The sequence below is a fragment of the Nilaparvata lugens genome, chromosome 11 (genome assembly GCF_014356525.2).
Source record: "Nilaparvata lugens isolate BPH chromosome 11, ASM1435652v1, whole genome shotgun sequence".
NCBI classification, from domain to species: domain Eukaryota; kingdom Metazoa; phylum Arthropoda; class Insecta; order Hemiptera; family Delphacidae; genus Nilaparvata; species Nilaparvata lugens.
This window is the reverse complement of record NC_052514.1, coordinates 43,953,726-44,075,698: the sequence shown is the minus strand read 5'-3', so window position 1 is coordinate 44,075,698 and position 121,973 is coordinate 43,953,726. Positions and strand designations below refer to the sequence as shown.

Here is a 121,973-nt window from a genome sequence, read left to right as displayed (position 1 = left end):
AACTCTTGAATTTCTCAAGAATATCTCCACTTCCCAGCATCTCCAAGGGTGATACACCCTCTTTGATGCAAAATACCTTGTGCATTTCCCCTACCGATGGGGAAGTGTCACCTATTAAGTAAATTGCATGCAAGTTAAGACTTAAAATTATGTTAAAACTAAGATTAACCCAAGGCTATCACAAGATAGCGGTGATTTCCATTCTCCCCGCCAACTAGCAAAGGCTAGAGGCTTCACCCCGCCAACTAGCAAAGGCTAGAGGCTTCACCCCGCCAACTAGCAAAGGCTAGAGGCTTAACCCCGCCAACTAGCAAAGGCTAGAGGCTTCACCCCGCCAACTAGCAAAGGCTAGAGGCTTAACCCCGCCAACTAGCAAAGGCTAGAGGCTATATTTCACATACTTCAATCTTAATTCTCAACTTATATTTGTATTTTCTAAATACTAAAACTAAAATGCATGCAATTTAAGACTGTAGATGAGGCTAGAGGCTTCGTTTTCCCATCCCCCGCCAACTAGCAAAGGCTAGAGGCTTAACCCCGCCAACTAGCAAAGGCTAGAGGCTATATTTTCCCTTCCCCGCCAACTAGCAAAGGCTAGAGGCTTCACCCCGCCAACTAGCAAAGGCTAGAGGCTTAACCCCGCCAACTAGCAAAGGCTAGAGGCTTAACCCCGCCAACTAGCAAAGGCTAGAGGCTATATTTTCCCTTCCCCGCCAACTAGCAAAGGCTAGAGGCTTCACCCCGCCAACTAGCAAAGGCTAGAGGCTTCACCCCGCCAACTAGCAAAGGCTAGAGACTATACTTAATATCACTCCAGCCTCAGATATAAACGTATTTTTCTTAATTCTAATTCTTAAGACAGATAATTCTCACACCCCCATCCCTAAGTTTGCTGAAGGCACTACAATCTAATATTTGCATCGCCAGTCTCATAGAACAAGTCAGACCAGGCCACAGTGTAACAGTACCACCTGCTCATCAAGTTAGTGCTGTACTGAGCCCGCAACCATCATGAAAAAGCTGTGGCACCACCACAAAGGGCACTGATCAGAAATGTAATAGTCGACTGACAACTGCAAATATCCTACAGGGACCCTGACAACTCAAACCCTATTCAAGGTGATTTTCTTATACACAATTGATTGAAGGTTAACTGTTAATTTAAATAACAAAATTCAATAGATATAGTGCCAAGTAGAATTATCAAACTTGGTTCAATAAATATTTCACCATACATTGTTAAAGATGAATAATATTAAAAAATTGCCATGACTTGATATTAAATTGTGTCACAAAAAAGGATCTAGTAAATATTGAATAAAGATACAAATTTAAAAATCTTGATATTAAAAAAAGATATTATTTAATCTAATGTAATCTAATTATTTAATCTATCCAATCTATTATTTATTCTCTCTATTTATAATTTTGATATTATTCAAAAACACTTGATATTAAATTGTGTCACAAAAAAGGAACTAGTGAATATTGAATAAAGATACAAACTGAAAAAATTCGAATATGCTTTACAAATTGTCTAGGAACAATAAGAATTGATAATTCCAAACAAAAAATAAATTAATGAGATATAATATCATGGAGCTTGAGTCTGGATATCTGGATGAGTAAAAATCAATGAAAGAGTCTACTAACCTTTTAAAAAATATCTACAATGGTGCACTTGGATTCATTTGGTAGGCTAAGCTGCAACAAACTTGTAAAGCACTTACAAAACAAAGCAATTTTATATAATGTAGATAAACAGTTACAAATCTTAACTTGGACTGAACTAAGAGAATACCTGAATCAACAGGAGTGTATGTTTGTACAAGACAGTATCAATAAGAGTTTCTTACTCTCAATGATACTCATTAGAGAACCCTTGAATTTCTCAAGAATATCTCTAATTTTAAAGTATCAAAAAATGATGATAAATAGTTGCTAATCATAGATTGAACTTATCACTAAACTAAGGACCGCCAGGCGTGAATGTTGTACTCTACAGTATCTATGAGAGTCTCTCACTCTTAAAGATACTTAGTAGAGTAGAGAAGTAAAAAACTCTTGAATTTCTCAAGAATATCTCCACTTCCCAGCATCTCCAAGGGTGATACACCCTCTTTGATGCAAAATACCTTGTGCATTTCCCCTACCGATGGGGAAGTGTCACCTATTAAGTAAATTGCATGCAAGTTAAGACTTAAAATTATGTTAAAACTAAGATTAACCCAAGGCTATCACAAGATAGCGGTGATTTCCATTCTCCCCGCCAACTAGCAAAGGCTAGAGGCTTCACCCCGCCAACTAGCAAAGGCTAGAGGCTTCACCCCGCCAACTAGCAAAGGCTAGAGGCTTAACCCCGCCACTAGCAAGGCTAGAGGCTTCACCCCGCCAACTAGCAAGGCTAGAGGCTTAACCCCGCCAACTAGCAAAGGCTAGAGGCTATATTTCACATACTTCAATCTTAATTCTCAACTTATATTTGTATTTTCTAAATACTAAAACTAAAATGCATGCAATTTAAGACTGTAGATGAGGCTAGAGGCTTCGTTTTCCCATCCCCCGCCAACTAGCAAAGGCTAGAGGCTTCACCCCGCCAACTAGCAAAGGCTAGAGGCTATATTTTCCCTTCCCCGCCAACTAGCAAAGGCTAGAGGCTATATTTTCCCTTCCCCGCCAACTAGCAAAGGCTAGAGGCTATATTTTCCCTTCCCCGCCAACTAGCAAAGGCTAGAGACTATACTTAATATCACTCCAGCCTCAGATATAAACGTATTTTTCTTAATTCTAATTCTTAAGACAGATAATTCTCACACCCCCATCCCTAAGTTTGCTGAAGGCACTACAATCTAATATTTGCATCGCCAGTCTCATAGAACAAGTCAGACCAGGCCACAGTGTAACAGTACCACCTGCTCATCAAATTAGTGCTGTACTGAGCCCGCAACCATCATGAAAAAGCTGTGGCACCACCACAAAGGGCACTGATCAGAAATGTAATAGTCGACTGACAACTGCAAATATCCTACAGGGACCCTGACAACTCAAACCCTATTCAAGGTGATTTTCTTACTCCACAGCCATCCATAAACCACAATCTAACAGTAGCACATGTTCGTCCAGTTGTTGGCACGCGGAAATGCGATCTGCAGGTCAGTTGACTCTAACTTGAAAGCACCCATTGGACTCAGAACCAACCGGATAGAACATGGCACTGCCGAAGGGGTCGGGATGAACTGTGTCATAATAGTAACCACCATAAACATCCCGGCCCTAGCTTGATATCTGTGTTAGAATAGGGAAGTGTTAGAGAATTCTATCCTGTCTAGACTTCTGAAAATATAAATACCAGATATCTCATACCACATCCAGTGATCCACATCTCCACTCTGGTAGTAGAGCTGCTCTCTAATGCATCGAATAGCTGGTGGCATCTCCATAATTTTTCACATGTATTTCCACAATTGTTTGTTTAGTTGTTCATCAATCCTGTTGAAAAAGACAAAACATTGATTAATAATTTTATCCATAATTAATTCACCTTTCAATACTGTGATTGATATAACTGAATTGAATAAATTTAATATACTGTTCTCAATCCTGTTCAAATAAACAAAAATTAGAAAAATGAAAATTTAATCTTGCTCTATAGTTATTTATAGATCCGTTGACTACAGAATAATAATAATAATTTTGAATGCAATGAATGTAGTACATTATTTAATCAAAGGAGCAATGAGGGTCACTATAATATCAAGGAAGATATATCTAGTGCTAGTTGATGAATAAATTATGATAGGTATGACTCGATGTGAAAATAGAACATGAAAAACTATCAATTTAAAAATGTATAATAATTTTTAAAAAATAGTCCAAACTTGCATTTGTTTAACATCAAAAGAATAAAAAAATAGTTCAAACTTGCATTAGTTTAACATCAAAAGAATAAAAAAATAGTTCAAACTTGCATTAGTTTAACATCAAAAGAATCAAATAAAGATAAAAAATTATTTAAAATAAAAATTCTCAAAAGCTCGTTAGACCAAATAAGATATTAATTTAGGAAAATATATAAGTGATTCCATATCAATCTAATTATCATGCTGATTCAAAATATAAGAATGTAATTTTTGTAAAAATTAATTCAGAAAAAGAATAGTTTTATTTATAATAATAATGATAATACTTATTAAATCAAATAGTTAATTAATTCATGGACTGCAACTAAGCTGCTACATATCATTTTTGGTAAATTTAAAGGTAGGTTTGAAAAATGAAATCAATTGCATGATACAGTATAATAAATAGATTCCTGTATTTGAAGATCTCAAAATTGAAACTGAGTTATTTTTTCAATTGGAAAAAATTTCATTAATAGTTGAATTTCATAGTATTGATAAATTCTACAGAACTAATAATCTGGAAATTTACAGAGAAGTAGCAATAATGAAACAATGAATGAAAAAAAATTGGCTAGTTTCTTAATAATTCTGTAGGCCTATACTAATAATGATGATGACTGAAAAATTTCAGTTCAAAAGAATCAAAAATATTTTTATTAAAAATTATCCATCACATATTTAATAGTTGAAATTGTATTGAAGTTTCAAAAGGTCTGAGCTGATAAGTGCATGCACAAAACCAAAATTATTCACTTATAAAAAAAATAGAAATCGACTAACCTTGAGTCCCAAGGCTTAAAAAATCTTGTCTTAAAACACAAACTGGACCACGATCATTAATAAAACCACTAAACTATCAAATTAATTACACTATAGAATCATAAAATCAACTATTTGAGCTCAGAAACTGAAAGAAACTTGAAAGTATTTCGCTCTCACTTCAACAACATTCTCTCAGCACTGTCTCGACGCAAATGAAGTCCCAGTCTGCTGCAGCTCTGCTTTTATACTCTCACCGGGAGGGTGTCAGTTCCTCTCGGTTTCAGTTCATCTAGCTTTATTTACCATTTTGCTCGTGTCAAACCAATGATTGATGAATTACTGTTCATAGATTAGAAGTTATTTATTTATTCATGAGCCAAATATTTATTTTATTTTCAATTGACAAATTAACATCTTTGTAATCATTTATATAATTTTGTAAACAATAATTATTAACGAATTTATTATGGCTTATTCATCGAACCATAGTTTGATACGTAACATTTGTGTATCAGAATATTTCAAACGAATCATTTGAAAAACTGATAAAAAATCGAAAGCATTATTAGTAGTGGTTAAAGAAGTGTGGATTTTTGTAGAGAAATTGGAATAGATGTCAGTTTGATAAATATTACACTTTGAAATAGAGATATCTTTCACCAAGTAAGAAATAAGTTATTTGCAAGTACCTTAACAATAATTGTTTCTCCTGGGTAAAATTGGCATAGAAACATAAACTAAAATTCTAGTTATAGTTACTTTTAGGATAAAACTTTCTCTTATAAATCTGACTGATGACAACTCATTCCAATTCGATAGTGAATGAAAGTTATTGTCACTAAAGAAACTTCCAAAGAATTTATCTAATCACTAATGTACTTCCATGAATAATTAATACTTAAAAATATTGATACTTTATATTTCACCAGCAGGGCTGAATTGATTGCTTCAAGTGTGGGCTATTAGATGTCTAAAGAGCTCATTCAAAGTTCAAAGAAGACATTATGCTTATCAGTGAGCCAAAACCTAGGTTTTATCCTGAAGATGTTATCCAGTCACCTTATCGCATCCAGAACCCTTTTTAACATGATGATTAATGAATTTGTTTGAAACTTTTATCATTTAATAGTTTCAAATGTTTGAAAATGAGACACTAGTGCGATGCTCGCATAACCCTAATCTTGTGTTTGGAGAAGTGATTGTATTAATATTTAGAGTTTCTGCTTCTATTTGTTGATGTAAGTTACATTGAAAATCATGTCATGTAATTGATTATCTGAAGATAACCAGAATATGACAGTCCAGAGAAATAAAATCACTAGTTAATACGGTAGTCTTTATACCTAAATCTGCATCCTTTACCCATAATATTGGATCAATGGGTAGAATAATATAGAAGCTTTCTTATTTCAATAATATTAATTAAACAAAAATCATACACAGTACCGTCACCGTATTGTAAAATGTTATAAGACTTTGGAAACTTTGCTTTTAAAACTAAAACAACGTTTAATTTCAGCACGTTATATTGCTCTCCTATTTTTGTACTATCTTGTCGTGACTTCCTCAATGTTTGAAATAGATTTCAATATCATTTTTTGACTCATCTTCTGTTTAGTTTTTTAATTTTCAGGTTATGTATCCTCCAGTGTTTGTTTACTTTTTTAAGTTTTTTAAGATTATGTTGCATTGGGACCCTTCTGCTGGAATCAGCTGGAATGCGTCGCCAGCTGGAGTAAAGTAAACTGGAAATAAAGTTTATTTCTTTGAACGTTTGAAGTTTGACCAAAAGAAATGTTGAAATTGATCAATGAGCTGTAATCAAATTTTTCGAGGATTATTACAATTCATAAATAATCATACAATCGAATTGATCATAAAAAACAAGGTTTCATAGAAAACGTTTTATCTACATTACGATTATTTTGTTGCATTGTTGGTTAACCTGTGTACGTTTTCAATTTGCATTTTGCTTGGCGATCGTTGTACAGTAAACTCGTCTCTACACAATTTAAATATTTTTTATTGGTTTTGCTGCGATCCTTTTTTTAAAGTCAAGACATCTCATCCAAAGGTAATTCGATAACTCATTTTTCATAGAATCTTTAATTGAAGCATTATAATTCCGTATACTTTGATCTCAATCTCACATAACCTATAAGAAGTGCTTTAATTTCCATATTAGTTTTGAATAAAAACCTTTCATATTTTCCCAAATTCATTAAAAGGTTTCTCTCTTAAATGATTTTGACCCATATTTATTGCACAAATTATGAGTTTGTAATAGATCTTACAACAAGTTTCGGCAACCGCTGGGCATGTCCGAGCAAGTTGGGAAGCCTCGGGGAACATCTGTTTATAGAGAAACAATAACGTAAGAATAACAATAGTAAATATAACATATATCTAAACAATAGCGTAAACAATACTTATGCTATTGTTTCTCTATGATCTGTTATTAGGCTTATAAATTTCAATACTTTCCAATACCTATCTAAATCATGACCAGGCATTCCTAGATAGTATGCGTTGTTAACACAAACTCTATAATAGTCATACTCTGTACATTATTAAAGATGCAAATGACCAAAAAAAAATTGTCAAGTGTCGGCGAGATATACAGTATTATTCTAGTGTCGCCAGATTATCTAAATCATGACCAGGCATTCCTAGATAGTATGCGTCGTTAACACAAATTCTATAATAGTCATACTCTGTACATTATTAAAGATGCAAATGACCAAAAAAAAATTGTCAAGTGTCGGCGAGATATACAGTATTATTCTAGTGTCGCCAGATTATCTAAATCATGACCAGGCATTCCTAGATAGTATGCGTTGTTAACACAAACTCTATAATAGTCATACTCTGTACATTATTAAAGATGCAAATGACCAAAAAAAAATTGTCAAGTGTCGGCGAGATATACAGTATTATTCTAGTGTCGCCAGATTATCTAAATCATAAGAAATATTAATAAGGCCTACATTAAAAATCAATATTATTATAAAGTAATCACTAATCAATAGCATATTATAAAGTATTGAGATTAAAAGGTTATGTCGCCAATGCCAACAATCAATTCGTTTCCGAAGTATTCGAAACGAAAGGGAAGTGTTTCTAATGAAACGATAACGAGAGGTTTACTATCAAAAAACACACTTCGTTAAGGAATCCGAAGTGTTTTTCGATAGTATTCATTCGTTTCAGCAACTATCGAAACAATCGCTAGGAAAAAACTATCGAAGTGTTCGATAGTAACACTTCACAATCGCCCATCACTATGTACGTTTTCAATTTGCATTTTGCTTGGCGATCGTTGTACAGTAATCTCGTCTCTACACAATTTAAATATTTTTATTGGTTTTGCTGCGATCCTTCTTTTTTTAAAGTCAAGACATCTCATCCAAAGGTAATTCGATAACTCATTTTTCATAGAATCTTTAATTGAAGCATTATAATTCCGTATACTTTGATCTCAATCTCACATAACCTATAAGAAGTGCTTTAATTTCCATATTAGTTTTGAATAAAAACCTTTCATATTTTCCCAAATTCATTAAAAGGTTTCTCTCTTAAATGATTTTGACCCATATTTATTGCACAAATGTAATAGATCTTTCAACAAGTTTCGGCAACCGCTAGGCATGTCCAAGGAAGTTTGGAAGCCTCGGGGAACATTTGTTCATAAAGAAACAATAACGTAAGAATAACAATAGTAAATATAACATATCTAAATAATAGCGTAAACAATTCGTATGCTATTGTTTCTCTATAATTTGTTATTAGGCTTATAAATTTCAATACCTTCCAATATCTATCTAAATCATTGACCAGGCATTCCTAGATAGTATGCGTTGTTAACACAAACTCTATAATAGTCATACCCTGTACATTATTAAAGATGCAAATGACCAAAAAAAAATTGTCAAGTGTCGGCGAGATATACAGTATTATTCTAGTGTCGCCAGATTATAGATAGCGGCCGACAACCAAATTTTGACAACCTGACTAATTTTTCACTCGGGTCACCAGTCCGGCTGATAATCCTGACGTGTCTTCAGCGTGTTTTAAGCTAGATTTCCACCTTGAATAGATCTATTACAACAAGTAGGTTCAAATTTATAGCTGAACGATGTTTTATTCTGTTTGCGTTCACTATCATATTAGGGGCGATTTGGTTTTGTGGTCGCACTGATAAGCTATCGATGAAATAAGTTGTAAGGGTAACCAAGAGCCGAACTTCTCTAAAACCTATCATTAATGAGTTGAAAAATTGCATTTTAGTTGTGCGGAATCCACCTAAAGCTTTAGATATATCTGTATATAGATCTATCTTAGCTGTGCTTTTAAAAAATTTAGGGCCGGTATCCGACCTCGGGATTTAGAAGAAAAGAAAAGAGAGCAGATTGTATTGAGCTAGTTAAACTTTGAATACAGTTAGGGCCTGTTTCTGAGCTCGAGATTTAGCTAAGTTCTAGACTTTGAATAGCTGGAGTCAGAACATTGGCTTTCCGAAACGGGGCGTAGTCGCAGTTCTTATGACAATCTTTATTTTCTCATTTCTATAATTGGAAACGAAATTAAACATTCTTAAATAATTCAAAATAGCTGAAACTTTACTCTATTTTTTCCTCATTCTATTTTGTGTTCAATTTTCCAGTTTTTCGAAATTTAATTCAAATGTGACTATGACTACGACTACGCCACGTTTCGGAAAGCCAATTTTCTGACTCCAGCTGTTTGAAGTCTAGAACCTAGATGAATCCCGAGCTCGGAAACCGGCCCTAAACAAAGCAACAATTCAGAATAGGCTACAGAATAATGACATGTTGATTACATGAAGCATTTGAACTACGATTATTTACAGAGGACTGATACAATAGATTGATTACTCTAACACTACTTACTTAATACTTATCTAACAGTAATATATATTTTTTAATTATTTTATTTGCAGTTTGATTACTGTAACAATACTTACTTTATACTTATCTAACAGTAATAATTGTTTCTAATTGTTATTTGTTATCTAGAGTGAAAAGTGCTGTTTTTTTTTCTCCCTGAGGAAAAAGTTTGAAGCCCGAGGCGAAGCCGAGGGCAACAATTTTACTGAGGGAGAAAAAAAATTTTCCACTCGTGATATACACAACATTTTTCCTCCAACTACATTTTTATAAAAAATAAAATAAAATAATTTTTAAAAACGTACGTGACCAAACAATTTGTTACAACATAATCTAAAAAGTAAATAGAAACAGCTGGCTTGTAATCACAGTTCTCTGCCGACAGCGCTATCTGTCGGCAAAAGTTGTTACAACAATGGCCGCCACAACTACAGCTATGATGAAGTTCCCGTTTCAAATTTGATTAGTTGATAAGGAATATTCGTTGGCTGATATTTTGAATAGCATGGAATATGAAAAAAATATTCATACATTTTTTTAGTATAGTGATATGAAGTTTGTAATAATTTTAGCATACAAACATATATTTCATATGTTGATCCTGGTTGAGGTATTGAATTTAGTCGGCTCAATGACTGACTACTCTATATGCTTCCTCATCTGAGCTTAGACCTTCCTAGCTATTACAATCTTAGACCAGTTATAGAATAGACACGGCCTATTGTATATTCATACTGAAAGTCGATGAAGCCAACATCTACTGCCATATCTCCAAATCGTGACGTCAGCATCAGATAAAAAACTTTTCTGTAGAGTTTGTTTACATTGTTTTCCATAGCAGATTGTGTCTATTTCAGCGGGAGCGCAGCTGGAGTTTACCATTTTAATGAATAATAATTTACATCCTTCTGAAATAGACAAAATCTGAAAGTTTTCTATCCGATGATGACGTCACGATTTGGAGATATGGCAGTAGATGTTGGCTTCAGAGGCTAGACTTCCCAGCTTGTCTATTCTATAACTGGTCTAAGATTACAATGTAAGTTTTTAAAATAGAGATGCTTCCCATGTTATTTAAATGTAGTCACTTTTCCTCCCTAGGGAGTTTTTCTGTTTTTTCACTACCGAGAGCGAAAAAGTGACACTTTGGTATTATGTTTCAGGGAGTAAAGTAGGCTCTTTAGACAGTAGGTGGAGGAAAAGATTTGTTTCTCACAGTCACGTACTAAACATTTTTCTTGTACGAATAAAGACTAAACAATGCCATAATTGTTTATAAAGTATTCCTCTTTGATTTGTAGATTCAAAATGGCGGCGGGCAGTGTAGACCTGACTGAAGAGGACGCAGCCGACCTGCAGTTTCCCAAGGAGTTTGAGAACGCAGAGACGCTGCTGATCAGTGAGGTTCATATGCTGATTGCGCATCGCAAGCAACAGAACGAGAGTGCCGAGGAGGAGCAGGGCTTCTCCAACGTCTTCCAGAAGACTGACACCTACACCGAACGATTCCGCAAGTTCAAAAATAAGGTACCAACATTCGTGTATTGTCTTTTAAATTGTTCCTTAATCAATTCCTAATAATAGAACTCACTAGACTCAGAAAGATGTTGGCGTTAACTTCCAAACACCTCATTAATGAAAAAGATTTTTTACAGCTTTCTTGCTGCAAAGGCTTACTATAGAGTGAACGATTTCTGTAATACCACTTATAAATTAGGCACATTGTTGACCGAACGAAGTGAGGTCTAAGATTCAAGTCGACGGTTTTGCATTTCTCTTAATGTTTAAATGTTTATATGTTTATTTATTTATGTTGCGCATTTACGGCGAAACGCGGTAATAGATTTTCATGAAGTTTGACAGGTATGTTCCTTTTTAAATTGCGCGTCGACGTATATACAAGGTTTTTGGAAATTTTTCATTTCAAGGATAATATAAAAGGAAAAAGGAGCCTCCTTCATACGCCAATATTAGAGTAAAAATCAGACTAACGAATTATTCATAATAAATCAGCTGACAAGTGATTGCACAGATGTGTGGAGAAGCCAGTCTATTACTGTATTTGTATAAGGTCTATAGTTTCAAAGACATTAAGAGGTATGCATCTTTAAGCTGGGTTTACATCAAAGTTATTAACAAAATGGTTATAACTTAATCCTTATAGATTCTTTTAGATTGAACGGAAGTTGACAAACACATATGTTCATCATGTGTATGATAAGTTATGTTCAATCTAATATAATCTAAAAGGATTGAGTTATTAACATTTTTTTAATAAATTTGGTCTAATCGCAGCTTCAAGGTCTTTGGTTTCAATATTTTGTTTTGCGGTCATGGTATTATTATGCGTGCCCATCAGTATCAATATTCTCACATTCGAAAAACTAATTAATAGGTGAATAAAAATAAACAAATGAACTAAATAATGCTGGAGAAATAATATTTTCGATTCTAAAAAAATAATTTTCATCAGATAGAAAGATAATCACGGAACTGGATGAATTATATCATATGGAATACAAATTCAAACGTGAACTGAGTTTGTTAACATTTGAAACAGTTCACATCTGGTACTTGTGGATGAGAATACTGCGTGAGGTCTACTGTTCACAGAACTACTAGTATCAATTATCTCGGTTAAATGTTGTTCTCTAACTTTTATATTTTATTGATGTAAGGGTTCTTCCAATAGCTTATTTTAAATTCATTTCTATGACGATGTTCAACTGTTATCTATCTTGACACACAAGGCGTTTCTTTAGACTAGTTTGCACGACAGGTCAGGAATCTCTGCGATTGGGTGATTGGGATGGAGTGTCGAGACCTGTCATGCCGTCTGAAAAAACGCCTCGTATGTTTCGAACCTGAGATGCGATGACTAAGATTCTATAGTGAGGTCCACGTTATAATGACAGTATTTGATCAACTTTGGTTTTGCTATCCTTGTCTATCATTCGACAAAGCCGGTGGTACTATCCTTTTCTAGGTCCACAACGATGACAATTATGTTTTTGACAGTGTAGAAATATAATTAATTAATGCAGAGAATCGGCATCGCTATTCTTCTATCTTTATCCACTGCCATTATAACGTGGACCACACTATAGCTGCTCTACGGCTGTATTAGGGCATAGCCACACGAGCGTATTTACAGAATTAGATGCTCTCATATTGGTTAATTGGGTTGACGTATCGAGTCACGTCGAAAACACCTTGGCCCTTGAGGTGCATTTCCTTAGCAATGACTACGATCCTAGTCGCTTGATGGCTGTATTAGGGCCATCCACATGAGGCGTATTTTCAGTCGGCACAGCAGGACAAGAAGCTCCCCGATTGGCTGGACTGGAAGCTCACAAGATACGCTTAACCAATCAGCCAATCGGAGAGCTTCCTGTCCTTTCAAGCCGACTGAAAAAACGACTCGTGTGGCTTGGCCCTTGAAGGCTGTAGTCTATTCCTCTTTAGTCTATAAGTATATTGATATAGAAATCTACAGCAAACAATAGCAGCCGTGTGGTTAGAATCGTAGATTCGTCTCTAAGGAATATTGCTCTTTTAGTAGCTTGGTAAATAATTTATAAATTAGTAAACCTATAGGCCTAAACTGGACTGCAATGTCTTCCAGAAGTACGACACCTACACTGAACGATTCCGCGAATCCAAAGATAAGGTACAGTACTAACAAGGACAGGGGCGCGACAGTCGAGGCCTGTACAAAAATTGAAGAGTTCTCTACTGTCGCCTGACGCAGGCGACATTTGAGGACTCTTTTTTAGGAGTCCTCTGCGGTCGCAGGTCTCAACTGTTGGGGCTGTTCAAAAATTAAAGAGGCCTCAACTGTCGCCTAACGCAGGCGACATTTGAGGCCTCTTTATCAGGAGTCCTCTACGGTCGCAGGTCTCGACTGTCGGGCCTGTACAAAAGTTGAAGAGGCCTTAACTGTCGCCTAGCGCAGGCGACATTTGAGGCCTCTTTTTCATGAGTTCTCTGCCGTCGCTGGCCTCAAATGTCGCAGGTCTCTACCGTCGCTGGCCTCGACTGGCTTAGGACTCTTCTATCGTTTGCCTCGTCTGGCCTCGACCCGTAATATCATAGATAAGAAGATATCATAAGAAGATCGCATAAGAAGATATCCCATGGTATAGGGCGTTTATGTTCCAAATTTCACTGTTAACTGAAACCGATAGTACTAGTAGTTCTTTCTCGTTAAGCTATATGAAGCTGGTAGTCTCATAATGTGCCGTTCAATACACTCTCACCCCGACAATACAGTAATAATAGACAGTTGTTGACAGTAATCGGCATGAGTTAACAAAAAAGTATTGAAATTTGACATAGGTCCCAAGGGTCCTATGCCATGGGATATCTTCTTATCATTTCTCTATGGTAATATTGTCTGGATAGTAAGTTAGTTCTTATCGAATCTCCTTTGAGCTGTCCGTCCTCCTTCTTGTCGATATTTTTCATAGCAGAAGTTTCCAGTGTAATTGATTTATTTATGTTTTTGTTCAATAATTAGTATGTATTCTAATTTAGTTGGTATTTATCATCAGTATTTAAATCATGCTCTACTCTCACTGGCACTACTCGAATTGCGAAGCAATTCAATTCTGTTTTTGATGGCTGTTTTCACACGTAACGATTGTCGGCCGACATTTACTACCTTCATTACACCCAGATTGGCCGTTTTCAGACATACCGATTTCTTGACGGCACGGCACGACAATACAAAAAGCTCTCTGGTTGACTGATCGTCGATACGCTTACCCAATCACCCAATTTGAGAGCTTTCTGTCCTGTCGTGCCCTGCCGTCAAAAAATCGGTAAGGCTCAACTTACACTTGAGCGACTCAGGTCGAGAAGAGACTCGACTCTAGTCGAGAGCAATGTGTTTGCAAATGGTGACGTCGAGGAGGCTAGAATCGACTGGTCTGAGTGTCACCATTTGGAAACACATGCTCTCGACTAGAATCGAGTCTCTTCTCGACCTGAGTCGCGTAAGTGTGAGTTGAGTCCAAGTGTGAAAGCGATCATTATCCTCCGATTGACTAATTCTCACAGGGTGTCCACGGGGCGGGAACACCGGGAATTATACGGATCTCAACTGATTCGCAGTTGATCGGAGGACATTCTTGGTGTCGTGACGATTAAAGTCGAGTGCTTAGCTTTAGGGACAAACTAATTCCGCTAGATCGCTCCAGCTGTACTATTCAGTTGCTGCCCGAGCAAGCAGGCGTGAAACCGTGCTTTAAAGTTACACATACCAGCGGTTATTATTCGGTCTATAAAAGAAGTTTAAGCATCAACTTTATTTATCAAGAACAGCGCTACAAGTTACTATGAATTTGAAGTCTATAGAACGAACATTGAATGTGAAAAAGGAGTTTAAAATGCATAAAAATTTATTTTCTTCAGATTTTCAAAAACAAAGTTGACGTAATTTTTGCTATATGGAAAAGGAGACTTGCATACTTTTCTCAAATTTTTCTGACCAGTAGTTTTTGAAGGCTATGTGTACCATCTGCCTCAAAAAAGTGACTTTTGAAGCCCTATTGTTAGATAACAGAAGCTGATAAAAATATTTCAATTGCATAGATTATGTCCTAAGAACCTCTCCAATAGATTAGAAAAAGAAAAAAGATTTTTTTGAGAAAAAAAATATATTTAATGCATAACCTTAATGTCGGCCGACTATCAGTTATTTGAAAACGGCTATCTTCACACTTGTCGATTGTCGGCTGACATTCAGAATTGTCCTCTGATTGGTCAATTCTCACCAACAGCTGATTCTTAGCCAATCGGAGGACAGTAAATTCTGAGTGTCGGCCGACAAACGGTGAGAATGAAAACGACTATACTTGCTCACTCGGCGACGCAGCTTGTGTTTGGTTACGCTCAGACTATAGTGAGGTCCAGGTTATAATGGCAGCCCTTGATTAACATGGGTGTTGCTATCATTGTCTATCATTTGACAAAGCAGATAGCGCTATCCTTTTCTACCCGAAGAAATGATTGACTCAAGTATGTTGGAAAAATAGAAACATCTTCCAAATCATACAGTTATAATATTGAAATCCGTGATCAACGGCTGATCTATGACTTATTCCGCTTCTCTCATTGGTTACTGTGGCATTAGTTTCTGGTTTTTTATAGTGAGTTTGACGTTGTAAAGTTAGCACCTGATAATAACATTGGCTTGCTATTATCCTTGTCCGTCATTAGGCAAAGCAAATATCTGTAATTCTGCACGGTTGCCAGATCATTTTTAGGTTATGAATAAATTTAATAAACTACAAGAATATTTCATCTTAATTCATGAAAATGTATGTGATGGATAAAGTATATCTGATCATTATTAACATCAATCAAATATCTACTAAGGCTAAGCGCACACCAGTTAGTCAAGACAAGACATGATCAGACTCGTTTAGTCACAAAACTTCACATTGTTGCTTATGACGCAGCTAACACTGATTAGACATTGCAATTAGAAATGTCTTCATAAGTAACTATTTGAAGTATTGTGACTAAACGTGTCTAGTCTTGTCTTGATTAACCGGTGTACGCTGAGCCTTAGGCTAGGCACACACCAGTTAGTCAAGACAAGACATTATCAGACACGTTCAGTCACATAACTTTACATAGTTGCTTATGAAGATATGTCTAATTGCAATGAGTAATCCGTGTGTAATGCGTCATAAGCAACAATGTGAAGTATTGTGTCTGATAGTGTCTTGTCTTGTCTTGACTAACTGGTGTACACCGAGCCTTAAAGAGGCGGTGGGAAAATAAAATTGGCAACCATGTACTATCATTTTCGCTTACTTTATACATGAATCTCAATTTAGATTCCTTCATCCATTTACGGCTAGATAGACAGGGTTTCTCACGTGAATTGTAAATGAGAGTCATCACAGTTTTTTATAAGCTAGTAGTTCTGTGAACAGTAGATCTCGCGCAGTTATAAACCACAGCCTCCTCTTATACTGTCTGTCAGAGTATATCCTGTCTTTTTGTCGTGTCGGCGAGATATCGATGTGAAAACGGCTAATGGCTGTTGGGGTTGGTGTATCTAAAATGCTAACATCAAAAGCTAATCTCCTTCAAGACATACTGGCAACAGGACAGCCCGAGTTCAAAACAGAGAAAAGTCGAGAGACAAGACATTTAGTTATTAATTGCAAGCGTTATTGCATACAATCAATAGTTCATTTAATAGTGCATAAAAATTTCATTCAATGAGGCATGCAATTAATAGTCCACATAGCAGCTGATTTTTTACCAATTTACATTGAGATATTAATCGCATGCAATTTATAATCCACTCGACAGCTGATTTATGACGAATAATTCTATAGTCTGATTCTTGAAGGAAATTGGTGAGTGGGTTGCTGAGCCGTTGTCAGTGTGCATTAATGCCTGCCTCAGAGAAGGAGTGTTTCCAGATTTCCTCAAGATTGCCCGAGTGTGTCCGATTTTCAAGAAGGGTAACAGAGAGGATCCAGCAGACTACCGGCCAATATCGCTCATACCTGTCTTGGCCAAGGTTTTTGAGTGTATTGTTTCGGAGCAGCTGAGTTTTTTTCTTGAGAACAAGGGCATCTTCACGGGCTCCCAATATGGTTTTCGTAGAGGTAGATCAACAACCAATGCCATTGATGCTCTTGTCACGGACATACTCAATGAATTTGAGAAGAAGGGTTTTGCCTGGGGTACCTTTTGTGACTTGAGTCGGGCATTTGATTGTGTCAGTCACAAGATTCTGATTAAGAAACTGAATTACTTCGGCATCCAGGGTACAGCTTTAAATTTGATTTGCTCCTACCTTTGTAACAGGAAACAGACGGTTGAGATTCATGGAAAATGGTCACCTACAGTGAGTGTTGAATGTGGAGTTCCTCAGGGCTCCATTCTTGGGCCTCTGCTTTTTTTGATAGCTGTGAATGACTTACCTTATAATGTGGATGCCAATACATATATCTATGCAGACGACACTACTCTGATAAATACTGGTCGTGATATTCTGACAGTTGGTGAAGGGGCTACTAATGCAATGACACAGGTTTCTGATTGGTTTGCAGCTAATGGTTTTCTATTGAACCAAGCCAAGACACAGACAGTTGTCTTCGGTTTAAGACCATATGTGAGCGACCCCTCGATTTCTAATAAGGCCAGATTTCTTGGACTGACGGTGGATAACGATCTGTCTTGGGCTCCTCATATTGATACGGTTTTAGATAGGTTGTCTCGAGTGAACTTCCTCTTACTGCGTTTGATGTCATGTTTGCCTTTTGAATATGTAAAATCTTCATATTTTGCTCTGTTCCAGTCGGTTCTGTGGTATGGTCTGGTGTTCTGGGGTAATGCTACCAGGATTGGAGAGGTATTAATAATGCAGAAGAGAGCTATCAGAATAATGAGTAGAGCCGATAGAATAGCCCACTGTAAGCCACTTTTTGTTGAGCTTGGCATTCTTACGGTAGTGAATCTGTATATATTCAGTAGCCTTGTTCACACTCATAAGTGTAGAAAAACGCTCCAATGTAGATCGAACGTTCATGGGATTAATACTCGACATAGTCATGACATCAACATTCCTTTTGTCCGTCTGGAAAGGCTAAGGTCCAGCCATCTGATAATGGGTAGACGTTTATTTAATAAATTACCCCTCAAGTTTAGAGACATGAGAACCATAGAGTTCAAAAAAACTCTACATACGTGGCTCTGCGCTAACCCCTTCTATCATGTTGACGAGTTTTTTGAGCTGCCTGAATCCAGCTTAGACCTGTAATGCTATAAAAACCTCAGTTGCGAGTCGAAATTGGTCGAGTGTACATCGTTGGTTGTTTCTTCCACTATTTGTATTTGTTTTCTGTGAGTAGTTTTTGACGTATTGGTGCTTGTGTGGTGTTGTTTTGAAGAGAAAATTCTGCACTACAAGAATTCGCCTTCACTTTTTTGTTATCATTGCTGGATAAAAAGATAAGTCACATTTTAATTTCTGCTAAACAAGAGTTTCTACATGAACGAATGAACCCGGTAGGAAATTTTTAATTTCTAACTCGAGCGATAAAGGCAGAGAGGAGTTATCAAGAAGAGATAACAGTCGATAGGTCTATTATTCTTTTTTCTCTCTTATTCCTTTTAAAACCAAAATTCATTAATCAGGAGCTTCCAATTCTGACCAGTGCCTTGAATGCTCTCTAGGCTTCTCCTAAAATATTCCTTTCAGTACCTATCCAATTATACTAGAAAAGAGAAAAAAGAAATTTGGTTTTGTTTTACCTGTCTGGCTATATTAACAAATTTTATTTAAAAAATGAAAGATCTTCTACTATGTTGAAATGCAGTTGTAGTTGCAATAAAAATTATACGGAAAAGGAAATAATCTCTTGTAGCATCTGTTCATTGCATTTTCATTTTAAGTGTGTCGGCTTTAATGAAGTAAACTTTAAAAAAATTTCGAAACAAAGAAAACAACATTGGAAGTGTCATAATTGTAGATATAATAAGGAATCAGAAATGGATAACAATACCAGTATTTCTACAACTTTCAAAGATGAAATTATTAATGAAATCAGAAAATCGATTTCATTGGAAATGAAGGATATTAAGGGTGAAATGAGGGACCTTCGTCAGTCAGTTGAATTTGTCTCTACAAAGATGGATGAATACAAGGTTCAAATTGAGAAATATGCATCTGAATACAAATCTATCATAAAAGAAAATAATTGTTTAAAAATAAAAATGACCGCCATGGAATCACAACTAAATGAGCTGCAACAGTACACGAGGTCAAATAATCTTGAGTTTCACGGCATCCCAGTTACGAGAGAGGAAGATATTAACTTGATTGTTAAAGATGTTGCAAAGTATCTGAAGATGAATATTAGAGAAGAAGACATTGATGTTGCACACAGACTTCCTACCACCAAGGGCAAAATTCAGCCGATAATAGTAAGATTCACACGTCGTGACATAAAAAATAATTTGCTTTCAAGTTATAGAAAATGTCTTAAAGAACTGAAGGATAAAGCTAAATTGAATGAGGGAGATGGTGGGGGAAACGCTGGAAATGTGCAGACGCAATTGAGAACTGTAAATGTGAACAAAAACTTACAAGATGGGCCTGTGTATATCAATGAAAATCTCTCACCTTATTATAAAGAAATTCTTTTTCAAGCAAAGTTGTTTGCAAAGAATCATAAATTCAAATTCACATGGATCCGGAATGGAAAAGTATTCGTCAGAGAGAGTGAAGAGACCAGAATAATTCGAATTTCCAGTATGGCTGATCTGGAAAACCTGAATGCGAAATTGTTAAATGTCAACTTGACTTCTGAGAGTGGATAGGACTGGCCCACCGGACATTCAACAGGAGGAAAAGACTTTCTTTTGATTTGTTTTAGTATTTACAAATGGCTGATATAGAAGAAATCTTTAATTTATATGATAGTGAAAATAATTTAACAAAAGAAATAGATGATTATTTTAATTATTTACCCTTTAGTGAAAATAAAGATATAATTTTTTTAAATATTTATGTAATGAATGTACGTAGTTTGAGCAAAAATTTCAATGAATTCCTGTGTCTTCTTCAAAACTGTAAAACTTCTTATGACATAATTATCCTTACAGAGACATGGATAAATGAAAACACTCCTTTTACTTTTAACATACCAGGTTACAGAGTAGTTAATAAAAGTTCTAAACTGAATAAGTGCGATAGTTTGTGTATATATGTAAAAGATTCTTTCGACTTTTCTACATTGAACTGTGAGATTGATGAATGCAATTCAATATCTCTTGATATCAAAACGATTAGTGGTAAAACTCTTAAATTTATTGGTATCTATAGATCTCCTAGTGGTAATGTGCCGAGATTTTTATCTAGTTTAGAAAATTATATAACATCAATTCCAAAAGATATTGACGTCTGTTTTGCAGGCGATATCAACTTGAATATGAGTTTAAGTAATCAGCTTATTATTGAGTATGTTGATATTTTTAGTGGAAACGGGTTTAAATCTTACATAAATGGAAATACGAGAGTAACAGAGACTTCCGTCTCCTGTCTTGATCATATTTTTCTGAGAAACAATGATAAGAAATTAAAATGTAAAATAGGCAATATATTGAAGACTCATATTACAGATCACTTCTCGGTTTCTCTCCACTTGGGGTATGTAGACTGTTTTGTTGGTGACATTATTGCCCCAGTAAACATTAAGAAAATAAATTATGACATTTTAAGGCAGGCTATGGCTGAGGAAAAGTGGAGTGCTATCATGGAGGATGTTGTTGATGATGTTGATGATATGGTTGTATATTTCATAAATACGCTTAATAAACATATTGCGAAATCAACTCAGGTAAAAACGGTTACTCATAAAAATAGACCCCTAAAACCTTGGATAGTTCCCGGATTGATAAAATCGATCAATACCAAAGATAAAATGTATAAAAAAATTAAGAAAGAGCCTTTCAATATAAGATTAAAACAAGATTTGAAAAATTTCAGGGTAATATTGAATAAAGTAATTACAACTGCTAAAACACATTATTATAAAAATCAAATTAATAAACACAATAATAACCCCAAGAATCTTTGGAAGTGTATAAATGAGATTATTAATGAAAAAACCACAGGCAGAGATAAGATTACCATTGATGCAAACACATTAAATGACCATTTTGCCTCTGTCGGAATGAAACATGCTCAGAATATCAAAATAACTAATGAAAAAATTGAATTGCAGTTTGAAAAATACGATCACCATTTTCAAAATTCTTGGTTCATTAATCTTGCTCATCTGATATAGAAAAAATAATTAAAAATTTAAAAAGTAGTTCTAGTCCTGGTCTTGATGGCATAAATAACATGACTTTAAAACACATAGCCGAATACATTTCAACACCTCTATCTCATATTATAAATAAGATCTTCATCACAGCAACATTTCCAAATCATTTTAAAATTGCAAATTTAAAACCGTTATTTAAAGGTGGAGACAAAAGCAACCCCAACAACTATAGACCCATTAGTCTTTTGAGTAACATAGCAAAAATCGCAGAAAAATGCATAAAAATGAGTTTATTGAGTTATATTGATAAGTATAACATTATCCAAAAAAATCAATTTGGTTTTCAAAAAAATAAAAACACGCAAGATGCACTAGCTTATTTTATAAACATTGTCACAAATAATCTTAATAAAAATGAAAAACCTTTAGCAGTCTTCTTAGATTTATCGAAAGCATTCGACACGGTTCCACATGATAATTTATTTATTAAACTAGATAAAATGGGTATAAGAGGAATCCCTCTTGATCTAATAAAAAGTTACCTGCAAAACAGATCCCAAATTCTATCTTTAAATTCTCAAGAAAGTTCTGTAACCCTAACATCTTTTGGTTTGCCTCAAGGTACCGTGCTATCTCCAATACTATTTCTGCTTTATGTAAATGATCTTTTAAAACTGAAACTAGACTGTGGTAAACTGGTGTCTTTTGCCGATGACACAGCTATAATTTTTTCACAAAAAAACTGGGAAGATGCTTTCAGGGTTGCTGAAGGTGAAATGTCTAAAATTCAAAAATGGCTTGAACTAAATACATTGAGCTTGAATGTACAGAAAACTAAATATATTTCATTTTCAGCAAATGCAGCTGGAAAGCCTGATAGAAACTTAAAAATAAAACTTCACTTAGAGTGCACAAACAAGGACCTCTGCAGTTGTCCAAGTATTGTAAATGTATGTAATTTAAAGTATTTAGGAATAATCATTGATGAATGCTTGAGGTGGCAGCCCCATACTGCTTTTATAACAAAAAAACTTAAATATATTTCATATAAATTTTACCAAATAAATAAAATATTAGAACTGAAAGATTTAAAAACCGTGTATTTTGCATTGGTGCAATCCATTTTGGAATATGGGATAGTAATCTGGGGTGGAGCTTTTGACACTCATGTAAATAATTTATTCATCACCCAAAAATATATTATTAAAACAATATTAAATAAACATAGACTTTATTCAACTAATCTATTATTTCACGAATTTAACGTTTTGACTTTGAGACAACTCTACTTGAAAAATTTAACAAAATATATTATTAAGTATAAAGACAATTTTTTTATGATAAATGAATCTCATTACAATTTTAGGCCAAATACTATCAATAAATACAAAGTTTATTATGCAAAATTTACACTAGTTAAGAGACAGTTGATATATTTAAGCAGCAAGTTTATAAATATATTACCTTTTAATTTAACACATATAACTAGAGATACCAGTAATGATATAAAAAATTGGATAATTGCAAACTATTTCACTTCAATAGAAAACCTTATTTAAATTAAAATTTATTGTATCCCTTATAATTTATTTACTTTTATCTTTTTTTCATTCTCAGAAATGACTAAATGATGAGGATTTTTTTTTTATTTTAAATATTATTATACTATTTTCGATTTGCAACGGTCACCAGCGGGCAAAGTTTATTCTTTTGCTGGTGATGCCATATATAATAAGTAAATTATATTTACATATGTAAAGAGATATTTATCGCATGCAATTTATAATCCACTCGACAGCTGATTTATGACGAATAATTCTATAGTCTGATTCTTACTCTAATATTGGCGTATGAAGGAGGCTCCTTTTTCCTTTTATATTATCCTTGAAATGCAAAATTTCCAAAAACCTTGTATATAAGTCGACGCGCAATTTAAAAAGGAACATACCTGTCAAATTTCATGAAAATCTATTGCTGCGTTTCGCTGTAAATGCGCAACATATAAACATAAAGAGAAATGCAAAACCGTCGACTTGAATCTTAAGGTGCGTACAGATATACGCGCCGCGAACATGAGCAATTCACTTTTAATCAATTGATGCCAAGCTTTTTATATCTGTATCTTACCGTTTCTGTAAAAATACAGATATAATCAGCTGATTAAAAGTGAATTGCTCATGTTCGCGGCGCGTATATCTGTACGCACCTATAGACCTCACTTCGCTCGGTCAAAAAAGTTTATTCAAATTGTAATTGTGATAGAAACAAAATTTATTGTTGATTTTATTTTGAAGGAAACGATAGCGGCCGTTCGGAACCTGCTGACCCAGAAGAAGTTGCACAAATTCGAGCTGGCGTCGATTGCGAATCTGTGTCCGGAGACCCCCGAGGAGGCCAAGGCGCTCATCCCCAGTCTGGAGGGCCGATTCGAGGATGAGGAACTCAGGCAGATACTGGAGGATATCCAGACCAAGAGAAGTCTACAGTATTGAGCGAGTCTCCAAGGTAATATAGCTTTATTTAGATTATTTCTGTGATCAACTTACCTTATTACAGTATTTGGCACCGGCTCCACGGGCAGTATTATATCTATTGTTATTACCTATTGTAATAGGTAATATTAATAGAAAGAATTTTTCTATGATGTCAGCTCATGAATCTTATATAGATAAATAGTGATCTGTTAGGCATTCAATGTGATCACACCCTTAGTCTGTACGCAGCTCTACATTCAGATATTTCAAAACATCGAAAAATATTAAATTAACTGAACAATCAGTATTCTAATGATTGTTCGGCAGGAATTTTACTGCTTGGTTTAGTTTTATCATAGAGAAACAATAGCATAAGTAGATGGTATAGGGCTTTTATGTCGCAACTTTGATATGGCGGAAGGTGTGGCTCGTTCATCAATTGGGCTAGTCAGTCGGGTCGAGCGAGGGGTTTGTTACCACTGTCTGAAAAAAATGGCTTTTGGTGGCCCTGAAAAAGGGCCAAGTTTGTTGCTGGTGGCCCTGAAAAGGGACCAAGATTGTTGCTGGTGGCCCTAAAAGGGACCAAGGCAGGCTAGATGTTTAGTAGTCGTCGACTGGCGCGATACCACGCCGCGCGAGGGTCCCGGGCAGGTCCGTCTGGTGCGAGAGCAGGCCGGCAGGGGCTCAAGTCAATGGTTCGCAGTCTCCACTCTGGTTTACCCGGGCTACGGAGAGGGCTGACCGGGTGATCTACTAGCCAGAGGTCGTGCCGAATCACCGCCGGGAGGACCTCCTCGACCACTTCCTCGTTTAGAAGGGGCCTTCGGTCAAACCCCGGGCAGGCAGGGTCGTAGGCTTCCGCTGCACACACTCCGATGTCGGTTCGGCACCCAACCCGCGCATCCAGAATCGCGCGCCAGTTGTTAGGCTGGGGCGCTAAGTCTTGGGGCGCAGCTGGCGCGGCGGTGTACAGCCTCAGCCTCTCCTCCACCTGGCGAAGCCGACGTAGGGCCCTCCTCTTCTGGATTCGGCGGCCGGCGCGGTTCCTCCTAGGCATCGGCTGGGTAGTAGACAAGGAAGACACCTCAGGTTGCGGTTAGTCTCGCCGTGGTTCCCTCTTGGCCTGCTCGCTGCTCTGCTCCTGGTCTCGGTAGTGGTCTCGGCTGGTAGTGGTCTCCGGTAGTGGTCTCGGCTGGTGGTCTCTTCTGGCTCTTCAGTGGAAGGCTGCTAGTGAGCAAGTGCTATCGAGGGTAGCTGAGTAGCCCCCTTTTATTCACAGTCCCCGAGTTCACCTGCGCTGCTATTGGCCGGCGGTGCTCGGCCAATAGAAACGCAGGAACGGGTGGCGGCGACTGAGGCGCACCCTGGTGGCGGGTGGGTCAACCACTCATTTGGTTGATGCGTGGCGTGGGGAGCAGAGCACAGCGGCAGGCTGAAAGGTAGCGAACGCGAGGGAGGTATCAATTCCCCCCCCCCGTTTGAGGTAGCCACGGCGAGAATTTATTGATTGCAAAAAACAAGATACAATGTTTACAAAATATACAAAAGTGCCATTGGGCGATAATTTTACAGAAGTGAGACCAGAAGGGTCTCCCCAAACAGGTGGGTTGTGGTCAATAATTACAGAAATAAGACCAGAAGGGTCTCCCCCAACAGGTGGGTTGTTATTCCAAGAGATGTTGCTGGTCGGTGGTTGGAGCCGGGCGTAGTTGAGTCTCGTACACCTTGATGGTCTCGTTGTCACGGGTGATCCAGTAGACAGCTCCTTGGTTGTGGGCGACCGTATATGGTCCCTTCCATCTGGGTGCTAGGCCCACGTGGAATTTCTGAGCCTTGTTTGAGAGTTGATGATTCCGTGTGAGCACCTGGTCGCCGATCTGGTAACGAGGCTGTGTCTCGGCTATCGGGTCTCCGAAAATGTCTTATGACAAAACCTGTACTTTTGCATTATCAAGATGATAGGGAGACAGTCCTTATGACAGATGCTTGTAGTGTTGGAATCGCTGGATGTTTATGCCAGTTAGATGACGACGGAGCTATGAAACCAGTATCTTACGTTTCTCGAAGATTGAGTAAAAATGAAGAAAATTGGCCAGCAACTCATTTAGAAATGTTAGCTGTAGTATATTGCATTTCACATTTCAGACCCTTACTCTTGAATAAAAAGTTCACAGTTATAACTGATCATAGTAGCCTCCAACATTATAGAAACATAAAAGAGCCAAACTCTCGTCTTGCTAAATTAGCAGCGAAATTAGTCTATTATGATTTTGAAATTAAGTACAAGCCAGGGAAAAATCTCCAGCTCATAGACGCATTATCAAGAGCTCCCATAGATGTACCAATTGAGAATGAATGGCAAGAAATCAATACAATACAATGTGCAAATATAGGCTTATTACAGAAACAAGACCCATATTTAAATAAAATATATCTTGTATAAATGCAGCAGAAAAGCAATTTGCTAGAAAATCCCGAAGTTACTTGCTTAAAGACGATATTCTATATTACAAAGATTCTCAATACAAAACAAGTTTTCTCCATATTTTAGCACTTCCACAATCTTTAGTTCCACAAATCCTACAACAATTTCATGAGTCTGTTCATTTTGGCGGTCACTTAGGAATAGAAAAGACTATTTCCAAAATAAGAGTAAAATATCACTGGCCAACAATGAGACAAGACATCATTGATTACGTTAAATCCTGTCCAACCTGTCAAAATACAAAAACAGCAAAAACAAAACCAGCAGGATTGTTGAAGCCGATAGAAATTCCAAAACAACCATTTCATACCATATGTATAGATGCAATAGGCCCTTTATCACTGAGCGGAGGTCGCTATAAGTATATATTAGTAGCAGTAGACCGAGCTACAAGGTTTGCCTTCTGTGAACCAGTAGTTTCCATTGATGCAAAAACAACAGTTAAATTCTTCACAAATTTTTCCACTACGTATGGATTACCGAGAGTCATACATACAGATAATGGTACGAATTTCAGGTCAGAATTAGTAAAACAATTTTGTGTTTCACTAGGAGTGACGCAAAAATTTGGCTCCAGTTACATGCCAACTAGTCAGGGCATAACTGAAAGATATAACCATACGCTAATAACTATGTTGAAATGTTACATAAATGAAAAGCAAAACAATTGGCATTCCAACATAAAGTATGTGTGCTTTGCCTACAATATTTCATATCAAGAATCTCTAGGATACACACCTTTTTATCTAGTACATGGTTTTCATCCACTCAGCCCTTTCGATGTAGCATTTTTACCCCCATCAGCTGAAATAGATCGATTTCAAGTGCTACACGATCTAGCTGAAATTCGGTCACAATTACCGAATATAATACAAAAGGCCCAACAACGACAAAAGATTCGCTTTGATGAAAAACATAAACATGTAGAATTTCAAGTAGGAGACAAGGTGCTTGTATCGTATCCACCAAACGAGCCTGACACTTGTAAAAAATTCAATAGTCATTTCAAAGGCCCTTATACAATTTCTAAGAAGATTTCAGATCACAACTACGAAGTAATTTTAGAAAAAAGAGGTCAATTTGTTCCAGAAGTAATACATGTCCGTAGAATGAAGAAATTTTACAGTAGATAAAAGATTCCATTATTATGATTAATATTCAAGTATTTTTGAAATATACTCATCAGAATATAAATGTAAATTAAAACCTTATCACTTCAACTGAAGAAAGAAAAAAACCTTCGTATTGTAAATTACGTTTACAATAATTGAAGATTTTGTTTGAAAAATACAAATACTTCAATAATTTCACTCATTTTAATGTAATTGTCACAAGCATAATTTCAGAATATATTATTGTATATTCTTAAATATTATTTTGCATAAGATTGACACTTCTTTAAGCTGTTCTGGAAAAATTTGATCAGATGAGCTTGTTGCTGTTGATTTATCAAATTCTCATTTTCATCAATTATTATTTTCTTACTTCTATTTAAATTATTATACTTCAATACTTATTTTTGTTTTTCACTTATCAATACAATACAACTTATATTGAGAAAGAATAACTGATCACTTATTATTGATGAGACATTTAAAAACCCGAATTTTTTTGCATTCATTTGAAGTCAAATTGAGTTGAGTAGGCCTATTCATTATTTTCATTAATATTATGGAGATATATTCATAGCATCTCCATTATTCAACAATTGATAAGAGCATTCATTACCTTTTTATGTGAATAAAGTACCTTTTTATGTGAATCTATAATAATTGAATAAATTTATAATGAATAATTTGAATGAATTTATTGTTGAATAAATTGTAAATAAAAAGTAATTTGAGAAAATTCATACATACATTGATTATTGAACTATTCAAGAGACAATTTTGTATGCTACTGCAATTATTATTTTTATGTACTTTGTATGTAGGTAATCAAATTAATTGTAAATAATCAATTTATCAAAATAACTTGTGTATATAGAACACAAAGAGATACAACGAGTAAACTATTGTAATAAAATTTTGATTCAATATAATATGATAATATTGATATTTAAAATGCACAAAAATAAAGATCTATAAATTAAAGTAAAATGTTTTAATTTACAGTAGCGAATATTCAATCAATAATATGTAGCAGTGAATCTAAATGCCAAACAAATAATAAATTTAATATCTCGATGTAAAATAATTATTATTAACTTTTCAGAAGCCAGAACCCACCCGGTAAGTCATGTTTCCTCAAGCCCTTCCCTTACTATTTCTGATATGGTGTATGGAAACAGCAGCTGTCAAGGTGTTCTCAGGAGTAATTCTTCAACCAATTCCTCACGTACACGCTTATGAAGCTTCTGTGCCTATCAGCTACAAGACGAACTTTCCAATGGCGCAGATGACTCTTCTCCAAGCGGACAAAGTATTCCAACCCAGATGCCCACTACACTCTGATTGCTCGATCGAAAAAGTTATTGAGCAATTATACAACTCAATAAACGAAATCATCAAACATGATCACCAGAAAACCTCGAAAATGAGTCGTACTACTCGGTCGATCGACGCAATAGGAGACTTCCTACACTTCTGCTGCGGCACAGCGACAGACGGAGAGCTCCATGGACTCGAATTCAACGAGCAGCATATCACAGACCACCTGAATGCTTTCCAAAGTCTCGTGAAAGACGACCATCAAGATCTAATCAAAGTGACGGGAGAATTAAACCTCTTCACTAACAACATCTCTAATCAGTTCCATGCAGCCTACAAACTTTTCAAAAAATCACAAGTAGCAGCAGATGAAGAACTCTACACTCAAATGATTGCATACGCTTTTCACATATACTCACATCTATACCTCATTGCCAGACGAAACTTCATCACATCAATAAAAGAAACCTGCCAACAAAAATTAATACCAGCAAACGTCATCAAACCAGAATTGTTATTGAAGGATCTCTCTCAGCTACAAGAGAAGATGAATTCAACAACAAATCAACAGTTGGCGGTTGATCTCAAAAATTATCAGCAGCTATATCAACTTCCAATAACAACATGCCGAGTCACAGAAGAAGACGTTACAATCACGGTGAAGATTCCAATTGTCACGAAAGCATCGAACTTCACTTTATTCAAGTACATTCCCACCCCACTCAGCTGGAAAAACCAATCGTGTTGGCTGCCAAGAGAAGACATGATCATTGCGAAAAGCGGAAACACCATTCAAGTTTTGGCCGGAAAACAACTAGAGCTTTGCCAAGTACCCAAAACAAAGCTCTGCTATCTACCTAGACAGCAGCATTCAGGAGAATTATCATCAAAATGTACGGAGCATCTCGTTATGTCATCAACGTTACAACAACTACAAGAATTTTGCGTTTTCACCTGTACAAGCAACACGGATGCCGTCCAAATTCTAGAAATGTCACCTACGGTATTCTATGTCACCAACATTCAACCAGGGACATCAATTAAATGTGAAGGAGGAGAAGAACAACTATTATCGACTACTCTTCCAGGAACAATTCAAACATCTATCCCGTGCAACTGTGAGCTACAGGAGAAGAACAAAACACTTATCAGAAAGACATTTCCTTGTGACTCCCGTGCTCCTCTAATTCCAAATATTCAACACTTCTTACCTTTACACTGGCTAAATATTAAATCATTAAAAGTAGATTCTTTTCAACCACATAGAAATCCTCATTTTGATAATTTTACTGATATTTTGAAAGATGACTGGAATGTAACAATACCAACATTGTTTATTCATAACAATATAGCACCAGATTTATTTGAAAAAGTAACACTTCCAAACAGTTGGTATGATATTTTTAATTCTACTTCCATGGCATTCTATTTTATTTATGCATGGTTAGCACTGATTACTTTGGCATTACTGTACTTCATAAATAAGATTCACATGCTACTGACTCTAAAAAAGGCTCAAGAAAAACCCACAATACATATGATGGAGCTTAAAGATTGAACAGTCAAATACCACAGAAATTGTTAAAAAGAAAAACGTTTTGATGTAACTTTTCTTTTGTGTGTCAATTGTCTTATGTAATTAATCAAAACTGAACATAGGATATTATTTAGTTGTGTTATTGATCTGTATTATTTATTTATTGATCTATTGAATGCTCTATTAATGAATATTAATTTACAAATTATTGATATTTCAATTGAATTACATGATTTACCTATTGAAGATTAATTAAATGCATTATTGTTGAATATTATTTTATTACTAATTATGGATTTTTCATTAGTATTATAGTATGATTGACCTTTTGCATATTATTTTAATGTATTACTTATGAATAGGCTACAATTTTTATTCTAATTTTGGATTTTTCATTTGTATTCCACGATTTACCTATTGAATATTTAATTGAATATTAATTGAATACATTATTGATTGACTTTTCATTTGTCTTGTATGTATTAAATATAATAAAATTTGAATGCATTATTAATTAATATTATTTAATTCATTGATTTCCAATTATATCAGTTGAATAACCTATTTTAATTTTTGTCTATTTTATTATCGGTATTATTAATGCATTATTGATTTCTTTATTAGTATGGAATAAGATCAACTTAATTAATTAATATTATTCAATTATCATTTTTTAATTATAAGAAAAACAATTATTATTATTATTATTAATACATTTTCATAGTTAGTAGGATTATTTGTATTATCATTGGTATATATGTATTTTAACGAGAAGAGTAAGCATAGTTTTATTGAATTCTTTGAATAACATTTTTTTTTAAATTCTATAAATGTAAAAGAAAAGATATCTATATTCAAGCTACCACGACCAAGATGATTATCACTGAATAAACTATTGACAAGAAAGAAGGAATTTATCAAATTTATGTTACCATATTGATTTAATGAACTGTTAATATAATTATTATGTTATACTCTCAATCAGAATGTGTATTGTGAATTATTGTTCAATAATTGTCTCTTGCTTTGCACTTGTAGAGCCAGGGTCGGCTCTTCTCCTAGGGGAGGGGACATGTCATGATAGTGACAGAACCGTGTCTCAAAAATAATTTAATTATAATTATTTTTAATAAAATACAGTACTTTCAATTATTTTAAATGTTATAAAATATAGTATAATTTAAACAAATTCATTTTCATCTTAAACTGCAGAGCAAGAGAGGAAAACGTTCTATTCAATAAAAATGTCTTAGCAAAGCTTCCACGCCATTGGCTAAGAACTTGATACAAACTCAGCAGTTGCGCTGACAAAATTTTCATTCCTAAAAAAGGCACTCGCTTCTCGTTCAACTGCGGTATCGACCACGAGTCCAGGTTTACCCAGGAGAGTCAGTTCCATATTTTCTGTAAGTTTCTTTTTCTTTAATTTTCTTTCAAAATTCATTGTCATCCTTTTAAACTGTAATATCTTAAATAATAATAATAACAATAATAGAACGTTTTCCTCAACATATTTTTTTTTAATAAATTTAAATTCTTAAATAAAATCAATTTCATTTTAGATAATTAAATATAAGCCAACGGTTTCATAAGAAAGGGCGTAATTGTTTAAAATAAGATTTGTTTGTTTAATCATCCGTATTACCGATTTTCAACCTTTTGTATTTTTTTAAATATTGTTCAAAATTGATAAGAACTTTGTGTCAATAAAAACTAAATTACTTTTCCAATTCTTACTTCTTCTATTTTCATCCTATTTCAAAAATTCAAACACCTTGTGTGAGTCAAAATTTTTATTATCAAAATTTCCAAGTTTTTGTGTTTTTTTCTTTATATAAAAAAATACACTGGTGGAGGCGTTCCTGTTCCTGTGAGGTAATTGATTGATCGAAACCCATACGATTTGGAGAAATCTGGGGATTAATTCATTCAATTATCCACAAATTTAAAGATCCTATAATTTTTGGTAGTGTGCTTTACCAAACATCGAGTAGAGGCACTAACCACTAAGAAGAATACAATCGATCAGTAGGCCTACTAACGAATTGATTATTTGAATAAATCACATTAATGTGAAGAACATAAATAGATGATGAAATAACACATAACAAAACACTTATAATCTTTTCGTTAGACTGGTCATTTCTCTTTATTCTTTTATTTGTTACACTTCCTATTGAGATAATTTTCTTGGTTCAACACGGCTTCGCGTTGGATTGCGGTTAGCGTGTGTAGACGCTGGTTAATATGGTCTTTGTGCGGTTCGAGTTGATTTTCGGGCCAGTGGCTCCATTCCCCTGGCCGTGGAAGGGTTTGGCCAAACAGGATTTGACTGGGGCTGTATCTTAATGTTGCCTCGCCTACGGCTCGGGCGTAAACGTTTCTTTCGGTGCAGCAAACTGTCACTTTGCGCACTAGTTGCACAAATAACTATTAAAAGTAATCGTTTTCAATTTTTCATATCATCAATATTAATTGTTAAGATTGATGCGAATGTGAAAAAACAATTTTCACTTAATCTGTACTTTTTTAGTTATAAACTCCTCATCCACATATTAATATTGTCAATTCAAGTCATGTTTTTTTAATAAATGTTACAATGAATATGACTGATGTTGTGAAGATGAAAATACAAATTTCACTTGAGCTGTACTTTTCTGTTAGTCATCAACTTCTTATCCACTTATTATTTTTTCAATTTGTCGTGTTTCTTGATAAATATTGAAGTAAGTACAGCTCAAGTGAAATTTGTTTTTTCACCTTCACAAAATCAATCATATTTACTGTAACATTTATTAAGAAACATGTCTTGAATTGACAAAATTAATAAGTGGATGAGAAGTTGATTACCAACAAAAAAGTACTTTTTTGTTGGTCATCAACCTATCAACTAGATCAATGTAACTTACAGAGCGCGAGGTCTACTGCTCACAGAACTACTAGTTTGAAGAAGAAACATTTGTACTAGAAACATTTAAAAAGGTGGCATCTTTTCCAATTCAAATAATATTTGTTGATGAATTTTGGCAAACATACATTTCCGCGTCCGAAGGAGCAAAAGTGAAGGAGCTTTTCAAGTGAAAATTGACTCTTTACATTCACTACATCAATCTAAATAATTGACCGAGCGAAGTGAGGTCTAAGATTCAAGTCGACGATTTGTCATTTCTATTAATGTTTAAATGTAAATGTTTATATGTTGAGCATTCACGGCGAAACGAGGTAATAGATTTTCATGAAATTTGACAGGTATGTTCCTTTTTTAATTGCGCGTCGACGTATATACAAGGTTTTTGGAAATTTTGCATTTTAAGGATAATATCAAAGGAAAAAGGAGCCTCCTTCATACGCCAATATTAGAGTAAAAATCAGACTATAGAATTATTCATCAAGAAATCAGCTGACAAGTGATTATACAGATGTGTGGAGAAGCCAGTCTATTGCTGTATTTCCATAGGGTCTATAGTTTCAATCAGGTACTTGTGGATCACAATACTGCGTGAGGTCTACTGTTCACAGAACTACTAGTACTAATAATTAATATTGGTAATATGAAAAACTGAAAACGTTTACTACTTCAGACACGAAAAGTTTTTTTTGAAATTATAGCTGCGAAAAAGCAAAATGTAACTTGATCCTTAAAGGTGCGTACAGACTTTCGCTCTGCTCCGCAACCGAACGTCACTCCATCAGAGCGATTGATGATCGACCGGGGAGCAACAGTGGTTCGACCGGGGAACGCGAGAAGATCTATCATCTTCCGTAACGTTCATGATGGGTGCGGGGCGGAGCAACTGTGGTTCGATGGAGGAACGAGGGCGGAGCGTGCTCGGTGCGGGTTGGAAGTGCGTATATGTGTACGCAGCTTAAGGTGTGCGTACAGACTGAAAATGGGGTGTCACTGAAGGGGGTTCATTTTTGTAGTGAAACCACCTTATTGTGAAAGGGGCTTTCATTGTATATTTTAGACTCCTGTCAGCATTCCTTATGAGTAATGCCAATGCTTTTTGGTCTCCAAATGATGACAGTTTGAAGTGAATCTCAGAGAGTAAAGTAATTTTGGAAAAAAATATTATAAATAAAGGATACTTTATGTTCTTATATTGTATTTTTAAATAATACTTTGCAAAATATGCATCAAGATTCTGTGCTAAAGGCGTTCAAAAGTTAGGTACACCCAATTATGTATTTTATACAATCAAAATATTTATCTCTTTCCTGTATAGGGCTACTTGTAATATAAATATAAAGAAAATAAAAATCTCAGTACCCTTTTTTTTAAATATTTTATCACAACATGTTTCGGTCATTTGATTTTATTTTCTGAGATTTTTATTTTCTTTATATTTAAATCAAAATATTGTCTTTATTATGTGAATAGTATGTATTTGTAATGTTTGTAATATTGTCTTCACTATGGATGACGTATTTGTAATGCTTGTTTTTACTTTTAATGAATAAACTTTGTATTCTTCATAAATCTCTGTCTTTTGAGCCTAGTTTATACGATGCCAATTGGCGAGACAGTTGTTTTCTTTGGACAATTGTCATCACGTGCTTGCGGATTGTCGGAGGCCAGGCCAGTTAAACGAGGAGATGTTACGTTGCCAACTATTGCCACGACAGTCGAGAACTGAATATTATACAGCTGACTCAAATCCTATAGTGAGCTCCACGTTATAATGACAGTATTTGATAAACTTTGATCATAGAGAAACTTTAGCGTATAGATATCCCATGGTATGGGGAATTTATGTCGCAACTTTTACTGTTATCTCAAGCCGATTACTGTCAATTATTGTCAATTTTTACTGTTTTGTTGGGGTGAGAGTGTATGAACGGCACAATTTGAGACTACCAGCGTCACACAGCTGCATGGGAAAGAACTGAGTGAACTATCGGCTTGGGATAACAGTAAAAGTTGCGACATAAACGCCCTATACCATGGGATATCTACTTATGCTATCGTTTCTCTATGCTTTGATGTTGCTATCCTTGTCTATCAATCGACAAAGCAGGTAGTACTATCTTTTACTACCTCCGCAACGATGCCAAATCTGTTTTTGACAATGTATAAATATAATTAATTAAGGCAGAGAACAGACAACGCTGTTCTTCTATCTGTATCCACTGACATTATAACGTGGACCTCACTATAGCATTTTCTTTAAAATTAAACTAAGGTGAAAACATGGCTGAATGCTCGTCGTCTGTTGTGTCACGTGAGGACTTAGAACAAATGTTAAACCAGCTATGCAAGGAATTTATCAGTGAGTCTTGCAATGTGCTGGAAGAGGAGATATACAGAGTGTTTCAAAAGTAGTGTCGAACATTTTAGGGTATTGTTCCTGGATGATAGGAGACTACAAATGTCGTATTTTAAGTGTCCAAAACTCAGCGGTCATCCATTTTGTTTTTTTTCACTTGAGAATTTTTATCTCAAGAACGAAATGATGTATTGATCTGAAATTTGGCATGAATATTTATGCTATGAAGACTCAACTTTAAAAAATCAAATTTATTTATTTATTTGTTGTTAGAATTACAAATCATATGAATATGATCGGGATAGAACAACAGGCATAGCCCAAAACTATTCTGTTCCCAAATTTTGATAAATAATAAAATGTCCAAAAAATAGGTTATGTTCTTACTGAAAAAATTTAAAGTTCAATTTCTGTCCAAAAACATATATGAGCTAGAAATTTTGAATTTAGAATGATTAAAATACCAAATTGTAGTCAAATATTGCACTTAATATTACCGCACTTTGAATAAATTAAGTTATTTCAGAAAATTTTGAAGCCAAAAAATACACACAACTTTCCACTTTAAATTAATTTTTCAGAAATGAAACTTTTTTGATGTAAATTTTCAAAATTGCAGTCATTCTAAATTTTTTATTGCAAATTTCACGAAAACCGTTCACTTTATAGAAAATTTACAAAATATTTAGCGACAAAACAAGAGACAAAAAGTTGGCAAATTTTATCAAGATTTCAAGGATACCTCATTTATTAAGATTGGTCTTATTAAATTTTCTTAGCAAACTTTTTTCTACAATTTGAGACCAAATTTATAATTTTTGAATAGATATTGACCGAGCTGGAGTTATTTTTACATCTTGCCAGAATGTATTGTTTGCTCAACCAGACTATTCAAATTCAAAAATTTATTTATTCCTCATAAAAAACAAAACAATATGATTTATAATCTGCTGTCAGTTCTTCATACTCTTACAAGATCTCTTACATAAGGATAATTTTTTGTACAATAAAAACTACAAACAAAATAATTAAAATTGAATCAAATATAAAGTGGTCCTCAAAAAATCGTCATCCTAGTATTTTTATCACGATTGAGATTCATAACTTATCAGGGAAGAGTCGTGAAACGACAGTGCTTTAATTCAGGAATGATCTTCAGATGGACCTGAGGTCTGTGTGTGAAGACTAGTTCTTTGGCTTGCCAATACGTTTGGAAGATTCCGAGGAATGATTCAGATTTTTGTATACATTCACGTTAGTAAGGATTGACTTTTTAAATATGTAATACAGTAAATGTGTGATGTATTGATTAATCATTGATAATATTATACTACTATTACCATAGGTAAGGAAAGTATTGCTTTCCGAAAAAATTAAGGTACCCAAATTTCTAAATTTCTATACGTTTCTAGGTCCCCTGAGTCAAAAAAAGTGATTTTTGGGTATTGGTCTGTATGTGTGTGTGTGTGTGTTTGTGTGTATGTCTGTGAACACGATAACTCCATTCCTAATCAACCGATTGACTTGAAATTTTAAACTTAAGGTCCTTGTACCATGAGGATCCGACAATAAGAAATTCAATAAAATTCAATTCAAAGTGCGGATAATTACTACAAAACCATTCTTTTCACGTTTTTCTCGAAAACGGCTCTAACGATTTTCTTCAAATTTATACCATGGATAGCTATTTAAAAGCCCTATCAACTGACATGAGTCTTAATTCTGGGAAAATTGCAGGAGCTCCGTAATATTATTGAGAAAAAGAACACATGGTCGAGATATTTCATCTGTAGAACACAGCTGTTTTGACGACTTTTAAAAAAATCATTGAATTTCACATCACACAAAGGAAAAAGTACTCTGAAAACAATTATTTAATACACATTATACAGTAGTCGTAGTTCCAAATATGTTGCCGCCAATCGTCATTATATTATTCCCCTAAATTATTCTCGTTTAAGAATGAGGCTTACAGTTCAATGAGCAAGGAAAGTTGTGTGAGTGTACCACACCAGATTTTTAATAGTAGGTAGTCCTTTTTGGTGAAGCTATGTGAGAAATGTGACGCTGGTAGTCTCTCACACTGTGCCGTTGTTAGGTACCTTACCAAAACAGTAATAATAAACAGTAGTCGACGGTAATCGGCTTGAAATTTGGAAGATAAACGCCCTTTACCAAGGGATATCCTCTTATTTTATTGTATTTTTTTATATTTTCCTTATTTTATATTTTATCTGAGGGGAAATCTTGTAACAACTACACGCTAAAATTAGCAACAAGTGTCATTTATGGCAAACACATGACGCATGATAACAGTGTGTTTTATCCTTCTAAAGGCCGTTTGCACAGTCAAAGCTTAAACTGAATTCAATCAGCAGTTGGCTTAAACTCAAAATGAATCACATTATAACAAACGAGACTTGATACGGATTCAATCCAGTTTAAAATTAAATTTAGTTTAAACTGTCACTGTGCAAACGACCCTTATAAGTTGAAAATGTCTAGTTTCTACGCTTTTGGACACAAAATACAAAAATTAGACTTGAATTGTTGAAAGTCGAATGTAATCTACCTTTTGGATTTGTTACATTTATTATGTGAATAGTATGTATTTGTAATGTTTGTAATATTGTCTTCACTATGGATGACGTATTTGTAATGCTTGTTTTTACTTTTAATGAATAAACTTTGTATTCTTCATAAATCTCTGTCTTTTGAGCCTAGTTTATACGATGCCAATTGGCGAGACAGTTGTTGTCTTTGGACAATTGTCATCACGTGGTTGCGGATTGTCGGAGGCCAGGCCAGTTAAACGAGAAGATGTTACGTTGCCAACTATTGCCACGACAGTCGAGAACTGAATATTATACAGCTGACTCAAATCCCATAGTGAGCTCCACGTTATAATGACAGTATTTGATAAACTTTGATCATAGAGAAACTTTAGCGTATAGATATCCCATGGTATGGGGAATTTATGTCGCAACTTTTACTGTTATCTCAAGCCGATTACTGTCAATTTTTACTGTTTTGTTGGGGTGAGAGTGTATGAACGGCACAATTTGAGAGACTACCAGCGTCACACAGCTGCATGGGAAAGAACTGAGTGAACTATCGGCTTGGGATAACAGTAAAAGTTGCGACATAAACGCCCTACTTATGCTATCGTTTCTCTATGCTTTGATGTTGCTATCCTTGTCTATCAATCGACAAAGCAGGTAGTGCTATCTTTTACTAGCTCCGCAACGATGCCAAATCTGTTTTTGACAATGTATAAATATAATTAATTAAGGCAGAGAACAGACAACGCTGTTCTTCTATCTGTATCCACTGACATTATAACGTGGACCTCACTATAGCATTTTCTTGAAAATTAAACTAAGGTGAAAACATGGCTGAATGCTCGTCGTCTGTTGTGTCACGTGAGGACTTAGAACAAATGTTAAACCAGCTATGCAAGGAATTTATCAGTGAGTCTTGCAATGTGCTGGAAGAGGAGATATACAGAGTATTTCAAAAGTAGTGTCGAACATTTTAGGGTATTGTTCCTGGATGATAGGAGACTACAAATGTCGTATTTTAAGTGTCCAAAACTCAGCGGTCATCCATTTTGTTTTTTTTCACTTGAGAATTTTTATCTCAAGAACGAAATGATGTATTGATCTGAAATTTGGCATGAATATTTATGCTATGAAGACTCAACTTTAAAAAATCAAATTATTTATTTATTTGTTGATAGAATTACAAATCATATGAATATGATCGGGATAGAACAACAGGCATAGCCCAAAACTATTCTGTTCCCAAATTTTGATAAATAATAAAATGTCCAAAAAATAGGTTATGTTCTTACTGAAAAAATTTAAAGTTCAATTTCTGTCCAAAACATATATGAGCTAGAAATTTTGAATTTAGAATGATTAAAATACCAAATTGTAGTCAAATATTGCACTTAATATTACCGCACTTTGAATAAATTAAGTTATTTCAGAAAATTTTGAAGCCAAAAAATACACACAACTTTCCACTTTAAATTAATTTTTCAGAAATGAAACTTTTTTGATGTAAATTTTCAAAATTGCAGTCATTCTAAATTTTTTATTGCAAATTTCACGAAAACCGTTCACTTTATAGAAAATTTACAAAATATTTAGCGACAAAACAAGAGACAAAAAGTTAGCAAATTTTATCAAGATTTCAAGGATACCTCATTTATTAAGATTGGTCTTATTAAATTTTCTTAGCAAACTTTTTTCTACAATTTGAGACCAAATTTATAATTTTTGAATAGATATTGACCGAGCTGGAGTTATTTTTACATCTTGCCAGAATGTATTGTTTGCTCAACCAGACTATTCAAATTCAAAAATTTATTTATTCCTCATAAAAAACAAAACAATATGATTTATAATCTGCTGTCAGTTCTTCATACTCTTACAAGATCTCTTACATAAGGATAATTTTTTGTACAATAAAAACTACAAACAAAATAATTAAAATTGAATCAAATATAAAGTGGTCCTCAAAAAATCGTCATCCTAGTATTTTTATCACGATTGAGATTCATAACTTATCAGGGAAGAGTCGTGAAATGACAGTGCTTTAATTCAGGAATGATCTTCAGATGGACCTGAGGTCTGTGTGTGAAGACTAGTTCTTTGGCTTGCCAATACGTTTGGAAGATTTCGAGGAATGATTCAGATTTTTGTATACATTCACGTTAGTAAGGATTGACTTTTTAAATATGTAATACAGTAAATGTGTGATGTATTGATTAATCATTGATAATATTATACTAGCAGGGGTGCCCACAAGGGGGGGCATGGCGCAATTTGCGCCATCAACATTTTTGGGGGGGGGGCATGATTTTTTGTATATTTTATGTCAACATTTTGAATTATGATTAAAAAATCAAGGTATTAAATAGAGATATCCTAATGTAGTTAATTTTTCTCACCTTTACAATGTTATATTTTGCTAAGTGTAACTCAATATAAAGCATAAGCACAATTGATAATATTTTGTATGCAGGGATTTTAGTAATTTTTAAGCCTATGAGTTTGAAGGTAAATCTTTGACAAAAATAAATTATAACTCCATCATCCACTATTATTCTGATTTCCTTTGCTTCATTTTAATTTTTAATGGTCCTGTGTTTGAGTTTCCTTGCTGTTGCAAGAAATATGCGATATTTTCCTCATTTTCACAGTCTCGCCAGTTTTTCGATATAACAGTAATGCAAGATCAATTTAGGGCAACTCAGCTTATAGAGCATGAAATTTTCTCTCATTTAAGACCAATCGCAAGTTTCTATCATGCATTGTACTCATTTTAGAGACTCTTTAATAACAGTAAAATCGCAAGAAAAATGAGAAAATAAAGATCATCATTCAATTGGCTGTAACTTTTGAACGGTACGTATTGAAAACAGAAGTATATTTCATGGGAGTGAAAAGAGGAGAAAATTCATCACAACCTCGACCACTTTTTGGATTTTGCATCTGAAGTGTTCCACAAGATACGCAACGTTGCATATGCCAGACTGTGAGAATGGGGAAAATATCACAAATTTCTCGCACATTCAAAGTTGCGTATCTTGTGGAACACTTCAGATATAAAATCCAAAAAGTAGTCCTGCGCGACCACTCAATTCATTGGAAATTTATTATCTTTAATATTATATAGAGAATGCTTTTTCTCGAAAAATTCAAGGTTCTCGAGATTAAATGGAAAACTTAAAAAAATCCAAAATTTTGGGGTGAAGTCGCCTTCTGGTGTGTCAGCAAATTTCAGATTAGAATTCAGCGACCCAAAATATATATAGGACCATCGAAAAAAATTATTTCGGGGCTGTTTCCTGAAAAACGACCATTTGACTGGACTATAAGTTGTTATCCTATTATAATAGCGAGCAATTTATGTACATCTGTTTATATTTTTCTATTTCTATATCTGGCTATCTGGTTATTTATGTTCAACGGATCTCGGAAACGGCTCTAACGATTTTCACGAAATTCGGAATATAGTAGGTTTATGGTATCAAAATTCGATTGCACTAGGTCTCATCCGTGAGAAAACTCTCTGAAGGACATGAAAAGGATAATTCATCCTTGGAAAAACAGATGATGATTTCGTCTGTGAATAAATCACAGACGAAATATATTTTTCGTAGTGAATAAATCAAAATTCGGGTAAGTAACAGTTTTGGGCTGTGCCTGTTAGTACTTCCCCAATCATTTTAAAGAAATGATTATCAATGAAATAAATCTGTTTATCAATGAATAAATAACGAGCAAAGCTCGGTGCCCCGATATTTGGTATTAATAGATAGAATTTACAAAATGTACTTGTTCAGATGATATCTTTATTCCAAAAACCAAACCATTTAAAGATACATTTTGTTCGACTTGTGTTATTTACTCCTGTAATGTTAAAAAGTAAATACTACCAACAACACAACATCAGTGACAACCTATTCCAATTCATGATAAATATCGGGGCACCGAGCTCCGCTCTAGAGTACCTACAAAAGCATATACAAATTATTACGAAAGAAGAAATTATAATAAATATTCATAGTTCATACAGAAAGGTTCTATCTAATCACAGTGGATTGAGATTAATTCGCAGAGGAATGCAAAAATTTCTCTCACAAAAGCATGTTAAATTTTAATCCTGATTCATGTCACGTGAACCAAATCACAGAAGACCATCTCAAAAAGATAGCTTATCTGATTGGTTCTACTGGAATTAATCAGGATTAAAATTTAACCGGCTTTTGTACAACTGTCACTAAGTACCTGATTGAATTATGTACAAAAGTTCAACAGCTGAGTCATAATTTTGTCTCAGTCCCACACACATGCACTCGCTCACTCACTTCCATCATCAACAGACGCCGAAATTATCAGATGTTTTTCCAAGGATGAATAAATTCTTTTAATGTCCTTCAGCGAGTTTCCCCAGGGATGAGACCTGGTGTAATCGAATTTTCATATTATAAACCTACTATGTTCTGAATTTCGTGAGAATCGTTTGAGCCGTTTTCGAGATCCGGTGAAATACTAACATCTAAAAATTTAAACATCAAAACAGAAATTGCTCGTTTAATAGTATAAGATTTAGAATACAGTACCTAAACTTGCCGACATTATATATTGTATGAATAAAATCGTTCCAAATTTGTATGAATGTTTACCAAGATTGCTATGCAATATTCTTTTGCAATAAAGAATTATCAATGATATTATTATTCAACTTTTTATAAGTAACCTTAACATTTGAAAAGCAAAGCCTCCCTTACTTATCTTTTAATATCCTATTAAAATATGTGTCATGTAGTTTTTCCTGATAGTTCTTCATGTAGGTAGTTCTTTCTAGTCCTCCCGAACAAGAACGGGTGCACTGCTAGTCCCAAAAATAATATCAAAAAAATACTTTATTTCTATTTTAAAGAGATAAGAAACGATGGTATATATTTTTACAATATTATGAAAACAGAAAGAATTCCTCACAAGACCAAAGGTAAATAATGTCCTTTGGAAGATTAGAATGTAGAGGTGCGTACAGATATACGCGCCGCGAACATGAGCAATTCACTTTCAATCAGCTGATTATATCTGTATTTTTACAGAAACGGTAAAATACAGATATAAAAAGCTTGGCATCAGCTGATTAAAAGTGAATTGCTCATGTTCGCGGCGCGTATATCTGTAAGCACCTTAAGATGTGAATTTTATTGTCATACACTGACTAATGTTAAAAACTAAAGAGTTGGGAGTTGGGGTACTTTGGGGGGGGGTCATTACACATGGATGGGGGGGGCATAACACTTGAATTGGGGGGGCCTTGGGGGGGCTGGGCACCCCTGCCTATTACCATAGGTAAGGAAAGTATTGCTTTCCGAAAAAAATTAAGGTACCCAAATTTCTAAATTTCTATACGTTTCTAGGTCCCCTGAGTCAAAAAAAGTGATTTTTGGGTATTGGTCTGTATGTGTGTGTGTGTGTGTGTGTGTGTGTTTGTGTGCTCCTAATCAACCGATTGACTTGAAATTTTTAACTTAAGGTCCTTGTACCATGAGGATCCGACAATAAGAAATTCAATAAAATTCAATTCAAGATGGCGGATAATTACTACAAAACCATTCTTTTCACGTTTTTCTCGAAAACGGCTCTAACGATTTTCTTCAAATTTATACCATGGATAGCTATTTAAAAGCCCTATCAACTGACATGAGTCTTAATTCTGGGAAAATTGCAGGAGCTCCGTAATATTATTGAGAAAAAAGAACACATGGTCGAGATATCTCATCTGTAGAACACAGCTGTTTTGACGACTTTTAAAAAAATCATTGAATTTCACATCACACAAAGGAAAAAGTTCTCTGAAAACAATTATTTAATACACATTATACAGTAGTCGTAGTTCCAAATATGTTGCCGCCAATCGTCATTATATTATTCCCCTAAATTATTCTCGTTTAAGAATGAGGCTTACAGTTCAATGAGCAAGGAAAGTTGTGTGAGTGTACCACACCAGATTTTTAATAGTAGGTAGTCCTTTTTGGTGAAGCTATGTGAGAAATGTGACGCTGGTAGTCTCTCACACTGTGCCGTTGTTAGGTACCTTACCAAAACAGTAATAATAAACAGTAGTCGACGGTAATCGGCTTGAAATTTGGAACATAAACGCCCTTTACCAAGGGATATCCTCTTATTTTATTGTATTTTTTTTATATTTTCCTTATTTTATATTTTATCTGAGGGGAAATCTTGTAACACTACACGCTAAAATTAGCAACAAGTGTCATTTATGGCAACACATGAAGCATGATAACAGTGTGTTTTATCCATCTAAAGGCCGTTTGCACAGTCAAAGCTTAAACTGAATTCAATCAGCAGTTGGCTTAAACTCAAAATGAATCACATTATAACAAACGAGACTTGATACGTATTCAATCCAGTTTAAAATTAAATTTAGTTTAAACTGTCACTGTGCAAACAACCCTTATAAGTTGAAAATGTCTAGTTTCTACGCTTTTGGACACAAAATTAGACTTAAATTATTGAAAGTCGAATGTAATCTACCTTTTGGATTTGTTACTGTTTATAAAATATTTGGGAGAAGAGCTGTTTTGTACTCAGTCGGCTGCTCTCTCTTCGCCATACCTATATATGATTTGTAATTTGTCATACATGACATTTAAGATCTTCTCGCTTTATCAATTACATTTAATAATTAAATCCGCGACCATATTTCCAATTCACAAAATAATATTTCAAAAATTGAATGGGTTTTGATGTCATGTATGACAAATTGTAATGTCATGGAGTGAAATGAAACAATTTTTTAGACACAGTCTATCTACAGCCCAAATTAATATCAAGCAAATGAGAGAGATTTTCATTTTTTTGGCCAAAACGACATCATTCTGATACCTTTACATAATGATTTTTTGTCAAAAAATAAAATAGCATTGCAACTGCTCCTTAAACTTCCAGGATAGATAATAGTTGAAGAGAGAACACGATTATATTAATCAGATTGGTGGAATTCACTCTTGTTCAAGACATATTATGAGCCTTGGATTTCTTGATCCATTACAAACTAATTCATTTCAATCTTAAAATTTGATGACATATTATAAGAAATTGAAAATGATTGATTTTCCACATCTGAGAGGAGAGAGAAAATATTTGTTTTGAGACAAAATAAAGATGAATAATACCAATACAATAGGTACAAGTATGTTTAAAAGAGAAATAAATACCTACAAAAAGCATTGAGCTTTTCTTCCATTTTTCAATCAATGTAATTCTGAAAGAATATTATTGAAATATTCTAATATTATAAATATGGAACTCAGGTACCCTACTAATATTATTCTTGAGTTGATAACAATAAAATATTGTACATCTAGTGTAATATAGACTGTTGTTTATCCTTCTTCAAAGTAATCAATTATATTTTATCCGTCAACAATGGCTGAGTAATAAATTTTCTTACTATTGTATTTTTATATAACTTTAAAGTAAAAATTACTCACATTCTTTGATGTGGCGACGTCCGTTTCGTGCTGGTGTTGCACATTTTCAAGCCAATCAGAAACTGATCGAAGTATTTAAGGTTATGAGGGTGAGTAATTTGTAAAATTATATATTTAAGAATAAATTTTCATAATAATTGAGGAGAAATATTTTTAAATTAATTACATTCTTACATTGTTGAAAAAACGATCTGGCAACGTTTCAGAATTAGAAAAAGATAGAACTATCTGCTTTGTCAAATGATAGACAAGGATAGCAACACTAGTGTTAATCAATACTGCCATTACGAAGTGGACCTCACTTTATATACAAAACAATCTAGCAATAGTACTTTACGTAACAAGTCCGGTAACGATAATTTACCGCATAAGTATGATTGTTTCTGAGGTGAGATGAAACGTAGTTGAGGTAAATACGTTACCGTACAAGATACGTACAATATTCTTTGTCATACTTATCTGAGAAAGAATAATATTACTGAGAAACAGAAACCATTACCTGCTGCTGCTCGAGCTACTGCAATCTATAAACATGACCTAGCCCGTAGCGCCTAGTTCATAACAGACAGACTCTTTGAGCTCATATAAAATAATAAAGGCCTAAATTATAAGATTTCAGATGAGTTCTTATAACTTGAAACTCCTTAAATGAGTTCTTTAAATCATTATTGAGTCAGTATATTAATTACTCAGATGCTATTAGGACTCAGTAGAGTCCTAACATACTCGACTAATTATGATCTCTTTACAGTATAGTATGCTGTAATGAAAATCACATGTTTTCTTGTTCTGCAAATAGCTGTTTACCGGCTTGATTTAATGCATGGAAAACAGCTGCAATTGAGTAAGTATGACAAAAATATTATGATAATTCACTTTCTTGTTTGGGTAAAAAAATTGAAAATTAGCCTTTTAAAAATTAATTTTTTATTTCTCGCAACATATTTCCACTTCAAAGTAATTTCAAAAATAGCTTTGAGTCCAAGAACACTAAAAAATGTAAAGTACCCTTTTTAACATTTATATCTTTTATTTTTCACAATATGTTTCCATTATCTATTTATTTTAATTTTATGATGCTAACTATAAGTGATCTCCTCTCTGGATCAATCCATCTGCACATCCCGTTCTTCTCACCCTCTCTCATGGTTTTGTCTCTTTCTCACGCATGCCGCCTTCTTCTTCTTCTTCGTGCTTGCTTGCTTCTCCCTCTTTCATGGTCATTTCTTCCTCTCTTTTTCGCTGCTTCTTTCTTGCTTCTTCATTCCTCTGCCTAACTTTGAAGATATATTGTCTTATTCCCTCCTAGAAGAATGCAAGAATCAATAAGGGAATCATATTATGATTAATCGCATATAAATAGTTGGTGAACAGACAATAATAGGAACGAATTTGAATATTGATTCTAGGGACCTATTGCATGAGAAAATACAAACTAATAATAGTATTAGTAATAGAAAATCAATAAAATATTAGCTTGTATTTTCTTATTTAACAGGGCCCAGAATGTATTTTTACAACTGCGGTGTCAACAATTTTCTTTCAAACATTTCCCTCTATAATACCCTATATGCTAATAGAGTATTGCCTATACTTTATAATTATTTTATTACATTACATTTATTACATTCCTTAATCACAACATCAAATTAATGATTGGGAGAGAATCAACAGGATAAATCCAAAACTGTTCCTCTCCCTAATTTTGATAAAAATAGTCCAAATGAGGTTATGAAAACATTTTATAAAGATCACAAAAATTTACAGTCCAAATATACATTATACTAAAAATTTTGTATCTCGGTTGATCAGAAAGATGAAACAAATTATTATTACACTTGAAAATGCATTAATAAATTGAAAAATATTTAATAATTTCGAGCATTCATTGCTTAGACTACTATATCTGATATAAATTCAAATTCTTGATATGTTGGCCAACACTCCTGTTGAATCACTCCTTCGTCATTTGTCAAGATAATATAACAGGTTAATATTGAAAGTCCATAAGCAAAGAAAGTGGGTATAGTAATTTATAATTACATAATTTATTATAATATATGACAATTCAGCTGTCAGCTGGATTATCAATTGCATGCAATGATGCATGCAATTAATAAATCTACGCCACTTCAACTAATTCTCTTGACTTTCAAATATACTCCGTACAAAATTTCTTCTGACTTGGAGGAATATGCGGCGTAGAGAAATTGAGGAAGATCAGCCACTACCTCCGTAAACAAAGCCATAGTGCATTCGTGTGACGTCAGCACAGGTAGGGTTCCTACACAAATAAAAATTCGTTGATTTCAGCTTATTCATATCAGCTAGTGTTTTGATTGGTGTAGGATCCCTACCTGTTCTGACGTCACACGAATGCACTACGGCTTTGTTTACGGAGGTAGTGGATCAGCTAATTACAGTGATGGATAGAGTCATAAGTAGAAGCGCAGTTGCCAATTTGTCGATTAGAGTCAGTCGACTGAATGCTACCAGAGATGAAACTCCGTAAGTTTAACATGAGCGCTCGAATACTCACTAGAAATTAGAGAATGCTGGCCGGTTCAGAACGGCAACTTCGCCGCCGTTTTATTCCTACGTCTGTATGCCTTCTCTGCTGCGCATGTCCCTCCCAAGTCCAGAGTTATTTTGTACGGTGTATACAAATCCTTTACTAATGCACTTCAAGTGCCGGTTGCACAACAGCCGGTTAAATTTTAACCGTGATTAATTCCACGAAAACCAATCAGAGAAGCTGTCTTTTCAAAAAAGCCTTCTCTGATTGGTTCTCGTGAAATTAATCACGGTTAAAATTTAACCGGCTGTTGTGCAACCGGGCCTCAATGTTATCTTGTTACAGCCTCGGAAAGAATGAAGGAGTAAGACAATTTTGTTGGCCAACGAACTCGATCTGGTATGATGGTTCGAATTCAATTCAAATTCAAATTATTTTTATTCCACACTCATAAATACATATACGTACATGAATCAAACAAGCTCAACATGACAATACAATACAACCAAAGTGTAATAATAATAAACGGTAAGTGAAAAAACCACTGGCATAAGATGACTCTTGTTCACCAGTGGGAGTAGGAGATGAAATTATAATACGCTTATTGAAAGTATTGTTGAAAATTTAATGTTGATTGATAGAAGCATTCAAAAGTTATCGTCGAACATTCAAACAAACCAACGACGACAACTCGAGTCTCAAGTAAAAGGTAGGAACTCGCTACGCGCGTTCAATAAATGAATGACAGTAAATAAATACGGCTGTACTTACAAAGTTTTCATGGCTAAGAATGCATTGTGCTACATAGAAGCTGAAAGCACATTTATTCTTCTCCTCCTCTGAAATAAATTCAAATTCTTGATATGTTGGCCAACACTCCTGTTGAATCACTCCTTCGTCATTTCTCAAGATAATATAACAGGTTAATATTGAAAGTCCATAAGCAAAGAAAGTGGGTATAGTAATTTATCATTACATAATAATTATTATAATATATGACAATTCAGCTGTCAGCTGGATTATCAATTGCATGCAATGATGCATGCAATTAATAAATCTACGCCACTTCAACTAATTCTCTTGACTTTCAAATATACTCCGTACAAAATTTCTTCTGACTTGGAGGAATATGCGGCGTAGAGAAATTGAGGAAGATCAGCCACTACCTCCGTAAACAAAGCCATAGTGCATTCGTGTGACGTCAGCACAGGTAGGGTTCCTACACAAATAAAAATTCGTTGATTTCAGCTTATTCATATCAGCTAGTGTTTTGATTGGTGTAGGATGTAGGGATCTTGTGCTGACGTCACACGAATGCACTACGGCTTTGTTTACGGAGGTAGTGGATCAGCTAATTACAGTGATGGATAGAGTCATAAGTAGAAGCGCAGTTGCCAATTTGTCGATTAGAGTCAGTCGACTGAATGCTACCAGAGATGAAACTCCGTAAGTTTAACATGAGCGCTCGAATACTCACTAGAAATTAGAGAATGCTGGCCGGTTCAGAACGGCAACTTCGCCGCCGTTTTATTCCTACGTCTGTATGCCTTCTCTGCTGCGCATGTCCCTCCCAAGTCCAGAGTTATTTTGTACGGTGTATACAAATCCTTTACTAATGCACTTCAAGTGCCGGTTGCACAACAGCCGGTTAAATTTTAACCGTGATTAATTCCACGAAAACCAATCAGAGAAGCTGTCTTTTCAAAAAAGCCTTCTCTGATTGGTTCTCGTGAAATTAATCACGGTTAAAATTTAACCGGCTGTTGTGCAACCGGGCCTCAATGTTATCTTGTTACAGCCTCGGAAAGAATGAAGGAGTAAGGCAATTTTGTTGGCCAACGAACTCGATCTGGTATGATGGTTCGAATTCAATTCAAATTCAAATTATTTTTATTCCACACTCATAAATACATATACGTACATGAATCAAACAAAGCTCAACATGACAATACAATACAACCAAAGTGTAATAATAATAAACGGTAAGTGAAAAAACCACTGGCATAAGATGACTCTTGTTCACCAGTGGGAGTAGGAGATGAAATTATAATACGCTTATTGAAAGTATTGTTGAAAATTTAATGTTGATTGATAGAAGCATTCAAAAGTTATCGTCGAACATTCAAACAAACCAACGACGACAACTCGAGTCTCAAGTAAAAGGTAGGAACTCGCTACGCGCGTTCAATAAATGAATGACAGTAAATAAATACGGCTGTACTTACAAAGTTTTCATGGCTAAGAATGCATTGTGCTACATAGAAGCTGAAAGCACATTTATTCTTCTCCTCCTCTGAAATAAGATACGGAGAAAACATTGAAATTGACATTTATTTAGGCCATTTCTTCATAAAATAAAGCAATAATCAATCACACAAAAAGCAATAAAATGTATATCATAGTTATGAAGAATTCTACTTGAATGAGACCTTGGAAAAAGCCTGACATTGGATATTATGGCGAGGATCTCTCTCTCTTTTTTTGGTAGAGAGTTAGTGGGGAGGATATTTTTAATATTCTTTCCGAAGAATGGACATTGATATGTCCAAAGCTCCGCCAATTTATGTAGATGCATAACAATATGATTATTATCTATAGTTATTATATTACAAATTGCTTTTCATATCATATACAGTTCAATAGTTATTTTCTTAGTCTATATTATGTAAATTCATCTATAACTTTGCTGTATTGTAAGCTATTGTATACAAGTGTATAAGCAGTATATATTGTAATCTACATAAATAAAGTACTCAATCAATCAATCAATCAATTCATCAAATGATTGAATAAATAAATAAATAGAATCCACAGAAATTAATAAATGAATTCCTCTTAAGTGCACAAGCTTGTCATAGAGAAATAATAAGAGACGAAAATAATGCAAAAATTATATTTAAGAAAACTAAAAACGATATCGTAACATTACTTCAAACAAAGACAATTATTTTGATATGTTACACTAAAGTGAGTAGGTACCACGTTATAATAGCAGTGGAGAAAGATGGAGAACAGCGCTGCCGATTCTCTACCCTGCTACTGCCTTCTATAGAGGATACCGGTATATCTAATGTAAACATTACTTCAAACAAAGACAATTATTTTGATATGTTACACTAAAGTGAGTAGGTACGGTACCACGTTATAATAGCAGTGGAGAAAGATGGAGAACAGCGCTGCCGATTCTCTACCCTGCTACTGCCTTCTATAGAGGATACCGGTATATCTAATGTAATATATTAACTTTACATTCTTGTTTTAAATAATCAATTACCGTATATCTTAATCGTCAAAAAAATACTTTTACAATGATTAAATTATAAATTTTCACATTGAGATTGAATATTTTGTTGATATTATATAATCTACATTGTTAAAGAACGATCTGGCAACGTTGCGGAGCTAGATAAGGATAGCACTATCTGCTTTGGCAAATGATAGACAGCATGGATAGCAAATCAAGATCAAAATGATCAAAGTTAGTAGACTGTCTACTAACGTTGAATCATGATCCTTAATCATAACATATGATAACGAATGATTTTGATTCATTGATTGATTGAGTACTTTATTTATGTAGATTACAATATATACTGGCTTATACACTTATATACAATAGCTTACAATACAGCAAAGTTATAGATGAATTTACATAATATAGACTAAGAAAATAACTATTGAACTGTATATGATATGAAAAAGCAATTGTAATATAATAACTATAGATAATAATCATATTGTTATGCATCTACATAAATTGGCGGAGCTTTGGACATATCAATGTCCATTCTTTGGGAAGAATATTAAAAATATCCTCCCCACTAACTCTCTACCAAATGATGAGGAGGAGGAGGATGAGGAGGAGGAGGAGGGGGAGGAGGAGGAGGATAAGAAGAAGAAAATAAATATTAATTCCAATAAGCATTCCTTACAACATAATATGCTTCAATCCCTTCCAATCAAACCCATAATCATTAATTTCATGATCATGGCATTTATGAATGCTTTTAGGCTGTTTGTGATTTTGACTTTGGTTGCATTTCGTAACCCTTACTGTATAATAATGGCTCCTGGTCGATATACGTTATGTATATACAAAGTGTTTCAGAAGTAGTGTCGAACATTTCAGGGTATTGCTCCTGGATGTTAGGAGACTACAATTCCTATATTCGTCAACCGCACGAAAATAGTCCGATGGAAATTGGAACAGCTGAGTACTCTTTTAACGCCCCCTCCACCAATCAATGGCATCAATAGAAGTTGCCAATTCGTCAAGTGTATTATAAATTAAATTGTATATTTATATTCAGCTGTGGACAACGTTGATGAGCACTTATTTGGTAACGTTGCTCTCATCTGTTCTAATGTCCATCGGACTATTTTCGTGCATTGGACTACAAATATATACAGAGTGTTTCAGAAGTAGTGTCAAACATTTTAGGGTACTGTTCCTGGATGATGGGAGACTACAAAAATGTCGTATTTGAAGTGTCCAAAACTCAGCAATTATCCTTATAACTGTTTAAATAATGGTGAAAAGTGGTCATGCATGCAGTACGAAAAGAATTAATTTCTCTGTTATTCTACGATCAGTCTTAATAAATAAGGTATTCTTGAATTTTGATAAAATTTACTAACTATTTTGTCTCTTGTGAATTTTCTGTAGTGAACGGTTTTCGTGAAATTTGCAATCAAAAATTTAAAATGGCTGACATTTTGAAAATTTACATCGAAAATGTTATATTCTATTTTTTAAAGTTGAGTCTTTATACCATAAATATTCATGCCAAATTTCAGATCAATACATCATTTCGTTTTTGAGATAAAAATTCCTAGGTGAAAAAAACAAAATGGCAGCTATAAGGATAACCGCTGAGTTTTGGACACTTCAAATACGACATTTTTGTAGTCTCCCATCATCCAGGAACAATACCCTAAAATGTTTGACACTACTTCTGAAACACTCTGTATATATTTGTAGTCCAATGCACGAAAATAGTCCGATGGACATTAGAACAGATGAGAGCAACGTTACCAAATAAGTGCTCATCAACGTTGTCCACAGCTGAATATAAATATACAATTTAATTTATAATACACTTTACGAATTGGCAACTTCTATTGATGCCATTGATTGGTGGAGGGGGGGTTAAAAGAGTACTCAGCTGTTCCAATTTCCATCGGACTATTTTCGTGCGGTTGACGAATATAGGAAATCTGTTACCTGGATCAGTAACTGTGGTAGTCTTAATACAATATTCAACTATATCCAAGGCTTTGGTAGCTTTATCCATAGGATCGTCCACTAAGTATGCATCAGGCAAAAATGTGTCCAAAACTTTTATAACACCTCTTGCAGCTAAAATTTTTCCCTTAATCATAAGTCGTTTAGGATTGCCATTCGCATCAACCTGTAATTTCAAAAAATATATAGTAGACTATGTAAAGATTCCAGTATTCCACAAATTGAGTATTGCCAGATTCCATTTCCAAAGTTTGTTAATATTTTTTTTATAATTAAGTATTTCATGGGGCCACTTGAATGTCTAATTAGGGAATCACTATAGTGAGGTCCACTTTATAATGGCAGTGGAGAAAGATAGGAGAACAGCGGTGCCGATTCTCTGCCTTGCCTCTGCCTTCTACAGCGGGTAGCTGATAACTGTACATCTGGCGTAATATTAACTACTGTTCACTCATGTTTTGAATTAATAATCAAATAATAATTAAACTAGTGACCCCCTGGGTTGAAGAACTCGCTCATGAACTGTTGTATTGGTCTCTGAAAGTACTCGCTCATGAGCTTTTACATGTGTATAGGCTATGCTAAATAAATATGACTACAGGTAATAATAATTTATGACTAAAAATATGCTTCTATCCTGTATCACAGAAATCAATTATATTGTAATAAACTTTTGAAGCAAGGAAGCTGTATAATTCTTATCATTTTAAATATTCTCATGTAAGATACGAACTGCAGCTCGATTAGTATATAGGTTATTATAAAGATTTGCACCAATTTAATAAGAAACACACAAATATAAACAAATATGAACTATAAACTATAGTGAGATTCTCTGTATAAAGTCGGTGGTAATGATAGGAACGCGTTGTTGCCGTTCTTCCGTTTCCACAGACCTCTATAGTGCAAAGCTGTGATCCAAGTAATAATCCTGGTATTTATATTTCACGTAAAACGAGCTGTAACTATGCTAAACAATTTTTTCATGAACTTGAAAATGTTTGAACCACACAAATTAGGAGAATGAATTTTATATACAGATTTGTTTGACTTACTAGATTTAATATTTCACGCAAGCAGCAGTAAAGGAAACACTGAAAAATTAAAATACGAATTAAAAGTATATCCGTCAATATAAATAGGGTACAATTTGTAGTGTGATTAAATAGATTAAATAGTGTGCTATTCTCCACTATTTTTTTAGACATATTTAGACACATTTAGACATATTGAACACAAAACATAAATGATAGTGAGATTAGTAAATATAGTTATAAAATCAGTGTAAATATGATAGAACGCAAGTAGCAAATTTTCTGTCGCCAGCGCCTTAGTGAATATACAGCTATGTGATTCAAGTTGATCCGGCATCTACTAGAATATTAATAATTAATGATTCTTGTTAATGAGATGAATTTTATCTCAAATATATTTCACTTGTTGAAGCAAATACTATCTGTGCTGTATGGGATTTTAATTTTTTAACTTGAGTTCTGTTTAGATGAATCGTTTTATGAATCGATGTTTGAAGTTTTTAATAAAATATCATCTATCAAGAATCCAATTGATTCGAAGGGTCTCAGTGCCGCGCACAGATTACCATCAAGGGGAAAGGATCAGATCTATAATGTTTATACTTTAATATGATTATGTGGAGTACTCGTTAATAAAAGACTGTTAGACACTTGATTCTTTATTGACTTATTACTTTTAACTCACAAAAAGACTTTACAAAACTAGACCGCCCGACTGGCTTAATACAAAGACTTCACTCCATTGCTTTTCTGACGTCATGAGCAGGATGCCCAACACTACACTGCTCCCCCCTTTAATTGACAAGACTTCAAAACTTTCAAGACTAAGACATTTTAAATAATACATGTTTATAAGACTGAAACTTCACATAAGTTTCAGGCTTTAAGCCTGTTGTTCCTTTCCCAATCATTCATAGTTGAGATTGAGAATGATATTGTACCTATCAATGTATAAATGAATAAAAGACAATTTCCAATAAAGACGTTATCGTAAATACTAGACTATACTCATGACAGACATTCATATACTCATAATAATTGATTATATGACAAACAAAACGACATACTTGAGACATAACCGATAGTACAGTTTTTTTTATTGATATACCGACCAAATTGACTGACTAGCTTGATTGACTTTCAACTAGACAAGACATATTAACTTATAACATAACATATCAATATTAAACAATAAAAATACATTACAACATTTTCGGTTGAGCAACAAATCCATAATTACCAGAAATTCGAATCAGAGTATCTATTTGGCCTTCTGATCACTCTTTGTGACCTCCTGACTTGACCATCATTATCCACTCTATTATTATCATTGTTATCTACCGCATTCCTTTCCTCATTATTCACACTATTTCTTTCTCCCCTTACACCCGTTTCAAGATCAATACTTGGCACTGTTGCCGCTAATGCTTTGCTCAACTTAGCATTCTCATAAAACTCCCTGAGTTGATTGACATGAACTTTGAAAACTACATTATTAGCTAGCTTGACCAAATACACAAAATTACTTATCCTCTCAACAACTCTACCTAGTTCATAGTTGACACCATAACTATCATTTTTCTTATTACAATTAATCCATACAATTTGATCTCTATGATATTTTGGGACCGGTTTCTTGAACACATTATTTTTAATATTCTGATTTTCAATACTCCGACTTTCGACCAAATCATCTTTGAAAGTAACAGTCTTTTTCAAATTTGTCAGTGGTACTTTTGTTTCAAAATTCAATATGACAGACATTGGTGATTTACCCGTAACAGAAGAAGGAGTACTTCTATACGCAAATAAACAATCAAACAGCAAATCATGTGGGCTTATTCGCATTTTCTTTTTAATCTTGTCCAGATTAAACTTGGACAATAGAATTTTGAAGGTTTGCACACTACGCTCTGCCAGACCATTTGATTGCGGCGAATACGGAGGTGAATAAATCAATTTAATTCCCTTCCGTTGACAAAAATCTTTCATTTCATGTGAACTAAAAGTTGGTCCATTATCACAGACCAAAGTACGTGGAAATGAAAATCTAGAAAACATTTCAGCTAATTTTGACAATACCGAGCGGTAATCACTTCTGTCTTTCAAAAGAAAACATTATATCCATTTAGAATAGGAATCACAACATATCAAGTACTTATTAGTTTGAAAATCAAATAAATCAATGTGTACTCTTTCCCATGGACTCTTGGCAGACGGCCAAGGTTGACGGTATTGATTGTTTGACCTGTTTCTAGTTGACTGACAAATTTCGCAAGACTGAACTGTATGATAAATATCCAAACGACAAAATACAGTACAACCGGTAAAATTATTGAAAATATCATCAGGAACCGGCATTGGATGTTGATCTACTTTTAAATATTTATTCAGTGTTACCTTAAAATCAGCGCACATACGGATTTTTCCATTCGGTTTAGGGACTATTACCATGGGACTGGCCCAATCAGATGTTTTCACTTTATTAATTATTCCCTTTGACTCCGATCTATCCAATTCATTACCAATTTCGTCCCGCAGTGCATATGGTACAGTGTAAGATCTGTGAAAAATAGGCTGGACGTTGTCGTCCTTCAAATTCAGACTAACCTTAAATTTCGATATGGGTTTTTCATTATCTTTGTTTGAAAACACTCTTGGATATGACTTGGCTAGCGTTTCCACAGTTTCATTTTTTGCAATAGACAAACAAAAATTATCATTTTCATTAGACTTTGGCAAAATGTTCTTTGCCCAATTGGGTGCAATTACCGACAACCAATCTCTACCTAATATAGCTTGACATGAAATTTGATCGATTACAACAGCAGATAGCTTAGTATATACATCATTGTAAACAACTTCTACCTTGCATGAACCAAGGACGTGTAGCAGATTATTATTAACACCCCTTATAGCTCCGAAATAAGGCACTAATTGTGACAACAACTGGAGCTCTTTTGCAATAGCTGAGCTTAAAATAGTAATTGAACTCCCGGTATCCACTAGAAAACGCACTGATTTGCCATTAATGACAATATTCACAAATAATGAATCACACTGACCTGATTGTGATGAATTGACTGACACATTGACAGTGGATTTGACATAATTTACTCTTTGCTGGTCACAACATTCTGCCGTGTGACCTGTACGTTGACACTTAAAACACATCCACTTATTAGCTGGACACTTATCAGGAGAATGCCTGGAGAAACAGTGACGGCATCTTTTTCTCAGTCCCTTTTCTGACTGTTGAGAAGGCGACGGCGAGCGACCCCTGGAGACCAATGGACCCGCTCGACCCGGAGATGAACCCCTCTGCGACATGGATGACGACTGACCAGAAACCGACCAGGAACGTGAAGGAGACCCCGACCTTGGTGACGAATCCCATCGGGACCGGTACGATGACGGACGTGACGGCGACCGCTCAGGATAACCCTGCCGTGGTGACGAACCTTGCCTGGACTGGCGAGACAAGGAACGTGAAGACGTAGACGATACCATGAGAGTCTCTGTAGCATCACCAGCCAAGACCAAAGTGGACTTCTCAACCAATTCCATTTCTAATACTAGACGACAAGCAGTATCAAATTTCATGTCATCTGGCTCAGACAAAAGCCGACTCACCATTGACGTTTGTAGTAGGCCAGACACCAGTCTATCACGTAAAGCCTGGTCACGAAAGCTTCCAAATTTACAGGGAGATATCGCTGAAATATAGTCGTGTAGCGACTCGCCTGCAAGCTGCTTCCGAGAATGAAATTTATATCGTTCTGGTATTACTTAACACACTGGTTTATATCGGTTTGTCAAAGCCTGTACGCACTGTTCATATGTGGCTGTTGCGATTTCGACGGGAGGCAATGCTGTTTTCAACTCCGCATAGACAGACGGAGGAAGATTGACACAAAAGTGACCTTTTTTTACCTCATCCTTGAAACCTTCGATGCTAAAATATAGTTCGAGACGCTCCAAAAAGGATTCAAAGTCCTCCACACTGTGTTCGAAAACTGGAGGTTTGGACATGTTGACACGAGACACGTAAGTGAGGTTAGATTATAGTCTAAACATAGTCTATGATTTCAAACACACGCGAAGAAATTTGACCAAGTCCGGAAAACATAGTGCAAAACACGATAACCGAAATCGAGACAAACATAGTTCAAACACGAATACAAAACACCGAACGAAAAAACGTAACTACGACACAGTCCACGAATAAAGGCGCCAGAGTACATAACCACAAAACAGGAACACGCGACGCACAACTTCACCATTATCTCGTCGCCAATTAATATAATGTTTATACTTTAATATGATTATTTGGAGTACTCGTTAATAAAAGACTGTTAGACACTTGATTCTTTATTGACTTATTACTTTTAACTCACAAAAAGACTTTACAAAACTAGACCGCCCGACTGGCTTAATACAAAGACTCCACTCCATTGCTTTTCTGACGTCATGAGCAGGATGCCCAACACTACAAAATCATGAATGGATCTAATGCCTATGAATGAGAAATCCAGTTCAGAGCAAATCAAATTATAATTTAAAAAAAAATGATTCAAAAATTTCAGTTTACAACAGAACAAATTTAATAATCATACATGGATCGAACATAGATTGAACATGATTGAGGTTACTAATATGTTTGTTCTGTTCATCAAAATAGATTCCAAAAGCTTTCACAAAAACTCAGAAATTATTGTTTCAAATCAAGATCAAAATATATAACTTATAGATTGAGCATATACTTATCTACTATCGTTTACAGGTTTCAAAACAGGCATATGGCTTTCAACATTAAACAAGAAATTCAACACAAAATGAAAAGAAAAATTGAAATCTACATTTCACTTATGTTCAATAACATCAATGAACTTCACAAAAACATTTAGATCACAAATAACACATCTTAAATTTCAATTATTTAGGAAAATTTCAACAGAAGCCAACACTCCTAACATAAGCCAGCCATTAAAAGGTTTGAGAGAAACGCCTGGCAGAAGTAACTGGAATAAGTGCCTAGAGCTTCCAAGCATAAATACATCATCAATTTCCAATTAGCAAAGAACACATGTCTACAAGCATTATATCTACTGTTTTCAATAAAACTATTTTTAAAGCTATTTTAAATTTAATTAACCTTTATGTTGTTTAGAATTATCTGTTAATTCAGAAATAGAACTTTGTTACAGTGATACAGTGGGATGTTCAACACTAGTATATATGATAAGTTTGAAAATTTCATGATAGGCTAAAGTAATTATATGTAAGATGGAGGAAGAAGAAGGACGAGATGAATATAGAAAAGATGGAGATGGACAAGATAATGTAAATAAATGACAAAGGAAAGATGAAAAGGGGTTATTTGATTATTCTTGAACAAGCTTTAACTAGACTCTCATTGGCCTACAAAGAGATTTTTTGTAAAAATATTCCCCAATTGAATAATATATAGAATCGATATCAATAGAATACAATTCAATAAGTTACTTAATAGAAATTGAACACATCCATAACGATTTTATCTCACCTTCAAATAAATGATTCTTAATGCCACACTTATACTCGTCTTCAGAAGGAATGTAAATTACTTCAGGCATGACTAACTGTAAAAAAAGGCTTCTGTTAGAAAAGTCTTGAACCTATCTTGAGATTATCACAGCATATTGGTTGAATTGCAATAACTGATTTTATTAAATTATTTCAATAATCAACTTGTTAATTATTTAAATAGAGATAATATATGAAGGATTCTAATTGTTTGAGATAAATATCAATTTATAATTTAGTACAATATTCCATAGAAAATTCAAGTATACTTTTCAAAAGCTCTGTAAAAAAAAATAAAAGATACCTATATAATATAAAAATAATATATAAATGATTCTAATAGTTTGAATTTTTTCTATTGGCTAATACTATAGCCATCTAGTCTAAAGACTAATAAGCTAATTTTTTCTATCCTAAAGTACTATGTAATATTATATTTTTTCTCGATTAAAATCGAATCTTCAATTCAATATTCAAAATGACACTTGATAGCAAATATCGATATGCAGACTTAACTTTTAACCGGGAATTTATCAGATGCATTTGTGTTGAACATCCTACTGTGGCACAGTTCTATTTCTGAATAAACAACATAAAGGTTAAATAACTTTAAAAATGAAGTTTTATTGAGTATAATAAATTAAATTTGTGGAGTTGTATTTTTTTGTGAGGTTGGCATTGATGAGGTTTGTCCTTTGAGAAAGCAAGTACGGGGAGCTCTCAGAAAAAATGGCTGCTGGCTGAAATAGAATCGTTTTTGTCCTGTTGAAAATTTTCTGTTTAAGTGAAGTTTAAAATGTTTTATTTGAGATCTGAATAATTTTATCATTTTCTAAATGTGTGTTGAATGTATCATATAATTTTGAAGTCTGTAAGACTGTCCTGTTGAAAATTTTCTATTTAAGTGAAGTTTAAAATGTTTTATTTGAGATCTGAATAATTTTATCATTTTCTAAATGTGTGTTGAATGTATCATATAATTTTGAAGTCTGTAGTCAAACAAATGAATTCAAATATGCATAGATAAGTATTTTAGCTTGTAAGATTCTATGTTTAAGTGTCATAATGGTTTTGTTCAGTAAATTTTGTTGTAAATTGCACAAGTATTATGAAAATTATAAGTTGATTTGCTCTGAACTGAATCTCTTATTCATAAGCATTAGATCCATTCATGATATATCAAGATATTAGCTTATTTGGAACCGATGACTTTCCTTAGATGATAGGTGAAAGCTATTCAACCTATTAGGATAAATTGGTAGCACGCCAACTACTTGAAAAATTGAACAGTGAATTTCTCATTAGAAACTCTTACTGCTATATTGTTTAATTAATCATGTACCATAAGGGCCGTTTGCACTGTGAATTCAATTATCTGCTGGCTTAGACTCAAAATGAATCACATTATAACAAATGAAACTTGATATAGATTTAATCCAGTTTAAGATGAAATTTAGTTTAAACTGGCACTGTGCAAATGGCACTTATTGAGCTTACTTTTTTTGAGCTCATTTCCTTCCGTAAAAAGTCAAAAGAGATCAGATTTCTTCGAATTATGTAGTACAGGGTTGCAAAAATCTTTATTTTTATCAGAATTGATAAATATTCAGTTATTTATCAATAAGAGACTTTTGGTTAGAATATTTAAAGAATTGTTGTATTCCAATCTAATAGTTATTTGAAACAGATAGGAAATGATATGGAGAACTAAACAACCATCCATATTCAACTCTCTCATGTAGGTAGCCTATGTATTTGCTTGCGAAATGTACAAAAATGCATTGAAAACTCAATGAAAAACTTGAGAAAAGAAATCCTCTAAAAAAACGCTTGAAGAACGCAATAGCGCCTATAGGGCGTATTTTTGGCGTGATTCTGCATTCCTCTCATGACAAAATTTCTAGACCTTAGTTGAACTTCTGTTACAAATCTGGACTTGATCTGCCAGTCAGTTCTTGAGAAGGTGTATAAAACGTAGAAAACACTCAAAAACCGCAGAACTAGGGCGTTATTCCAAGACACTCCCAAAGAACATTTTTATACCTCAGCTGAATCTGTGTACCAAATTTGAACATTTTCTCTCAATTAGTTCTTGCAAAATGTGAGAAAACGCAGAAAAAACGCTGGGGGACGCTGAGAAAACGCTGTAGAACCGCCTATCTTGGGCATATCTTTGGCGTAATTCTGAGTACTCTTATTAATAATGAATTTCTAGACACAAACTGAACTTCTGTACACAGTATTTTAACATGATCTGTCAATTAGTTTTTGAAGAGGCCAATGCAGGAAAAACGCTCAAAAACCGCCGATCTTAAGCGGAACTTAGGCGTCTTAACTTTAGGCAAATGGCAAAACTCAACTTCCAATATAACATTTCTATACCTCAGCTGAGCATTACCAAGTTTGAACATTTTTTGTCAATTACTTTTTGAAAAAGCTGAGAAAATGCAGAAAAACGCTGGAAAACGCAGATTTTGGGCGTATCTTTGGATTTTTTTCAAATCCGTTCTTAGTGCGCCTCTAGATGGCCAACTGAACAAAGTTAGTTCTGATCGATGATTATGAGTGAATGAATCAGTGCCATTCGCTTTTTATAAATAGTAATTATTATATTTATATGTGCTGTATATTGAAAACATTTAGAAATAAATTCTCTTATGCTGACTGTAAATTGATGAAAAAAATTAAAATTATTCCATCAATTTTTTTTAAGTTGTGCATCTGTTTAGATAGGAGTTCTGTATTATTGTTGAATAAAATAAATTTTCCATTTATAGATACCGTATACTATATCGCTTCACGTTTGGCCGGACTATAATTTGGAAATAAAACTAGAAAAATTATACACTGTAGTGAAATCCACGTTGTAATGGCAGTGGAGAAATATAGAACAATGTTGCCGATTCTCTGCCTTGCCACTGTCTTCTATAGATGAAAGCTGATAACGGTATATCTGACGTAGCCTACTGTTTTAAATATCAATTATATTTTATCTGTAAAGAAAATACGGTACTTTTCAGTGATTGAAAAATAATGAATTTATATAATTAAGATCAAATATTTCGTTAATTCATTTTATTTCTACATTGTTTCCACGATTCCGGAGGTGGAAAAGGACAGCGCTATCTGCTTTGTCTAATGGTAGACAAGGATAGCAACACCAATGTTAATCAAATACTGCTGCCATTATGATGTGGACCTCACTATAGACCACAGCAGGGTTGTTATCAGATGTTTCCTCATGGAGAACAACATCAATATTACATGAGTTACCTACCCTTTTTCTTATGTTAGCTGTTTTCCTTGCGTGTTCAACTACAGTGGGCGGCAAAACAGTAGTATTGCTGCTGATTCCCTCTTCCTCAGAGTCTTGTGCTTCATCATCCTTCGGTTCCTTCTGTTGTTGTGGACTCTGAAACCAGGAAACACAAGCATAGAGGAAAGATAGCTCAGGAGATATCTCATAGTATAGCACTTTTATGTTCCAATTTTCAATGCTAACTCAATCCGATATAGTCCTAGTAGTGTCTTTCGTGAAGTTGTGACGATGGTAATCTCTCATAAGGTGCGTACAGATATACGCGCCGCGAACATGAGCAATTCACTTTTAATCAGCTGACTATATCTGTATTTTTACAGAAACGGTATAAGATATAGATATAAAAAGCTTGGCATCAGCTGATTAAAAGTGAATTGCTCATATTCGCGGCGCGTAAATCTGTACGCACCTTTACACTCTCACTCGAGCGCAGCGAAACTGCGAGGTCTTAGCTTCGACTCAATCGGCTTTTGTCTGTTTGTTTGTTTGTACCGCAGGTACAGTCGCAGTTATTGTCCGATTTGGATGAAATTTGTTATACAAGTTCTTTGAAACAAGGCGCAGAAACGTATATTAAATTATTTTCGATAAGACCTCCGGTTTTTTTGTAATTTAAAAAACCGCAGACCAACCTCCATCCAGAAAGTAACTTTTTCATATCTAGCACCGATATCTTTCAAATAAAAAAAAATCAAAATCATTTATTCTTCAAAAAACAAATTTACAGTATAAAATACAACACTTTCACAAAACTTGTCTAACCTAATCCTTATAATTATGACAATTTACAAGACACATTGAGAAGAAAAAATCCCTGCAAAGGTTTAACCTGAGCGCAGAAGATACAGCGATTGTTATTCTTTTAAAGATGAAAGATCCTTGGATTCACAATAAGTAAAGAGTGAATCGTGCCCACAATAAATTTAAGTAAAAAAATTGGCTCTCACTTTTTAGAATAGAAATTGTGCCGCTCTAAAATGTGCTGTATTGAATGAATCGTTGGAATGATGAAGGAATGCTATCGATAGAGGACAAGAGTTGTCAGCGGTGAACCTTGAGAACCTCTGAGCCGCTCCAAATCATACTATATTTATTTATTGAAGAAAACATCTCACTTGATTGCATCATTTCTTCCCTTTTCAACACGAATTTTCCCTGTTTCATAGATGAATAGTTTCTAGACCTACGGAATCGGCCGGAGGAATCACAGCTTAGTTAGTTAGCTCTTGTTTTCTTTTAGTATGAGATCGGAAACCGACTTGTGAGCATTAACATTCTGCATAGGCATAACAAGCCGTCATAACATTGAATCCACTTTTCATGAAAAACATCATTAGCAACCTTCTGTCATTGTCACCAACAATTAACTCATCTTATTTAGAATTATTTTCCGTCTCACTGTCGTCTGTGAGACGATTCATCGTCTAAATTGCCCACTGCATATTCCATTTTTCTGTCAGTTGACCGATTTCTTATAATTAATTGTTAGAAAAGTTATAAAGGACGATATAAAGGTACCTCCTTGAGAGACATTTATAAGTCCGGTGTCCCTGGAAACAATGTCTCTAGCACTTTCAATGGGGAAATTAATAGATGACATGGATACATCTTCACAATATACTGTACTTCGGCCCTTCTCATTAGTTAGAAAGTTGTAGGCTATTCATGAGCGAGGGCTACTGTTCGCAGAACTACTAGTATAGAAAATAGTCAATAGTAATCGGCTTGAGTTAACAGAAAATCGGTTTGAAATTTGGAACATGAACAATCTATAACACGGGATATCTTCTTATGCTATCTTTTCTCTATGACACAAGTTAACTCTAGAGAATACTTATCATGCGTTTAATTCACGCTTTGAATTAAAACATTTTATTCAAACATTGAATAAAAACCCCTCCAAACCAACCCTTATAGCCAGTTGTCTGGTAGTGCTTCAAGGACTTAAGCTGCGTTTACACCAACGTTAATAACAGAGAATGTTAGTAACTTAATCCTTATAGATTCTATTAGATTGAACATAACTCATACACATGATGAACATATGTGTTTGCCAAGTTCCGTTCAATCTAATAGAATCTATGAGGCTTAAGTTATTTACATTTTTTAACAGTTTTTAACATTTTGTTGGTAACTTTAGTGTAAACCCAGCTTTATTCATACTGAAATCTGCATTGAATGAGTAGCCAAATATCTTTTCCATTGGAATCTAAAACTGAAGTGCAGCAATGCCACACTGATTCTTAGTTATCTTGTAACTATTTCCGTAACTATGGTAATTTCATGCTCTGTATATAATGTAAAAAATGGTAAAAATAAATTGATTTGATTTTTGATGAACGGGAATCTTCAGTAATTGAGGAGCTGGGTAGAAAAACGACCCGAGGCCACTCGTGTCGTTTTTCCGCAACACGCTTCATTATATCCGCCATTAAATTCTGAACAGATTGGTACATAAAATGTTGTTGTATCTTGAAAAATGATTGAGTTGTGAAAATATTTTGTTTGTGTGGCAAACCTGAAATTATTCAGCTGAGAAGCTGTGAGCCAGCAGCCAGTGAAATCCTTATTTTGTTTTCTTACAAAAGAATAAGCTGATTGATTGATTGATTGAGTACGGTACTTTATTTATGTAGATTACAGTATATACTGGCTTATACACTTATATACAATAGCTTACAATACAGCAAAATTATAGATGAATTTACATGATATAGACTAAGAAAATAATTATTGAACTGTACCTATATGATATGAAAAAAGTAATTTGGAATAACTATACAAGATTATATTGTAATGCATCTACATAAATTGGCGGAGCTTTGGACATATCAATGTCCATTCTTCGGAAAGAATATTAAAAATATCCTCCCAACTAACTCTCTACCAAATGAATGGTATAAGAAGATCATTAATACATCCAAGGGAACCAATAATTATCCTCTAGATGATGGAAATAATGAAGAAGACGTTCCTGAAGAAGAATCCGATGCTGAAAACATTGGGGTGTATGAATTTCCCGAAAATCAGAACAGTACCATGTAACATTCCAGAGTCTTGATTATGGGAAGAAACTGTTCAAGAAGAAAATATCATCTTCAATTGTTCACTTCCAAATGACATTTTTTAGATCTTTATTACCTACTTGTTAATTATCCAATATCATGAGCAATATATTATCATTATCACTACTCTTGATACGGGTTTTTCATCATTTTATTGAACCTCTGAACATGTAACAACCAGGGTTATGGAAAAACGACCTGAGACAACACACCTTATATCAATTAATATCAGTTAGCCTTGGATTACTGGCTAATTATGAATAATAGCATTGAAAATAGTATAAAAAGATCAATAAAGTTCAAATACTTGCAAGAATATTGCATTCTGATGAAATAATGAAGATGTGTACTAAATATTTCAAACTCAATTTACACAAAACTTGATTACTTGACTCAGGTCGTTTTTCCACCCAACTCCTCAATTCATAATTTCCCTTGAGGCCTTGAGGGTCACCGGTAGACCTAAACCTGGGTTTACTTGTAGCTAAGTTAGCATTTATTATAATGTGTTACATTATTCCATTTTCCTACAGTTACGTTGAAAAGTGGCCATTGCTGCACTGATTACAGAACGCAAAGAATCACTTTTCCGCTCTAGTGCGGGAAAAATTTTTCTGCACTTCAGATTTGCAACATGGCAACGCAAAATACTTAGTAGGTTATATGGAGCAACAGTGCAGCAAAATCAAAATGAAGTTGGTAACAGTGACTGCTGTGGCTGCTATAGTGAGCAGAGGTGCAACCAAGCACAACGCGCTAATTATTAGTATTAGATATTATAACCAAGGACAACATTTTTATTCAATTTGACAATAAATTAAGGTTTTATCAATAATAAAATTACACAGAAAAACATTTGATGCATTTCAGGCAATTTTACCCATAATTACCCACTTTTCATATTCAATGGTAACTGTAGGAGAAACTTAATGTGAAATACGTGCGCAAAGTTCCTCTGCTGCACTCAACAAACTATTCCGCCCTCGCCTACGGCTCGGGCGTAAACGTTTCTTTCGGTGCAGCAAATTGTCACTTTGCGCACTAGTTGCACAAATAACTATTTTAAACGAACAGCTGATTAATCTCCGTTCAAACTTATACTGTACTGTCAAAATATAGGCCAGACCTATACCTATGTAATGAAGAATGTGTGATAAATTCTATTCCCAATAGAACTTACTTTATAGTGTATTTGCTTGGAAACATCGTACACCATTTCATTTAATAGATCATCATTGTTCTGTAATAGAAGAAATGCAAATTATAATTGTTGAATCACTATATTATACTTCCGAACTATGTTGTGAATAATTTGAACATAGCTAATAAGTTTACAACAAACAGATAAAATATAGCACAAGAATTTGTAACAGCTGTGCCTAGTTGAAAGTTGTGTGTATATTTTTGGCTTCAAAATTTTCTGAAATAACTTAATTTATTCAAAGTGCGGTAATATTAAGTGCAAAATTTGACTATAATTTGGTATTTTAATCATTCTAAATTCAAAATTTCTAGCTAATATATATTCTTGGACAGAACTTTGAACTTTAAATTTTCTCAGTAAAAACATAACCTATTTTTTTGGACATTTCATTATTTATAAAAATTTGGGAACAGAATAGTTTTGGGCTATGCCTGTTGTTCTATCCCGATCATATTCATATGATTTGTATATTATATCAACGAATAAATAAATAAATAAATAAGAAGATATCACATGGTATAGGGCGTTTATGTTCCCATTTTCAATGTTAACTCAAGCCGATTAGTCTCAGTATCGTAGTTCTTTTTTGTGTGACGCTGGTAGCCTCTCTTAGTGTGCCTTTCTTATACACTGTTACCCCAACAAAATAGTAATAATAGAGAGTATTCGACAGTAATCGGCTTCAGTTAGCAAGAAATCGGCTTCAAATTCTAACAAAACTACCTTTTCCTACAGATACCCTGAAAAGTGACCATTTGTGCACTGATTGCAGGCTGCAAAGAATCACTTTTCCGCACTAGTGCGCAGAGTGAGTACTTTGCGTACTCCAGATTTGCAGCATGACAACGCAAAATAGTTAGTAGGTTATATGGAGCACCAGTGCAGCAAAATCAAAATGAAGTTGGTAACAGTGACTGCTGTGGCTGCTATAGTGAGCAGAGGTGCAACGAAGCACAACACGCTAATTATTAAGTAGATATTATAACCAAGGACAACGACAGCACAGTGCCACCACAGCACACACCACACAGCTGCCCCCCGCCATTCAAACACACATACATTATTCAGGCAATTTTACCCATAATTACCCACTTTTCATATTCAATGGTAACTGTAGGAAAAAATTTAATGTGAAATACGTGCGCAAAGTTCGTTTGCTGCACTCAAGAAACCATTCCAAGAAACCAAACCTCGCCCATGGCTCGGGCGTAAACGTTTCTTTCGATGCAGCAAACTGTCACTTTGCGCACTAGTTGCACAAATAACTATTACCATGGGATAATTTCTTATGCTATCTTTTCTCTATCCTACAATATAGAAGTCATGTTTCTATATTGTAAAAGGTGATTGTAGCAGGTACCTAGATATCCCATATGAATGAAAAAAACTTGATATTGGCTTGAAATTCTTCTGCTCAATATTCAGGTGGGCAGTTTACTAGAGATTCATAATAATGTAATAACCAAAACTTGTATCTAAATTAGTGGAGGAGAAAATTATTATGGGAGAATGTATCCTCGGAATTACTCATAAATTCATTTTCAAGTATAATTCTAAAATAGATCACCCCAAAGATTTCAACCTTATGCGCTGATTTATTATCAAAAAGTAAACAATTTCAACAAAAAAGTTCTTATTTGAAAATGTGTTCCATCTTAGTAACATCAATTTAAGTCGACGAAGACAGATATGGACCTCGGAAAAAATGCAATAAGTAGTAGCCCATCAAACGCCCGGTTGCACAAAAAGCCAGTTAAATTCTATCCGTGATTAATTTCACGAGAACCAATCACAGAAAACGTTTTTGATGAGACGGCTTCTCTGATTGCTTCTCGTGGAATTAATCACGATTAAAATGTAACCGGCTTTTGTGCAACTGGGAGTGTTTTTCAAACAAGACCTTGATTAACTGATCAAGAGCCAACTCACTGTAGCTTGTATGACGCATGGAGTTGAATAATAATATTGCCTCTATACTCAGCTAATGAACGTGATAAAACTTTTTGTGTAGTTGAGAAGTTGATATTGTGGTAATTATTCATATTGAATGAAAAAGACTAAGAAATTGTCAAAAAAACACTGATTTATTGATAATTAGAAAGACCGGTTTCGGTTATTACACCATTGTCAATCTCTGATAAACTAAAACTAAATACAAGAGCAGCAGAATTTATACTAGTAGGCGAGTACTGCTATTGGTCGAGGGCATGAACGCCTGCCATTGGCCTAGCTAGACAGTCTCCTCCCCCTCAACGGTGTTTATTATCAATAAACCAGTGGTTTTTTAACAATTTCTTAGTATTTTCCATTCAATGTGATAAAACACACTTACTGGTACACGTTGGAAATTTGGTAATTGAATCGCTTAGCCAATTATGTCGATAATCAATTCCACGACTAACTTCCAACTCTCAAAAATAATATTCAAAAATACATGGATCATATCATGTATGACAATTATATAGTTATTTGAAAAATGTCACCAGTATAATGTTCACAAAAGCCTGGTGCACAACTTTAATTGGGTGTTTCTCTATTTACAGTATAATATTTATTCATTAACATCCTTCCTTCTTATCTTATTTATTTATACAATATGACAATTAATATTTAGCGCAATCCTTGGTACTCACATGTACCAAGGATCATAGAGACATGTAAAGGGAGCCATTATATAGAGTGTTTCAGAAGTAGTGTCGAACATTATAGGGTATTGTTTCTGGATGATAGGAGACTGCAAATGTTGTATTTGAAGTGTTCAAACCTCAGCGGTTATCCTTATAGCTGCCATTTTTTTCACATAGGAATTTTTATCTCAAGAACGAAATGTTGTATTGCTCTAGAATTTGGCATGAATATTTCTGCTATAAAGACTCAACTTTAAAAAATAGAATATAAAATTTTCGATGTAAATTTTCAAAATGTCAGCCATTTTAAATTTTTGATTGCAAATTTCACGTAAACCGTTCACTACAGAAAATTCACAAGAGACAAAATAGTTAGTAAATTTTATCAAGATTCAAGAATACCTTATTTATTAAGACTGATCGAAGAATAACAGAGAAATTAATTCTTTTCGTACTGCATGCATGACCACTTTTCACCATTATTTAAACATCAATTCCAATATTGTATTTAAGATGATGCTCCATATGACCATCCAACTGATTTATGATGTTTTTCAGATGATCTTGTTTGTTCATGGTCATGCATGCAGTACGAAATTAATCCATTTTAATTTTTTTGATTTCACGAGAACCGTTCACTTTACAGAAAATTCACAAGAGACGAAAAAGGTAGCAAATTCTATCAAGATTTCAAGGATACCTACTTATTCATTAAGACTGGTCGAAGAATAGCAAAGAAATTAATTCTTTTCGTACTGCATGACCACTTGTCACCATTTAAACATCGATATTAAATTTTCAATTCCAAAATTGTATTTAAGATGAAGCTTTGAAACTCAGCATGGCTCCATATGGCCATCCAGCTCATTTTACAATGTTTTTCAGATGATCTTGTTTCTTCATAGTCATGCATGCAGTACAAAAAGAATTGATTCCTCTGTTATTCTTTGACCAATCTTGATAAATAAGATATCCTTGAAATTTTGATAAAATTTGCTAACTTTTTTGTCTCCTGTACATTTTTTTAAAGTGTACGGTTTTCGTGAAATTTGCAATCAAAAATTTAAAATGGCCGCCATTTTGAAAATTTACATTGAAAATTTTATTTTTTAAAGTTGAGTCTTTATAGCATAAATATTCATGCCAAATTTCAGATCAATACAATATTTCGTTCTTGAGACAACAATTCCTACGTGAAAAAAAAAACAAAATGGCAGTTATAAGGATAATCGCTGAGTTTTGGACACTTCAAATACGACATTTGAAGTCTCCTAACATCCAGGAGCAATACCCTAATATGTTCGACACTACTTCTGAAACACTCTGTATACAAAGATCTTATTTTATAAGGTCTGACTTTGTAACTCATTGATTATTGAAGATAAGACAACAATCTTATTGAGTTTCTACTCCTTTCAATTGCATAGACTAACCAATTTATTTATCTTACCAAATAGGTTCACTCACCAGTTTCCTCGATTTTTTTAGCCATTTTGAGTATCTGATATGTCCTGGTTCCATTTTGAGTCCAAAAAACCGCAGCAGCCATATAATTGAGAATTCAATTGGTTTCATCTTCATGTACTTGGCCTTGAATCATCAAATAGAAAATATGAATTTTTTTCATTTTAAATGATAAATTTTCCTTTCCACATACCTCTACAGGTACCTCGATATGGTACACCTCAATGGACCGATCAGAAAATGTACTAATACAAGGTCTGTATCAATACAAAATCGTAGTGTACTATATCGAGGTTGAATCGGAAAAATATGCACTATATATGAGTGCGGCGAACCAAAATGTATAATGACCGTCTTTTCAACATTAAGCTGTATAGTCGTAGAAAAAATGTACTATAATTATATGAGTGCTAAACACTAACTGACTAAAATGTGCTATAAACAAGGTGTAGGTACTGTACATCGAGGTTCCACTACTGTATTACAATATATCACAATACACAAAAGTACCTATCACAAAGTAATAAAGTAATATACAAAACAATATATTAGGAAAATTATATCCGCAAAAATACTCTTTAGTCTTTCTTTAAAAGCTTGTAAATTTTACCTTCTTTAAATTTGGGAGTAGAGCAGTTTTGGGCTAAGATTAAGGATATTGATAGTCATATTTATATACAATTACAAGTCATATTAATATTATGATTTGTAATAAATTGTATTGATGGATGAATGAATATATATTTAAATATAATTGGGGGATTATGTCTGACCTGTAATTCATTTTCATCTGTGATGACATCACCCCTTCTCACTGGTGGATCGCAACATGTGCACATGGCATCATTCTCATCCGACCAAGGGGCTTCAACTTCAGGTAGCTTCAAAAAAATATCATTCAATGCGATTAGAAATATGAACAATAAAATTAAAAAAAGAACACTTGCATTGATATAAATGTCGAAACTACTAGCCGTGTATAATATGAAATAAATATATTTCAAGGATAGTAGTTACCGTATTTTCTATGATTCAAAGTATAATACTATCACCAAGACAAGAGACCACAATCAGTGAGGAGCAATTTGGATTTATACCAGGAAGAGGAACAACAGATGCAATATTTGCTCTCCGGCAGCTGGTGGAGAAGACAAGAGAGCTAAGGTCTCAGCTGCAAATGGCATTTGTTGACCTGGAAAAAGCCTATGACAGGGTGCCCAGGCAAGAGATTTGGCGAAGTATGAGACGAAACTGTGCCAGAGAAGTATGTTCGATTAGTGAAGGAGATGTACAAGGGAGCCATCACTCGAGTGAGAACCAGTGTGGGAAGGACCCAAGAGTTTCCTGTGCAAGTTGGCCTTCACCAGGGTTCAGCACTTAGCCCATATCTGTTTGATCTGCTCATGGATGTGGGTGCTGCAGTCAAGAGGCCAGCACCATGGTGCATGCTATTTGCAGATGACATCGTGCTCTGTGAACCTACCAAATATCAGTTGGAAGAAAGGCTGGAAAGCTGGAGGAAGACTTTGGAGGAAAGGGGACTGAAAATTAGCCGATCAAAAACAGAGTACATGGTATTGGGAAACAATGATGGGCTACCCTTACAGCTTGAAGGAAACCAACTCCAACCAGTTGCAAGTTTTAAGTCCCTGGGTTCATGTGTACATAGAGATGGAGGGCTTGATGTAGAAATACAGCATAGAATAAATTGTGGATGGATGAACTGGAGAAAAATGAGTGATGTTCTTTGTGATAACAGAGTGAATTGTCAAATGAAGGGAAAAGTGTATAGATCAGTTGTGAGGCCAGCTATGCTGTATGGAACAGAAACATGGCCCATTTCAAAGAAACAGGAACGAAAGATGGAAGTGACTGAAGATGAAAATGTTAAGATGGATGTGTGGGGTGACAAGAAGAGATAAAATAAGAAATGAATTGATCAGAGGCACTGTTGGACCACTGGGGAAGAAAATGCAGGAGACAAGGATGAGGTGGTTTGGGCATGTACAGCGACGGGAGGAGGATTATGTTGGACGAAGAGTGCAGGATTTGGTTTTGGATGGTGTGAGAGGACGAGGCGGTAGACCTAGGATGAGGTGGGGAGATAGAATAGCGGCTGACTTGCGGGAGAGTGGTTGGTGGAGAGAGGAAGCATTAAATAGGGCTTTGTGGAGAGACAAACTAAGAGGAAGGAATGCCGACCCCATTTAAATGGGATAAGGCACAGCCAAAGAAGAAGAAAGTATAATACTATCAACCTATTTTAGGCTGACACATTTTTCATTGTATTCATGGAAAAACAGTTTTGTGCTTGACCTATTCTCTCCCTATCATATTCATCATGATTGGAAATTGTTTATAGGTATGTATGAATAAAATATCAATTGGAGTATTAATATGAATATATTCTAATAGTATAATATTAAAATGAATAACCATCTCTGGGCTCTGAGCCCATAATTAAATTTAAAATTCATCACAAATGGAGCCAAAAACAATGCACATATACATAAACAATACATAGGTCAAACATCTATATAAGTTGAAACATCAAAATGAATGACAAAATAACAATGATCTATAATTGAAAAGTTGAGCAAATAACTATATGACCTACCTCCTCTTCCTGGGGATTATCATCTTCATCTTCAGCGAAAATTGAAGGAACCTGAAATCCATTTTCATACAAAAATCAATCAAATGGGTCAACTAATTTTCTTAATCCATTCGTTTTCTATCTGCAGTATAAAAATACAAAACCAGCAAAATTGTTTCAAATATAAATCTCACAATAGATTAACTTATGTGTGGCCTTTTAAAATAGTGAGTTATTGTATAGTGAACCCTTTTCTTAATAGATGACGATTTCTTCACCCATTCAGAACTGCGATGTATGTTTTACCCTTATTTAAACTGGAAGGTATTTTTACCATTTTCTCCATAATATGTTTGATACTTGTACATGATTGCTAGTCCAAAACCAAAGTAATTCAATGAGTACCTACTTTTTATGTAGTCTATATGATGAAAACTTTGTAGGAAGAATATTGCACTATTCATTGGAAAAAAATCTTCAGAACCAAAGAAGAATAAGTATTTTAAGTTCCATTAAAGGAAAAAACAAATCCCTAAAAGCTCTTTAAACTTAATGGTGAACATTGGTGATAATCAATGATAATAACCCGACTCATATCTATCTATAAAATAATAAAGAGAAGAATTGGCATACACATGTACGAGCTAGGAAATTCACGAATGAGGCATCATCACGTCTAAATTCCTGGACTGATAACTCATATCTATCTATAAAATAATAAAGAGAAGAATTGGCATAGACATGTACGAGCTAGGAAATTCACGAAAGACGCATCATCACGTCTAAATTCCTGGACTGATTAACTTGAAATTTTGCATATATATTCTTAATTTACCGAGGGTGATGATAAGCCTATTTTAAAATCTTCAAGATTTCAGTAACTTACGTCAATGTTTTAATTATTAGACCCTTACAGAGCACGGGTTACATCCTAGTTATGAATATTTTCTAGGACAACTTTGCTGTACTGGAAGCGCATAAATTTGTACAAAATATAATTTTATCGAAGTCAAAGCATCCTGTAGAGTCTACTACATTCATGAAACAAGATCATAGGTCTATAATGAGGTCCACGTTAAGCTGCGTACACATATTCGCGCTTCCAACCAGCACCGAGCACGCTCCTCCCTCGTACCGCACTCGTACCACCATCGAACCACAGTCGCACCGACAACGCACCCATCATGAACGTTACGGAAGATGTTAGATCTTCTCGCGTTCCCCGGTCGAACCACTCTTGCTCGCCGGTCGATCATCAATCGAAAGTCTGTACGCACCTTTATAATGGCAGTGTTTGATTCGCAATGCTATTGCTATCCTTGTCTGTCATTCAACAAAGCGGATAGCTCTATCTTTCTCTCGCTTTGCTCTGTTGCCAGATCGGCTTTAGTCGATCGGCAAATCTGATTAATTAGGTACCTTAATAATTAATTCACAAATATTCCATCTTAATTATGAAAATTCATTATGAAATTATAAAAAAATATAATTGATTATTTTTAACAAGGATGAACAATTAATATTACATTAATAAACCTGTATCAGCTACCGTCAAGAAGGCATTGACTAGACGGTGAGGATCAGCAACGTTGTTCTTCTATCTTTTTCCACTGCCATTATAACGTGGACCTCACTATAGGTTTGCAATTGATGCGATTCAAGCTTTTTGATTTCAAACTGAGTAGCTATAAGAGTTGAAAAACATATGCCCAAGAACTGAAGATCCACGAAGCATAGAACAATGGTCGTCAAAGTATCATACGGTTGACCTGGAGGTAGCAGAACCAAGTCTTGATGACATAAAAGAAGCCGTGAGTAAGTTGAAAAATGGGAAGGCGGCTGGAGAGGATAATGTCACTGCAGAAATGTGGAAATATGGTGGAGAAGCATTGATAAAGTGTCTGCACAGGATAATAACGCTGATATGGAGAACAGAACAAATACCAAAGGATTGGAAGAAGGGCCTGATATGCACAATTTTTAAAAAAGTTGACAAGTTGCTTTGCGATAATTATCGAGGAATAACTTTGTTAGACATAGCTTATAAAATATTTTCACGCATCCTGACAGTAAGAATGAGCAGTCTAGCAGAAGGCATAGTAGATGAGTATCAGTGTGGATTTCGACCTGGCAGGGGCACAACAGACCAAATATTTACCCTCAGACAAATAATTGAAAAGTTCTATGAGCACAATACCAACTTGCATATGCTATTCATCGATTTCAAGCAGGCCTTTGATAGGGTGAGGAGAAGTGAGGTACTGGATGCTCTAGAGATGTACGGGTTTCCAAGAAAACTAATAAGCCTGGTGAAATTGACCATAAATGACACAAAAGGTATGGTGCTGAGTGAACGAAGAGTGAGTAGGGAATTCAGTATCAATGACGGCGTAAGACAAGGAGATGTACTATCAGCCTTGCTCTTCAACATAGTCCTCCAGAAAGCAATGGGATGCATTGACAAGAGAGGCATAACATCACGAACAGAATGACACAAGTTTTAGCATATGCAGATGATGTTGTCATAATTTCGAGAAGCATGCGTTCGCTGGAAGAAGCATTCTTGCAGATTAGAGATGAGGCTAAGGTAGCAGGTCTGGAAATAAATGAAGGAAAGACTAAGTACCTGGAAATGAGCCCTAGAGGAGTGAGAGAGCAAGAAACTGTCAAAATTGGAGAAAGAGTATTCGAAAAAGTTAAAACCTTCACGTACCTGGGCACTGAGATCAATAGCATTAACAGAATATCCTCGGAAATCAAGCGCAGGATAATGCTGGGCAATCGAGCATATTTTGCCAATAATAAATTACTAACCAGGAACACTAAAATGAAAATATACAGGACTCTCATAAGACCGGTTGTCACATATGGTAGCGAAGCATGGACAGTACTACAAGAAGATGCTTAAGCACTGATGGTCTTTGAGAGGAAGCTGGTTAGGAGAATATATGGTCCAGTGCAGGAAAATGGTGCGTGGAGAATCAGAAAGAATGCTGAAATTGAAGAAATCCTGCAAGGTAAAAATATATAGTCAAGGCGAGAAGGATAGATTGGCTTGGACACGTGGAAAGAATGCCAAGAACGATGCTCTATGAGAAGTTGGAGGCTGTGAGAAGAGGGAGACCTAAGACACGATGGATGCAGGATGTGGAAAGAGACTTGAAAGTAATTGGAGTGAGAGGATGGAAAGAAAAGGCAGGAGATAGAGAAGCTTGGAGGCGGATTGTGGAGGAGGCCAAAGCCCACGTAGCGCCAGGATAAGTAAGTATAAGAGTTGAAGTGACTAGGAAACAAAATTTACCAGAGGAAGAAAACATAAAATGAAGTATAAATTTTATTTCAGAACTCACCGAGATTAAGAAGCAACAAATCAAACTCAAAAAAAGTAAATTTGGTAGAGACATCTCATCAGGACTGTTGTGTAACTTGTAGAATAGACAGCGACCAAACTACCGTCAATATTATTTTTAATCTTGCAAACAGCTTCTGATTAGATCGAAAATATTCAAAGTCACGAAAAGTGCGTGAGGAGAGAAAACAAAAACATAAAATAATTCGCTATTCTTCTAGGTCTTCATATCAAGTTTAGTTTCAACTTCTTTATTTAGTAGTCTAGTGGATGAATTTAATTGAGATAAAGTATTCCAAAACGTATTGAAATTAAGTTCAATGCTGTATTATAAGCTTGTGCGTAGCTGGTAACTCGGGAGTTCTTGAAGAAGAACCAAAAAATACTTAAAATTGACTGATGAATCTAAGAATCAATTTTCAAATATGAAGCATGAAAACTACAGACAAGTCTGCAGAATGGAAATAAGTTTATGATAAATAACGATTTAAGAAAATATTAGTCCTACAATGAATAATTCGCTTTTGCTACTAATATCATCAAAAAATTTCAAAAACTTGAAGTAAATTCTATAAATATGTCTTTTTGACTTATCCAATGAAAATACAGACTAAATATAATTTTCGAATATAAGATGACTTTTTTAATCTAGGTAGCCTACTCAAACAATTGATTAATAATTATTATAAGGTATCACTTTTCTAGTTCTATTAAATAACTTATTTGATTTACTTTGTAAGGCATGAGAGTCGCTAAAGTTTAAATATATTAAGTATTATTAGTATTACCTATTATAAATAATTTGATTGGATGCTAGTTTATTAATAAACCATTTTAGATTTGTTAAGTAGCTCGTAGTCAATTGTCATCTATAATAGCATTAGGATAAAATTCATATTTATTATAATTATCTCGCAGACTCACAGTTTTAGGTTCACAGTGGGTTCAAATTTCCAATATTTCTGAGAATTAAAAATCAGTCTATTGGAGAACAAAAGCATGTTTAAAAGAGGATGGTTATTACAATAATGATCTGTATTTACGTGATTCGGGCTATGATTTCATAAAATGGCAACAATGAAGTTATTTGCATACAATTTGTGGTGCAAATTGCAAAGTAAATTCAAATGAAAGATCAAAGTTTAGTTTTGAAAAGTCTTGAATTCCTTAGAGCTTAGAAAAATTAAAGGGGAATTTTTGTATCAAGTTCACTTTTCGTAAGTAAAATGTACATACATATTCATACATAACATAAGCTACTAATTCTACCAATGCTTTGTTAAACTTTGAAACGTTTAAAAACTTTGTAAGGTGCTTCAATTCATAAAATGAATTTTGAATATTTTCCCTTAAAGTGAATGAATCTTATTTATTTAGGAATAGAATAATAAGAAACAATCATGAGCAATATACACTTATGATGGAAGTAATAAATTCAACAACAAATTTATATAGTACTTAGTGATAAAATACAACATCTATACTTATATAATAAATATATTTATGATTATGGAAATGTAAAACAGTCATAAATCATGTAAAGAGATAAACAATCATAATATACTATGTATATCCGCATACATTTTTTAAATATATTCGGAGAAAATTTATACAATATTCACAATCCTTATATATTGTCGTGATTTGATAGCAGGCCAAATAATGTAATAGTAAGTAGTTCAAACTTTAATACTATAATAAATTCGAATTCAATGTTCTACAATACATTATTTTCATTATTAATAATTTGATCAATTATTTCAATAAATTTGAAATTATCTAAGCAGTTTGATAAATTACAGCCATCTATCTTCAATCCAAGTTGAGAAGCTTACTTTATGATTGTTCTTAATTTCAAATATTCAATTATTTTCTCAAATTTCAAATACCCATTTGAAAAGGTATGATTTGATTGGAGAAGTAGGTTTAGCGAATTTTCAAAGACACTAAAGTTAGTTTTAGTAACTATTGTATGACTATCAGTCGCATTTTTTTTTCGTCAGATACAAAAATGATATGTTGGATTCAACATTTTTCTAGAAAATTAGCTTACTCTTTTCACGGGCATTTCTCTCAAAAATAATTTAGATTTTTTTGAAATTTCAGCAGTCTTGGCCGCTACTTGAAGCGGTTGAAAGTGAAGTGGTTCCATCAATTTCTTGTTCTTTCAAAAGTAGAAGTTTTTCTTTGTGAGTGAAATAAGCCTCGAACCTGGATTCTCCATATCCCTAAATAGAAAAATTCGTCATAAATAAAAATATATAGAAACATTGATTCTCTAAGTTGAAGGGTTCAATATCCCCTAACAGGAGAAAGCGTTATAAATCCTTTAGAAAACTTGGTTCAACAAGGATAGCAAACCAATGTTAATCAGGTGCTATCTTCATAACGCCACTACATAGTGAGGCTAGTGAATTTCATTATATAGTGAGGCTACTTTATAATGGCAGTATTTTATTAACAACTAGGTGGCCCGGCGAACTTCGTACCGCCAAATAGTTAATGCATCGCTATCGAGAAGCCTCGCTAATACGGTACCAAAATTATATTTACGGACAGCATACTTTTCTTTCTTTCACAGTCTCATGTCTTATGGTATTCTTCTATGGGAAAATTCAGCGCACATTAACGATATTCTCCTGCTACAAAAAAAAGCCGTGCGAATAATCACGGAATCACCTTATTTAGAACACTGTAGGCCTTTATTCATAAATAATAAAATTCTGACAGTAATAAATCAGTACATATATTCTGTTTTGTTATACACTAAGGAGAAACTGCATCGTTATCAATTAAGAAATACTGTTCACTCTGTTAATACCAGAAACAATAGACAGATCTATATTCAATACCAAAGATTGTCTAAATCTTTAAACAGTTTTGAAGCAGTTGGGCAAAAGGTGTATAATAAGTTACCGTTACACCTCCAACAAACACCCCTAAAACTGTTCAAATTGAAGGTGCACGATTGGCTGGCAAAAAATCCTTTTTATAAATTAAGTGAATTTTACGAGAGCAGTATCAGCATACCTTAATTCTTATTGTTAGCACGTATGAACTAGCTGCTTAATTTTGTAATATTGTCTTTGTTATTTGTAATATTTGGAAAAGTAATCTAAATAGCAATGTAATAGTAAAATGTGTCTCTTAATGTGTGACTGTCTATTTCTTGTTCTATTTGTGTGACTTTGTCTTGTGCTTTTTTGGCTGGCTGACAATAAAATTGAATTTATTTATTTATTTTATTTATTCATCTCATGACAAACTTTAGCTGGATGCACACCTGAGGAGGCGCGATGCGGCATTTTGCATCCAGGTGCTTCTTGCTTATTGGTTTGAATGGAAGAACTCACACACACTGAATCGGGCATGGCGTGGAACGGTGTGATAAGACAATCTCCATAAGATCGACACTTTGTATCACCAAGCCGCATCTCCTCAGGTGTGCTTAGACTTAGCTTCATCTGATGCATCACTATATTTTTATGAAAATCATCCAACAATCAGTATTTACATTTATATCTCGGTATGGACTTCCTTTGTGCTTAGTTATATATTTATTTTATAATAATTCACTAAAAATCAATTAAATTTTAAACCTTGAAGAAAGCACAATTATTCGAAAGAAAGCAATGTCTTTGGAGTATGTAAATCTTTAACCTGAGGCCGCACTGCTGGATGGTTACACACAGAACAGTCATTTTGTTTTTAGTCGGGGTGTTTAGAATAAAATACATGGGCGGTTATGGAGCAGCACACACTCTTGTCTACTATCTACCGACGGCTGTTGGATGACGCAATGATTATAACAGCTGATTTTTATTTCTGTGTGTGGCCAGCTCACAAATCTTTTCCCATAAGGATTGCATGTAAACTTTGAAGGATTAAACTTGAATTTTAAAAAACACTTTTGAAGTGAAAATCCACTTACTTTTTGTAGTGACGATCGTTTCGACCTGTTGTTGGTCATCATCAGAAAAACACTTCAATTTTTTGTTTTTAAATTCAAGTTTAATTTTAACAGTGAAAAAGTATGGATATACAACAGAGTAATCACTTTGAAGGATTGTAATAAAGAGTCCTGAAGTTGGATGGACTGAATTTGATCCTGCTTTCCTGATTTGATCCTGCAAAATCCTGAATTTGATAGACCATAAACCTGGTCCTGAACATAACGAACACAACTAAAAAAATCATCAAATTCGGTGCACACATAAAAAAGTTATTGGATGTCAAAAGTTGAGGCTCGTTTTTTATTTATATAGATGTCCCTGCTATACCCTTGATATTTGTTCTTGATAGACAGCTTCCTTGTCTATCATTTGGCAAAGCAGATAGCGCTATCCTTTTCTGGATCTATCCTTTTCAAGGTTTTATAACAATGTATAAATATAATTAATCAAAAAATATGCAAATGCAATCGTGGAAATTTATTATTTAATCATTGAGAAATATATATTTTTAACGGATAAAATATAATTGATTATTTAAAACAAAAATAAACAGTCAATATTACGTCAGCTATACTGGTATCAGCTATTCTCCATAGAAGGCAGTGACAAGGCAGGGAATCGGCCACGCTGTTCTCCTATCTCTCTTCACTGCCATTATAACGTGGACCTCACTATAGTAAACCTTTTGTTGTGAACCTTTGTTAGTTCTTAAAGAATTATGGTCAATTTCTTCATTTGTCTTCATTCTACTTGAACTGTTGATATTAATAATGATTATTGAAATTATCTATATATATAAAAGCGAAATGGCACTCACTCACTCACTCACTCACTCGCATAACTAAAAATCTACCGGACCAAAAACGTTCAAATTTGGTAGGTGTGTTCAGTTGGCCCTTTAGAGGCGCACTAAGAAATCTTTTGGCAATATTTTAACTCTAAGGGTTTGTTTTTAAGGGTTTAAAGTTCGTCTTTTAGCATGTATATTCTTTTTCTCCCAATCTCTCAATTATAATTGAAATTTCCATATCATATGTTACTATAGAACTATAATCTAGATAGAGTACCTCTTCGAAACAGTTGTTAACTGGCAACTAAATTAATAATTTTGTCAGGTTGGCATTAAGTTGAGTTGACTTTGTTAGGTTGGCACCAAGTTGAAGATTTAAATGCATTTATCGCGGAAAAATTGATTGGGTACTGCTACTTCAATCCTGGGAATATTATATTACTAGCCGTCAGGCTCGCTTCGCTCGCCATATCCGTTTAGCCAGACGTTTAGTCTGGACCCCCGACTGGATTGTCCTAACATATGATAAAAATGCTCAAATGAAAAATGCAGGCGAGCGAAGCGAGCCTGCTGATCTCATTCTTGGATGATCCAGTCGGGGGTCCAGGGGGCGGAGCCCCCTGGCTAGACGGATATGGCGAGCGAAGCGAGCCTGACGGCTAGTGTTCATATATTTTTGTTATCATTAATGGTTATTGAAAGGTATACTAGGTAGGCTACTTACCCAATAATCGAATTCGATGTCAACTGATGTGGAGTTGACGACACTCCACAGACCCCAGAAAAAGTGGGAGGCTAGAATGAACGCCTCTGTCTCATGTAGAATGTGCTCAACTGTATCACGTGACTTGGGTTTGTAGTTGGCCAATGATTGCAGTTCATCCAGGTAACATCTGATCATGTGCTCCTGTCAATCAAATTGTATTTTGTATGTGAGTTGATGATGAAAAAGGTGTTTCCGTAAGCATATGTATAACAAGTATTATAATAAAGTAGTAAAAGTAGTACAGGGTGTTCAATTTAAAAAAAGACCCGTTGCTCATTAGCTTGTACTAAATGTATTTATTTTTGAAAATGCATATCGTCCCCGTTCTGGCAAAACTCACTAACTACAAAAATGCTCATTTCCAGTAATATATTTTGATAGGCTTAAAAAATGTAGCTCTTTGAGTAGGCAGAACTCACCAAGTCATATGTTTTATTACTATTTCTATTTTTCCACTTTATTTGATCTCACTAAAGTGCAAGACACATTTTGCTTGTCTGGCAAAATTCACCAAAGTCCTTTAGTTTTCAAGGAATCGCCTGGCAATTTTTACTAACCATCTTTGATGAGTTCTCATTCTCATGAATACAGAGCTTAATCAAGCACTATACATAAATTCACTATTCATCACTTCACTAAACATATTTCGTGAGTTTTGCTTCCCACAAACTAATTATTAATGGATATTGATAACATTATTCAGGAAATGGTGAGCAATATTTGCTGTTTGGTAGTCAGGCAAAACTCACCAAGTGTTATGTGCTTATAACTCAAAACTGTAGTTTTTGACTTGGTGAGTTTTGCCAGTACGGGTACGATATATTTGTGTAAAATGAGTAAAATACTGTTTCTAATGTTGGTATAACTGTAGCTGGAATAGGGATGGACATTATTATAATCGTAATAACATGATTATACCAACTCATTAGCAATATGTTGAAATTGATCATGTTCAGCGCAAACCTTACGGCCAAGCCACACAAAGAGTTTTTTTCAAACAAGTCGGCAGGGTAGGAAGCTCTCCGATTGGCTGATTATCAGCTGATTACCAAACGCCAACCCAATCAGCCAATCGGAGAGCTTCCTGCTCTGCGGACTCGTCTGAAAAGGCCTGAAAAACGCTCCGTATGGCTTGGCCCTAATCCTTGAAATCGATTCATTGAAAGGAGAGACAACATCATGTTTGCGTTGTGTGCGTATAAAAGTGATGATTCATAACCATTGTTAACTGCTGGACTCTTAAGAGTCCAATCAGTATTCAATATTGAATATCTTGAATTTGAAGGCCTTAAATTTGAATTCACATTGCTTTCATTCACACTGAATCAAGTACTGTGGTCATTCAGTACCGTCTTTAACAAAGATGTTGGGGTGCGTAGATCTGATGTGCCACAAATACGCACAATTAAATTTTCATCAGCTGATGCTTTTGTTATTATGTAGCTGTATTTTTACAAAAACATTAAAATAACAGTAAAACAGTATTTTTAAAAACAATATAAAAAAGAAGTACCTATTTATTCAAAACATTTCAAACAAATATTTTCGGCATTTGGCCATTTTCAAGTTTAAATAATCAAATTTGACGATAGAAATCATAAAATAATCAAGTTTGATTTAAACTTGAATATGGCCAAAGGCCGAAACTAGTTGTTTAAAATGTTTTAAATAATAGGGTACAATATGTTTTTATATTGTTTTCAATCATTTTTAATAAAGTAGCCCATATACAAGTGAAGTGATTTTGGAAACAGTAAGATACAAAAAATATAATAAGGATAGCATCAGCTGGTGAAAAGTGAAATGTGTGTGTTCGTGGCGCATAAGTTTGTACGCACCTTTCAGGTGACTACTGTGGAATCGGTATTGATCCACTCTCCCATGTTTGTTTACATTGTCTCTCGGCTCCCAGAACTGACTATGGGGAAGGAACAGTTTTGGGCTTTAAGCCTGTTGTTCCTTTCCCAATCATTCATAATTATTGAGAATGATATTCTATCTATCAAAGTATAAATATATATATGTATATATATATATATATATATATATATATATATATATATATATATTTATAAACCAACTATTACCGAATCCTTACCCAAAATGTACCCAGTTGAATTGTATTACCTTCTGCGCTCGTGTGGGATGTTCACACTCGGGCAGGTGATAGAAATATGGCGGCTGCTCGTTTGAATAGTCGTACATCCACTCATTGAAATGATTGGCAAATTCAAAGCCGCGATAGTTATATGCGCAGTACTCAAAGTCAATTATCACAATGCTCTCGCCGGTCAGGCTGGACGTGTTGAAAGCTGGCAACGTCGTAGCGGCGGACGTGTCGAAAACCGGCAACGTGGCTTCGGCGGACGTGTCGAGAAGCGGCAACGTCGCAGCGGCGGACGAGTCGAAAACTGGCAACGTAGCTTTGAAGGATGGGTCGAGAGTGGCTTCAGAGGATGTGTTGAGAACCGGCAACGTTGCTTCGGCAGATGTTACGTCATCACGGGAGGAAGTGGGTGTTGGAGAGGGGGGGATGTCAGTCATGTGAGTTTCCTGGAATGTTTCGACCTCTTCACGCACCAAAATGTTGCCTTCCTGGAGGTCGTTGTGACAGAAAACCACTGGTGACTCCACTGACAGCAACAGTTCTCTGAAATTGACATTTAACTATTTATCAACTATTCATTTATTCAATATCGGAGCACCGAGCTTCGCTCGTCATTTATTTATTGATAAACAGAACACAATTCTTCAAAATGATTGGGGAAGGACAAACAGGCACAGCCCAAAACTGTTTCTTCCCCGAATTTTGATTTATACACTATAAATGGTCCAAAAAGTAGGTTATGTTTCATACACTTGAATTCAGGTCCAATTTTCAGTCAAAATATTTAAAAACAGAAAAGTTCTAATTTAGATTGTTTACAAACCAAATTGAATAACAAAATAACACTCACTAATCACTTACAACTGTAAAATAATGATTAACTTTGAATATTTAAATATACTCTAATTTGAGTGATAAACCATGTCTTGTCAACAAATCAGATTATTTTGATAGTCTATTAAAATTTCTAGATAATATTTCACGCGAGATACGGTAAGCTGATTGAATGATTACACAGCTGATCTCCCACACAGGCACACGCATCTTTTGTTATCGACAGATGACGAAATAATCATCTGTTCTTCCAAGGATGAATTATCCTTTTATGTCCTTCAGCGAGTTTTCCCAGTGATGAGACCTAGTACAATCGAATTTTTATATCAAACCTACTATGTTCCAAATTTCGTGAAAATCGTAAGAGCTGTTTTCGAGATCCGTTGAACATAAATAGCCAGATATAAAAATATAAACAGACATACAGAAATTGCTCGCTTAATATAATAGGATTCAATTGTGTACATATAGGCTACTCAACTTGAGGGAAATAACAACAGGCTCATATCCAAAATTGTCTCATTTCCAATTTATACTTCACAGTCCAAAGAAAAAATAAAGGCAATCACTTTCAGTATAAAATAGTTATTTGTGCAACTAGTGCGCAAAGTGACAGTTTGCTGCACCGAAAGAAACGTTTACGCCCGAGCCGTAGGCGAGGGCGGAATGGTTTCTTGAGTGCAGCAGAGGAACTTTGCGCACGTATTTCACATTAAGTTTTTCCTACAGTTACCATGAATATGAAAAGTGGGTAATTATGGGTAAAATTGCCTGAAATCCATCAAATGTTTTTCTGTATGATTTTATTATTGATAAAAACCTTAATCCTAAAATCCTAAAGTCCTCGTTGTCGTTGGTTATAATATATAATGAATAATACATTTGTACATTGTTGTACAAAAAGTTAATTGTATCAAACAGTGTATCGTCAAAACAAAACCTATATTAGTGTTGCTCTCCATGACGAAACACTATATAATAATTTATCTCTTTCCTGTATAATATACAGTACTTGTAATATAAATATAAAGAGAATAAATAAAAATCTCAGTACCCTTTTTTTAAAATATTTTATCACAACATGTTTCGGTCATTTATGATTTCATTCGTTAAATGACCGAAACATGTTGTGATAAAATATTTTAAAAAAGGGTACTGAGATTTTTATTTATTTTCTTTATATTTACTATATAATAACTTTTTGTAGTTCAGACACTGTGTTACTTGTAAATATTTGAAAAAACACTCATCAGCCTGGCTGATGAAGCTCCCCCTCAGGAGTGAAATGCATTCCTCAATACTCCAAGAAAAGTAAATGTTTTTCAAATATTTACAAGTTACGGTGTCTGAGCTACAACAAAGTTAAAACATATATGCTATACAGTAGGCCACTACTTCAATCATGTATATACGGGTATACACTACTTCAATCATGTATGTATATATACGGTATACACTACTTCAATCATGTATATACGGGTATACACTACTTCAATCATGTATGTATATATACGGTATACACTACTTCAATCATGTATATACGGGTATACACTACTTCAATCATGTATGTATATACGGTATACACTACTTCAATCATGTAATTTGTAAGTAATGTGAGTAATTTGTAAGTTTTCTTATATTGTAAGGTTTCATTATCAAAAAAGTCATCAACACTATAAAATCGTGATTAATTTCACGTGAACCAATCAGAGAATGGTTTTTCGAGAAGAAGGCCTCTCTGATTGGTTCTCGTGAAATCAATCACGATTAAAACTTGACCGGCTTTTGTGCAATTGGCACATAAGGTATTTTAATAAATTGAAAAGATTCTTAGAGATGACTAAAACTGTAGTAGGTTACTTCATAATTACCTGAGCCATGCTAACTCCTCCCGTAAACGTAGTCTTTTCAATTTATCTTTTATAGCACCATATAACTGTTCATGATCATTAGATAAATTTTCTTCAATAGTATTGAGCCATCTGCAAAAATAATAACAGAGGTTTTATAATATAACAATGTGATTAATGTAAAATATAGGCAGAATCCGTAAATGTATAGGTACTTAATCGTCATCAAAGCTTAGGCTAGGCGCACACACCATGTAGTCAAGACAAGACAAGACAAGACAAGACAAGACATGATCAGACACGTTTAGTCACAATACTTCACATAGTTGCTTATGAAGACATGTCTAATTACAATGACTAATCAGTGTGAGTTGCGCCATAAGCAACAATGGGAAGTATTGTGACTAAACATATCTGATCATGTCTTGTCTTGTTTTGAATAACTGGTGTGCGCCTGGCCTTAAACCTTGAACGAGCTACATGACCGATAAAATTAAATTGAATCAATTTTTAATCATAAAAGATCACATAAGCATGCATTATTCCAATCCTCAATTCACTTAACATGATTGACAAGTCTTTAAAACCTTCTACATATTCATATTGAACCCACGTTTTTATTTGAAAATTTGCCTACTCTAGAAATAGATGGGAGGATGAAGAACTAAATTGGATGGGAAAGTTGTATTGACTCGCTTTGGTACCTCTATTGAATAACTTTGGTATATAGGATTCATCCACTTTGATATGATAAATAGGAAATAATGAAACACTTGGATATTCCCTAGAATATCACGAATTTATTTAAAAATTACATACATGTTTCAAGACCAATGGTTTCACACTGTTGATATATGTGAGGCTTTTCAAAAAATTCTTGATATTCTAGACAACATCCCAGTGTTTCATCATGGATAAATAACACTACATCTCACCAAAAACAGTAAAAATTTCTATCATAAGATTCGACTAATTAATCACATTTACTCAATTATGAATCAATATTATAATTAATACTACAACAGGTAGTTCATAATTTGAATAAATGCATTCGAAAAATCAGCAACTTTTTAATTTTTGTGTAGTTGAGAAGTTGATATTGTGGTAATTATTCATATTGAATGAAAAAGACTAAGAAATTGTCAAAAAACCACTGATTTATTGATAATTAGAAAGACCGGTTTCGGTTATTACACCATTGTCAATCTCTGATAAACTGCTGATAAGTTTATCAGAGATTGACAATGGTGTAATAACCGAAACCGGTCTTTCTAATTATCAATAAATCAGTGGTTTTTTGACAATTTCTTAGTCTTTTTCATTCAACTTTTTAATGGTTTAGAAAATTTGCAGGATAGAGAAAAACAAGTAAAGCATAATAATTAATGAGAAGGAGAATAGTTATCAATATACCTTTCGACCGTCTCCCAAAACCATCTGGGCTGTTTATTTATGGGAACGTCCATTTGGTGAATGTGCACCATTTTCTCAGCAATCAGCCTACTCAAGTTTGGATCTGAAAGTTCTCTTGTTTTCAACGGTCTGGCCTGTGAATATAATGAATAATTATAGGCAAGTAAAGATGGGTAATATAGAAAAATAATACAGTAGATTTGTGATTTTGTCTTCAAGGTTTTTCAAATAAGTGCAATATTAAAATAATACAGTAGATATTTTGTGATTTTGTTTTCAATTAATTTTAAATAAGTGAAATATTTTTCAAGTTTAAATTTATTATTACCTCTGGTGAATTGAAAACTTGAGCCATCGTTTCAGGATCAATTTAACAATGTGAGCAAGCAGACACGTTTTCCCTCGTTTTTTCTGTCGAGACAGCAATTATTCTATTACTTAATCAATCTTCAAAATTCAAAATTTTCAAAAAACTATTCCTGGACCGAAAATTAAGTGACGAAGCAGTGGTGTGTTATTTCATAACCTAATGATAAGTTACCTGGGACAACATTAACTTTCTATCAGAATTGGGAGAGAAATAGTACTGGCTTCTTAGCCTAGTTTTTCCTCCATGGTCATAATTACATAATGATTATAGTATTTTGTACAATAAATAAATTAGTATTCACCTTTTCTTTATAGGGCTACAACAATTATTGCAATAAAACAAAAATCCTAATAATTGTACGGTTTTCTTAATGAATGGTTATTAAGGATTTCTAAATAGTAAACCATATACCGCTTTGGCTACAAATACTTTGAATTACATTCAATCGTAGAATGCAAATAAAATGAAATTAATTAAATTGGCAGCGTTTATCGACAATAATACAGTTATACAATTTTTCTGAAACGAAAAAAATGTGGATATACTTTCTATATCTATTGAGGAAAAATTAAACTCAGCATGAGTAATTTTAATTCCCTGTCTTGATGTTTTGAACAACTACATATGCAGTCAATTATTGTAATGAATATCAATAATTATTGTAAGGTTGCTCAAATTATCAATATAGTGTGTTAATACATCGCAATTCGGAATAGATCAAGAAATCGTCATCTTTAATCTTCATTATTATTATTAGTATTCTAAAAATCTTATATAATTTCATATCATTATAGGCAAATATGACACATATTTATGAAAATATTAGCACACTGCTAAACTACATTAAAATTTAGACTTTTTGAATAATTATCAAGTTACTGTTCTAGATTTTTTAATTTTAGACTCTAATTGTTCTGATAGTATCTATTTGATTCAAAATTTGCTCGTTTATCTGAGTATTGAAGAGCGTAAATTGTATTTTGAAAAGTAAAAGTAGCATGACCAACATTTTGATTTGGACAGTATAGTATAAATTGGAAATGGGACAGTTTTGGGCATGAGCCTGTTGTGCCTTTCCTCATATTAAGTATTTGTACACAATGTGAATAAATAAATAAACAGATTTCATCATCAGGCTGGTATCATTTTTTAATTGAATGTATGATTTTTTATTAAAAATTTCAATATATAGAGTGAGCAGTGACCTTTCAAGTCTAGTTAAGCTCAAGCGTGTTTCTCCAATCAGTGAACTAAAAATAAACTACAATAATGTATCTAAAATGTAATTGCTCAAATTTTAGAGAATATTAGTACCAATAGAAATTAGAAAGAGGATTTGGAGATGAACGTCACTTGAAATTTTGCAGTGATAGACACAAGCACTTCAACAAATCCGATAAAAAGTTTCAAGAGGAGTGTGTAAAATTGAGTGTTTTTGCAACAAAGATTACAGTTCAATAGCTTCAGAAAATGTTTGAAAGTGCTTGAGACAGCAGTTAGTGTAATATTTAATCAATCAGACTAGATAAGTGACTTTCTCGGTGATCCATCTGTACTTTCTAGAAAGGTGAAACAGATGACATAAATCAGTTATAATATTTAATAGTTTGTTGATTGGAATTCACTCTATCCTACATGTTTTAATAGAGATTACACACGTTGAGTATTAATCTTTGAGACTTATTTATTTCTAATATTCTACATGACATATTTATAATATTTATTTGAATAAATGAAAGTTAAAAGCTTCAGGATCACTTTCTAGTGGTTCAGAAGTCACCCAAACATCAGCTATCTTTCATCATTAAAAGTAGCTTATAACTTTATTCATTTATATAAAGAGATCCACGTTATGATAGCAGTATTTGATTAACATTGGTGTCTCTATCATTAGTCCAGTCAAATGGTCGTTGTTTTTCAGGAAACAGCCCCTAATAGTTATTTGTGCAACTAGTGCGCAAAGTGTCAGTTTGCTGCACCGAAAGAAACGTTTACGCCCGAGCCGTAGGCGAGGGCGGAATGGTTTCTTTCGATGCAGCAAACTGTCACTTTGCGCACTAGTTGCACAATAACTATTGTAAGGTTGCTCAAATTATCAATATAGTGTGTTAATACATCGCAATTCGGAATAGATCAAGAAATCGTCATCTTTAATCTTAATTATTATTATTAGTATTCTAAAAATCTTATATAATTTCATATCATTATAGGCAAATATGACACATATTTATGAACATATTAGCACACTGCTAAACTACATTAAAATTTAGACTTTTTGAATAATTATCAAGTTACTGTTCTAGATTTTTTAATTTTAGACTCTAATTGTTCTGATAGTATCTATTTGATTCAGAATTTGCTCGTTTATCTGAGTATTGAAGAGCGTAAATTGTATTTTGAAAAGTAAAAGTAGCATGACCAACATTTTGATTTGGACACTATAGTATAAATTGGAAATGGGACAGTTTTGGGCATGAGCCTGTTGTGCCTTTCCTCATATTAAGTATTTGTACACAATGTGATAAATAAATAAACAAAATAAACAGATTTCATTCAGGCTGGTATCATTTTTTAATTAAATGTATGATTTTTTATTAAAAATTTCAATATCTAGAGTGAGCAGTGACCTTTCAAGTCTAGTTAAGCTCAAGCGTGTTTCTCCAATCAGTGAACTAAAAATAAACTACAATAATGTATCTAAAATGTAATTGCTCAAATTTTAGAGAATATTAGTACCAATAGAAATTAGAAAGAGGATTTGGAGATAAATGTCACTTGAAATTTTGCAGTGATAGACACAAGCACTTCAACAAATCCGATAAAAAGTTTCAAGAGGAGTGTGTAAAATTGAGTGTTTTGCAACAAAGATTACAGTTCAATAGCTTCAGAAAATGTTTGAAAGTGCTTGAGACAGCAGTTAGTGTAATATTTAATCAATCAGACTAGATAAGTGACTTTCTCGGTGATCCATCTGTACTTTCTAGAAAGGTGAATCAATGAAAGTTAAAAGCTTCGGGATCACTTTCTAGTGGTTCAGAAGTCACCCAAACATCAGCTATCTTTCATCATTAAAAGTAGCTTATAACTTTATTCATTTATATAAAGAGATCCACGTTATGATAGCAGTATTTGATTAACATTGGTGTCTCTATCATTAGTCCAGTCAAATGGTCGTTGTTTTTCAGGAACAGCCCCTAATAGTTATTTGTGCAACAAGTGCGCAAAGTGTCAGTTTGCTGCACCGAAAGAAACGTTTACGCCCGAGCCGTAGGCGAGGGCGGAATGGTTTCTTGAGTGCAGCAGAGGAACTTTGCGCACGTATTTCACATTAAGTTTTTCCTACAGTTACCATTGAATATGAAAAGTGGGTAATTATGGGTAAAATTGCCTGAAATCCATCAAATGTTTTTCTGTGTAATTTTATTATTGATAAAAACCTTAATCCTAAAATCCTAAAGTCCTCGTTGTCCTTGGTTATAATATATAATGAATAATAATTAGCGCGTTGTGCTTGGTTGCACCTCTGCTCACTATAGCAGCCACAGCAGTCACTGTTACCAACTTCATTTTGATTTTGCTGCACTGTTGCTCCATATAACCTACTAAGTATTTTGCGTTGCCATGTTGCAAATCTGGAGTGCAGAAAAATTTTTCCCGCACTAGAGCGGAAAAGTGATTCTTTGCGTTCTGTAATCAGTGCAGCAATGGCCACTTTTCAACGTAACTGTAGGAAAAGAATTTTTCTCGACGGTTCTATATGTATTTTGGGGCGCTGAATTCGAATCTGAAATTTGCTGACACGCCAGAGGAAATCTGATCATTCTGTCAAAAGTTATACGTGTTTAAAGTTTTGATCCTTGACGTATCCTTATGTGTGCCCCCCCCCCACTAGGAATTACTGAAATGAAGTGTATCTAACGGGTGATTCTCATAGAAAATAACCCTCGTAAGATGATTTCAGCCGAAATATGTTTCTTTTTTGTTAGGAGAGGCCTTGAAAATGTATTATAATGAACATTTGTATTTTGGCTGTAGGACATGATTTTCTATTTTTGGGTGTATTTCCATTCCCCCCTCTGCTAAATTCGAAAATTCCCAAGGAATCATGTTAAGGATTAATTGTTCTTTCACGTGATGTTTGATTTTTTATCATTACTAGAAAAAGATCCAAGTTGTATAGGGTAGAAGTGGTAAGTTTGCATAATTTTGAAAAACCCATAAAAATACTACTTTTTAAAAATTCGTAGCTCCGGAAGAAAAAATGGAAGAGTCTGCGTGCGCGACGACTCAAGTTATTGGGAATTTTATTATCTTTAATTTTGTAGAGAATGATTTTTCTCGAAAAACTCAAGGTTTTTGAGATAAAATAGAAATAAATGTATAAGCCAGTTTTTTCCTTCATTATATTAAAGACTAGCAGGTAACCCGTGCTTCGCAAGGGTCAAATAAATCTTAACAAACTGAAAACTGGACCTACTGACATCTTGAAGAATTAAAATATGCTCCTAAACCATACTTGGTAAATTAAGGACCTATATGTAAAATTTCAAGTAAATCAATTGAATAGTTCAGACGTGATGATGCGTCGTTTGTGAATTTCCTATCCAGTACGTGTATAAGCCAGTTTTTTTCCTTTATTATATTACAGATTATAGTGTTTTGTACAGTAAATGAATTTGAATCTATATGCAAAATTTCAAGTTAATCAGTTGAGTAGTTCAGACTATGCGTCATTCGTGAATTTCCTCTATCCCGTATGTGTATAGGCCAGGTTTTTCCTTTATTATATATTATAGAAGATTATAGTGTTTTGTACAATAAATAGATTAAAATATCAGAGAAATGGTGAGAATAAAGATTTGATTGTACTAACAGGAATGTACTCCTCAAGCCGGCCCCCAGGAAAGACACCGAACAGCCTGGGTCCCTTCTGGCTTTCGGAGAGCAGAGTGAAAATGACGGATTCGGTGATAATAGTCTCTAGCGCTCTCTCGCCATTCACCTGGCCATAGATGCGAAGAAGAACTCGACTCGGCTCGTTCTTCACAGTTTCCACGTCGGCCGGCAGAGCGCAGTAGTAGAGCAGGTTGCTTAGGCCGCCACTAGAAAGAGAGAGAAAACACAGACAATTAGATACAGCTTTGAAAACATAGAGATGTTCAGTAGTAGAGCTGATTGTTTGCCCGTCACTAAAAAGAGAGAGAAATAGTTGAAGGACATAAAGGGTTGAGATAAAGCTTTGAAAACTTAGAGAAAATATCAGTAGTAGAGCATATTGCTTAGGCAACCAACAAAAATATTTGGAAACAAGTTAAAGTTGATAAAAACAAGCAAATTGTTAAGAAAGTAGAGATCTATAGTAGAACACTATAGTCTGTATAAAATGAATGAATGAATTTTATTTTCCAAAAACAAAATTCAAAAAAATATGTTGAGACTTGTAAAAAATATCCGTGTTGCCAAATTGTCCAAAATTTCAATCTATTCATGCAAGCCCACATGACTGCGTATATGAAATTCGGCAACACAGTCGAAGCAGAGTTGTCAAATTGAATATATCCAGTCATATGGGCTTGTATGAAAAGATTGAAAATTCGCACAAATTGGCAACACGGATATTTTCTAAAAGTCTCAACTTATTTTATACAAACTATACTTGAAAACTATGAGTACCATTTTTGAAAAAATATTGAAGAAGTAGTTGGTAAACTATTATAAATATCCAGTAACTTCAACTCTTTCTCTTTTGAACAGTCTCATAAACCGAAAAATTCTTTCGTTGATATGGTTTAACAACCGGAGCTAGTTTTGGTTACCAATAAATACGGTAAGTTACAGTCACAATATCTAATTGGCATAAACAGTTCTCATAGATATAGCCAGTTTCACACTCAACAATAATTATTGTCGGCCGAAACTCAGGAGTGTGTTCCGATTAGCTGAGAAGTCTCTAATGTATATGGAAATGTCTTAAAACAAAAAGGGTCATGAAGTTAAGTTTTTAGCCATAAAAACAATTGATAGAAATAATACATATGATAATAATGTTATAATATAATAGTAATGTAATGGTATAATAATAATAATGTAGTATTACCGCCCCCCAACCATTTTAGAGTGCGAGTAAGCATTAATGCTATATCAAAAGAGAAACAAACATTTCAGTTTATCGCCCAAGAACATTATTGTTATTGGCAAGAGCAATTTCTGTCCTATTTCAAAGCCCAGCACTAAAAAAGGAACCCTAATGTGAGAATTACCTCTATCAGCACTCCTTAAAGATATAAGATAGGATATAGATATAATGCTTCCCATTCAACAACCAATGGCAAAAATTTGCACTGAATATCACTGAACAATCTTCTCATCCCACTATGTAGACAAACTCTAGATTTTTATGTTTGATATATTAAAAAACAACCAATAGGAGAGCGTGATCTTCACTGAAATCATTATTATTTAATAGAAAATAAAAGCAACTTTCGTGTAGGCTTTTCAAGTCTCTGCTATAGTGTGATTCAATACTAACTGTCAGAATTTATTTATTTCATTTATTGTAGAAAACACTAAAATCATAATTTCATTTCATTTCATTCATTCATTTATTGTATAAAATACTATAATCATAATACAATTATGACATTGGAGGAAAAACTAGGCTGAGCCTGTACTATTTCTCTCCAAAAATTTGATAAAAAATTAATGTTGTCCAAAAGATAAGGTTATGTATGTTATCTCACACTGCTTCGTCACTTGATTTTCGGTCCAGGAATGATGATTTAAAATTTTGAATTTTGAAGGTTGATTTTATACTCTAAATAAATCACAGAATGTATCACAATAAATTAAAAACTTAAGAAATATTGCACTTATTTAAAAATTTGAATACAGAATCAAAAACCTACTCTTTATTATAATAATAATAATTATGACCATGAAGCCTGTACCATTTCTCTCCAAAAATTTGATAAAAAATTAATGTTGTCCAAAATATTATCAGGTTATGAAATCACTGCTTTGCCACTTAATTCTCGGTCCAGGAATAGTTATTTGAAAAATTTGAATTTTGAAGGTTGACGTGAGAAGTGGAATAAATGAATGTATTATGAATAGAATGAATGGTAACCGTTTGTATATTTGTATATCTATCAAGTAATGCTAACAGTATAAAGTGGACAAAAAACAATATATATAAAAATTATCTATATATATAAAAGCAAAATGGCACTCACTCACTGACCGACTGACTGACTCACTCACTCACTCGCAGAACTAAAAATCTACCGGACCAAAAACGTTCAAATTTGGTAGGTATGTTCAGTTGGCCCTTTAGAGGCGCACTAAGAAATCTTTTGGCAATATTTCAACTCTAAGGGTGGTTTTTAAGGGTTTAAAGTTCGTCTTTTAGCATGTATATTCTTCTTCTCCCAATCTCTTATTGAAATTTTCCATATCATATGTTACTATAGAACTATAATCTAGATAGAGTACCTCTTCAAAACAGTTGTTAACTGGCAACTAAATTAATAATTTTGTCAGGTTGGCATTAAGTTGGTTTGACTTTGTTAGGTTGGCACCAAGTTGAAGATTTAAATGCATTTATAGCTGAAAAATTGATTGGGCATTGCTACTTCAATCCTGGAAATATTATATTACTAGCCGTCAGGCTCGCTTCGCTCGCCATATCCGTTTATCCAGAAGTTTAGTCTGGACCCCCGAGTGGATTGTCCTAACATATTATAAAAATGCTCAAATGAAAAATGCAGGCGAGCGAAGCGAGCCTGCTGATCTCATTCTTGGACGATCCAGTCGGGGGTCCAGGGGCGGAGCCCCCTGGCTAGATGGATATGGCGAGCGAAGCGAGCCTGACGGTTAGTATATTATATATCTGATAGCGATAGATATTTCTTGTTCACAAAATGCTCTAAATTTGCCCTCGAGACTTACTCTATACATGAGAAATTGTGTAAGTCACCGCTTCTATTTTGATGGGCGTTTGACATGCTATGCATTTAATCAATTCTCACATTCCAGTCTGAAGGCAAGAGGTAGAGGAAGAAAAAGGAAGAAAGGGAGAGAGGTGGGAAGTAAGGAGGAGGAGGAGGAGGAGAAAGAAGAAGTAGAAGAAGAAGAAAAATAAGAAAAAGGAACAAAGAATAATATCGACAGGATTATTTTCATCATTCCTTAAAAAATGTCAACAAGTTGATAAAAATAGTCATGTAAGAGCTAAAGAGTCAAAGAGCTATTTGTTTGAAATTTTTGAAATATTAGCCAATATTTTGGTTGAAATATTTGATATATTTGTTTTAGAGCTATTTAGCTATTTGTTTTGAATATTAGTTTGAAATATTAGCTATTTTTACTTTCCTTGCCCTATTACCATAGGTAAGGAAAGTATTGCTTTCCGAAAAAAATTAAGGTACCCCAATTTCTAAATTTCTATATGTTTCAAGGTCCCCTGAGTCCAAAAAAGTGGTTTTTGGGTAATGGTCTGTATGTGTGTGTGTGTGTGTGTGTGTGTGTGTGTGTGTGTGTGTGTGTGTGTGTGTGTGTGTGTGTGTGTGTGTGTGTGTGTGTGTGTGTGTGTGTGTGTGTGTGTGTGTGTGTGAGTGGATGTGCGTCTGTGTACACGATATCTCATCTCCCAATTAACGGAATGACTTGAAATTTGGAACTTAAGGTCCTTACACTATAAGGATCCGACACGAACAATTCCGATCAGATGCGATTCAAGATGGCGGCTAAAATGGCGAAAATGTTGTAAAAAACAGGGTTTTTCGCGATTTTCTCGAAAACGGCTCCAACGATTTTGATTAAAGTTATACCTAGAATAGTCATCGATAAGCTCTATCAACTGCCACAAGTCCCATATCTGTAAAAATTTCAGGAGCTCTGCCCCATCTATGCAAAGTTTGATTTTAGATTCTCAATTATCAGGCTTCAGATACAATTTAAACAAAAAATTTCGAGTGGAAAAGATTGAGCATGAGAATCTCTACGATTAATGTTCAGTAACATTCTCACCTAAAATCAAAAATAAGCTCGAAATTCGAGAAAATGTGATTATCCAATTATTGCAAACTGTTGGCAACTGTTAATTCTATTAATGATTCACTATGAAGAGATAGCAGACCTCGTGTGTCTCCAGCGATATTTCCCTTTCACCAGCTGGCTCAAATCTTTGAATAGTAGACTTGAGATGCGCGGGAACACTAGCGTCAGGTGATCAATTTTCATAACGGCAAGGAAAGTTGTGTGAGTGCGCCACACCAGATTTTGTAGAGTTTGTTCAGAAAAGATGAGTCTAGTAAGAGTTAGTTAGCCTAGAGTATAACTTTATCTTCCATAATGTTTCCAACATTTCCGTTCATTCATTCAAACGATGAATTGAAATATTAAACTTAAATCCAGGTTAAAACCATCTTTAGCTGGCTGAATAGAAATTAAATCACAGATTACTAGTAGTTCTGTGAACAGTAGACCTCAGGCAGTATTCTCATGCACAAGTACCTGATTGAGACTATAGACCTTATGGAAATACAGCTATAGACTGGCTTCTCCACACATCTGTGTAATCATTGTCAGCTGATTTATGATGAATAATTCTATAGTCTGATTTTTACTCCAATATTGGCTTATGGAGGAGGCTCCTTTTTCCTTCTATATTATCCTTGAAGTGCAAAATTTCCAAAAACCTTGTATATACGTCGACGCGCAATTAAAAAAGGAACATACCTGTCAAATTTCATGAAAATCTATTACCGCGCTTCGCCGTAAATGCGCAACATATAAACATATAAACATTTAAACATTAAGAGAAATGCCAAAACGTCGACTTGAATCTTAGACCTCACTTCGCTCGGTCAATTATAAGCTTCAAGAAATAATTCATTGATATCGGTAATAATAAAGAATATTGAATTAATTACACAAAATTCCTAAAATATGAGCATCAGTATTATATCCGGAGAATATAAATACGAGGATAGCATCGCCGTATTCTTGCCTGTATTGATCCAGGCTTCTATCCGTCCTTACTATTGTTCTTTATGACGATCCAAAAATAGACTTTATTTGCTCTTTTAGACAGCTACTGGTGATATATCTACCGAATTAACAATACCGTACGTAATTCTATTTGCTCGTTTTGCAAATTGATATACATCGACAAATTCAGTATTGAAGTTTTAATGTTTATTGAAGATGAATTTTCAGTGAAAATGATATATATTATTTATTAAAGATAAATTTTCAGTGAAAATTATATAAAAAAGCTCGCCTTTTCCCTGTTTATAGTGAGTTCCATGTTATATTAGTAGTATTTGATTAACGTTGTTGTTGCTCTTCAATGTCGTTTTCCATCACGAACTGCCTTTTATTAAATCACTTTTTGCTATTAAAAATAAAGACTTGAAGTCAGATTTTTTACAATAAATGAATTAATCACTCACTGGGACCTGCCGTAAGATCTTGTCACAGTGAGTGAGTTTACAATTCATTTATTGTAAAAAATCTGACTGCTAGTCGTTCTTTTTAGTAGCAAATAGTATATTTCGCACCTAGAGCAGAAAATGAGATTTTTCCGGCTCGAAATCGGTTTTCAAGTCCGAGGCCGTAGGCCAAGGACTAGAAAAGATTGAGAGCCGGAAAAACATTTTTGCCCGTGGTGCGAACGCTATTTTTCGCCACACACAAAAATAAACAATATATTATATAATTATATGAGAATAGTTGTTTACTAAGCACTTCCGAAATCAGAAGTGGAAGGTGATAACTCTAGCAAATCTGAGGTAATCTGAATATCAGGAAATTGTCCAAGTATTTTTATTTTTTATTCTGATTTGTCTAAATAACCTAAAAGATGATGTTCAATTATGTGGGAGGTGGAGTTTATACTTTTTTATTCTTTCAAATGACAATAAGATGATATTATTATAAATGTTTTTATTATTGAATAATGAACACAAATAATGAAAAGTTTTTTCATCAGCTGTTTTTTGATCACCTTTCTTAGTTCCATGTTAGCGGCTGGAAAGGGTACTCTTTCCGGCCTAGGCCGGAAAGAAACCTGTTCTGACGTCAGACGAGAGTCGTCTGCAAACAATGTCTTTCAGATCTACGTAGGGACTGGAAAACAGCTGCTTTCTGTGCAGTGTGGCGAAAAAGTGATTGTTGTTGCTATCCTTGTCCCTCATTCGACAAAGCAGATAGTGCTATCCTTTTCGAGCCTCGCAAAGTTGCCAGATCGTTCTTCAACAATTTTTAAATCCAATTAAAATTAACAAGATATCCAATTGTATAGATGTATTAGTTATTAATAATTGAAGAATATTTTTTCTTGAGGAATAAAATATAGTTGGTTATTATTTTAAACAAGAATGAAAAGTTAATATCACATCATAATATTCCTGGTATCAGCTATCTTCTATATAGAAGGCAGTGAATGGCAAGGCAGAGGCAGTGAGTGGCAAGGCAGAGGCAGTGAGTGGCAAGGCAGAGGCAGTGAGTGGCAAGGCAGAGGCAGTGAGTGGCAAGGCAGAGGCAGTGAGTGGCAAGGCAGAGGCAGTGAGTGGCAAGGCAGAGGCAGTGAGTGGCAAGGCAGAGGCAGTGAGTGGCAAGGCAGGGGCAGTGAGTGGCAAGGCAGAGGCAGTGAGTGGCAAGGCAGAGGCAGTGAGTGGCAAGGCAGAGGCAGTGAGTGGCAAGGCAGAGGCAGTGAGTGGCAAGGCAGAGGCAGTGAGTGGCAAGGCAACTCAATTGGTAACAATCAGTTCTCCACAGCCATTATAAAGTTGACCTCACTATAATTATTATTTAACATTTTTATTTTATGTATAAACTGATATTTTATGTTTTTGAGACGAGGGTCTAAGACATGATTATTATTCTATTTCCTGAAAAGAAAAAAATGAATTTCAAGACGGATGTTGGCGTCGGACCATACGATTCAATGAATATAAATGAACCTCACTAAAATAATGATTATTCTCTAATATTGCCTTCATAAACGTAGACACTTGAAATAATCTTGAATAAACTACAACAGTGATTATTATCCACTTCAATCACCCCAACACATATCATTTATAGTGGGGTGTATATTTATTCATTGAATTATCTTTGCCTATTAAGAAAAAATTCAATGCATAAAACTTCATTGTTTTAATCGACCGAGCAAAGTGAGGTCTAAAGGCCATTCCACACAGCACGTGGCGTGCGTGGCTGGACGCACGCTAGCTACTTTTCAAAACATCGCTTCCCAGCTAATCAAATGAAGCAATTCACATAGCAGCCACGGCCACGCGGCAACGCTTGCTATACTAGCCACGCGTGGCTACCGTTCGCTCTCTCAGCGATCTTTTCAAACGTGTCCGGCCACGTTTTGGTCCGAGCATGCGCAGAACGTATACTAGACGTATACTATCGTATAGAACGTATACTATCATTGTCAGCCTCAAGGTCGCGCATTAAATGATGGAATTTGCCATAGGTCTACCTTTTTTTATTGATCGGATGTAACCACTGGTCCCGTGCTGTCACCGAATACAATAAAACCAGCTCATTATCACTTCTACTGCTGCTGCTGGAGTCATCAAACCAAGGTAAGCCACAAGAAAATCCAGACTCACACCACGGGACCGTCGGAGTTGACATCTTCCTGCATACTGACGGGAAACGTGGCCGGTATAGCATCGCAACAGTCGTGGCGGTGTGAATTGGCATGTGGCTAGCGTGGCCGGCGTGGCGTGCGTCCAGCCACGCACGCCACGTGCTGTGTGGAATGGCCTTAAGATTCAAGTCGACGGTTTGGCATATCTCCTAATGTTTAAATATTTGAATGTTTAAATGTTTATATGTTGCGCATTTACGGAGAAACGCGGTAATAGATTTTCATGAAATTTGACAGGTATGTTCCTTTTTTAATTGCGCGTCGACGTACACACAAGGTTTTTGGAAATCTTGCATTTCAATTATAATATAAAAGGAAAAAGGAGCCTCCTTCATACGCCAATATTAGAGTAAAAATAAGATATAGAATTATTCATCATAAATCAGCTGACAAGTGATTACACAGATGTGTGGAGAAGCCAGTCTATTGCTGTATTTCCATAAGGTCTATAGTTTCAATCAGGTACTTGTGGATGAGAATACAGCGTGAGGTCTACTGTTCACAGAACTACTAGTTGTATTAATTGTTATAGTATTCTAGTTTTTAATGTAATTGTTTTTGATGAATAAATTTTATTTGATTTGAATGAGTCAGCATCGTATGAAAGGGAAGCATATGATGTTATTTTTAAGTCATGCTAACAGGTTAAAGTGAATGTCACTAAAGAATAAGCTTCAGAAACCTATAAGGCAAATGTGAGCTTCATCCTCAGAAAAAATAGTTACCTTTAATTAGGTCCATGTTTCAATGGCAGTGGAGAAAGATAGGAGAACAGCGTTACCGATTCACTGCCTTCTATGGAAGATAGCTGACACCGCGGCATATTTGATGTAATATCATCTTTTAATTCTTGTTCAAAATAATCAATTGAATTTATTTGTTGAGAAAATATATTTTTCAATGATAATTTAATAATAAAATATTCTTAATTCATATTAATTTTTGACGTGACAACGTCTTATAAATTGGTTTGCCGGGTGACACTTCAAGAAACTGCGTTACGTTCCCACGTTATGCGCTCACAATGAGAGCGAGTGAGAGCGTTCGTTTCGGTTCACGGTCGTCTGGAAAGAACACGAATAGGAGCAGTGGCGAGCAACGCAGTAGCAACCCGAAGGCATTCACCTGGAGAGAGAGTGAAACGGAGCAATCTCCTGCGACTGCGCCACTACTTAGTGAATAGGCTATGTGAATAAGTATAAGTGAATAGGTATAAGTGTAAGTATAATAGGTATAAGTGAATAGGCTATGTTGTAGTAATCACAATGTTGTGGTAGTTTTCAATCACAAAAGTAGTATATATCGTTTCTCAGCCAATAATAATTTGTTTAACTTGAAAAAATGAACGCGACTTGCTATGTAAAAAATTGAATCTAGCACAGTTAGCCCGCCTAAGAGCGAGAGAGACAGAGTGATTTTGTTGAGGATGTGTGAAGGTAAAAATAAAATTTTGTTAATATGAAATTCAGTGCGAGATTCTTTGTATAAATTAATGTTTTAAATATAATTCTTTGTATAAATAAATGTTTTAAATTGTTACTATTATTTCATCCTTCTTCCTACTATAGGAATGAATATTCACATTAAAATTATTTTACCACTCAAAGTCGTTGTCACGTAAAACTTTCGCCCGTATACCAACTTTACAGGCAACTATGCAGTTTTTTTTAATAATTATATTTCTACATAGTGGAAAACCGATCTGGCAACATTGCGGAGCTAGAAAAAGATAGCGCTATCTGCTTTGTGGAATGATGGACAAGGATAGCAACACAAATGTTAATCAAATACTGCCATCCATTATAACGTGGACCGCACTTAAAAATGTGAATTGTTTGAATGATTACATGGTTTCAATGTATTTTTTCAAAGTTTCAACATGAGCTTCGAAGCAATTTCTGGAATAAGGAAACGTCCAACTTGAAGAAAATTACATGCCAGTCAAATGACTTGATTGAAACAAAACTACTGTTCCGACGGTTATTATGATAGTTACATGTGATAAATAAGTGGAGTTCACTGCAGAAAGTAGGAATAATTACTAAATTACACCTATATTGTTCAAGAGATGCACATTCATAGAACAAAATTTGACTATGAAATATTCAAGGCCAGGAGAAAATTATGAATGAAGACTCTTGTCATGAAAGTTATTTCAAACAAGGAAAACGGAAAATGCATGACTGCAATAGAAAGGAAAAATTACTTCAAGTAAAAGATGGAATCTAGCACAGTTAGCCCGCCTAAGAGCGAGAGAGACAGAGTGATTTTGTTGAGGATGTGTGAAGATAAAAATAAAATTTTGTTAATATGAAATTCAGTGCGAGATTCTTTGTATAAATTAATGTTTTAAATATAATTCTTTGTATAAATAAATGTTTTAAATTGTTACTATTATTTCATCCTTCTTCCTACTATAGGAATGAATATTCACATTAAAATTATTTTACCACTCAAAGTCGTTGTCACGTAAAACTTTCGCCCGTATACCAACTTTACAGGCAACTATGCAATTTTTTTTAATAATTATATTTCTACATAGTGGAAAACCGATCTGGCAACGTTGCGGAGCTAGAAAAAGATAGCGTTATCTACTTTGTGGAATGATGGACAAGAATAGCAACACAAATGTTAATTAAATACTGCCATCCATTATAACGTGGACCGCACTTAAAAAAGTGAATTGTTTGAATGATTACACGGTTTCAATGTCTTTTTTCAAAGTTTCAACATGAGCTTCGAAGCAATTTCTGGAATAAGGAAACGTCCAAGTTGAAGAAAATTACATGCCAGTCAAATGACTTGATTGAAACAAAACTACTGTTCCGACGGTTATTATGATAGTTACATGTGATAAATAAGTGGAGTTCACTGCAGAAAGTAGGAATAATTACTAAATTACACCTATATTGTTCAAGAGATGCACATTCATAGAACAAAATTTGACTATGAAATATTCAAGGCCAGGAGAAAATTATGAATGAAGACTCTTGTCATGAAAGTTATTTCAAACAAGGAAAACGGAAAATGCATGACTGCAATAGAAAGGAAAAATTACTTCAAGTAAAAGATGGAATGAATTGGGAATAACATCATTTATCCATGAAAATTGCAAGTGAGTTTTACGTTTACTGTTTTAAAATAATGAACTGGTTAGTTTTCGACTTTAATCTTCAATATTATATTTTTACTTGCAACTGCTGAATTGATTATTTTTCTACGGATTTTAAGGATTTGACGCCAATAGTGAGGTCTACGTTATAATGGTAGTGTGATTAACAGCGATTCTGCTATCCTTGTCTATCATTCGGCAGAGCTGATAACGCTATCCTTTTCTAGCTCCTCAACCCAACGTTGCCTGATAGTTTTCAACCAATGTAAAAATATAATTAATTAGCAAATTATTCAACCCCAATATTATGAAAATGTATTAGTGAATCATTGAAAATAATATTTTCTTGACAAATAATATATAATTATTTTAAACAAGAAAGAACAGTTAAAAATACATAAGATATACCTGTAATCAGCTATCATCTATAGAAGGCAGTGGCAAGGCATAGCGAGGCCCACGTTATAATGGCAGTATTTAATTAACACTGGTGTTGCTATTCTTGTCTATTATTCGTCAAAGCAGATAGCGCTATCCTTTTCTAGCTCCGCAACGTTGCCAGATCGTTTGATCTCAATTATGAAAATGTCTTATTTGATAAATTGGAAAAAATATTTTTTCTTGACAAATGAATTATAATTGATTATTTTAGACAAGAATGAGCAGTTGTAAATATAATATCAGATATACCGGTATCAGCTATCCTCTATAGAAGGCAGTGGCAAGGCAGAGAATCGGCAAAGCTGTTCTCCTATATTTCTTCACTGTCATCATAACGTGGACTTCACTATACTAAACCTTTTGTTGTGAACCTTTGTTTGTCCTCAAAGAGTTATGGCCATTCATTTTTGTCATCATTATTGGATATTGAAAGGTATACTGTATTATATTGAAATATTGTACTAGTGACCCCCTGGGTTGTAGAACTCGCTAAAGAACTGTTGTATTGTAATCTTTGAAACCGAAAACTTCTAATTATACAGAGTTGATGAAAATTATGGAAACAGCTAAATATTTCTCTTACAAGAATAATTTGACAGTAGGTTGCATTGGGGATCCTATTTGAAATGAAAAATTACTCTCTTTGACTCTCATATAAATCCAAATTCATTTTTTTAAATGAGAAGGTGGTTATGTGATACATGATTTCGATTCAGAGGTCCAAAAGAAAAAACATGACGAAAACCGCACATTGATATCTTTGACTCTCATATAAATTCAAATTCATTTTTTTAAATGAGAAGGTGGTCATGTGATACATGATTTCGATACAGAGTTCCAAAAGAAGATAAATGGCGAAAACCGCACATTGATTATCTCAACCCGCCGTATCAGCTGGTTGATTCAAGGCCCGCCGCAAAGTAGACCCACGTTAATCCACGAAAAGCAACCCACGCCATGGGATGTTTTGTAAACCATTGCTAGGCTTCTCTAGACATCTGAGTAATACATGCAATGAATAATCCACTTGTCAGCTGATTGATTATGAATAATTCTATAGAAATGGTTTACAAAACATCCCACGGCGTGGGTTGCTTTTCGTGGATTAACGTGGGTCTACTTTGCGGCGGGCCTTAAAGTTGTGAATTTATGTTGTACTAGCCGTCAGGCTCGCTTCGCTCGCCATATCCGTCTAGCCAGGGGGCTCCGCCCCCTGGACCCCCGACTGGATCATCCAAGAATGAGATCAGCAGGCTCGCTTCGCTCGCCTGCATTTTTCATTTGGGCATTTTTATCATATATTAGGACAATCCAGTCGGGGGTCCAGACTAAACGGCTGGCTAAACGGATATGGCGAGCGAAGCGAGCCTGACTGCTAGTAATATAATATTCCCAGGATTGAAGTAGCAGTGCTTAATCAATTTTTCCGCGATAAATGCATTTAAATCTTCAACTTGTTGCCAACCTAACAAAGTCAACTCAACTCAATGCCAACCTGACAAAATTATTAATTAGTTGCCAGTTAACAACTGTTTCGAAGAGGTACTCTATCTAGATTATAGTTCTATAGTAACATATGATATGAAAATTTCAATTATAATTAAGAGATTGGGAGAAGAAGAATATACATGCTAAAAGACGAACTTTAAACCCTTAAAAACAACCCTTAGAGTTAAAATATTGCCAAAAGATTTCTTAGTGCGCCTCTAAAGGGCTAACTGAACATACCTACCAAATTTGAACGTTTTTGGTCCGGTAGATTTTTAGTTATGCGAGTGAGTGAGTGAGTGCCATTTCGCTTTTATATATATAGATATTAACCAGCTGAAATCATGAAGCGCAATGTCTGTGTGATAGCTCCCAAATAGCCTCAGTTGATGTTATGAATGGATGAATGGAAAACTATAGTAATTGAATTTTTCACCTGACTAAATGATAAATCACAACATTTTTTTCTTAAGCACTTTCAATGATATTTTTATATTCTGAAAATGACGAAGAAGTGAGTCAATTTTGTTGTCCAACGAACTTGACCTGTAGAAAGGTTCGTTCGAAGAATAAGTGTTCAAAATTTGAAGCTGATTGATCAATTATTTCCAAAGTTATTGTGGAACATACAAACAGACGGATAACGAGATGGCCTTCAGTAAGTCAAAAGTGAGAACTCACTAACTCTCGTTAAATTATATTGTTGACCGAGCGAAGTGAGGTCTAAGATTCAAGTCGGCGGTTTGTTTAAATGTTTATATGTTGCACATTTACGAAAAACGCGGTAATAGATTTTCATGAAATTTGACAGGTATGTTCCTTTTTGAATTGCGCGTCGACGTATATACAAGGTTTTTGGAAATTTTGAATTTCAAGGATAATATAAAAGGAAAAAGGAGCCTCCTTCATACGCCACTATTAGAGTAAAAATCAGACTAGAGAGTTATTCATCCAGCTGTCTAGTGGACTATAATACTAACCGTTCAAAAATATCGAACATCTTGAAAATGTATCTTTCCATTAACGTTAGTAGACAGTTGACTATAATATTACCCGTTCAAAAACATCGAACATTTTGAAAATGTATCTTTCCATTAACGTTAGTAGACAGTTGACTATAATATTACCCGTTCAAAAACATCGAACATTTTGAAAATGTATCTTTCCATTAACGTTAGTAGACAGTTGACTATAATATTACCCGTTCAAAAACATCGAACATTTTGAAAATGTATCTTTCCATTAACGTTAGTAGACAGTTGACTATAATATTACCCGTTCAAAAACATCGAACATTTTGAAAATGTATCTTTCCATTAACGTTAGTAGACAGTTGACTATAATATTACCCGTTCAAAAACATCGAACATTTTGAAAATGTATCTTTCCATTAACGTTAGTAGACAGTTGACTATAATATTACCCGTTCAAAAACATCGAACATTTTGAAAATGTATCTTTCCATTAACGTTAGTAGACAGTTGACTATAATATTACCCGTTCAAAAACATCGAACATTTTGAAAATGTATCTTTCCATTAACGTTAGTAGACAGTTGACTATAATATTACCCGTTCAAAAACATCGAACATTTTGAAAATGTATCTTTCCATTAACGTTAGTAGACAGTTGACTATAATATTACCCGTTCAAAAACATCGAACATTTTGAAAATGTATCTTTCCATTAACGTTAGTAGACAGTTGACTATAATATTACCCGTTCAAAAACATCGAACATTTTGAAAATGTATCTTTCCATCAACGTTGTGGACAGTTACAGCCAGACCTGATAACAGTGCTCACACTCACAGTCCGGGACGACACGTCACGGTACGATAGGACAGAAAGCTCTATGTTTATTTAGGATTTTTCTAGACATTTTAAATTGATAAATTATTTATTAATTTTTGAGAAAACATAACAACAGGTCAATGTAACTTATTGAGCGCGAGGTCTACTGTTCACAGAACTACTAGTAATATTGTAAACTAGGAATAGAATATTTTGCAATTGAATTGAGTTTATAGTCACCTGACTTTCTTGAGCACCATCTGATGCGGCTGTATGCGTCGCCATGCTCCGTGCAAGTAGTCTCGACACACCTTGGCCGCCATTTCTCTGATGCCCTCCACTGACGTCACTGATGACGTCGCTGACAACTTTACTGATGACATCACTGACGACGTAACTGACGGCAACCTGGCCGGCTCTTCAGCCGACGCTTGCTGCTGATTCTGCATTTCCACCATTATCGATTCTAAGCAACTATAACCAAACACACTATTTTAATTATCATAATGATGGTATCCCATGACCAAATAATAAATAAATTGAGTTGTAACATGAAATATTTCTTCACTACTTTCTACGGAACAGTTGGCAGAATATCAGCCACATTTTGAGCAAGTTCTCCAACCGGAGGAATCACAAGTAATAACTATATAATAAAACTCAGATTTTATTATTATTATTAAACGAAAATTAAAATTAAATGCTGTAGTTCACCCCGAAGACTTTAATAATAATTAATTTATTAGGATTTGAATAATTGCAATATCTCAGTAATTTCCAACTCAGATTTTCAAATGTACACCTTCAGGGATGGATGAATGTTATCGGATTTTCAGATAAAATACAAACTGAAGAAGAAATTCAGACGTTTTATCGAATTTGGCAAAAATCCTCAATAAATTAAGCCATATGCAAATGTTTAATGCCAGTCACATTAATCTACTTGAAAAGTATCAAAAACCGTATGGCCGAGTTTTACGTCTGATAAAACTGATTAATAGTCACATAAATCTGTTGACTCAATCACTTGACACTCAAATAATTTTACAAAGAGTACCACTTTTGCACAAGTCAACTCGCTCTCACATAATAAGCTATTAATAAACGTCTTATCTCTGCTAGAAAATAATGTGATTTATATTACGAGAAAGCTGTGTGAATGGATTAATGGGCCGACAATGACATTGAAAAATAAATTTCTAGAAAAAATAGATCATCGTCAACTCAAACGCACCAGTCAGTCATTCACTCTCTGATAAGGTCAAAAATTGTGAACATTTTCAATGAAAATACGACTCAAACTAATCGCTAGTTCATAGGAAAACTTTCAGAATTCTACATTCACTGAATAGATCTACTATTTGTGAGTCATTGCTGATGATTCATAAATATTCATGTGAAAATGAAGCTTATAGTCTGAAGGAAGACAATTATTATTAATAATTAATCATTAATAATTAAGTATGAATAAGTGGAGTAGATATATAGGTCTAAATTTCCTAATTCTTTGTATTTAGCCTTTTGAAATACCGTATTATTCAATAGATTTTTGAATGCTTATTCTTGAAACGCACTTCTTAAAAAGCATGAATGAATAAGTTAGTTTTATTTTAATAATGTGATTGTATGATATGAGATGTTGTGGTATCTATATTATAATAAGAGAGAGTAGGGTTGTGTTTGTTCGTGTGTTCGTTTGTTCGCATCAAAACATGTCAACTTGTGGATTGCATACCGGAAAAACGGGAATGATTTAGATCTCCAAATTTTGCACATAGATTATAAAAATGTCAATCTCGTTTCTCCATAATTGAAAGAATAAGACTGACATTAAAGTGGTATTGACAATATCAGTCTTATTCTTTCAATTAGTTTTATTAAAAAAAAAAATAGTTATTTCATCTGTTTATATCATAATGATTCTTTGTTAGTTCTTAGTGACTCTTTGTAGGCATAGCCCAGTTTGCAAATGAAAATATTCATTTATTTTAGAAATAAATAATCCAAGAAATAATAATTTAAAATAAATAACTCATTTTTCAATTTCAAAGAAATTTAAAAATAAGTTTGTGATCTGGGATCAAAAGAATTTTCTTATTAACTTATTCCCAGATCAAATTTATTATCCATCTTATACTGTATTTGTTTCTATTTACAATATTCGTCTCTCTGAAAATCATAAAGTCTTCCAAAAGTTTTATGAAAATTGAGGAAACAAATTAAAATTAGCCATATTATTTAATGATGAGGCAATAACTTTCAAGTTGACTTCAATTTAATAAAACCTGGGCTTTCAAGGTGTTAGGTGCTTTATTTTGAATCTAGTATGTTAGAAATTGTAAAAATTTTAAAACTCTTTTTATAACTTGGAGACACTTCATTTAATCAAACGCTTCATGGAGTATTATAGAGATTTACTGTAATAATGATTGATGAGATAAAATCCTTACCTATTTCTAATTTTTGTTCGGTAGCTCTCTGTAAATAGTATCTCCTGGCTGAAGTTGCAAAGCGGCTGTAACAGTAGGTAACATTTTCTTACAAATTTCAATCATACTAGAATTTTATGTTACATGTGTATTCAAATCAAAAAATCTTCATTTCTTCTGATAGACTTAACAAAAGAAACATTGGCAATGCAGTCCGTTCTCATTAATACTTCTCTAAACAATGTATTATTTTTTAATTAATGGAACAGCATAAATGGAATAAAGCTTTTTCAGTTGTTTCAATACAGAAATTTCATTAGTCTGAGTAAAGTACACTATTAGTTATCACCTACTTTAGAATTAGTTATAGACACTCAATATAAAAACTGAACATGAAATTTAAATCAATAAAATAGTATTAAATAAAAATACTAAGAAATTGTCAAAAACCACAGATTTATTGATACTTAGAAAGACCGGTTTCGGTTGTTACACCATTGTCAATCTCTGATAAACAGTCTCAGTTTATCCATCGACAGTGGATACTGCATCAACAGTCTTAGTTTATCAGAGATTGACAATGGTGTAACAACCGAAACAGGTCTTTCTAAGTATCAATAAATCTGTGGTTTTCTGTTTTTTCATTTAATATGAATAGTTACCACAATATCAACTTCTCATCTACACAAAAAATAAAATAATAAAATGGGATATTTCATAAGCTCAGACTAGAATAATATAATTCATTATCATTGTCATTATCATTAACTGAGACATTATTTTGTTTTTTTTTATTAGATACGTTCATTGATTTATCATTCTCAACTTATCACCACACTTATATATATATCACATTATAGGAATAAAAAACCCGTATTAAAATGAAAATTTATATGACATTTTCAACGAAAACCCATCAATTTATTAGGCTTGTATAATTTAAATTCAGAGCATCAGAATACGTTTTATGAGGTAGTCTACAATATAATTTAAATTGAGTGATTGAGGAAAATTGATGACAATTTTACGATTCTGCCAGACAAAATTCCCAACCATTTTTCATGTTTGATAGTCGAGAAGTTCGGAAGTTTCAATTTCACCAAAGCGAGTTATCAATTGATTCTAAACCAGTTCACTTCCAGCTGTCATCGTTGGTTGAATGAGAAGTAATAATGTTATTTACTAGGTGATGCTGACAGATTTTTCATTGGTTGAATGATAATCATTGATATTATTCACAAGGAATATGCAGAAAGCTTGAAATTGCCAGCATTACCCATGTATAGCACAACCGCTTCCCATTCAAATAATACTGACAAATAAGAAGTGAATCTTGTCTGTAAGGGAAAACTAATGGGCGATCGTAGTGCACACGCAAGCTGCAGGCCGTAAAATTTGATGACACTGCAATTTTTGCATGCAAGCCATAAAAAATGAGCTCAACTTTTCGGAAGCCTTATCTGATGTGAAACTACCTTTAATATCGTTTAATAAAGTTGAGTAGTTTTGGAGAAGGTCCAAATTTGTGATGGCTAACAGGTCATTGTAATGCATAGTCATAATATTGATCATTGCTGATGTGAAAAATTTGAAAAATGAAGTAAAACGGGAAAAAATATTGAAGTAGGGTAGCCTATTATCAGTGAAATTGCAATAGCTAGCAAGTGCATAGTCTATTGGAAATATAACCATTTAGAACCATTTTTAAGTGCAAATAAAATAAAGTAAACAACTACATAAAATTAGACTTTTCAAACATGTATGAAACATGAACTACTTTTTGGACTATATTCACTGTTCCTTCATAGATGCTTCTACTACTAATAATAATAATAACTTTTATTAGCCTTACAGTTGTGTTGTGAGTGATGTTGTGGTACTTTTCCATAATGAAAACACAAATTTGTACTTCAAAAAAGTACTTTTTTTTAAAAGTGGTTGACAATTTCAAATTTTTGTTTTCATTATGGAAAAGTACTACATCACTTTTTAAAAAAGTGGTTGACAGTTTCAAATTTGTGTTTTCAACTTTTATTAAGCTAGGCTACGATATTAGTGGAATGGAATAAAAATCATCAAGTAGGTACCGTACCTATTTTATTTCATAGTCATATTTTATTGATTTACAAGCTGCTTTGACTCTTTAGAACCATTTTCAAGTGCAAATAAAATAAAGTAAACAACTACATAAAATTATACTTTTCAAAAGCGTGTGAAACATAAACTACCTTTTGGACTATAGTGTATTTAAATCAAAATTCGGGGAAGGAGCAGTTTTGGAATGTGCCTGTTAGTCCTTCCCCAAACATTTTAATAAATTGTGTTTTGTGTATCATTGAATAAATAAATAAATACAGTAGGCTACATACTATTGGTCATTAATTTATGAGACATTTGTAAATAATTCAGTAAGACGGGATTAAATATTGAACAAATAAGACTGAAATTTAATACCTTCAGTGCTTTAGATGTGGGCCAAATTATTGTAATGAATTATTTCACCCAGTATAAATGAAATAACTATTTCATTACAGGAAATGGAATAATTTGCAAAATTTTAGAGTACCGTATTGAAATTTTATACATTATTGTGGAAAATAGTAAGTTATCGTTTATTATGTCCATTTATAAGATTTTCAAAGTTCTAAGGAAAAATAATTACGTTTGTATATTGACAAATACCTCAAAAATTTGATAGCTATGCAATTCTACAAAATGTTATCATTTTTGAGGTGCTAAAAATAGTTCCATGAGTTACAGTTCTTTAAGATTAATTTTGGCAATAGAATATTAATATGAATGGAATAATTCACTGTAATAAATGCTGTTCAAGAGTTTTTGGAATATGATTCTTGAAATAATCACTATTTCTGATTTTTTAGTAATTCATTAAATAATACAAAATCTATATAGAAATAATTATTGGAAGAGAATTAATAATACTATTAGAAATCATACATTTTTAATAGAGTAAATTATTATAGATTTAAAAAATATTTATTATATTCTTTTTGAGATGTGAGAATTATTTTTAATTTCCTCCAAAACAAATATATTTTTGTTTCTCTACGAAAATGACTACATATTAGGTTGAATAATAAATTTTAATTGTTTCACATATAATGTAAATAAAATGTTTTATTATATAAAACTATAGTAGTATCCTTTAAATTTTTTTGGGTTACCTATAGTTATTCTATGCAATAGAACTATTAAGTAGTTCTGTAAAAAAATCATGTTTTTGGACTCAGGGGACCTTGAAACGTATAGAAAACTTGAATTTGGATTTTTTTTCGGAAAGCAATACTTACTTACCTATGGTAGTAGGGCAAGAAAAGTAAAAATATTAATAGGTAATGCATTTAGAGGGAAATCGAACAAAATTTTGTTTTAACATAAAATACAATGCAATTTTTTTTATTTATATTATTTGCTATAATTTATTCATTCACTTTCCTTGTAGGTTTACAAAGAAAATTAAAAAACAAATGCACACTTAATATGGTGTATATAATATAGGCTATTTAAAACAATTTATAGAAATTACAAATCCAAAAACTGTCACTTCCAAATTTTATCCAAAACAAAAATAATATTTAGTTACCCCAGCCATCACCCAAAACATTAAAGCCGGTACGGTAAAATCAAAACATTGTCATTTAAAGTGCATTGAGACTTATTTAACGGAACTGAATCAGACAACGGTTGATAATTCTAATTAAACCGAATGAATAAAATGTTTTCTTACCTTTTTTGAGCCAAATATTTGCTGGCAGACGTCCACACACGCACTCACACAGATACACACAGAGTCAAGTTGTTATTGACAAGTCTAGCAGTAGAGCAGCAGACGACTGACTGTATTTTTTTTTGCAAGCCTCTCTCGCAGAATCAGCCGATCTATGTTTCTACGCATGCGCACTACTCGCTAAACGCAGAGTTGCGCAACTGTTTTGATTCTGCTGTGTTCATATGGGAGGGTGCACACAGACGGCTATTTTTTAGTTGAGTATTTTGGGCCCAAATTTCTGTGTACCTACAGTTACTGTATAAGGAACAGGAACTGGTAGTACCTTACCAGAGTTTATATGAATTTATAACATCATTTCGGATTTTTAAAATATCTAAATTTGGGAGAAAAATAGTACAAGGAGTATCCATAGTTTTTCTCTCCCATTTAAATCAGTGTTTTTTGTGAAAAAAATAAATAGTAACAGTAGGTGTACCTATCCATCGTAATCAGTTATCCATCATCATGGTTAAACGGAGATAGATCAGCTGTAGGTTTAAACCAGGAATAAAATATATAAATAATTATGTGACTACTTTCATATAATCTTAGATTAGCGTTAAACGTTGATGTTGAATATGGCGCTAAGTTTTGGGTACTTTATACATGAATTCCGTAGGTGACAACTGAAAAAAATATGTCTGATAGTCCTAATAGTAGCCTATATGTTTAAATATTAGCATTACATAGATTGGAACAATAATCTTACCAGAATAGTTAATAAAATTACGTTCAACTATTGAAGTTATGCTTCATTGGTTCAATAATTAATATTTTATAAGGGGATAAAACCCATATTTTTCATGAAAAAAGTTGGGAAAAATGTTAAAATGGGTTTATATTTTCCTAATATGTATATATTCAGGGCTACTCAATTTCTTATTTGTAAAATAACATCATAGCACCCTTTTTGAGAAGTTTTTTAATATAAAATAAATTAAAACAACTAGTTTGGATGTTCACATAATTTTCAAGTTAAAAAAAGTTTTTTTTTAACCCTTTTTAAAAACGGGTTCATCCTTATTTTCAATAATGTCAGATTTATCTGTATCAGGGAATATGGGGTAGGCTACCGGTATCTTATTTTTTTATTTTAACTTGTATAATATATTGTACTTTCCTAGAAAACATTTATTTCTAAAATCAACTTATTTTTAAATAGATGATATTTTCTAGATTAATATTTTCAAACTCTATAGATGAGATGAACTCTATCTTTGAAAACACCCGGTTCTCTATCAGTCTTGTGCCACAAAATACGTTCATTTTAAAAAAGTTATAAATTTACTTGTAAATTGAGCTTGATAAATGTGATAAAATTTTGATTACTCTGAACAACTAATTAAAGTAAACAATATGCTTTAGGAAACAACATTTCTATCTCTATTTTATCACGATTAATTCTTCACTGAACAAAGAAACTCATTTCAAGCTGTATATAGTTCAACAGATGAATATATGATTAACTCTAATGGCATTAGAGTCAATTGATAATGGCATTATATATAGCCGAAACATGTCGTGACTAAATCATTTAAAAAGGGTTCTCAGATTTATGTTTTTATTTATATTCAAAAGTAGCCCTAAAGAGAAAACACAATAATTGACTCTATAGGTAATTATATATATAATTTGTGCACTATAGGTATACGATTCCCCGGTCACCAGTCTGATTGATTGATTGAGTACTTTATTTATGTAGATTACAATATATACTGGCTTATACACTTATATACAATAGCTTACAATACAGCAAAATTATAGATGAATTTACATAATATAGACTAAGAAAATAATTATTGAACTGTATATGATATGAAAAAGTAATTTGTAATATAATAACTATAGATAATTATATTGTTATGCATCTACATAAATTGGCGGAGCTTTGGACATATCAATGTCCATTCTTCGGAAAGAATATTAAAAATATCCTCCCCACTAACTCTCTACCAAGATGCTGAGAAGTCTGCGGAGAAGATGAGACAAATAAACAAAGTAATACACCGTATATAGGTTAATAGCCGGTACATAGCTGAATGTATTTCACTCCATCACAAATATACATGTTTCACTAGACAAACAACCTTTATTGAATTACTGTATCAGGGAGCGGATTATGCCTATCATAAACAAGATTATCTCTTCTCTCTCCCACACGCTCAAAATTATCGGTATTTTTCACTCTTTTCATTCTCTCTCCCACATGCCCAAGATTATCTGTATTCCACTCTTGCTATCTGAATGAGTAATTTTATGATTCAAGTACAAATTTGGTGTGAAGGTAATTGTAAGTACATATTTGGTAGGACAATATTTTCGATTTTTTGGTAAGTTATTTAAATTTGCAGAGTATGACACCCGGTTCACTTGATGTAATAGTATATTTCGCACCTAGAGCAGAAAATGAGATTTTTCCGGCTCGAAATCGGTTTTCAAGTCCGAGGCCGTAGGCCGAGGACTATAAAGATTGAGAGCCGGAAAAACATTTTTGCCCGTGGTGCAAACGCTATTTTTCGCCACACACAAAAATAAACAATATATATATATGAGAATAGTTGTTTACTAAGCACTTCCGAAAGCAGAAGTGGAAGGTGATAGCTCTAGCAAATCTGGGGTAATCTGAATATCAGGAAATTGTCCAAGTATTTTTATTTTTTATCCTGATTTGTCTAAATAACCTAAAAGATGATGTTCAATTATGTGGGAGGTTGAGTTTATACTTTTTTATTCTTTCAAATGACAATAAGATGATATTATTATAAATGTTTTAATTATTGAATAATGAACACAAATAATGTAAAGTTTTTTGATCACCTTTCTTAGTTCCATGTTAGCGGCTGGAAAGGGTACTCTTTCCGGCCTAGGCCGGAAAGAATATTAAAAATATCCTCCCCACTAACTCTCTACCAAGATGCTGAGAAGTCTGCGGAGAAGATGAGACAAATAAACAAAGTAATACACCGTATATAGGTTAATAGCCGGTACATGGCTGAATGTATTACACTCCATCACAAATATACATGTTTCACTAGACAAACAACCTTTATTGAATTACTGTATCAGGGAGCGGATTATGCCTATCATAAACAAGATTATCTCTTCTCTCTCCCACACGCTCAAAATTATCGGTATTTTTCACTCTTTTCATTCTCTCTCCCACATGCCCAAGATTATCTGTATTCCACTCTTGCTATCTGAATGAGTAATTTTATGATTCAAGTACAAATTTGGTGTGAAGGTAATTGTAAGTACATATTTGGTAGGACAATATTTTCGATTTTTTGGTAAGTTATTTAAATTTGCAGAGTATGACACCCGTTTCACTTGATGTAATAGTATATTTCGCACCTAGAGCAGAAAATGAGATTTTTCCGGCTCGAAATCGGTTTTCAAGTCCGAGGCCGTAGGCCGAGGACTATAAAGATTGAGAGCCGGAAAAACATTTTTGCCCGTGGTGCGAACGCTATTTTTCGCCACACACAAAAATAAACAATATATATATATGAGAATAGTTGTTTACTAAGCACTTCCGAAAGCAGAAGTGGAAGGTGATAGCTCTAGCAAATCTGAGGTAATCTGAATATCAGGAAATTGTCCAAGTATTTTTATTTTTTATTCTGATTTGTCTAAATAACCTAAAAGATGATGTTCAATTATGTGGGAGGTTGAGTTTATACTTTTTTATTCTTTCAAATGACAATAAGATGATATTATTATAAATGTTTTAATTATTGAATAATGAACACAAATAATGAAAAGTTTTTTGGTCACCTTTCTTAGTTCCATGTTAGCGGCTGGAAAGGGTACTCTTTCCGGCCTAGGCCGGAAAGAACCTGTTCTGACGTCAGACGAGAGTCGTCTGCAAACAATGTCTTTCAGATCTACGTAGGGACTGGAAAACAGCTGCTTTCTGTGCAGTGTGGCGGAAATCATAATACGTCAACGGTAGTAGACAGATAACTTTGTCTACTAACTTTGATAATAGTGCGCCATTACATTACAAGCTAATAACATTACAAGTCATATTGAATGCAGATTGAAACCAAATGGGTCGAAACAAACCGCTACACTATTTTCCACCAGAGTGAGCCACCATCTAATTACATGCATTATATTCAACACTAGCAGGTAACCCGTGATCCGCAAGGGTGTACTTTAAAACTTGACAAACTGAAAACTTGACAGAGTGAAATCTTGAAGAGTTTGAAGTAGGCCTGGAACCATTCTCGGTTAATTAAAAATCGATATGCAAAATTTCAAGTTAATTTCAGTCCAGTAGTTTAGACGTGATGACGCGCCAATAGTTATTTGTGCAACTAGTGCGCAAAGTGACAGTTTGCTGCACCGAAAGAAACGTTTACGCCCGAGCCGTAGGCGAGGGCGGAATGGTTTCTTGAGTGCAGCAGAGGAACTTTGCGCACGTATTTCACATTAAGTTTTTCCTACAGTTACCATTGAATATGAAAAGTGGGTAATTATGGGTAAAATTGCCTGAAATGCATCAAATATTTTTCTGTGTAATTTTATTATTGATAAAAACCTTAATTTATTGTCAAATTGAATAAAAATGTTGTCCTTGGTTATAATATATAATGAATAATAATTAGCGCGTTGTGCTTGGTTGCACCTCTGCTCACTATAGCAGCCACAGCAGTCACTGTTACCAACTTCATTTTGATTTTGCTGCACTGTTGCTCCATATAACCTACTAAGTATTTTGCGTTGCCATGTTGCAAATCTGGAGTGCAGAAAAAATTTTCCCGCACTAGAGCGGAAAAGTGATTCTTTGCGTTCTGTAATCAGTGCAGCAATGGCCACTTTTCAACGTAACTGTAGGAAAACATAATTTCCCTATCCCGCACGTGTATAAGCCAGTTCTTTCCTTCCTTATAGTATAGACGCAGTGGTCGCCAAACAGTCGAGCTACCGGTAGCTCGTGGGGTAGTTTTTGGTAGCTCACAGAAACGCTCGTACAAAAGAATGTCGTCCAGTTTGAATATATACACTTTCCCAGACTGAAGAAAATCAATGACGAGAAAAATCCTTCACACCACCGCAGCAATAACCAAGAATACGTGACAATGTTTTCAGACTTGAGACAACAGTTTGATCACCGATTTCAAGATTTTAGAAGCATATCAAATATGTTACAATTCATCAACTCTCTTTTGTAGAGATCTGTGCAAATGATTTTGCAGCTTGTGTTGTAAAACATTTTGGTGGAGAACAGGCTTCAGTTGAAATGGAATTTGTGGATTTTCAAAATGATGTCTCTCATGTGATCTGAGAGGTGGTCTACAGGCTTTCTACAACTGGAAATATTTGGCCTCAAGTCCCCAAAGAAGAATATCCAAATATTGTTCAAGTTGACTTGAGGTTGAAAGCTAGGTTCAGCTCTACCTACTTGTGTGAAGCATCTTTTTCAAGTATGAAATTCATAAAAAATCCATACAGGAACAGACCGACTGATGAACAATTGGACAACTGCATTAGAATGGCGGCTGCAACGTACACCCCAAACATCAAGAAAATACTCTTGATGACCAAAAAGAGTCCCACTGCTCTCCTTGAAATGTACATTTCAACTTATATTATACTTTTTGCTATGAGATAAGTAGATTTCAACACTAGAAATGTATCTTTATAGGCAATAAAAGATACTTTCTTCAGTCTAATATTCCTTGGTAGCTCACTAGAATATTTATAAATGCTATTCTAGCTCAAAGGCTCATGAGTTTGGCGACCATTGGTATAGAGTATAGTATATAAGTTCTTCAATTTGGTAATAACATAATAAAGTGACAGAACTCAAACCTTGTTGAAAAACCTTCCTCAACTTAATGCCAACCTGACAAAATTGGACTGGTTATTAATTTAGTTACCAATTTTAACCATCTGTTTCGAAGAGGTAGTCTCTCTATATTATTGTTCTATATTAGGTATGTACATTTCAAGTATATAAATTCATGTCCCATGAATGAAATTTGAGCATTAATTCTGAAAAATCTAGAAGTAAAATTAAAATTTGGGCTTCAAGGTGCACGAGATTGATATTTTTAGAATCTACGTGCAAAATTTGGAGATCTAAATTATTCCCGTTTTCCGGTATGCAATCCACAAGTTGACATGTTTTGATGCGAACAAACGACAAAGACAACCCTACTCTCTCTTATTATACTCTCTCTCAAGCTTGAAACTACATTCGCCGCTCCACTATGTTTTAAGTTAGCTACACATACATCGATTTTTGTTCGTACGATATTTTGCCGTCCTTATAAATTCTATCAGATTGAACAGATGATGTTTGTCAAGTTCCGTTTAATCTGATAGAATTCATTAGGACGGCAAAATATCGTACGAACAAAAATCGATGTATGTGAGCAGGGCTCAACCCTCACACATCGATTTTAGACGTTCGATTTTCGCCGTCCTTATCAGATTATGTCAAACATATGATGTTTGTCAATTTCCGTTCAATCTGATAGAATTCATAAGGACGGCAAAAAAATCAAACGTCCAAATATTGATGTGTTAGTAACTGGCTTCACCCAGAATACGGCTTAATT

The 121,973-nt window shown here is 34.1% G+C and overlaps 3 protein-coding genes and 1 long non-coding RNA gene across 16 annotated transcripts; 1 reads left to right on the top strand and 3 right to left on the bottom strand.

Moving 5' to 3' along the window:
- Window positions 1-3,350: 3,350 nt before the first annotated feature.
- LOC120353713 lies at window positions 3,351-6,222 on the bottom strand. Its single transcript, XR_005572535.1, has 3 exons — window positions 6,111-6,222; window positions 4,683-5,003; window positions 3,351-3,489 (listed from the first exon to the last, which is right to left on the bottom strand). It is a non-coding gene; the product is annotated as an uncharacterized LOC120353713 (long non-coding RNA).
- LOC120353712 (DNA-directed RNA polymerase II subunit Rpb4-like) lies at window positions 5,701-59,543 on the top strand. Of its 9 annotated transcripts, none has more exons than XM_039438511.1 (4): window positions 5,701-5,902; window positions 10,873-11,098; window positions 23,670-23,880; window positions 28,549-29,692. In XM_039438511.1, the coding sequence occupies exons 2-3, from the start codon at window positions 10,880-10,882 to the stop codon at window positions 23,865-23,867; spliced, it is 417 nt and encodes a 138-aa protein (XP_039294445.1). In that variant the 5' UTR covers window positions 5,701-5,902; window positions 10,873-10,879; the 3' UTR covers window positions 23,868-23,880; window positions 28,549-29,692. The 9 variants fall into 9 exon arrangements, with proteins under 9 accessions (XP_039294445.1, XP_039294448.1, XP_039294447.1 ...); XM_039438513.1 differs by lacking the exons at window positions 5,701-5,902; window positions 28,549-29,692 and adding exons at window positions 6,324-6,738; window positions 59,353-59,543; XM_039438512.1 differs by lacking the exons at window positions 5,701-5,902; window positions 28,549-29,692 and adding exons at window positions 6,324-6,738; window positions 33,945-34,780.
- Window positions 46,520-77,848, bottom strand: LOC111055375. Of its 4 annotated transcripts, XM_039438502.1 has the most exons (10): window positions 77,600-77,848; window positions 74,271-74,321; window positions 72,427-72,534; window positions 71,657-71,779; window positions 67,539-67,598; window positions 63,252-63,386; window positions 54,431-54,469; window positions 53,355-53,541; window positions 50,356-50,423; window positions 46,520-46,920 (listed from the first exon to the last, which is right to left on the bottom strand). In XM_039438502.1, exons 1-10 carry the CDS (start codon window positions 77,651-77,653, stop codon window positions 46,759-46,761), a joined length of 987 nt encoding a protein of 328 aa, XP_039294436.1. In that variant the 5' UTR covers window positions 77,654-77,848; the 3' UTR covers window positions 46,520-46,758. The 4 variants fall into 4 exon arrangements, with proteins under 4 accessions (XP_039294436.1, XP_039294439.1, XP_039294437.1 ...); XM_039438505.1 differs by lacking the exon at window positions 50,356-50,423; XM_039438503.1 differs by lacking the exon at window positions 54,431-54,469.
- A 1,847-nt stretch (window positions 77,849-79,695) lies between these two features.
- Window positions 79,696-115,509, bottom strand: LOC111061545 (choline/ethanolamine kinase-like). Of its 2 annotated transcripts, none has more exons than XM_039438501.1 (9): window positions 115,363-115,509; window positions 111,636-111,700; window positions 109,426-109,674; window positions 94,555-94,783; window positions 89,312-89,445; window positions 87,920-88,030; window positions 85,235-85,757; window positions 83,066-83,248; window positions 79,696-79,826 (listed from the first exon to the last, which is right to left on the bottom strand). In XM_039438501.1, the coding sequence occupies exons 3-9, from the start codon at window positions 109,641-109,643 to the stop codon at window positions 79,701-79,703; spliced, it is 1,524 nt and encodes a 507-aa protein (XP_039294435.1). In that variant the 5' UTR covers window positions 109,644-109,674; window positions 111,636-111,700; window positions 115,363-115,509; the 3' UTR covers window positions 79,696-79,700. The 2 variants fall into 2 exon arrangements, with proteins under 2 accessions (XP_039294435.1, XP_039294434.1); XM_039438500.1 differs by having other exon boundaries at window positions 109,426-109,659.
- Between the last annotated feature and the right edge of the window lie 6,464 nt (window positions 115,510-121,973).

What these genes read in the sequence shown, in the direction of transcription:
- LOC111061545 (XM_039438501.1), bottom strand. Translation starts at nt 109,643, where the DNA reads ATGGTGGAAATGCAGAATCAGCAGCAAGCGTCGGCTGAAGAGCCGGCC. An exon ending in GGCTTGAGGAGTACATTCCT is followed by an intron (nt 89,446 to 94,554) that starts GTTAGTACAATC and finishes TTATATTCACAG; the next exon opens with GCCAGACCGTTGAAAACAAG. An exon ending in GAGGAGTTAGCATGGCTCAG is followed by an intron (nt 85,758 to 87,919) that starts GTAATTATGAAG and finishes TGTCAATTTCAG; the next exon opens with AGAACTGTTGCTGTCAGTGG.
- LOC111055375 (XM_039438502.1), bottom strand. Translation starts at nt 77,653, where the DNA reads ATGTCTCTACCAAATTTACTTTTTTTGAGTTTGATTTGTTGCTTCTTA. An exon ending in TGCGTGAAATATTAAATCTA is followed by an intron (nt 53,542 to 54,430) that starts GTAAGTCAAACA and finishes TTGAAATTACAG; the next exon opens with GTTGATGCGAATGGCAATCC. An exon ending in TTCTTAGCCATGAAAACTTT is followed by an intron (nt 46,921 to 50,355) that starts GTAAGTACAGCC and finishes GCATTCTTCTAG; the next exon opens with GAGGGAATAAGACAATATAT.
- LOC120353712 (XM_039438508.1), top strand. Translation starts at nt 6,983, where the DNA reads ATGTCCGAGCAAGTTGGGAAGCCTCGGGGAACATCTGTTTATAGAGAA. An exon ending in GTTTATAGAGAAACAATAAC is followed by an intron (nt 7,039 to 10,872) that starts GTAAGAATAACA and finishes TTTGATTTGTAG; the next exon opens with ATTCAAAATGGCGGCGGGCA. An exon ending in TCCGCAAGTTCAAAAATAAG is followed by an intron (nt 11,099 to 23,669) that starts GTACCAACATTC and finishes TTTATTTTGAAG; the next exon opens with GAAACGATAGCGGCCGTTCG.